Genomic DNA, 144,179 nt, shown 5'->3' on the forward strand with positions numbered 1-144,179 from the left:
CCCCCCCCCCCCCCCCCCCCGAGCAGTGACTACAGAGGACTAGAGATAGCTTAACGGAGTGACAATCTCCCAAATGATGAAAGTAGTGGATCCTATTTATAGGTGCTCATGTTGGGTTTTGATTGACTATGCATTGTTATAGTTATTGGCCATAACTAGACATGGAACTAATGTGAAGAAGGATTTCCTTCATGGGGATCAAGAAGAAGACATCTACATGAAATAGACAAAGGGTTTTGAAGTTAAACATGAAAAGCCTACCAAGGTAGAACTGGTGCATATGCTACATAAAGCATTGTATGGCCTAAAGCAAGGCTCAAGACAATGGTACCAAAAATTTGACAAGTACATGTAGTCCCAAGGTTATGTATGGAGCCAAGAAGATCACTCATTGTATACCCTAAAGTTGAACAATGGTTCACTTATCATCTTGATAATTTATGATGATGATATGCTCATTTTCAAGAAGTCTAAAGACAATATTGCCATCTTGAAGAAGTCACTTAACATGCAGTTTTCTATGAAGTCTGAAGCAGATGCAATTCACTTTCTTGGTATATATGTATCAAGAGGGATAGGAAACACGAAATACTAGAGATATATTAGGACATGTATATCCAAAAGTTCTTGCAACATATTAATTGAGCGGGGGGGGGGGAGCTACATTGAGTACCCCAATGCAAGAATATAAAAAACTTAGGAAGCAATTTAAAAGGTGCCATATTATTCAATGGTAGGAAGTTTTATGTATGCCATGGTAGACACCAGACGAAACATTGCATTTGTAGTGGGAGTGGTTAGAAAATTTAATGAAAATCCTAGCAAGAAGCACTGGGAAGTAGTGAAGCACATTCTGAGATACTTTAAGGGTACAACAAGCAAGTCCTTACATTTTGGGAATAGTGATGCATCCATAGTGGGTTACCCAGTTACACTAATGCAGACTATACAGGTTGTGTGGATAGTCAAAAATCCATGTGTCTGTATGTATTCCTATTTCCTAGAGTAGCCATGACATGGAGATCATATCTCCAGGATTGCACTTCGTCTTCCACCACAGGGGTAGAGTATGTAGCAGCTTCTGGTGCTAGCAAGGAAGCTGTACTGTTAGCTCGTCTAGTGGAATACCTTTGCATTTATCTAGCTTTTGATATAACGTTAGAATGTTATTTCATTAGCAAAGAAACCCATGTTTCACTCCAAGTCAAAACACATACAATTCAGGTATTATGTGATATGGGACATCAAGATAGTTAAGGTTCATATGGATAGTTAAGGTTCAAGATAGTTAAGGTTCATATGGATGGTAACCCTAAAGATGCCCTCACAAAGAGTCTAGTCTCAAAGAGGTTTGCACATTGCATTGATATGATGGGTGTGGAGTGAATCCACTCAAATTCTACATTGTAGTATAGGTCATACATACATAGGCCACTTGGGCCACAATGTCCTTCGTGGGAGATTTTTGGGCCAAGCCAACTGGCCAAATTCTTATTACTAACCCATCATGACTAACTCACTTATTCTTTACTTGAATATAGAATAAGGAGTGAGAGAGGATAACTCACTCTCTATGCTTCAATCACTCGATTCTCTCCATCCTCACACAACACTGCACTCACGTATCTGTGCACACAAAGTTGGCCTTGTTGGCCAATTCCTTCTCATGGATTTTGGAAGGTTGAGTGAGAGTTTTAGCAACTCAATTTTATATTCTATTAGTACACTGATCTAGCTTCTCCACTCGGGGTGGTGGCGGTGTGTGTGTGTGTGTGTGGGGGGGGGGGGGGGGGGGGGGGGGGGTTCATTATGTAAAAATTGTGTATATCACGTGAGTTCAAGGACTATTTATAAGACTTCTTATCTATGAATTTTTGACAAATAAAATGCACCCTTTTACTAATCGATCTATATTATTTTCCCATTCCATATTATGGTACCCTCCTGTGAAAACGTATAGAAAACTAGAATTTAATAACCCCTTTTGTTGCACTCATGTGATAGTCACATAATTATTAAGTGACCCCCTTGAGCTTTGCCACTGGATCATCATTCCTCTAAAATTTATTAGATTATTCTTGAGTGATGAGACTATGATCTTCTGCTCCATCTCATATTCTTCCAAGCGACCTAAAGTGCATTGCTTTGATCATACCACTCTCTGATATATGTTCTAATTAGCTAATTTATTGTACTTAGGATACAAATCTAGGTAGAAGCATATATGTTCTAATTAGCTAATTTATTGTACTTAGGATACAAATCTGGGTAGAAGCATGGAAGCTCATCATTCATTGATAAAGCATACATGAGAACTAGTGATTCTCGCTTTGCTTCAATACAATTAAGCACAATGTGGTTTTCTTGTTGCAACATCTTCCTCAAGATTCTAACTAGATGAAATAAACTTTTCAGTGTAGTTTTCCACTCTCAAAGAGAGAGTCATCCTAGTTCTTGAGCCTCTACTGCTACACACATTATTTTCCCAAATAAGTGTAAATTTCTAGTCCAACAACCACCTGGCAATTTGCATCTTCACCAATAGAGCATGCATCTCTAGTCTTACGTCTTTCATGCACTGGTAGACTCGGCAATTCTCTAGCAACATTTCTAGTTGAATACCCAAACTTTGAACATTCATCGTGGTCAACTATTGAGCTTGGGGGTTCACCAACAGATCATATTTTGTGAAAACAAACTTTGGAACCCTATCTAGTACTTGAATGGTATCCGGGTGAGTTAGTAATGTGTAAGATTCTTGGTCATGGTAAATAATGATTTTCCATTGTTTGATCATTCGCTTGGCACCAACATATAGCATGTGAAACCTCTCCAAATCCAAGTAAGCGTCATCATTGTATAAAAAATTATGGATATGGAGGGATTTTATAGACATAAGCTTTTGTTGATACTTAAACATTGGTTGGAGTAGCATGTGTTGGGCTTTGAATCCAACTCTATTAGCATCAACTTCCCCTTGTCCTATCTAGTGAGCATTCTCCCCTGCTAGTGGACTATTGGTGGGCAATCTCATTGCACATCTGCTTGTCCTTCCTTAGTTTGGTTCCCGTAATTTTGAGTTTTAGACTGGTCCATTGGACCTTTAGACCCTCCTTGTATGGAGTTGGGATAATTGCCCCCCAAAGTAGACCCAAAAGTTGAAGGAAGTGGAGGGGGTTCTTCATTATCATCATATTTTTTGTCTAAAGGCCCGCTTGGTCTCCTAGCCCTTATCCTGTTCCTCATCCATTCATCATCATCAACATTGTGAGTGAACTGCTCATTAAGATCTTGGTTGGCTAGTGCAGATCAATCCCTGTCTTTCAGATCATCTTTTATTATGCTAACCAAGTTCTTCCAATCCTCAATTTTTAGCATTAAATTTACTTCAAGATTAGAGATGTCGACTACAGATTGATAAATGTATTTGTCTATACTAGCATTAAATTTCCTTCTAGATCAGAGATGTCAACTAGAGATTAATTTTTTATCCAAATATTCCTATTGTGCAACCACATCCTTGGTTACTTTTCACTCATTAGTGCTCAAAGTAGAGTTTTGTACCTTTAGCTACTCCACATATTGTTGGATCTCCTTAATGTTCTTTGAATATTGTTCCCTTCTACCTTATCTTCAATCACATATTCTTTAACTGAGCATATTTCCTTCTTTTGTGGCTCAGCTTTTATTATTTCTCATTCAAGCTCTTCCTTTAGAGATGGATGATGCCATACTACTTACTTGAAGTTTGTGTTTTTATCATTTGTCAATAGCATTGACAATGGTGTTCCACCTCGACGGATTACTGCTACACATCCATCTGTAATGGTTTTGGATCTCTTATCAACTCTATAAGTGACAATGGGGACTTTATATGGAAGTGGTAGTTTCTATGATGAATCCATCACAAGACTACCCACCAACCGATCCTTTTGAAGTGCTTATAGACAATCGACTAGTGTTTCAATGATGGTGGATGTGATGATGGTGGGTTTCTTACATGTGATTCCATATTCTAGACTCTTCTGCAATGTCATGTGGCAATATCTAGAGTTGTGCTAGGCAGTGCAATTGCAGTTGCTATAGATGTACCAAGAGCTTGTTCACGAGCAGGTTATCTAATTTGTTCTCAATATTAGAGGTAGAGGTGGTGGTAGATTTACTATTGCGAGCACTAAGATGATCCCAAATTCTCTAGTAAATTTTTGTTTCTTGCTGGTTAGCTCAAATATTCGAGCTTCTACCTTTCCCAAATTCCTTTTTACCTCTGCAGTGACCAAAGCCATTTGCTCTATCTGGGATTCTATACCACTAGTCTGGTCCTTTGGGATCTTTACTCCACTTATCTTCAACATCACATTTTGGACATTGATATGTTGTGAAAAACTATCATAGGTACCACACTTTCAATAGATTTTGTGTCTTTACTTTGGTAGTCTCGGAAAAAACACTACTGAAGAAAAATATACTCACAGTAATGATCGGCTTGCTATTCATGGTTTGGGCCAAAAGCATACTAAATAGTTTCTCCAATACTTAAATAGGGTTGTTCTTTAAATTTATGGCCTTGGCAAAAAACCTATATGTTGCTCTATTTTTCAGCGCCAAGAATAGAATTCCTTGACCTGCATCCTTATGTTTCTCGATGGATTGAGCAGCTTTGTTTAAAAATTTGTTGATGGTTTTTGCACTCCAAGGTTGGATTTTTGGTCAAAAGGCAACCTGAATGCATGGAATATCACTACGTAGTCATTTCTACATATTTTCCATTGATAATGAATGTCAATGTGTCAGCTTTAAACTAATCAATGACCTATGGATGATAGTGGCATCAAAAGACAACTTGGTAGCTACCACCACATACTACATACCCCATGTCTGTAATAGCTCTTTTTCTAGTCCTTAAAATACATATTTGTTGATGCTCTAATGAGACCTTGTGGATTGTGACATGATGTTCTAATCATCTATGAGACATCTTCTTTACAAGGTTTCGACCTTTAGCTCCAACCCTCCTGGGTGGCTACCATGCATAATCAGTACACACTCTCGTCAAACCTCACCATGCAACCCTATGGCCCACATGGTCTTTTTTTGCCACATTGAATTTTGAGAAAGCATAGCCAACATGCAAACTTTGTAGTAATCTATATTCAAGGTGGAGGGCTTGGTACACCTTGTGGTATAGCAACCAAAAAACCTCAACCAGGCGTGGCTACAAATGATTTAAGTAGATCTTGGCATTTTTTTGGTGTCTTTCCTTGCAAACAATCATCCCACTGGTCATCAAGGGGAGGACTTGATCACGGATCTTGCGGAAGCATACCATCGATGCTCAAGCCATAATCTTCATGAAGCTCTTTAGTTGCATAGAAAAACTTGCTCAATAGAATGGTATTCAGGCTCCATTTTGTATTTTCCTACAATGCAAAAACACAAAGCATTAGTCATGAAACCAAATACATAAGCATGCTTACTATATGCCTTCCTTTTTGAAACACTTCAACAATGTAACAAGTAACACATACAATCTAAATAGCCCTTTGTTGCTCAACATCTCATTGGGTACTATAATGTACCAAAATTGGTACTATAAAGTGCCAAATTTGGTACTACAAGTTGCCATTTTTCCTTTGTTAACCTTCGTTATCATACAGGGATAAAACAAGAAATTCTCACTATTACTTTCTTATAGGCATAAAATAAGACATATTGATGTTTTACAAAAGATAAACAAGACATTGTCAAATGTCTTCTTTGGTGAAGCCTTAAGTTCCATAGAGCTTTAAAAATGTGTAAAGCTCGAAGCAAATAAACCTTGCATGCATGCAATGAAAACCCATAACATAGCACCAAAACCTTATATGCAATGAAGTAGGAATAAACCTCTTGATATTGTAGCCAATCAATTCTCATCCTGACTATAGCTAGTGGGAATTGACTCTATACAAGCAGTTATACATAGTGGAATTAGCAGTTATCAGTAGTAATAATAACAAGTAGTTATAACGGTGCACAATTGATCAAAACCTAGTACAAGCACTTATAAATATGTTACCATATACATGTGGTAGGGATGTGTGTGAACACACTAGGATCGGGGCATTTTTTCCCTCTTTAGGAGGTCTTTCCCCCGTGCATTGTATATACGCCCATCACTCTAGGGCTATCTATCTTTCCATTGCACACTAAGTAATACACTCTCTATTGTGTGCCTTGAGCTTCCTTCATCTTCTCCAAGTTGTGTGTGTTTTCCTGCAACCCTAATTCCAACAATTGGTATCAGAGCAGGTTGCATCCTCCCGGGCTTAGCTGCCAGCAGCTCCGGCACATGCCTGCTCACTTTCTCCAATTTCGGTGAGCTTTGGCGAGCGTTCGCAGGTCAAAAAAATATCGGGGGAGCTCGTAGAGACTAGTCTACTCAAATTTTTTGATTCGGGCTCATTTGGCCTTTGTTTCCACTACAGGTAGGTCTGCACAGGCAATTTCGTTATTTAGTGCAAAATTTTTGTCAGTGCCGTTTTTTTGATAACAGATCCCATACAGTCTACTGCGGATTGTGCTATATAGCATGTGCTAGCCTCACTCAGTTTCTCCTCATTTCGGCAGTTCCCACATCAGGTCCATACATTTTCCATGGTCGACAACAACACAGATGTGTTCAAGATGTTTGCTGTTGAGGATAGGTTGGATGGGGACAGTTATCCTATGTGTACTTACATGATGCAACATGGTCTTGTGTCAATGGGCGTCTAGAATATTGTGTAGGGCATTGATGTACATTCTGGTTCTGAGAATGTAGGCGATGTTGAGGATGTTGCGGGTCTTGCTACAAGGATTGCTGTTGTTAGAGTTGTTTTACCTACAACAAAACAAGCTCGTTAAGATGTAAAGGATGCACAAGCTCATACATTTATTGCATTGTCTCTGAAGCGCACCATTACTACTCACATTTGTTCAATGAAATCTACAAAACAAGCTTGGGATATTCTGGCTAGTCTTTATGCAAGCCGCAATGAGACAAAAATTGCATTGTTACGTAACGAGCTGGAGTCGAAGATTATGCATGAGGAAGATGATATGGACACTTTCCTTGCTGGTGTCAAGGATATCAATGTGCAACTTATTTCTACAAGTGAAGTCATTTCAGACAGTTCCCTTATGCAGACCGTTCTTGATGGCTTACCAAATTTCTACCAGACTTTTGCTAGTACTTGGAGACTTATGACCCAAGGAAATCCCAAAGTTGTCAAGTTTGATGCATTATGCACATTGCTGTTGCAAGAGTCACTTTACAAAAAAATAAGACTAGAGAGCGTGCAATTGAACAGGCTTTTATTGCTGCTCAAAAAAAGGGTGGTAACAACAATGCAGCCACTTCTTATGGTTCTCTGCGAGAGTGGAAAATCACCTGTTCCTAATGCTTCTGCTGGCAGCAATTTGTCTGGAAATTCTGGTGATAAGGGCAAAAAGAAAATGCGTTTCCATTATTGTAAAGCTAATGATCACTTGATCAAACAGTGTCCTAAGTTGAAGGCCAAAGAGTAAAAGAAGAAAGATGTCGGTTCCATTCCAAATGCTGGTTCCACTACAAATGCATCTATTGTTGAGTCTTCTGTGAAAGGAGACTGTGATGCTGATGTTGATGCAGAATGGGCTTTTAGTGCAGAGTTCACTTACAATCTTGCTTTCTAGGTAGTAATGTGTATGAACACACTTAGGACCGTCTGGGAATTTTTTCCCTCAGAGGTTTTCCCCCCCGTGCATCGTATATACACCCATCATTCTAGGGCTATCTTATCTTTCCATTGCACACTAAGTAATACACTCTCTATTGTGTGCCTTCTTTCTCCAAGCTGTGCGCATTTCCCTGCAACCCTAATTCCAACAATTTTATTAGACAAACAAAGCATAGTACATTACAAAGTGAGTAACCTAAAAACCTTAGCAATTGTATGTAGATACATTTTTTGTAGATAGATTTTTAATGCATAATTTGGCAATGCAGATTAAAAAAACACAATTCACTTGAGATTTAAACACCAAACAACATGTCAATTCAATGTTTTGAAGCTCAATTAGCAAGGTAAGTACAATAGACTTACGTTATAATCTATAGAGAACAAGAATTATACAATTCGGAAACTCTATGTAACCAAAGTTTCTTATTGAATTACATGTGAAGGAAGTGAAGTTGAGGAGCGGAGCTTAGATCAACTCTCTCTCTCACACACACACACACACACACACACACACACACACACACACACACACACACACACACACACACACACACACACACACACACACACACACAGAGATACACAGACAGAGAGCTTACACAGTTTGCAGAGAATTCATTGAAGGGATATCTCCCAAATCTTATTATTCACACAAATATAAGTGAGTATATACAAGGAGTTAGTGATAAGCGAGTTAGGCGGGCGGGCGGCCATATCCATATAAGAGGCCACTTGGGCTTTAATCCCAACAACCTCCCACTTAAATTCCAATGTGGCACTTTAAGTAACTGTAAATCTATGAACATAAATGTACAAAGGTTTACATGGCTGCCATCTATCCAATGCCCAATAACTCACGACAATGTACAAAGCCCTCGAGTAGATCAGCAGGATTGTCCTTGGTGTGGATCTTCATCAGTTGTATCTGCTTGTCTTCAATTACTTCTGTAATGATGTGATATTTCACATCAATATGCTTAGTCTTCGAATGGAACACTGGATTCTTTGCCAATTGTATAGCACTTTGACTATCACAATATAACTCTGGCATATCTACTTTGATTCCCAAGTCTGCTACCAATCTACCAAGCCAAATAGCTTCTTTGCATGCCTCATTTGTTGCAACATACTCAGCTTCTGTAGTAGACTATGTAATACAATCTTGTAATCGAGATCGCCATGATATAGCACCTCCAGCCAATGTAAAGACATAGCCTGATGTAGATCTCCTCTTATCCAAGTCTCCTACATAATCTGAGTCAGTGTATCCTCTGACACTCAAATCCTGACTACCATAGCATATGCGCATACTCTTTGTATGTTTTAAGTATCTCATGAGACCTTTCACTGCCTCCCAATGTTTCTTGCTAGGATTTGACATATATCTGCTAACCACTCCCACTGCAAATGCAATATCCGGATGTGTTGCAATCATTGCATACATCAATCTCCCACATGCAGACGCATACGGCACCGTATCCATTTCAACCTTTTCCACCTCAGTTTGTGGGCAATCTTGGTTTCTTAGTTTCACATATGACGGCAATGGTGTCATCAGTGCCTTTCCCCTGTCCATATGGAAACATTGCAACACCTTGTCAATATACTCTTCCTAAGATAAGTAAATCATCTTCTTTCACCTATCTTGCTGGATACGCATACCCAGTATATGACTTGCCTCACCCATGTCTTTCATGTCAAAAACCTTTGTCATTTTTGACTTAAGAGCTGAAATTTCTGCCATTTGTCTACCAGCAAGTAACATGTCATCCACATACAAGATGAGGATTATCAAGCTACCATCCTTAGCTTGTCAAGTATACAGGCAATGATCTATCTCACTTCTCTTATATCCTTGAGAAAGCATAAATTGGTGAAACTTGCCATAGAGACTCTTTCTCAAACGACATACCAATTTCTCTTTGCCTTTCTCAACATACCCTTCTGGCTGCTGCATATAAACCTCCTCATGCAAATCTCCATGAAGAAATGATGTTTTCACATCCATCTGATGTAAATGCAGATCATGTTTGGCAACCAGAGCAAGTACACTTCTCAATGTTGTCATCTTGACAACTGGTGAAAAAACTTCATCAAAATCTATTCCGTGTTCTTGCTTAAAACCCTTAGCAACCAATCGTGCTTTGTATTTTGGCTGTCCATCATGAGGAGTAAGCTTATACCTGTAAACCCACTTACAAGGTAGAGCTTTCTTGCCCTTTGGCAATTGAACCAAATCCACATTTGATTCTTATGCAGAGTCGTCATCTCTAATTGCATGGCCAACTGCCATTTTTTCGAGTCAACCACTTGTAATGCCTCCTTGTAACAAGATGGTTCTCCGCAATCTGTGAGCATGACATAATTTAGAGGTGGCACATAACGATCAAGTGGTTTGGAGACACGCTCAGAACGTCTCACCACAAATGATTCTGCCTCTCTAGCCACTATAGGCTGTTCCTGAGCCAGACCATGTTGTCTTGATGTGCTAGCACTAGGTCCATCTTTACTAAAGACAACTCTTCTGATCTCCTCTGTCTTCTCTAGCTTAGCATGAAACTTGGCTTCATTGAAATGCACATCATTGCTATGAATAACTTTTCTGGACTCAGGATCCCAAAGCCGGTAACCCATCTCGCCCGATTCTCCGTAGCCAAGAAATATACACTTCCTGCCCTTTGGTTCTAACTTATTCCTCAAATCCTTAGATATATGGCTATAAGCTTCACAACCAAAGACTCTGAGATGCTTATACGAAGGTGCCTTGCCTATCCATAGCATCTCGGCCACTTCAAAACCCTACTAGGAGACCTGTTGATCAAATGGATTGCTGTAGCCACTGCTTCCGCCCAAAATCCATCAGGCAACTCAGCATTTGACAACATGCTTCTGACCTTCTCTTGTATGGTCCTATTCATACGTTCTGCAACTCCATTTTGTGAAGGATTTTATGGTGCAATAAGTTCCCACTTTATCCCTTTTGCTTCACAAAAGTCTTGGAAAGCCTTGGAAACGTACTCTCCACCATTGTCAGTTCTCAAGCACTTCAGCTTGTGACCACTCTGATTCTCCACAAGCTGCAAGAATGTCTTAAAGACCTTGAGCACTTCATCCTTGTGCTTCACAAAATAAACCCATACTTTGCGAGAATAGTTATCTATGAATGTACAAAAGTACGCTGCTCCCCCTAGTGACAAACTAGGCATTGGTCCGCATAGATCACTGTGCACAAGAGCTAACTGTTCATCCCTACGATTCCTCTTTGATCTGTGTGGTACCTGTGTTTGCTTACCATAAACACAATTCTCACAAAACTCAAAATCTTGAAATGAAAAGCCAGGCAAATAACCATAACGAGAAAGTATTTCCATTCCTCTTTTTGACATATATCCCAGCCTACGATGCCACAGTGACACACTTGGCTGCTCAATCACATTAATTACATGGTTTTTAACCTCTGAAACATGTAAAGTGTACAGAGTTCCTGACTTGCTGCCATCTGTTATGGTCATCGAACCTTTGGAGTACTTCCAAGCGCTATTCCCAAAAACTGTCACATAACCCGCATCATCCAACTTCCCTATACTGATCAAGCTCTTTCGAATTGTTGGAACATGTCTGACATTCTTGATCCATAAAGAAGAGCCATTCTGAAACTTCAACTGGACATCTCCCACTCCAAGTATGTCACAAACCTGCTCATTACCAAGTGTGACATAATCTTTAGTAGCCACATATGATTTAAACCACTCTTTGTGCGGAGAAACATGTAAAGATGCCCCTGAGTCAATAATCCAATCACTCATAACATGTCCATCCTCTACAGTCAAGAAAACAAAACCAAAATTGCTTGTGAGGAAGATGTCACCAGCTGCTATACCAGAATCACTGTTTGAACCAAATCCTGTGACATTCACCTCTTCAATCTTCATTGAACTCTGCTTTTCATCTTGCTCAGAACTCTTTGTTTTGCCTTCTTCTTGTTTCCACTTTGTACAGTCTCTCTTCATGTGACCCTTCTTGCCACGGTGTTAGCATTCTATGTCATCCTTTGACTTTGAGTCACGAGACTTACTTCAGTTTTGTGCCTTCTTACCCTTCTTCTCTTTAGACTGTTGTCTCCCTCGAACGACCAAAGAACTATTGCCTTTGCCTTTGTCAATGTTCTTCCTGTTCACTTCCTCTATGAGCAAGCTGCCTTCTACATTGGCACTTGTAAGATCTTCTGGCACAAGATAATTACTTAATGCCATGCGAAAAGTATCCTAATTGTCTGGCAAAGTGATTAAGAGAAACATAGCCTTCACCGAATCTGGAAAGACTATCTCCTGTGTTGTTAACTGGCTGAAAATTGTGTGAAATTCATTGAGATGATTTGACATGGCTGTCCCTTCCTTCATCTTCAAATCCACCAATTTCTTGAGCCAGTAAATCTGAGAAGCAGCACTTTTTTTCTTGTACATTCCACATAGCTTTTGCCATACGCCATACGTTGTAGTCTCTTCTGCTACGTTGAAGTAAACATTTTCTGCCAGTGTCAACATGATTGTGGAACAAGCTAAGTGGTCAAGTTCTTCCCACTCATCTTCAGCCATACCTTATGGTCTCTCCCCTTTGAGCTTCAGTGGCTTCACTTGTTTTTTATGCACCAAAACCTGCCAAATCTGCTTCTTCCAGAATGGAAAGTTTGTGCCATCCAGCTTCTTTATGTTGTAAAGAGTCTCACTTTGAGAAGATGCCATGTCTGCCAAACTGTTTACTCCTTGAAAAAATACGATAGAGTTTTCCCTGTAAACTGGCCTCTATACACAATAAACAAGCTGTAAACAACAAGCTGAACACCTCTCCTCAAGAACTGTCAGTATTTTGAAAAACTTTGACAGAGTCTCCCCTATAAACTGAGCTCTGGAAACCAAAAGATAGCTCAAAAACAACCATAAATAGCTGACCAGTGACAAATCTAAAAATCTTTGTAATATGCTATCCTGTAAGCATACACAGTCTCATGTCTGGGCGATCACAGAACCTGTATCTGTCTCAAGACTGAACCCTGAACAATGCCTCAACGGCATGACGCATAAGATGCAATCCAATGTCTACACAAATTCATACATCTTATGGGATAAAAGTCGTCAAAGAGGATGCGTGTAGAGGGGAACTCCATCAACCTAATCCACCTCACACTGGGTAGCCCAGCCCCCAGTGCTTAGCTTCAAGAAACCTCACACACGACCCTCTCAGATGGCTCAGCAAACTGCCCAGAACTAGCATACATCCTACAATAGACCAATCATTGTCCTATGACCGTTGCGGCAGTCTGTCTGCTAGGGTGACTCACAACTAGCAGGCCCACAATCACAATACATCAATCTGCAATACATGCCAGTGGTGTCAAGCCGTCGTATGGCCACACCTCCCATGGAACCTGGCAAGCACAAGAAGTAGCAATGCAGATTGCAATATATATATCTGATGATATATATGTGTACTTGGTCTATAGATGATGCTTTGAAGACTAATGAGTGATGTATGTCAATGCCGATATTGATGCCGACCACCTCCTGCTTGCCAATCTACACAAGACGGGATTCTTTGTGGCTGAAACCTATCTTTTGATGCAGTGCTCATAACGAAATTCTGAGGGCATAAAAAGCTTCGAAAGGGAGGTAAAGGCCGCCTGCTAGAAATACTCTCGGAACGCCGAGTGTGAATTTTCAAGCTCCGGATCCAAAATCTGCCTGAAAAGTGCGCGTGTGCGATTACGCGAAAAACGCACTGAACCTTGCTCTGATACCAATTGAAGTCACGGAGCAGAGCTTAGATCAACTCACACACACACACACACACACACACACACACACACACACACACACACACACACACAGAGAGATACACAGACAGAGAGCTTACAGAGTACGCAGAGAATTCGTTGAAGGGTTGTCTCCTAAATCTTATTATTCACACAAGTATAAGTGAGTATATACAAAGAGTTAGTGATAAGCGAGTTAGGCGGACGGCTGACCATATCCGTATAAGAGGCCACTTGGGCTTAAATCCCAACAGGAAGAGCTATAAGTTGCATCTATGTAATAACAAAGACTTATTTCATGAGTGTGGAAGAAGACAGTAGACAATTCTTAGTTCTCAACTAATGTATCTAAAACAATTTGAGACACCTTCGAGAAGGTGTCGATTACCTTATAAGTTAGAGGGTTGGGGCTACTAGTGCAATAGAAAGGGTACCAGAATATGGCTTTGTAGGCAAAAGTGTGGAGCCTTTTATTGTATCGGACAAAGAAAACAATCCAGATTTAATTTGGAAAAAAAATCTTCTAAAGAAAATCCAAGGCCAAAGGCCATTTTGGTTTGCAGTAAAATTAACTTTATCACCTTTCGAACTATATCTTGTGTAAGGTTTTAAAATGTTAAACCATAAAGCAAGACGAGTAATATAAGATAGAAATGGTTCTCCATTTAGCAAATTTATTTTGTCTATGGTATTGTCAATTTTCCAAATGTCAAGTGGATAGGTATTCTTAAGTTGCTCTTTAAAAAGAATATTATTTAAGCCAAGCATGTCATCCATATACCTTGAGGTGTGAGAAAATAGCATCAATCTCTTTTGTGATTTAGAGTTAGTTGTCTCATATACCTCATTTATATTCAAAGTGTGCTAGGTAAAGGTTACTAAACATAGGTGAACATGAGAACTCCATTGGCATCCCTTTCAGTCTATAGTATTCTCAATTTTCCAATTAATTTTATCTATAGTATTCTCAATTTTCCAAATGTCAAGTGGATATATATTTTTAAGTTGATCTTTAAAAAAATTATTATTTAAGTCAAGGATATCATCCATATACCTTGAGGTATGAGAAAATAGCGTCAATCTCTTTTGTGCTTCAGAGTTAGTTGTCTCATATATCTCATTTGTATTCACAATATGCTAGGTAAAGATTACGAAACATAGGTGAATACGAGAACTCCATTGGGATCCCTTTTAGTTGCTTAAAATATCCATCCTTGAGTTGAACGATGCTATTGTTGAGCAACCAATGAAAGTGTTTAAAAAAAACTTTGATTAGTTAAAGTGAAAAGAAAGTGTGCATGTACATTTTTCTACCCAACGTGGGTTCTTGATAAGTGATATAGAAAAATAATACCTTTTAGCTCCATTGGAAAGGTCCAGTACTTCTTCCAAAATTAAGAGTCCAAAAGGTCCATAAATAGATAAGAATACTTTTATAACACTATGTAATATCAACCGCGTAGATATGAGCAATATGCTCACGGCGGTTCATGGTGATTTTTATGTAAATACCATTAGAGATCCATTTAAATTTGTGTTCATGTGCTTTGTAGGTTGAGACTAAACAAACAGTTTTCTTTTCTAAGAGTTGTAACCAAATTCTTGAAGTAAGTACAATTGCCAATTTCAATTGGATTAAGAGAGGTAGGAGAGAATTCTTCTTCTATAAGTAGTTCCATAACTATTAAGAAGGTAAGTTGTTTACAAATAGCTAACATTGCATTCCTAGCTTTGTCAAGTTTGACAATAAAGAATATCTTAGTGAGATTATTGATTTTAGTTACTAGGACAAGAGAAGATCACAAAGTACCCATGGCGAGCCAATATGGGTCTAGAGTTGAATAAAAACATAGTTGAAACTTAGGGGGTTCACCTCTTAGACATGTAAGTTATCATCTGAGTTCAAATGAATGGTTTTTTAATTGCCAAAATTATAAAATTTTAACACGGTTATATTAAATAAAGAGGTATTTTAATTGATTTTAGAAAAAACTATGTTAGTTTTTTAAGAAAAAAGGATCATTTTATTACCTTAAGCATGTAAGTATAGGGGTTATTTAAATACCCTTTGAACGCACATTATATGAATAATTTCTTAAAGGTGCACTCCGCGAGAGTTGAGAGAGGTTTTGATGTAGCCTCAAACTCTAGTTGGAGTTTAAAATCCAAGTTAATCAGACAGTTTGATAAAGTAGAAAATTCCAAGTGAGGATTGAGTGGGTGGAGGGGAATATGATTAAGTTCTTTGTTGAGGAAGGCTCAAATTGTAGGACTCTCACAAATATATATGTAGGTTGGAAGTAGACACATGAGCACCTAAATTCTAACCTATGGAAGCAAACCTGGTAAATTTATGCTAGTATCTTAGTATCTTATAAGGGGCAATCAATTTTGCAAAAATTTAATAGTGTAGAATTAATTCTAAGTGGCTCATTGTGTTTCCATCCAGACATAACCTGCTTAAGGAGAAAAGTAATACCAAAAAATTGAAGAAATATATCCTAAACAATAGCTTTAGGTAGGTACAACTCAAGGATCATGGCCTAGTTGTGCAAGATGAGTTCTTTTAGCATCATGGGCTAGATTTTGTGAAGACAAGGGCATTTGCTAATATGGCACTCACAAGGCACATAATCAATAGTCGACATCTTTAAGCATTATGCTCAATATTTAATGAAGATAATGACAATGGAAATCATTTGGAACAATCATAAGGAACATAATCAATACTAGATATCTTAGTAAGAATGTTGCGCGGCAAAAGACAATTCAAATTCAAATATTGATATCCAGTGGCTCATTGTACATCTTGCACCATGCATGTGCCATGTGTTTGGGATAGGCATAACATTCTTGGTCATGCCTAGATGTACAATTGGCACAAACATGCCCACAATAAATTGATACTCTATCATCATTTGCGAGGTTAGACAATTACATATGTCTTTTCAGTGCCAGACTAATCATGGCCTAAAATATTGCAAACTATGTGCTCCACATAAGACAACTTTTCATTCACGGTGAACTCTCCATATGTCCCACCACTAATGACTTACAATATTGATCTTGAGAAATTAGCATGCTAGATTCTCCCTTGCCGACTATCAAGGATGGGGACTATTTGTTGTGCATAGCTATGTATTTGTCTGTTTATGTCTAGAAAAGAGAGAAAGCACTTGAGATAAAAAAACAAAGAAAAGCGATTTGAAAGCACAAAATAACACAATAAATGACTAGCAATCTAACGACCAACCTATGGCAAAAGAAGACAGCAACATGCATTAACAAGCACTAGTACAATTAACAAAGATCCATCAATATTCTAGATAATGAGAAGGTGTATATGAAGTGTGGATGTAAGGATGCATCAAGGATTGGATATGGAGTAATTGGATTAATTTACGACAAAGCACCTTTTTAAAATGGGATGCAATCTCAAAAATCATTCCATGATTGATTTGAAATATGCTTAGATAGCAGATACAATTACTGTGGATCCCTAAAGGCCCTTGATGCTTGGGCAATGCATAAGTGAAACCCTAGGTGTATAAGACGGTATGCAAAGTGGGAACACGGATCATGGATAACCAACATTGTTCTATGGCTATGTCTGTGGGTTCCTTGAACTTCTCCATGTTGATGTGACTATGCACCAAATGCAATGCTCACTAATATTTCCAGTACTTGTCTCTAGTAGTCTCATAGTCATTTATGTGTACATGTGATTAGCTTGATATCCTCATAACTAATGGTTAACCTTTCTAGGTTTCTCTCCTAATCCTCTAGTAGTCTCATAGTCATTTATGTGTACATGTGATTAGCTTGATATCCTCATAACTAATGGTTAACCTTTCTAGGTTTCTCTCCTAATCCTCTCTCCTGCTAGCATTTTCATGTGTGGTGGGCATTTGCATTCAACAATTGTTGTTTTACCTTGGTTGTCGTGCTAATTGAATGCAAGATCTTTATAGGAAAAAATCCTTCTATCAAAATAACCTTCAAAATGAAAAACCGTAGAATTCATAAATTTTAATGTTAAAATCATACATGATCAACCTTAAAGCCTGCTTATGAGCATAAAACACATTTGACGATAAAGAAAAACACAGTAACTCTTGAATGATAAAGCAAAAAACAAAAACTCTTGAACAACCGAGAGGAATTTGAGTAAGTTTTCATTGACTTGAGCAAAATGTTCTTGTTGAGCAATGAGAAAGAATGTATTAGTTCTACTTGCGAATTAGGGTTTCAAGTTTGGGCTAATTGAATTGGTGAGTAAGGATGTGGTCAAGTGGGCACCAGTTATTAGTCATGTGTGACTGGTGCAACTATGCCAAAATCGGTATAGTTGCAAAAAGACTTGCGCAGTGACATACATGTAAATAGTGTACATGTGACCATATATGAGGTGCAATTGTCCTAAAAGGTAAGCGATAACTATGCTTCGCGTGAGATCACTCCTTATGTAAGTACAAACGTGAAAAGGTCGGGGCAGCTCATATTTGGTGAGACGTGGATGTTTTGAGGTAGCGGATGCAGTCAGCCACAGCGCCAGGGTAGGCCGGGACGCTCATGCGCTGGGGTGGGTCAGCTGAGGACGAGCGTCTGTAATCCCTGCTTGTTGCCACCCGCTCCACACCGCTCCGTGCCGCCGGGCCGCCGCCGCCCATCCTCGCCAATCCACATGAGCTTCTCATGCTCCCCATGATCATCTTGCACAGCCGCTCTCCTGCTGAGGCGCTGCTCCCCTCTCTCATCCTCGAGCTCATGAGCTTTTCTTGGTGAGCCTCTTGTAAATTGATGCAATGCACCTTCTTCAAGGATCTTTGCTGCCTTTTAAGCAAGTCTCTTGGATGCACAAGGCAGCTAGCCAGGTCTACGGAGCAAGAATTGATGTCACAACTTCTCATTCTAGAGCCTCTGGTGCTGCTGAGTGTGCGCGAAGAAGGAGAACAATGCGACGAAGGAGGAGAAGAAGAAGAAGAAGAAGAAGAAGCTCCACCTGCACTCCAAGCTGCAAGTAGTTGTATATTACTCCTGCCCACAAGCGCTTGCTCTTGAGAGACACCAGCCCCTCTTTTAGCCATTGTGGGCAAAAACAACAACTCCTCTGATAACCTTGGGCTGACCTTTGAAATAGATTAATGCTCGTGGAGATGCTATGAAGCTTCTCTATGTGCTACACCGTGTGCCAAAGCCCCCCCTTTTTAAAGGCACTTGCATTGATATCATACAACTTTGGTCTTGGGTCCCATATTTTTAATGCTAAGGGTTGCAAACCTTAACTCATAGATTGTCCCCATTCATCCTCTCTCTTGTCCCTTTCTCACTTTTGTCTATAACCATCACCCCACTTTGTCTCCCTTGCCCCCTTCCTCCTTTTGTTTCTTGTCTTCATTTGTAGTTTCTAGGGTTTTCTCTCTCTCTCTCTCTCTCTCTCTCTCTCTCTCTCTCCCCCCCCCCCCCCCCCCCCCCCCAAAAACCCAAATATCACATGCACTAGTTTGCACTCACACACACAAACATAGAGAATAGATCAACCCACACCTACTTTGATTCTCACAGACAAGGTTGAATTGGCAATATGTCCTCCTTTCCATTGTCTTGATTAAAGCTCTATAATCTCGCATAACTTGCAATAATGCTCAACTTTCCTCAACCATGAAACATTAACCGAAAATCAACATTCATCCATGATTCTACATGTTTTTGACACATGCTAAAACTCCTAATATTAAGGCATGATGGGCCAACATGTTTAGCCTCTCATTCCATCCATGGAAGAGTACTGCAACGCTACCGCTATGGCTAGCCAAGAACATGCCTCCTCGTTGTTGAAGACATAGCTTTAGCAGCGTGGCCATTTCTTAGGAAGCCAATGGACATATAGACATTTGTAAAGTTACTAGATAAAGGACATGTGGCGCTATCCTAATTTTAACCCGAAATCAACATTCATCCATGATGCTACATGTTTGTGACACACGCTAAAACTCTCAATACTAAAGCATACATGTTTACCCTCTCATTCCATCTATGAAAGAGTGCTGCAAAGCTACTGCTACGGCTAGCCAGGAAGATGACCTTCCCCATGAACATGCCTCCTCGTTGCTGAAGACATAGCTTTAGCACTATGGCCATTGGTTAGGAAGCCAATGGACATGTGGGCATTTGTAAAGTTGCTAGCCAAGGGACATGTGGCACTTAGTCTATCCTGATTTTAGGTGCATCACCAAACAACAAGGCAACTTTTTCTTGGAGCTGGCGCACATGTTGTTGTAAACTTGTTGCTAACATTGCAATGAAGGTACTCATACTCTTTTCCACTTTACCCTTTAACTAAACCTTAGAGTTTTCATTTGCAAAGAAAGCGCAACCTTCTTCTTCCTTGGTAACAAGGACACATAGAGTTTTTCTTGGTCACTTTTTTTTATTTTTTTGGCCACTAGGTAAGGCATAAGTAAAGTTTTGCATTTTGGATGCAACTGTGGACCATTGGATAAAGCTTATTGGTTAGTGGCACACTAACCAACTTTGTGTTCTACTATTTCTTGTGGGCTCGTATGTGAGGGGGTGTTGAATCCTTTAAAGAAGGGCATTGAGTTTTGGATCACACACTATCTTTCTTATTCTCTTTAACCTTTTTGGCTTTTGAAAAGAAGCCTTAGAGGAGTGCCATGCTAGGCATATTTTCAATGTTTTCAGAGTGATGATCGAGACTTGCGTTAAATGTTATTTCAATTTTAAAATAGTAAATGGATCCTTTTATTTCACCCTTCATTTCACATCTTGACATGCTTGATTTTTTTTTTGCATTCTATTGTTTTAAAATATATTTTTTTGGCAAAACTCATAATTGTGAGTGAATTAAATTGATCAACCCAAAATTTCGTCAACACGGAGATTCTATCGTTTTAGAATGTTAAAGTGAAACTTCACCATGCATAATTCTAGTAATTTTTATAAAGAGAGAGAGACATACACACACATACATTGATGAGTTCTTTTTATTTCACATTTCATTTCAAAACCTCACATGGCTTGACTTTTTTTGCATTCTATAAATTAATTCTAATCAATATTTGAGAAAGTCTCTTTTATTAAGAGGCCATTGGCCGCATTTATTCCTCATAACCAGAAATGCTAGCATAAATTTATAAATTTTTTGAACTATTTTCTCACATATTTTACCGTTTTACTTCCCTTTACCATGGTTTGCAATCGACTAGTCTCGATTTTCAACCGGCTCAAGGCTAAGCTAAGGCAATCCTTTCCCGAACATCGAATCGAGTTAAACTCAACCTAATGACTTTATCACTTTCTTATTTCTTTAGAAAGTCACCGTGACCCTTTCACATGTTTTCCTCAATTTGTTGCATTGCTTTGAAGTGTTTGCAAAAGGTTGGAAAAAGGTGCATCTTCTGAGCCATCGATCGTCGTTCCTTAGATTGGCCACAAGTGGCTTGGTTGTTTTTATTGCCACATTTTGTATACAAAGCGTCGTTTCCCCTCGTGAGACGTGCTCTGCAGTGTGTGCGAGGCGGGAGGAGTTGAAGGGATGCTCATTAATGCAAGCCACAGGAAAGGATCCAGTGAAGGAAAGAGCCATAACTGCTCATGGCTAGGGTGTAGGGTACATGCTCATGCATTTTCTCTAACCGGTGACCTGCGACTACTGCATTTTGTATGTGGTGCGCGTTGTGCTAGGCTCTTGGGGCTAAGCTTTGAATGGAATGACACCGTCAATAGCAGCATGCCGTATCACATTCAACCTACCACGAGCTTTTTGTGGCTTGTTATAAGGGCTTGCAATGGGTCTCTTCGATTGTAAGTTAGTAGAGGCAGATTGAAATTTGCGTTTCATTTTCTTGTGAGGTTAGAGCGGCAAATTTGTAAAACTTTCTCCATCTTTGTTAATGGCTTCCAAACAACATGCAACAAGTTCCTTTGCGAGTCTGGCGGATGAGTAGTATGTGAGCAGTGGTGAATTTGCAAGTGCCGAGAGCATGCCGAGAGGCCCTTTTCACTTTGCATGTGGTGAAGTTTCCTTGCCACAACCATGTGTTACCATATACATGTGGTAGTGATGTGTGCGAATACACTTAGAACCAACGGGAATATTTTTCCCTCGCTAGGAGGTTTTTCCCCCCGTGCATTGTATATACGTCCATCACTCTAGGGCTATCTTATCTTTTCATTGTACATCAAGTAATATACTCTATGTCGTGTGCCTTGAGCTTCCTTGATCTTCTCCAAGTTGTGTGTGTTTTTTTGCAATCCTATTTCCAACAATTGGTATCAAAGTAGGTTGTGTCCTCCCGGACTTAGTCGCCAGCAACTCCAGCATATGCCTGCTCACTATCTTTGATTTTTATGAGCTTTGGTGAGCGTCGGCAGGTTGACAAATACTTTGGGTAAGCTCATAGATCTTGAACTACTCAGATTTCTGATTCGGGCTCATTTCGGTCTCGTTTCCACTACACACAGTATTGCGCATGCTATTTCGTCATTTTGTGCAAATTTTTTGTCATTGTCATTTTTTGCGTAGTAGGGCCTTACAATCTTCTATAGGTTGTGCTATATAGCACATATTGGTCCTGCTTTGTTCCTCCTCTTTTCGAGCAGTTTTCACATTAGGTTCAACATTTACCATGGCTAACAACTACACAGATGTGTTCAAGATGTTTGTTGATGAGGATAGATTGGATGGGGACAATTGCCCTATGTGGGGTTATATGATGCAACATGTTCTTGTGTCAAAGGGTGTTTGGAATATTTTGCAGGGCATTGATAATTCTGAGGATGTAGGCGATGTGAGGATGTTGCAAGTTTTGGTGGCATGATTACTACTGCCAGAGCTATTTTGCCTACGACTGAGCAAGCTCATTCAAATGTAAAAGATACGCAGGCTCATGCATTGATTGCATTGTCTTTGAAGTGCACTATTACTCCTCATAAATGTTCAACAAAATGTGCAAAAAAAGCTTGGGATATTCTGGCTGGTCTTTATGCAAGTAGCAATGAAGCTAAAATTGCATTACTTTGTAAAGAATTGGAGTCGAAGAATATGTATGAGGAAGATGAGATGGACACTTTCCTTGCTGGTGTCAAGGATATCAATGAGAAACTTATTTCTGCACGTGAATTCATTTCTGACAGTTCCTTTGTGCAGAGTCACGATCGAAAAAAAAGGGGCTAAAAAGTGAGCAATTGAACAAGCTTTTATTGCTGCTCAAAGAATAGGTGGTATCAGCAATGTAACCACTTCTCATGGTTCTTCTACGAGTGGAATTTTTTTTGTTCCTAATGCTTTTGTTGGCCGCACTTTGTCTGGGAATTTTGGTGATAAGGGAAAAAATGAAGGTGTGTTGCCATTATTGTAAAGCTAATGATCACTTGATCAAGCAATGTCCAAAACTGCAGGAAAAAGAGGCTAAGAAGAAAGAGTCTGGATCAACTACAGGGTCCAATACAAGTTTAGCTATTGTAGGGTCTTCTATGAAAGGAGATTGTGATGTTGATATAGTTGTAGAGTGGGCTTTTAGTGCAGAGTGTACTTATGATCCTGTTGTCCATGATGCATGCATGTCAGTTGCTACAGATTCGCATGTGTGGTATTTTGACAGTGGTGCTACAAAGCACATTACCTCACTTTGTGATTTGTATACCTCTCTTAAGTGTGTTCGTCATGGGAATACTGTCACTTGTGCCAACAGTGCCTCTTATCCGGTTCAGGGAGCTAGAAAGATTGTGGTTACTGCTATGAATGATATTTCATTCACACTTGTTGATGCATTGTATGCACCTGGGATCCAAAAGAATCTTTTTTCTATATCTGCACTTTCTAGACTTGGTCTTGTTGTGAAATATATGGATGATAGATGTAAAATTCATAGATATCGATTTTGGTAATGAGATTGTTGCATCAGGCATTTTATGTCATGGGCTGTATAAGCTCACTTTGTATGACAAGTGTGGATAGGATTTTGCATGGATACTAAGGCTACTTCAGATGCAAAACTTTGGCATGCATGTTTTGGGCATCTGAATTTTGCTAGTTTGCTGCATTTGCAGAAATGTGATATGGTTACTTATTTGCCGCCCCTTGAAGCACCTGTCAAGCATGTTTGTGAAGGCTGTATTTTGGGTAAGATGCAATGTTCAAAGTTTCCAAAGGATGGTTTAGTTAGGGCCACATGCAGGTTGCAGCTTGTGCATATTGATGTTTGTGGGCCCATGCAAACTCTGTCCTTGGGCAATTACCTTTACTTTGTGACTTTCATTGATGATTACTCCAAGCATGCATGGGTTTATCCACTTAAAGCAAAGTCCAAAATGTTTATGTGCTTCAAACAATTTCTTGCTATGGATGAAAATGTCTCAAAATATATTATGGGCACCCTCTGTTCAGATTGAGGGGGGAGTACATGTGTCATGAATTTAATGCATTTTTGGCTAGTCGTGGGAGGAAAAACATGTCTCTTATGGAAATGGCACGATGTATGGTCAAAAGTCAAGATTTACCACAATCGTGTTGGCTTGAGGCTATTATGTGTGCGACTAATGTACTTAACATGTATCCTATAAAAGCTTTACACTCTATGACTGCTTATGAAGCTTGGCATGATAGAAAGATTTCTATTGAGCACATGCACGTTTTTGGTTGTTCAGCTTATGCTTTGGTGCCACAAATGCAGCGCAAAAAATTGGATGATAAGGTTGTCAAATGTATTTTTGTTGGTTATAGTGCTAGAAGCAAAGGTTACAGGTTGTATCATCCACAAACAAAGTGTATCTTGGTCTCACGGGATGTTGTGTTTGTGGAAGATTCTCTTCAGCCCTTGCTGTCATGTACTAGATACAGTAATGTAATCTCACGGGACATTTGTGACACTTTGTTGCCTCTTTTCAGTGGTGGAAGTTTGAATGTAAATTCCGATGAGGCAAATGTAAAGCCTATGGGGATTTTTGAAAATGTTACAGAGCAACCTATTATTGATTTAGATGTACATGATGTACTTGATGAGGAAAGGGTTGAGAATGAGCAGGCTAGATGTATGCCAAAATGGTTGGTGCATACACTATGTGACAGTAAATTGGATGCGCCTTTGTCTAGCAGTACTCGCTCAGGTTCTTGCCATGCATCTTATGCATCAGATTGTTATGCTTTGGTTTTGTTTAGTTTCTATGATGTTGAAGAACCTCTGTCTTTTGATAAGGCACAAAATTCAAAAAATTGGATGGCTGTCATGCAATTAGAATATGATTCACTTATAGAAAATGATACATGTACGTTATGTGATTTTACTCATGGCAAAAAGACCATTGGTACAAAGTGGGTTTACAAGTTGAAATGCAAGCCGGATGTTGAGATTGATCGCTATAAGGCTTGACTTGTTGCAAAGGTTTATGCATAGCAAAAAGGCATAGATTATGATCAAGAAACTTTTTCTCCCACTTGTTGTATGACTACTATGTGTTTTCTATGTGCATTGGCAGCACATTTTGGTTGGGATGTACATCAGTCAGACATTGTTATTTCTTTCTTGAATGATGACATATTTGAGGCAGTTTATGTAACGCAGCCTTTTGGTTTAGTCATTAAAGGGCAGGAAGATAAAGTGTGCAAATGTAAGAAAGCTTTGTATGGGTTGAAGCAATCTCCTCATGCTTGGTATAAGAAAGATGACACTCATTTGGTCAAACGAGGTTTTTGTAACACTCCAACAGAAAGTTTCATAATAACTAATATCTGATTCTCCTAAATGATTTTCTCATGTTAAACTGACCATTTAATATAGGGAAGTATCAGGGGAGAAAAAGCTAGATTATTGGTAAGGCTAGCAGACTGATCACAGTAGGGATCCAAAAGAGGGAAAATAGGGATCCAAAGGGGGACCATCTGCAGAAGAGAAATGTGCAAGGAATGGGCTTCAAAGACCTAAGGTTCAACCCATTAAGACTTCCAAAATGCTAAGGTTCCAAAAATCAAAGGTTAAGTCCAATGGTCATTCCTTCGGAAAATTGGATGCTTTGTAGAGTGGAAAAAGTCTTCAAAGACTCCTAAAGAGGAGGGGGCGAGCCTTGTAAGTAGGGGATGAGAGAGAAACACACAAACACACACACATACACTCATGCAAGCCCCTTTACACAAAGGGCATAGTGGACACATGTCAGCTCCCTAGCCCAATTGCCCACAAGGTGCACTCAAATCCTATTGGATGGCCATAGAGATGGACCAATGAGAATTAGGCTAGAGTAAATCTAGTTTAATTCATTTAAAAAAACTTGATAAAAGAACCAACAAGAATTAAGCTCTCTAGAAGACTATTGGACAGTCTCCCAAGGGGTCCAATGAGCATTCAACAGGCGAATGGCTTGCCCGCTTTCTATTGGGCATAAGACAAAGGGGTCCAATGAGAGTTTAATTGCATTATTTAATTCCTAAAGCTCTCACAAAGGGGGAAATGGGGACACATTTCACAAGGCTATCACTTATGCTTGTCAATTATGATTGGCTTAGCTTTGCACGGTCCAATGGGGTGCCAGCATGAGTAAAATGCAAGAGGGGTCGACCAAGAAAGAGGCTGATTTTGGCAAGGCATTATCTCACACACACTCACAAAATCTCATGTGTGAAGTAGGAAGACTCTCTCTCTCTCTCTCCTTCTTAAGCTTTAATGGAAAGCTCATCATCTACTCCAAGCTTGTGAGAAGGGAGGCTTACACCAACAACTCTTGTCTTTGTGATGCAAATCCAACCAAGAGCCAAGCTTAAATGCATGCTCATCTCCTCTACCATTCACTAAAGCTATGCTAAGCTATTATGAGTGATTATGTGAGGAGATATACTTCTTTCTCGTAAGACTACTCCTTCTTGTTGGGAAAGAAGCTATGGGGGATCAAAACGGTGAGGATCCATGGCGGTGGAGGAGATGCCACAGAACGAGATGGAGGGAGGGAGAGAGAGAGAGAGAGAGAGAGAATCGATACTATTGGAGAACAAAATAACTCATGCTATATTGAATTGCTATAAAACCTTACATATATAGAAGAGACTTACGATGCAAACTCCACTTTGCACTAATGTTATCTACATGCCACAAATCCATATTCCCATGGGCATGACACACGATCTGAACCCGAGCTTGAATACCCAACAACACCCCCTCAAGCCCAAACCACTAACAATGGACTCGAGACAAACAAACCATGGCAGAGTCCAATCACCTGAAAGCATGAGTAGAAGCCCCTTCCTTGACTATAGCATAGGTTTGTGTGTGTACTTCCCTCAAACAACCATCAGTGTGAGACATACCAGAACCCAACCAAACAATAAAAGGGTGGTCTTACCACTTTTTATGTGGCAGTTTCTATAACCCATACAAAGTTTTTGGCATGGCAATAATTGACAGCTTGTAAGCTGAAACAAGGCTTTTGAAAGGCAAGTGTGATTGCATTGACAATAGACAGACAAATCCATGATACTTAACCGAGAAAAATAATTGTTGAACTCTGTTTTGATATTCAGAGTGCTTGAAGGAAATCTTCATGTTGTGTAATTGATAAAAAAGCCTCGGACCAATGTTGAAATCATGCTAAGCTCAACTAGGTGAGGGAGGATCCTCTAGTGCAAATTTCCTTTGGTTATCACCTAATCACCGCCGCTTGAAGCTTTTGAAAAGCTAATTTTTGGCCTTAGCTAACTTTTTTAGATATGCACGGATTGCCAATTGTCAAGCCTTGAGCTTTTCAATATGCTAGCAATTGATCCACTATCTACTAGCCTTACTGCTTGCCTTTTGAGAAGCATGCAAAAGCTACTAACAAAATCACCCTTAAGTGCTTTCCTCGTCCTGGTTGGCTGGCTACAATAGGTAGCATTTTGAGATGCTTCAAACTGCCCCTTGTAGTCGTCTTTGTTGTGAGGGCGTTTTGAGATGCTGTGCAAAATTACCAACTGTGGATTCTAGCCTCCTTGCAAAACTGCCCACCACAGATAGCGTTTTGAAATGCAACGACTGCACTTGTGGCCTCTGCCCGCCTAGGCACAACCACCACAACGTTTTGAGAGGGGGCCTATATGCCTGTGAGTGCCAAATGTGGCCTTAAGACGAGCTCCTCAACCTCTTGCAAGAAAACCCAACTGCGTTTTAGAATGCCACCTCTGAGAGTATGGCCGTCTGTAGTGCCTATGCTTCTACCCACAGCGGCTTTTGAGAGGCAACACACACCTCGCTCTGATACCATGTGTTGGGAAAGAAGCTATGGGGGATAAAAAGGTGAGGATCCATGGCGGTGGAGGAGATGCACCAGAACAAGATATGGAGAGAGAGAGAGAGAGGGAGAGAGAGAGAGAGAGAGAGAGAGAGAGAGAGAGAGAGAGAGAGAGAGAGAGAGAGAGAGAGAGAGTCGATACTGTTGGAGAACAAAACAACTCATGCTATATTGAATTGATATAAAACCTTACATATATAGAATAGACTTACCATGCAAACTCCACTTTGCACTAATGTTATCTGCATGCCACAAAGCCATATTCTCATTTGCATGACACACGAGCTGAACCCGAGCTTGAATACCCAACACTTCTTCCTCTCAATCTACTCTCATATCCCGCTAGCTCTCACCATCTTCGAAGGTGTGTGAAGTCTTGGGTCTAAGACCGTGAGGGAATTGATGTTGTGTTTTATAAGTGTGTGCATGGTGCTTGAAGCTTCCATCTTCATTTCACCATCAAGATATTGAAGGAACACAAATTATTGTATTGTAAAATGTCTCCCTTGATGGGGGAAACCCATAATACAAAGCCTTTTGGAGGGGGGACCGGCTCCATGCAAATCCGGTCCTCAATTGTTGTCAATATCTTATATTCTCTCTCTTTTGTAGTATTGTTCATGCCTATCTAACTAGGTGTTATGCTTTTTGTTTCTCTCTCCATCCAAGCACTTTTGCTATGCTCATTAGGAATTTATTCTAATGAAATGCTCACTATGTTTATGCTATTTTCTGCTACACACAAGTTACTAGGCCATTAAATATTACAGAAAGAACATTGTATGTAAAGCATGACGGTGATGTAATTCTCATTGTCGTTCTCTATGTGGCTGATTTATTGATCATTGTACCAAATAAGAGACATACTGCTGAATTTAAGACTGATTTGAATGCTAATATCAAGATGAAAAATATGGGGCTGTTGCATCATTACTTGGGTATACAGTTTAAGCAGTGTAATGGGGGTATTCCCTTGTGGCAGATAAGTTACATAGAGACATTGCTATGTAAGTTTGGACTTGAGGATTGCAAACCTATTTCCACTCCCATGGAAACAAGTTTGAAATTGAGTCTTCATGATGTTGGTGATCCTGCAGATGTCACTCTTTACCGAAGTGTTGTTGGATGCCTTATTTATGTATGCAACACGAGGTGGGATATTTAGTTTGCAGTTTCAAAGGTCAGCAGATTTAAGGGTCTAAGCATTGGTAGGCTATCAAAAGGATTTTTTGCTACTTGAGTTACACTTTACATCTTGGCTTGTTTTATCCCAAGGGGATCCCAAGGGGGGATCATTCATGCCAGCTTTACATGGTTTTTTGAACTCAGATCGGGTTGGTTGTTTTGACACACGAGTGTCCACAAGTGGTTTTTTGTTTCATGCTTGGCAATTCATGCATATTGTGGTTGAGCAAGAAGCAACCTACTGTGGCCACTTCCAATTGTCAGGCTGACTACAAGGCAGTCTTCACAGCTACGGTTGAATGTGTATGGCTCATACACCTTATGGCTGATTTGGGCACTGCCAACACTATCTACACTAATATTTTGAGCACATTGGCAGTTGCAAGGAACTTAGGTTTTCATGCTTGCACAAAGCACATTGAGGTGCATCACCACTATATCAAGGGGTGGCTCTCAACAGGAGAGATCAGCTTGGTTTATGTGCCAACAGAGGACAACTCTGCAAAACTTTTCACAAAGGCATTGTCTCATGATAAGTTCGAAGCTTTCAGCAAAGCTTTGGGCTTACTCCCCTTTGTGGACTGATCATGTTCTCAAGGCATGGCACTTCCCTATACTCTATGTGCCATCTCTCATTCACCGCATCATTCCTAGGGGTTATTTGTTACCATATACATGTGGTAGCGATGTGTTAGGACCGCCGAGGCATTTTTTCCCTCACTAGGAAGTTTTCCCTCCTTGTATTGTATATATGCCCATCACTCTAGGGCTATCTATCTTTCCATTGCACACTAAGTATAAATAATATACTCTCTCTTGTGTGCCTTGAGCTTCCTTCGTCTTCTCAAAGATGTGTGTTTTTTGGCAACCCTAATTCCAAAACCATGTTGGACACATCATGCAATCAACTTATGCTAAGAGACGAGATACCCTACAGGAAGCTCATAAAAAATTTGAGCTTTTGTGAGGGCACCATATTTACCATACATATCTTTCAAGGCATTTCCAAGCATGGAATATTTCTCCAGTAGTGCGCGGTTAGAAACCTCAACATGAATTTTCTTGCCCATGATGAAAATGCCACTGGCCTTCTAGGTGTTGGGTTTTAAGGCCCTGGTCTGGTTAGTGTGTTCAAGCCCATGGGAATATTCCCTATGGCATGCAAATGCAATCAGTTGTAATCCACTCCTTATGTGGATTTTTTCATGGTGGCTACAATTAGTTAGATTTCTTATATATGTAAAAGGATTTCAATCAATATAATACAAGCGTTGTTTTTTTGTATCGAGCTCTATCTATATATGTAAGAAGTTTGAGATCAATAACATACCATGTAGTGTTTCTTTGTTAAAGATCTCTCTCTCTCTCTCTCTCTCTCTCTCTCTCTCTCTCTCTCTCTCTCTCTCTCTCTCTCTCTCTCTCTCTCATCTCGTTCTTCTTCCTCTGCATTCTACACCTCCCAGAATGGATGCTCTTCATTGGCACCCTCCATAGCCTCGCACCCTTTACGTGGTATTAGAGCCCAGGCGGGTTGAGCTACAACTAGGTGTTCAAAACGCCATTGTTGTTGGAAAGCGGCACTTCTTGACGGAAAAGCAAGGAGGTTGGCATTTGCAGGGGGTAGTTCTCTGAGCATATCAGTATGCAGGTTGTTTTTTGTGGTGAAGGCAAGCCCACGCGATGAAGAAGGCACTTGCTATAAATGGTTGGTATTATTAACATCAATTGAGTAAGTAGAATAGGGAATTTTCATCATTGCATTGCGCCTCCCTTCGTGCAGATAATGGGGAATTACCGTCGAGAGCTATGGTCTTAAAAGTGGAGTCCTATGGGGCTTGCCTACGACTTAACCACTATTGAGCTATTAGAAGTTTGACATGAGTCGGTACTGTTTTGGTGTTGAAAGACCCTCTCTTCTATTCCTTGCAATTAATGATATTCGAGCCACGTGTACAGTAGCTTGAGTGCTTTTCTAAAGGGGTAAAGAGGAGCAACAACTAGGGCTTGAAGTGCCAAAGTACACCTAAAAATATTACATGTAGAAAATTGTTAGAATGGCTGACAATAGTAAAGAGAGTGCAATTATGTTGATAGCTTTGATTTTTCTAATGAGCAGGCTACTAATGATGCCCCTATGCTTGTTAACTACCTTGTTTCTAGGCTTCAACAAGCCATGGGCAATCCATCCTTGCAATGGCAGCTACGTGCTCATGGGATTCTCCAAACTCCCCACCATGACGAGAGAGTACCTAGGAAGCCTCCTCTTGCGAGACTTCCAAAAGAGGCCTATCTCCGATTCAAGAAGAAGAAGAGGATTCATACGAAGGGCTCAAAAACTTACTTCTTGATGACGCGTCTCCTTCACAAAGGAGAACTCAAGAGACCCCGCCAAAGGAACGAGAAAGAAGTGAGTCTTTTGCCACCTTGGCGGAGATGGCTCCACGAGGACGGCAAGCAAAACTCTCCATCACCTCCTAAACGGAGAACACCATCGCACACTTCTCCACACCATAATTCAAATAGGGAGAACAGAAAACAAGAGAAGAAAGAGGTCACCCTCTTCTCCATCTTCTTCATCCTCTTCCTCTTATCAAGAAAGTGATGGTGCAGACAAGGAGGACCAAGGCAAGAAAAAGGCAAAAAAGAGGTCACCCTCTTCTTCATCTTCCTCAAATTCTTCATCTTCTGAAGAAATCGATGGTGTAACTTTTGAACCATCAAAAAGAAGAGGCCATAGGAAATCCTATGCAACATGGAAGAGGTCGTCCAAGCTCAAGAAGTTCAAACAGTGAGGAAAGAACATCTCTTTTCTTACCTACGATGGCACATATGGTGCTACAGACAAAGTCTTGGCCTTCATCCAACAATTTGATGCAGAGTTTGGAGATGAGGGCTTCACGGAGTCCTCTAAGCTATGCCATGTAGCTATGCATTTTCAAAAGTCCACCAAGCAATGGTGGTCTAGCCTATGGGCAAACGGTGAAGCCCTACGAACATGGAAAGCTTTAAGAGCTTCCATCATGAAGCAGGTGCTGGCCACTGATGCCAAATACAAAGTACTCACTGAATGGTGAAGCTTGAAGCTCTCTCCTATGAATCCATTCACAAATGTGTAGACAAGTTTTGGGACTTACATCTCACATTCACTGTCTTCAAAAAGATGGATTTTGAAGAGAAAAAACGACAATTTTATGCGGGCTTAACTGAAGATATGGCGAAGTATGTCAAATCCCAAAGGCCATGCACCATATCTGCAGTCATACACCATACTATGGTGGCTTCACAAATCAATTTCCAAACAGGGGCTAAGAGAAACCTTAAACCCACGGAAAACAAGGGTTCCAATGAGCATAAGGGGAAGGGCAATGTCCAAAAGTCTCCTAAGGGCAATTCCAATAACAAACAAAGCTAAGAAGAAGGGAATTTACAAAGGCAAAAACAAACTCTCTCCTGAAGACCTTGAGTGTTATCGCAAGGATAACTGTTGTTTCAAATGCGGCGAGCAAGGGCATGCGTATCGTGCTTGCCCCCAAAAGAACAGCCTCCATGACCCTCCTAGTGCTACGTAGGTCGAAATCCAAGAAGAGGAAGCTCATCACAAAGGATCTCCTCTATGCTATGCTTGGGGAAAGGTAAGAGAACATGATGCTTTTATTCTCTTTGACCCTAGCTCTACTCACAATTCAACATATCCATAGAGTTGGCCACCAAGCTAGGCATCCAAGCCTATGAGATGGGAGATGTCCTACCCGTTGATGGTGATTTCAAGGGGCAAGAAGCTTCAGTCACTCCCTTAATTGGGAAATTGAGGCTCCATGTCCAAAGCTATGTGGACAAAGAGGACTTGTTTATCTCTCCTCTCAAGAACGAGGATGTAATCCTAGGGGCACCATGGTTTGATCGCATGGCTGCCAATGTTAAACATACCCATTGTACATACGCACGCTTTCAATAAGTCAATAAAGAGCTCTATTTTTGTGTACGTGATTTTTGTTAAAGATTCTCAAAATGAACCTAATGCTTTAGCAAAAGAAAATATAAACAATCACAAGGAATTAGAGTCATTTAAATTTCTCAAGGGATTTCAAGATGTTTTTATAGACGGCATCCCTTGTGAATTACTTCCTAAACGAGGCAATGACGACCATGCAATTGAACTTCTTCCAGGAAGTTCACTGCCTAATAAACCTCCTTATAGAGTTTCTCAAGCTCAACAAGAGGAGATTATGCGGCAAGTGCATGAGTTAGTTGAGAAGGGCATGGTTAGGCCTAGCTCATCTCCATTTTTCTCACCCATGTTATTAGTGCAAAAGAAAGATGGCACATATCATGCCTTTTGGTTTGACCAATGCACCAGCCACATTCAACCGCTTGATGGAGAAGCTATTCAGGCCTCAGCGAATCTTTACTAGAGTGTTCCTCGATGATATTATCATCTACTCTAATTCATTGAATGAACACAAGAAACACCTCCAGGTAATATTTCAAGTATTACGACATAATAAACTTGATGTTAATCCAAAGAAAAGTGAGGCTTTCTTACAAGAGATTCAGTATTTAGGTCACATTATCTCTCAAGATGGCATCCAAATGGATCCATCACAGCTAGAGGTAATAAAAGGATGGCCTAATCCAAGGAATCTTCATGAACTAAGAAGCTTATAGGTATGTGTGCATACTATAGACGTTTCATAGAAAAGTTCTCACTAATAGCACGACCAATACATGACCTAACAAAGAAAAACGTTAGGTATACATGGTCTTCCAAGGAGAAGAATGCTTTCGAAAAGCTTAAAGAAAATCTTATCTCTCAACCTGTGCTTACACTACCAAATCTCTCAAAACCATTTGGGGTCAAATGTGATGCTTGTGGTGATTGTCTTGGAGCTGTTTTGCTCCAAGAAGGGTATGACATAGCCTACAAAAGTTGAAGGCTTGACCCTATTGAGCAATCTCTAGGCATATATGAAAAGGAACTCCTTGCAATTCTACATTCGTGGAAGCACTATTTATTGGGGACTCCTTTCATTCTGCGGACGGATCACCAAAGCCTTAAGTACTTCATGACGCAAACCAAGCTCTCCAACAAACAAATGAGGTGGGCAAATTTCCTTTTGCAATTTCAATTTCATATTGCTGACATTGCTGGCAAGCATAATCAAGTAGCCGATGCACTCTTGAGACGGCCAAGAGTGAATGTGGTTCCCATAGCAACTGACAATGATCTATCTTTTATGATAGATGAGTATGCTATTGATCCTGATTTTAAAGACGTGATTTCAACCCTTGCACTAGGGAAGAAAGAGGAACCATTTACTTTACAAGATGGTTATCTTCTCTATGGCAATAGACTATGCGTTACTAACTCACTAGGTGAGAAAGTAATGTATGAATCTCATGCTCCTCCTTATGCGGGGCATAGAGGGATTCAGTCTACCCTAAAAGGGATTGAAACATATTTCTATTGGCCTACCATGAAAGCAAACGTACAAGAGTATGTTTCTAAATGTGTGGTATGCCAAAAGACGAAGTTTGATAGACGGAGGAACCTAAATTGCTTCAACCTTTTCCAATCCCTAATTCACCATGGGAGAGCATATCCATGGATTTTATATTTGGATTGCCTAAGTCTATCCATGCGAATACAGGAATATGGACGATAGTAGACATGTTCAGTAAACAAGCTCATTTTATACCTGTCAAAAATACTATCAAAGCCCAGCAAATGGCAACCCTCTTCATATCACAAATCTTCAAGTACCATGGCTTGCCAATGTACATAGTGTCGGATAGAGATCCTAGAATGACCAGTAATTTTTGGAAGGGTCTCTTTGAGAATTTAGGGACAAGGCTAAACTTCTCTTTGGCCTATCACCCACAAACGGATGGCCAAGTGAAAAAGCTAACCTAACAATTCTTGATCTACTAAAAGCCTACGTAACGGAAGTAGATCAAAGGTCCCAATCGGATAAGTACTTACCCTTAGTGGAGTATGCCTACAATAATACTGTACATACCTCCATGAGAAAAGCACCTTTTGAGGTAATTGAGGAAAGATAAAAAAGTCCCCTGCTACTTAAGGTACACGGGAAGATCTTCGTTGTAGATGAGTATAGCAGAGACCTACAAGAATCTGTCCAAAAGATTAAGGATGTTATCTCTATCTCACAGCAAAGGCAAAAGGCTACTGCTGATAAGCACAGAAGAGCCAAGACTTTAAAGAAAATTATTGGGTCTTGCTTAAGTTTCCCAAGGCTCGATTAAAGCACATCACGAGCAAGAGTCCTACGGGACACCAAAAGTACTATGCTAAGTTAGCAAAAAGGTACTATAGTCCCTTCCAGATTCTTTGACCAATCAATGAGATGGCTTATCAACTCAAGTTGCCCAGTCATTGGTTCATACGCAATGCTTTTCATGTGAGCCTACTAAAGCCTTACAAAGGAGAGCCACCTCAAGAACCAACTATTGAAGACCCACCGGAGATCGAGGACCAAGAAGAGGTGTTGCATCCCAAGTCCATTCTCCGACATGAAGACATGGTATTAAGAGGCGATAAGACTATCCAACAGTATCTTATTAAGTTTAAGAACTATCCTTTTGAAGATGCTAGAAAGCAAGGCATACAATTAAAGGATAACCTAAACCTTGTCAATGCTTACAATGCTTCCCCTAGAGTAAGCAAATGTACAAATGTTTAAAATGAACAAAGTTTTTGTCTTATAAGACTCTCTTTTTCTTTACTGTGCACAAATGTTAAGTAGTATGCATGCTTAGAATCAAGTTTGTGGAGATGACGTCTTCCAAACACTATGTAGAGCTTGTCACTCTACTATAGAAGATTGATAGGACTAATGTGTAGACATGCTTGCGGCAGCCTTAGGCTCTCAAGCACCAAATGGATTAGTCATCCATTCTGGAACGATTTCGTAGGGTAAGACAGGGATCCTCTACCCGCTAGAAAAAGGACTAATGAATAGGATTTATCTTCTCTACCCCATAGTCGAGGACGACTATGATTTCAAGAGAGAGGTAATTTCATAATAACTAATATCTAATTCTCCTAAATGATTTTTTTATGTTAAATTGATCATTTAATATAGGGAAGTACAACGACGGAAAAAGCTAGATTATTGGTAAGGCTAGCAGACTAGCCACATTAGGGATCCAAAGGAGGGAAAATAGGGATCCAAAGGGGGACCATCTGTAGAAGAGCAATGTGCAAGCAATGGGATTCAAAGACCTAAGGTTCAGCCCATTAAGACTTGCAAAATGCTAAGGTTCCAAAAATCAAAGGTTAAGTCCAATGGTCATTCCTTTGGAAAATTGGATGCTTTGTAGAGTGCAAAAAGTATTCAAAGACTTCTAAAGACGAGGGGGCGAGCCCTATAAGATGGGGATGAGAGATAAACACACACACACACACACACACACACACACTCATGCAAGCCCCTTTACACAAAGTGCATAGTGGACACATGTCAGCTCCCTAGCCCAATTGCCCACAAGGTGCACTCAAATCCTATTGGATGGCCATAGAGGTGGACCAATGAGAATTAGGCTAGAGTAAATCTAGTTTGATTCATTTAAAACCACTTGATTAAAGAACCAATAAGAATTAAGCTCTCTAGAAGACAATTGGACAGTCTCCCAAGGGGTCCAATGAGCATTCAACAGCCCAATGGCTTGCCTGCTTCCTATTGGCAAGAACACAAAGGGGTCTAATGAGAGTTTAATTGCATTATTAAATTACCTAAAGATCTCACAAAAGGGGAAAAGGGGACACATGTCACAAGGCTATCACTTATGCTTCTCAATTATGATTAGCTAAGCTTTGCAGGGTCCAATGGGGTGCCAGCATGAGTAAAATGCAAGAGGGGTCGACCAAGAGAGAGAGAGGGGGCTGATTTTGGCAAGGCATTATCACACACACTCACACAATCTCATGTGTGAAGCAGGAAGACTCTCTCTCTCTCTCTCTCTCTCTCTCTCTCTCTCTCTCTCTCTCTCTCTCTCTCTCTCTCTCTCTCCTTCTCAAGCTTTAATGCAAAGCTCATCATCTACTCCAAGCTTGTGAGAAGGGAGGCCTACACCAACAACTCTTGGACTTGTGATGCAAATCCAACCAAGAGCCAAGCTTCAATGCATGCTCATCTCCTCTACCATGCACTAAAGCTATGCTAAGCTATTATGAGTGATTATGTGAGGAGATATACTTCTTTCTCGTAAGACTACTCCTTCTTCCTGTCAATCTACTCTCATAGCCCGCTAGCTCTCACCATCTTCGAAGGTGTGTGAGGCCTTGGGTCTAAGACCATGAGGGAATTGATGTTGTGTTTTATAAGTGTGTGCATGGTTCTTGAAGCTTCCATCTTCATTGCACCAGCAAGATATTGAAGGAACACACAATATTGTATTGTAAAATGTCTCCCTTGATGGGGAAAACCTATAATACAAAGCCTTTTGGAGGGAGGACTGGCTCCATGTAAATGCGGACCTCAATTATTGTCAATAGCTTAATTTTTCTCTCTTTTGAAGTATTTCTCATGCCTATCTAACTAGGTGTTATGCTTTTTGTTGCTCTCTCCATCCAAGCACTCTTGCTATGCTCATTATGAATTTATTCTAATGAAATGATCACTATGTTTATGCTATTTTCCGCTACACACAAGTCACTAGGCCATTAAATGTTATATAGAGAACATTGTATGTAAAGCATGAGGGTGATGTACTTCTCATTGTCATTCTCTATGTGGATGATTACTCACCACTGGACCAAATAAGAGACATAATGCTGAATTTAGGGCTGATTTGAATGCTAATTTCAAGATGAAAGATATGGGGCTGTTGCATCACTACTTTGGTATGCAATTTAAGTAGTGTAATGGTGGCATTGCCTTATGGCGGGCAAGTTACATAGAGACATTGCTATGTAATTATGGACTTGAGGATTGCAAACCTATTGCCACTCCCATGGAAACAAGTTTGAAATTGAGTCTTCATGATGTTGGTGATCCTGCAGATGTCACTCTTTACCAAAGTGTTGTTGGATGCCTTATTTATGTATGCAACACAAGGTGGGATATTCAGTTTGCACTCTCACAAGTCAATAGATTCATGCATAGCCCAAGGTCTAAGCATTGTCAGGCTATCAAGAGGGGTTTTTGCTACTTGAGTGACACTTTACATCTTGGCTTGTTTTATCCCAAGGGGGGATCATTCATGCCAGCTTTACATGCTTTTTTGGACTCAGATTGGACTGGTTGTTTTGACACATGAGAGTCCATGGTTGTTTGTTTCATGCATGGAAATTCATGCATATTGTGGTTGAGCAAGAAGCAACCTACTATGGACACTTCCATTTTTGAGGCTGAGTACAGGGATCTTCACAGCTACGGTTGAGTGTGTATGGCTCATACACCTTATGGTTGATTTGGGCATTGGATAGGACACTGCCAACACTATCTACACTAATATTTTGAGCACATTGGCAGTTGCAAGGAGCCCAGTTTTTCATGCTGGCACAAAGCACATTGAGGTGCATTACCACTATGTCAGGGGGAGGCTCTCAAGAAGAGAGATCAGCTTGGTTTATGTGCCAACACAGGACAACCTTGCAAAACTTTTCACAAAGGCATTGTCTCGGGAGAAGTTTGAAGCTTTTTGCAAAGCTTTGGGGCCAGCTCTCATTCACCGCATCACTCCTAGGGGTTATTTGTTACCATATACATGTGGTAGTGATGTGTGTGAACACACTTAGGACCGCCGGGGCATTTTTTCCCTCACTAGGAGGTTTTTCCCCAGTGCATTGTATATACGCCCATCACTCTAGGGCTATCTATCTTTCCATTGCACACTAAGTATAAGTAATATACTCTCTGTTGTGTGCCTTGAGCTTCCTTCGTCTTCTCGAAAATGCGTGTGTTTTTAATCAACCCTAATTCCAACACCATGTTGGATACATCTTGCAATCAACCTATTCTAAGAGACGAGATCCCCTACAGGAAGCTCATCAAAAAAATTGAGCTTTTGTGAGGCCACCATATTTACCATACATATCTTTCAAGGCATTTCCAAGCATGGCATATTTCTCCAGTAGTGCCTGGTTAAAAACCTTACCATGAATCTTCTTGCCCATGATGAAAATGCCAATGGCCTTCTAGGTGTTGGGTTTTCAGGCCCTGGTCTGGTTAGTGTGTTCAAGCCCGTAGGAATATGCCCTATGGCATGCAGATGCACTTGCAACAACATTTCAAGACATTGCTAGTTGTGAGGCTCACCAATGGCAAACAAAGGCACTCTGGTTGATGCAGGACATACCAAAAATTTCATAGGCTTGCATCTCAAAACTCCATCATCACTAGGCATGGGAAAAAGGAAGCATATCAAAAGGCCAACAATCTAGTTCTAGTGAAGGTAGTTACCGTTTTGACTATCATATCAATATGTTGTCCTCTGCAGAGCTAGTTGGTGTGCAATCGGTGAGCATCTCAAAATGCTCACAATGGTCAAGCCAAAAAGGTGTGTCAACAAAGGCATACTAAAACTCCCTTGGCTACCAATGTTCACAATTTTTCAACATTTCAAGAAGCGCCGTCTAGGCATAGTGTTTCATAACACTCATTTTCGCTATAATTCTCACAAGAAATGATAGGCTCTCAATGCTTGCCTTCAACAATTGTTGCTTTAAATATGTGCAACCCAAAATACAGATAAACAAAAAATAATTTCTAGAAGATTTTTTTGGCTACATGGGACTGAAAGGTCATATGCAGATTGATCCAATGGTACATGGTGCTCTCACAAAAGTTAACCTTATCAATGAAGAGCATCAAGATCAAAGGTTTGCGACAACACAAACTTCAAACCTGTTTTTGTTTAGTGTCATAGATCTATCATGCTATCAACACCATTATATATTTCCTGCCAAAGCCTTGTTTTTAGGTTATCACTTGTTAGTTATTGTCATGTCAAAATTGTACGGGTTACAGACACTGCCACACATAAGTGGTAAGACCTCCCAACTTATTAGTTTTTGGTCTATTCTTAGCCTATTATCAATGATTTGTGAAAAACTTCTTATGAAGTTTTTGGGTAAACCCAAACCCAAGAGTGAACAAAAAACTCCATATGTTTGTAGCTATTTTGACCTACACCCTTTGTGTTTTAAGGGGGGGTTCATTGTGGTAGCGCCAAGTTATGGGTATACCAAAACCCTTGGTTATGAGAGACCTAAAACTCACGGTTTATGAGTCTACCAAAAACTCATGGTTAAGAGTGAACCTAAAACCCTATGTCTTGAGAGTGGTCAGTCTAGTTTGGGCTTGAGAGGGGCATTGTTGGGTTTGCAAGCCCTGGTCTGGTTAGTGTGTTCAAGCCCATGGGAACAAGCCCTATGGCATGACTCAATTGTAAGCCACTCCTTATGTGGATTTTTGCATGGTGGCTACAATTAGTTAAATTTACTACAAATGTAAAAATCTTTTGATCAATTTAATAAAAGCGTTCTATTTTTGTATCAATCTCTCTCTCTCTCTCTCTCTCTCTCTCTCTCTCTCTCTCTCTCTCTCTCTCTCTCTCTCTCTCTCTCTCTCTTCTTCCTCTGCATGCTGCACCTCCCATCATGGCTGCTCCTTAATAGTGTCTTCCATAGCCTCACACCCTTCACTAGGTGCATGCATAGATGATTCCCCTTATTGCTTTGCATCTGGTGAAAATAGTCCACAACTTCCTTGCCACTAACATCTTGCACATATCCGGCAATCAACGCAATCAGAGAGGATATCCCAGGGAGGGATTTCATCCAAAAAAACTTAAGCTTTTTTGAGGGCACCACATCTAGCAAATATAACGAGTAAAGAATTTCCAAGCATGACATGTTTCTCTAATAGCCCCTAATTACTATCCTCATCATGAATTCTCTTGCCCATTGCAATGTCTTGCACAATACGATGAGGCTTCAAGGTGTATGCATATGTATTGCATCTAGAGATAGTCCCATTTCACTTTGCATCTGGTAAAAAGGTTCCAGAGCTTTGTTGCCACTACCAAGTTGGGTATAGCTTGCAATATACACATTCTAGGAGATGATGTCCCGACCTACTTTGTGATGCACCCCCAAATCAAGTTGGACTCCTATACCTGCTCTTGATGCATCGTCTCCTCTACACCTCATCCACACACCCCTTATCTTTGTTCTTCCCTTGTCCTAAAGAGCCACCCTCATGATACTCCTCATCTGACCATGATCAGCTCTTACTATCATCCCTACACATGTGCCTGTAACGTGCTCATCATGCTGCCAACCAACCCTCTTGACCTACTCAAGCCTTTGATCTCAGAAAACTCCTCTTGCCACACTGAACCTGTCTTCTTTTCTATGTCATAAGTCAATGGGGTAAAACACCAAGCTGGGAGCATGCAAGAAGAGCAAGTATTTGATCCTCTAAAGCTTGGGCCGTGCCACGCTCTTACATTTGGTCCTCATCTAAAAGCTCTCATTCAGTAATGTCAGTGACTGCATGGTTCACAAAAAAATACAATAACCGCATTTGGAGAAGTTCTCCTCTTGTTGCATCCAACAAAAATAGCCTAGAGCTTCATTTCCAAGGAAAATTTATCCTACAATCAACGCACTAGAAGAAACATCATATTGGGTACGCAGGTCGTCGAAAGCGTTCCACGTTGTCATGGTGGCCCTCCAAGCACAACATGTTTCCCCAACAATCCTTGACCAACAACCTCCACGTGAATTCTCTCACCCATGGAAACATCTTCCAAATTGTGATATGTATTGAAGGTGCCTACATACGTGATTTTATCTAGAGAGAGGCCCTTTTTGCTTCATATCTAGTGATAACAACTCAAAGCTTCCTTGCCATGTCCATGTTGGGCATATCCTACAATCAACCTATTATAGGAGATAGCATCTTTGGAAAGGAGCCCATCTCAAGAGCTTGTGTGAGGGCCCCACATTTGGCATAGATATCAACTAACGCACCTCCAAGCACAACATATTTCTCCAACATCCTATGACTACCAACCTCATTGTGGATTCTTTTTGTCCACCTTGCCAGAGATAGTAAGGCTGGAGAGCTCTAGTGTTCATGCTCCAAAGCAACAGTCTTAGTGGAAATAATTTTTGGACTCCATCTCAAAGAATCCATTGCGGACAAACATATTGTTCGTTAGACCATGACTATGTGCTGAGAGTCTACTAGTGCATTTGCACCCCTGCCCATGATGAGCATCGAGTAACTAGGTCTATTGGTGCATTCAAACTCTTGCCCATGATAATCATTGATGAATTAGGGATTATCAAAATGGACATTTTTGTGGTAAAAGCTGATGAGGATGTTGCCTCTGCATTGGCATTTTATGAAGGCTGCGTGTGTTGCATTTAATTTATCAACACTACCTTGCAAGCAATCAACGCATTCTAAGAGGAGATCCCAAGAAGCGAGTTCATTGAGAACTTTTCAAGCTTTTGTGATATTGCCACATTTTGCATACATAATGAGCGTAGCCTTTCCAAGAATGACATGTTTCTCCAACAGTCCCTAATTACTATACTCATTGTGAATTATCCTGCCCGTTGCAATGCCTTGCACAATGCGACGAGGCTTCAAGGTGTATGCATAGGTATTGCATCCAGCAACAATACCATTTTGCTTTGTATTTGGTGAAAATGGTTGAGAGCTTTGTTTCCACTGCCAAGCTAGGCTTTGTTTCCACTGCCAAGCTAGGCATAGCTTGCAATATACACATTCTAGGAGATGATGTCCTGACCTACTTTAATGATACACCCTGGCAAATAAACTTGGACTCCTATGCCTGCTCTTGATGCATCATCTCCTCTACACCTCAGCCACACACCCCTTATCTTTGTTCTTCCCTTGGCCTAAAGAGCCACCCCCATGATACAGAGTCATTTGACCATGATCAGCTCTTACTACCAGCCCTACACACATGCCTATAACGTGCTCATCATGCTGCCAACCAACCCTTATGACCTACTCAAGCCTTTGACCTGAGACAACTCATCTTGTCACACTCAACCTATCTTCTTTTTTATTGTCATAAGTCAATGGGATAAACCATCAAGCTAGGATCATGCAAGAAGAGCAAGTATTTGATCCTCTGAATCTTGGGTTTCACCAGGCTCTTGCATTTGGTCCTCATCTAAAAGCGATTTTCCCTCACACACTAATGTTAGTAACTGCACGGTTTGCAACAAAACAAATACGGTAAATGTGTCTAGAGAAGGTCCCCTCTTGTTGTAGCCATCAACGACAACCCATAGCTTCATTATCATAACCTACAATCAATGCACTACAAGAAACAACATATTGGGTAGTCATCTCATCCAAAACATTACATGCTATCATGGAGGCCCTACATTTGGCATACATATCAACCAAAGAACCTCCGAGCACAACACGTTTCCCCAACAACCCCTGACCAACAACCTCCATGTGAATTTTCTTGCCCATGGAAGAATTTTGCAAATTGCGACACACCCTCAAGGTTCCTGCATTGGTGATATCATCCAGAGAGAGATCCTTTTTGCTTCATATCTAGTGATAACAATGTGAAGCTTCCTTGTCACAGCCTTGTTAGCCATATCCTGCAATCAACCTATTACACGAGACAACAGAGAGAGATCGTTTTTGCTTCATATTATCTGGTGATAACAGTCTGAAGCTTCCTTATCACATCCTTGTTGGGCATATCCTGCGATCAAACTATTACACGAGACAATTAGGAAGGGAGCTCATTTAGAGAGCTTGTGTGAGGGCCCCACATTTGGCATAGATATTGACCAAACTTACTCCAAGCACAACATATTTCTCCAACAGCCTCCGACTACCAACTTTATTGTGGAATTAGGAAATTTCATAGGTCTTTTGGAGGGCCTTTTAGAAGACAAAGAAAAATGAGCTCCTCCAATGAGAGAAAGGCCAACATTACATAGAAAAATAGGTTGATATTAAGAAAAATATGAAAAAGGTATCACCCACTGATTCAATGATCCAATGGTCCTTAATAACGGTCACCTTTTCATTAAATGCGAGTGTCTTTTTCATGATGTAGGTGTCGCTCATTCAATATGGCTTTTGTCATCATTAAAATAACAAAAAAATTACAAATCTATTAACTAATGTAAAAATTTGAAGATTTTTACACCGCCAATGCGTCCAAAATGCCCAAAAACGTAAAAATTGAATGTCTACTTGCCTTGTTTTGACACCAAAGAGGGAAAAAATGCCAAAAAACCCCTAAAGACGGGTTTTTGTTGAGGGGCAATCCTTTTTTTTTTTGGAATGGCCTCTACGTGTTGTTAGGCAAATTTTTGCCTAATGACGTGCATAGGCCATTCCACAAAAAATAGATTGCCCCTCACATGCCGTTCAACAAAAAAAATTATACACACACACACACATATACACACATACACACACGTATGTGTGTATGTGCATACACACGCACATATACACATATACACACACACATACACACATGTATGTGTGTGTATGTGCATGTGGGTTTTTGTCGAAAGGCATATGAGTAACAATCCATTTTTTGTGGAATGGCCTCTGTTTGCCATTAGAATTTCTTTTTTCCTAACGGCGCACAACGGCCATTCCACAAAAAAATGGATTGTCCCTTGGACGCCCTTTGACAAAAATCCCCTTTTAGGGTTTTTTTGGCATTTTCTCTCTCTGCGGGTGTCAGAATAGGGCAAGTAGACATTCAATTTTTAGGTTTTTGGCCATTACAAACGCATTGGTGGTGTCGAAATCTTCAAATTATGACACTGGTTAACGATTTTTTGATTTTTATTTCAGTGATAACAAAAGCCATATTGATTGAGCGCACTACAAGAGATCGCCTAATTTCCAACGTCAGATTACCAACGTCAATGGTAGGCGTCGGTAAATGTGTAGGTTAATCTGGAAGGAGACCAATTTTTTTTATTAAAAAATTTTACATTTTTCGATGCCGATTCTGAGCCGGACACCGGTGCCTATATCGATGCATATACTAGCACTGATTTCGACACGTATTTCGATGCTTATATCGGTTCTTGTATCGATAGATTCTACAAAAACAAAATCCGCAAGTTTTCTCTTCTTATTTCGCTCATTTTTCTCCACTTCTCTTGATCTCCTCCTCCTTACTTGTTGTGGATCTACTGCCGTAGGGCTTGCCGAACTTGAGATTTCCACTCACACGCTCCTCCGGCCCATCAACAAGATGAGCTTCTTTTCAAGATTTGTAGTAGGTTTGTTCACTTTTGTGTGTGTGTGTGTTTTTTTTTTTTTTTTTTGCAGGTTTGGCAACATTTCTTCAAGTATTTCTTGCTCAAATAGGCCGCATGTGATTTCTCTATCATTCTCTTTTTTTGCACACACACACATTCACATAAACATGCACGCAAATAAATAAAAATGCACAACCTAAACACACTATGTACGACACACACACACACATTTTCCAATTCAAACAGAAAAAAAATTTGAAAAAAATATAGCTTTTGTTATTTTATATTAAGTAAAAATCATCATAACAAAGAAAGATAACATTATTTGATCCTTTAAAAAAAAGAGTTATTTTTATTTATGTGATTTTATAATTATTTTATTATTTTTATGTAATTAATTTAGAAATTAAGAGATTATGTTGTTTTTAATTATGACTTATCGTAGGTGTTGTAAATTTGTAAATTAAAAACTCTATAGTGTAGGTTCTAAGTACCTTAGATTCGCTTTATTTGTTTTGCAAATCATCAATCGACATTGTTATGTCGATCGCTTGTGACAAATCGAAGTTATGTCGATCGGACATAGTTGCCCGCTTTGGGCTATTTGTTTAATTAGGGCTAGCCCCTTAAAGCTAACCGTTTAGGTAATAAGTGGCAAACGAACTTCGACAAATGAAGTAAAATAATGCAAACGGACTTCAATAACACAAGTAGACTTCAAAAACATAATTTGATTTCAAAAATGCTTAGGGCTAGCTGATTAGGTATAATTTAGTTGCTTAGCTGCTTAGGGCTAGCCGCTTAGGTATATTCAATCGCTTAGCCGCTTAGGACTAGCCGCTAAGGGCTATTCGATATTCAGAACGTTTAGGGCTAGCCGCTTATGGTATGTTACATAGGGTAAGCTAGCGATTTGGCTATTTCAGTCCACTTAGGGTTTAGATCTTAGGTATGGCTAGTCGGTTATGTGTTTGGCCGTACGAAGACGCTCAAGGTTGAGTTGCTAGGATATGGTTGTATTTCGATGATTTAGGGTAGAAAAAATACAAACAGACTTTAGAAATGAAAAGGGAGTTCAAAAATAGCTTGTGTACTTAAAAAACGCAAATGGACTTTGACAAACGAAGTAAAATAATGCAAACTGACTTCAATAACGCAAATAGACTTCAAAAACGGCATGTGTACTTTAAAAACGCGAACGAACTTCGACAAACAAAGTAAAATAATGTAAACGGACTTCAAAACACAAATAGACTTCAAAAACACAAACGGATTCAAAAATTGCAAATAATTTTGCGGTCTGTTGAGGATCCATCCATATTACATCAATTCATTTAAGTAATCCGCTTGTACTAAATAAGAGTTTGTACTAGATCTACGTACATGCATTAATTGTCATGTAAACATGGGTGTGTACTTATCATAAACCCTCGAATATAGGCATTGACCAATAAAGACGAGATTACCCGGTGGTCTTGATCTCCATGTACCTCTAGACCAGGGTGTGCGAGGATTAGACATGTCTAGAGAATGTGTGGTAGTTAGAGTTAGCAAAAAATGGTAGAAATCATAAAAACGAACTTTAGAAACACAAACGGGCTTCAAAAACGGCTTGTGTACTTTAAAAACGCAAACGAGACTTTGACAAACGAAGTAAAATAACGCAAACAAACTTCAGCAATGCAAATACAATAGGTATTTTCAACTATATATCCAAACTGCCTCAAAATTGAACCAACTTTGGGAGATGGTTTTGATACTCCTTCAAGATTCTTTTCTACATCTATACAGTTCTTGAACTTTTCAATTTTGCTGCACAACCCTTGTAATAGTAACTTTGATGTTCGTTTCATTTGGAAAAGACACATTTTGAAAATCTCCACTACGGAGTTCATAAAAAAGAGGAGTAATTGACCACCTAAAGCTGCACTAAAGTCTTGTTTAAGTCTACTTTACATGATCATGTATTCCTCATCAAATAGCTTCATTGCTTGGCAAGAAATCAACCACCTTATTAACAAATATTGCCTCAATGGTTTTAAAAGGTTGGACCTGGTTAACACTATCACAAAAGCTATTACACATAACGACTTGCTTGGTTAACACTATCACAAAAGCTATTACACATAACGACTTGCTTGGCTTAATAATTAATCATAGTAATCTCATCACACTAATTAGGCAGTAGGCCCATACTCAATGGGCCTACTCTTGACTCATTGAGTATGGTGCCTGGGTGAGGACGCGCACGTGCGCACACACACATCAGTATGGCTTAGTAATGGCCTATCCTATACTTGGAAACTCTTGTATAATACTTTTTATAGTGCCAACTGTGACTTGGCCTTATCCACTGAAGGCCTTCCACTTGATGCTTAAAATCTGAAGCTCCCCTCCTATGGGGCCGAACCACTTCTTGCACTATCTTGGCTTAAGTAAAGCTTTATGGTTGATAGGCATCGAGTGGAACAAACTTTTGTCTCATAATTTTTATAGTGCTAACTTTGACTTGGCCTTATCCACTGACAGCCTTCCACGTCTTGATGCTTAAATCTGAAGCTCCCCTCCTATGGGATCAAACCTCTTCTTGCATTATCCTAGCTCAAGTAAAGCTTTATGGCATATATGCATCGAGTGAAACTCGCCCTTAAACACACTTGTGTTGAGGTGCTATTCTTCTTCGGTGGGAACACTCCCCTAAAACCTACTTTCAAAGGGTTTAAAACCCCTTGCATAATTATGTACACGTTCTTGAATGGGGTCTCTCCCCCCAAGCGTGATGTGAGATTCTCTGCTGGCATTCTCCCTGCTAACTATGTAGCAATGATCTCTCTCTCTCTCTCTCTCTCTCTCTCTCTCTCTCTCTCCACACCCCCCCCCCCCCCACCCACATGCGCGCCATCACTAATGGCTCATATGGGCTTGTTATGGTACCTGAGCCACCTCCATACTTGGATCCTCTGGAAAATTATGTCAGCTGTATGCTCAATTTTTACATCTTTATAGTAGATGAGGCCATGGAATTTATTGAGAAACTTGTGCTCCTTCTCAATGGTCCTATTTTGTAGTGATTTCAAAAATTCATACATCTTTACAAACTTTTCTAGGAAAACATTTAGGTGTTCTCCATGGTTTAAAACTAAACCTCTCAAATTTTTTATTGATTGGTTACTTTGTAGTAACTTCTGAGTTATTTTGTCCCAAAAATGACTTGAGATGCTTGGCTGGTATGCAATTAAGAAGCTTTCTATTTGGAATTGTCTTGGGTGAAATTATCCACTCTCAAAACTAGATTTAGTATGCCTTTTTTGACATACTCTAGCTGAGGATAAGTTTAATTCTGGATCACATACTCCCTTAGGGGCTATATTTAATTCATAACTAACCTAAAACAGATTAAGTAAGTTAATTTACCTTCAAATACTATATTGTGTGGCAATTTCTTAATTTAGAGTTAAAACTGACTTATGATATGTAGTCATCCTTTAATATGGGATACACTTACAAGCTAACTAAGGGTTATACTTTCTTAACTGACAATATCACACAAAAAACACTAATTAGTGATTCAATTGCTGATAGAAAATATTGTTTGCAGCAAAGATAGAAAGGAAGCTTACTCTTTTTGATAACTCACTAGCATTAAGTGATTTTTTAATGTCTCATTTTATACTTTCTTAACTGACAATATCACACAAAAAACACTAATTAGTGATACAATTGCTAATAGAAAATATTTTTTGCACCAAAGATAGAAAGGAAGCTTACTCTTTTTTATAACTCACTAGCATTAAGTGATTTTTTAATATCTCATTTTACTATGCAATAAAATACTTGTTTAAATAACTCGAAATAGAATTACTCTAGAGATTATTTTGTTTCTAGTCAAGGTTCAATCCCTTGCCTTGTCTAAATCTACCTCCCTAATTGATAGCACATGACTAAATTAAATGAAGTGTTTGTGGGGACTACTCTGATTAAAAACCGTGGAACTCTTCCTCTAGATACCCTTGTGATTTTTCAAAAACAAATGATTTATGTTGACACAATAAACATTGGCTGCCACTTAATGCACACACTAACCAGCTACAATGCTCTATCTAAAAACCATACATAAACATACCATCATTCTAAACAAAAGCTTAGTACTAAGAAGCATAATGAATAGACATGAATGTGGAGATAATAGAGACATGGATGACAAATGTCCAGTTCACTCGATGTCTGCATTCCATACTAAAACAAGAATGCTAAAGATTTTTTTATTTGCATGATGGTTGCAGGTAAGGATTTTGACTTCTATTATCTTTGGATTCAAAAGCTGTTCAACTTATCTAAGTAGAGGATGTCTACTTAACCTTTTATTTCTTAGATTTCTTAGATGTAACTAAGACATAAAATTTATTTCCATATGTACATATATTTATTTAAAAATATATTTACACATTTTCACTTATCTTTGTCAATTCTCTTGTCAAATTGCATGGTTCAAGTTGTGAATATGATATATAGATTAATACTCCAAAACACACACACACAGAGTTTAGGATAACTCCTACTAGTACATCGAATTTTAAAATGCTATAATAAATTTACACAAGCATACTAGATACTTTGACTACTCATAAGTGTTTTTAAAAAATCAGACTCCTTCGGTTATGGTAAGAGCTTACCGTGCATAAGGGGGTCGATTAAGGCACAGAAAGATATAGAAAAATTGTCTGTAAAACCCGACAAACAAATTAAAATTGCTTAGAGAGGAGCTTTTTGAATTCTAGAAGCTCTTTCAAAAATTAGGAAATTTTTCCTATACCTTACCCTCAAAACCGGCGGGTTTAGGGTTATTGATACACCTCCTTCACTCTCTTTGTTTCTAGGTGATCATATGGAAACTGGTGCATGAATATGTATTTTCCAGTTTTTTGTTAACAAACCAGTTTTCATCTTATAGATGCTTTTAACAAGCCAGGTGGCAGGAACTGGTTTTTTGTTAACAAACCAGTTTTCATCTTATAGATGCTTTTAACAAGCCAGGTGGCAGGAACGATGTCATATGAAAACACTTACACTCACACACACACGCATGCAAACTCATACTAACACATGTATATATACGCATGATTTTAAGGCTACGTAGCTTGCGCCAGTGCCGCAGGAAAATAATACACACACATGCACACATGTGGCAAGAAAGTCTGTCTCTGAGGAATCCGACCCCACAGAGCCAAACCTTGAAGAGCTTGGCAAGGCTTTGCTTTGATCTGTAGCGTTTCATCTAAAGCTCAGTGGCGAACCGTGGGGAAGCCACACATACTCACACACATAAAATATTATTGTCTAGTGTTCCGCATACAGAGTAAAAGTGAACACAAGACGCTCGACGATAGTAAGAAAAATTAAAATTTTGTTTTTCGCGCAATTTGGCTAGCGTGTTCCTGCAAAAAAACGTCCAGTTGAACGAATTTTTTTGTGAAGCTTTCCAAGCGGGCTCCCTCTTTCAAACAAACATATACACACACATTTGGGATATCTATTTAAACACTACTAGGGAAGGAATAAATCCAATGTACTGCCCTTATAAGCAGCATTATAATGTGTTGTCCACCTTAGCTTCTCAAACATCAGAAGCATTGGCACTCAGAATTAATGGTAGCACAAGCAAGATAACTATTTATTCCCGTACATCTCTATTCGCACATTAGCTTCAAAACCTTCACTCACAATCTCACTTGAGCAAAGACTCGGTTCATTGAAAGAGGAAGACTAGTAAGCGGGGGTGCTTACAATTACATTGCCAATGGGATACAAAGCTTTTACAAAATAAAAACACTCATGGTAGATAAGAGAATGGAGACTAATTCCATGGTTGCATCTTCCTACTCTCAGGTGGTTTTTGCTCTCTATATAGCAATTTTTTTTTAATTTTTCTTTGTTATATTAATGAGCTCATACTGATGATAGAACTAACACACTCTAAATCTTTTCCAAGAACACAGAAATAATTAAATTTCTTTGTGGCTACACTTGTTTTTATGAGCAAAAGAGTAAATTTGTTCAATCCCTATGCTTTTTTATACTTAGCAGTACAAATTATAGCATGCTAAGTTTAAGAGGTATGTAAAAAATTGTACGCAGTTCAGCATTATTACAACATAGCTTAAGGTATTCTTTAGTTCCTTACTACCATATATTATCAAAGGTGATATTAGTGGCAAGTCATTACTTTGAGTCATGAGAAATGCAATATAATGAAAAATTTGACTTAGACTCCAAATAAGACTCGAAAGAAGTAAATAGATCTCATTTATTCCCAGATATTCATAGAAGAATATTGGCATACTTTTATACTTTAGTCGGAAAATCTTTTTATGGCCCTAAAAGATTACGAAAAGCTTCAATGGGTTTTTTTCCATAAGAGCGTTAAATTTGTTTATACACTTTTACTAGTTAAAAAAGCTAGTTATACCTAGTTGTGGGCTTTACTAAGCTTGCACCCACTTACAATTTTGAACTAAACGTAATTGAATACTCTCTAATACACGCATATGAACTTTGTTTGAATGCAAGGATAAAAGGGACATGGATGACAACTGTCGGTTCCACCCTATACCTGCATTCCATGATTTAACAAAATTACTGACAATTTTTTTGTTTACATGATGGCTGCAGGTAAGGATTCTGCCTTCTTTTATCATTAAATTCAAAGCGTTGTTCATACAATATTGCTGGCAGGGATATTTCTTCTACTCCTGCATCTGTTTACTTTTTAGATGTAATTAAACATCAAAACTCTAGTTCAAATCTACTTAAAAGAAAAAATTTCAAAATTTTTTTGGTATATAATCACTTTTACTAAGCTTTGTCATGCCTCTTTTTGAATAGATTGTTCAAATTGTGAATAAAGTATATAGTTTAATACTCCAAAACACACACACACACACACACACACACACACATAAGTACTTACTTCTCTGTCTATAACCTAACAACTATGTTCTATCTTTTAAATCACACCCTAGGTTTTACTCACATGTTACCTTGCTTTATTAAAAAAAACACCCGTGTGCTGTTTTCATTTTCTGTATAGACATCCACCCATGCTATAACTAAGGTTGATAACACCTCAACAACTATCATTTAGGCTACCCTTGGATAAAACCCACAGTCGGATGGTACCCCTAAGGAGGAATAATATTAAAACAAAAAACATGGGCATTAAATTTGGTAGCATTCAACGAGGCCAGCCTCACACTTTGTAGCTATGCAACACTCATTCTCTCTTCCCTCCCATGTTAATGGTGCATAGGTAACTCTATTTTCCATAACCGAGCCCCATCAGAGGCGGTTGCTTTTGTTTCCCTAGTAGAAATGGCACCTTGCCTACTCAAAGCTTGGAATGATGGAGTATATTGCTTGCTATGCCATGATTACTCGTGATCAACCTTCTTGTATTTAAAGAGGTGAGGGCACATTCTGCCTCTTGCTTAGCCTTGTGTGTGTTTGATTTGTGTAAACTGAAAGAGAGGACTGTGTGTATCACTCTCTGTTGTGGTGATATGGACCTTGCAGTGCAGCCCACACAAGGTCGATTACTGAGTATCGCTCTTGATAATATGGTTATCTTCTCTCTTTTGAAAGAGTGGATCAAAGGCGATGTAAGCACCTCTACTTGTATACAGTTATGTAACATTTTGGCTTGGCATGGTATAAAGGTTTGTGACCACTTGGGCAAAAATGTATATACCAAAAATATTGCTTATTGTCTCACATAGCGTAAACCCTTGGAAGATAGGTAGACAATATTGGGTTTAAAATTTCTTTTGACAAGCTTTAATTAAGTGGCTTTTTTTTTTTTTTTTTTTTAACTCGTGTCCATTTCTGACATAGAAAGAGGTGGTACTGAGCTAGTGTTCTTAGAAAGAGATTGACACCTCATTCATAAGGTTGCTTGAAGAAAGGATTGGTATGTTTTTTTTGACACATTAAACTTGAGAAAAATGATTCAAGTTAGCCCAAGGGGACTTATATTTTTGAGGTAGATAAACATGGCTGGGTTGGCTTACTTTTGTGCCGATTAGATGTTTGGGTTGATAAGATACATCTAAAATATCTTTTTTTACTTCATAGCTTCATAATTATGTTAATGCCTGACAAATGTGGCAAAGTCTGTTATTAAAATGAATTGCTTAGATTTAAAAAATTGGTAATGCATGGTAATAGACTTTGTTTAAAGATCAACTAAATAAATAGGAACCAAACTTTTAAAAACTTTCTTACAAACTAATCTGGAACAACCAGAAAAACTCTGGACATTGGTTTTAAGTTGAAAAGTTGTAAGTTGGACATGGATAACAACTCATATAGTTCATTGAACGTGTTAAACACATCCAAGGCTAACATATGTGTTGTCTTGTTTACATGGATGCAGGTGAGGACTCTATCTTGTCTTGGCTTTTTTCTGGCTTAAAGAAAATGTATGTCCATGATTACAATTGCTACTACTAATTGGGAAGTACTTGTGATATCAGTTTATACTAGAATGAGGATTCATTCTCATAAGCTTTGTACAAAGATAATTCTAAGACTAAGTTGTTTTTATACTTATTATTGCCTTTTCTCTAAAGCCAACTATCTTTTGAATGTTAAAGTTCAATTATGTGTTATTATTTAAGTAAAAACATATACACACATGTCCTATACATAAGGTTTTCCATACTCTTTGGATAAACTAGGACACTAGCTTTAGAAACTAGTTTTGAATCTTAGTTCTAAATTGGACCCACAGTCTGTAAACCCTTGATTGGTTGGCTGGTGTTAGGAGGTCCCTCATAGACTAATTTTTGGTCACGTGCTCATGGCTGTTATAGTCTCTTACTTTGCTGGTTTAAGGATTGCAGGCCCAATTTACAAGACTAATTGTGTATATTTATATATATTTTTTCTTTTTCTTGCAAGATCACAAACACTTTAAAATGACAGCTTTCATGAGAGTAAACTATGACCCAGAGAAGCATACAAGGAATTTAGAGCAGATTAAGTTTTACCTAAAAGACCATACTCCAAAAAATACCTTAGCAGTTAGAACTCGACTTTTTTGGCTAGAAAGGCCAAATGTTGTGTTACTTACTACCATAAGTAATCAAAGCCTTACTAGCAATTTTGTATATTGCAGACCCTTGCTCTTTCGCAGGGCCTGGAACTATCTTATGAACCCCTCTCTGTGGCAACCTCTCTTGTCCTCATGTGTATTGGCACCTTGGATGCTTCTCAATTAACATATAATTTGGCTATTACCATAGACAAAAAGTTGTCTATCTTGGGCATGTTATCTTTCAATGATTGGGTCAAGATTAATGATTGGGTCAAGATTCTAGCTACCTTGGACAAGGACTTCAAAGATGGTGTTAATATGATCTCCTAGTACATAGCACAGTTACCTATACTCTCTGTACAATATCAACAAGAGCTTGCCCTTTTTTCCTCTTAAGGGGCTGAATTATCTAACTTTTTGAAAAAATTATGTGGCCTCAATCCTTCTTTCATCAGTACCCCCACTGCTCCAACTATCCATCAAACCGGTGGCATCTTTTGTAGAGATAGTGCGGCTCTTGAAGCCGTCAAGAAATGTCAGAGTAATCTTTGCTCTCTTAGTGACTCTAACCTTTTACAAATGGTACCAAAAATATCCAAGGTTTCCCCTTTCCTACCTGTTAGACAAATTGAAATTGGATCTTTTGGGGTGGACCATCAGCTCTGGGTCCTACCTAACAAAGATTTTCTAGCACCAATTCTTAGCGAAACCTGGGTATACCTGTCTAATCTTCCCGCCTCCACTACTGAGAATTGTAGACTCAAAATTTTAAAAGGAGGACAGTTCTTAGACAAAGGGGAATTCATCAAAGGCCCCTTCAACCTCAACCTTATCGACCACTCCAAATTTTCTTCCAATACAGACCTTTAAATCCGTACAAAAGGGAACATGGAGTTTGCCAAAAGTAATCCAAATTTCTACACAAAATTCATTTGGAATGTTTTTTGACCATATGGTAAATATGCTTGCAAATTTCTTGACCCTAAAGCATCTTGAGAATCCACCATCATGTGGTTAGATCATGCTATCTGGTTTATCCTCAACCATCTGGACCTACTCTTCCCCAAAAAAACGATGGACTTCCATATTTCCCTTATTTGTTCTTGGTTAGGTGGCCAACCTAAACAGATAGTGATTGTTCAAATTTCTTTCAACATGATTCGTAGGTTAATGTTGGATATCCTAAAGGAACTAAAGTCTGATGAACCTAGGACTTATCTAACCACTTATGCTAACTACAAAGGAGTGAAGATTATCACTGGTTTACTCAAGCCATGTATTGAGGATGATGACTCCCCCTCACCAAAAAGACCTAATTCTCTTGCTACCCCCAATTCATTTACTTCATTTCTGCACCTTGCTCTTCCTCTATTAAAATATATAGGAAAATCTTGTAGCTACACTAGAGGAAGAGGTAGAAATACCCCTATTCAGCACGTTCTTGACTTATAATCATTGATGATTATGTAGGTTGCTCTTGGCCCATGTGGAAGTAGGCATCCCAAAAAAAAACTTCTTGCAAAGATTATATCTACGAACACTGTCTTTTTCAAAATGAGCGTCTCGATTGGATACACCCCAAGACACTTTTTTGTGAGTGTTTTGACTTACTATTTGGAAACCATAAATTACTTGATAATGTACTTATTAGTTGGAAGTATCAACAACCTATTAAGAATTTGGTCTACAGTAATGATTTTTTAAGACACAACTCTATTCCAGAATGTGCTTGTAACAGATTTATCACATTTTGTAAAGATTTTGATACGTATGGCATGCATGTCTGTACTTGTGATCTTAGTATTATTGAAAATACCACAGTTCGGAAAGTCCTGTCTAAAGTGCTAAATCACATACCCAAACTTCCTCCAAAACCATATCTCGCTTTATCAGTTTTACTTAGCTGTTTAACTGACCTTGTCAGTACTCTCCGACTGGAGAATACAATCCTATTGGACTTAGCAAAATTAGTGGAAAAATGTTTTTTCCAAAAAATCCCACGCATACCTTGTAAATGGTTGTCTGCAGATGGCTCTTGGATTTAAAAAATTGTCTCTTGAATTTAAAAAACTTTCAAAGAATTGGTTCTTAGTAGGGCTAGATAAAAGCTTTAATTGTCCTACTCTTACATGCAAAAACTGGCTTGAAGAGCAGATGTCCTATCTTAGGTAATTCAACTGGCCTTTAACAATGCAAGGAAGAAGGGTTTATTCTACATTTCTCTTTCCAAAAACCCTAGATGGATTAAAAAAACACACTCATCTCATTCCTTACACTTCAATGAAGAAAAACTACGTTTAAACATATCATGGGTACTTGATAACTACACATTTCTCTCTGGAGGACAATGCTTTAACCAAAGCCTAGGCATTCCCATGGGCTTCTCCTGCTCCCCTCTTATGTGTAATATATACTTAGCCTTCTTCAAATATAAATGGTTTCTCAAAACCATGGGGTACAAATGTAATAATCTTAAACTTTCACTATTTAAAAATACATATAGATATATGGATGGCATACTAAGCCTCAACAATAGATCTTTCTCAAAGGAGATCAATCATATATATCCACATTGCTTAAAAATTGAACCAAATTATGGACAAGGGTTTATTACATCAAAAGGCTTCTTTTCCACTTTGGTACAATTCCTTAAATTTTCAATTTCTCTTCATGTACCTTGTATATGAGAGTATGACCAAAGGTTTTCTTGGAAGAGAGACCTTCTGAATTTCCCACCTATTGAATTCATAAAAAATAACAGTAATAGACTCCACAAAGTAGCTCTTAGCAACTGTATCAGTCTTCTTTACCTAATAGTATACTCCTCTTCCAACTACCTCCTAGATTGGGAAGACATCAAGATACTTATACACAAATTTTGGCTTAACAAATTCAAAAGATATGACATAATTAATGAAATTACAAAGTCACTTTCTAAAGATGACTGGCTTGGCTTACACTTTTACCACGGTAATCTCATCTCTTTAATAAGGTAGTAGGCCCATTCACAATGGGCCTACTATCGACCCATTGTGTGTGGTGCCTCGGACAGAGTGGGTACACACACACACACACACACACACAAGTACATACTTCTTTGTCTATAACCTAACAACTATGTTCCATCTTTTAAATCACACCCTAGGTTTTACTCACATATTACCTTGCTTTGTATAAAAAAACACCCCCGTACTGCTTTCATTTTCTCTATAAACATCCACCCATGCTATAACTAAGGTTGTTAACACCTGAACAACTATCATTATAAAAATGGTGCCTATTTTTTAGGCTACCCTTGGATGAAACCCACCATGGATGGTACCCCTAAGGAGAAATAATATTAAAACAAAAAACATGGGCATTAAATTTGGTAGTATTTAACGAGGCCAGCCTCACACTCTGCAGTTGTGCCACACTCATTCTCTCTTCCCTACCATGTTGATGGCGCATAGGTAACTCTGTTTTCCATAAATGAGCCCCATCAGAGGGGGTTGCTTTTGTTTCCCTAGTAGAAATGGCACCTTGCCTACTCAAATCTTGGAATGATGGAGTATATTGCTCGCCACATGCCATGATTACCTTCTTCTGTTTAAAGAGGTGAGGGCGTATTCCACCTCTCACTTATCCTTGTGGGTGTTTGATTTGTGTAAACTGAAAGATAGGACTATGTGTATCACTCTCTGTTGTTGTGATATGGAGCTTGCAGTGTTGCCCACATAGGACGGTTACTGACTATCGTTCCTGATAATATGGTTATCTCTCTTTTGAAAGAGTGGGTCTAAGGTGATGTAAGCACTTCTGCCTATATACAATATTGTAACATTTTGGCTTGGCTTGGTAAGGGCCCACTATGTGCGTGGCTAATTCCGGCAGTGAATGACATTAAAAGGTTGTCTGATAACACCTGGTATGGTTAATTATGGCTAATTTAAAAAATGTATAGGCTGAATCCTAGCCGTAAAAGGTGTTGAGATGATGGAGCAATTTGGTAGGGTTGCTCTAACAATTTGGTAGGGTTCATTACTTGCGACTGAAATAATCTTCCTATACTTGAGTAAGGTACTCTTCACATAGTTTGAACTTTTGCTCCTACACCATATATGGTTTTTTTCTGTCTAAATTCCAAACTCTACATCTGACAAATTACTGTGTGGTATAAAGGTTTGTGACCACTTGGGCAATATTGTATATACTGAAAAGCTTGCTTACTCTCTCGTATAGCGTAAACCGCTGGAAGATACATATACAATATTGGGGTTTTTCTTTTTGACAAGATTTAATTAAGTGGTTAGAAAAAAACTCTTGCCTGTTTCTGACATAGAAAGAGGTGGTACTGAGCTGGTGTTTTTTGAAAGAGATTGACACCTCATCCATAAGGTTGTTACATTACACTTGAAGAAAGGATTGGTATGTTTTTTTGAGATATTGGACTTGAGAAAAATGATTCAAGTTATCCCAAGGGGACTTACATTTTTAAGGTAGATAAACATGGCTAAGTTGGCTTACTTTTTTGCCGACTAGATGTTTGGGTTGATCAGAGACATTTAAAAGATCTTTTTTACTTCATAGATTCATAATTATGTTAGTGCTTGACAAATGTGGCAAAATCTATTATTAAAATGAATTGCTTAGATTAAAAAAGTGGGTAACCTCCTGGTAATAGATTTTGTTTAAAGATCAACTAAATAAATAGGAAACAAACTTTTAATAGATTTCTTATAAACTAACTTAGAACAACCAAAAAAACTCAAGACATTGGTTTTAAGTTGAAAAGTTGTAAGTTGGACATGGATAACAACTGATATAGTCCATTGACACTTGTTAAACACATCCAAGGCTAACATATGTGTCGTCTTGTTTGGATGGATGTAGGTGAGGACTTTATCTTTTCTTGGAATTTTCTTGCCTTAAAGCAAATGCCTGTCCATGATTACACTTTCTCCTACTACTTGGGAAGTACCTCTGATATCAATTTATATTGGAATGAAGCTTCATTCTCATAAGCTTTGTACAGAGATAACTCTAAGAGTGAGTTGTTTTTGTACTTATCATTTCCTTTTCTCTAAAGTAGCTGTCTTTTGAATGTTAAAGTTCAGTTATGTCTTATTATTTCAGTAAAAATAGCTACACACACGTCCTATACATAAGGTTTTTCAATACTCTTTGGATAAACTTGGATGTTGGCTTTAGGAACTAGTTTTGAATCTTAGTTCTAAGTTGGACCCACAGTCTGTAAACACTTGATTGGTTGGCTGGTGTTAGGAGGTCCCTCATAGACTAATTTTTTGGTCATGTGCTCACGGCTGTTATAGTCTCTTACTTTGCTAGTTTAAGGATTGCAGGCCCGATTCACAAGACTAATTGTGTATATTTATATTTTTTTATTTTTTATTTTTTCTGGCAAGATCACAAACACTTTAAAATGACAGCTTTCCTGAGTAGGTCTCAGGTTTTTGTTGCAGCTCTTGCTTGATTGGATTTTACAGCTGTTGTTGGCTCATATGAATAGGGAGGGTGGAAGACCCTTAGAGAGAGACAGGTTTCTGTCGCTCCCGTCTGAACCCAGCCAGAGAGAGTGAGTGAGTGAGAGAGACGTTTCTCAACTCGGTTTCAACTAGTGTTCGGGAAAAATCATCTTTCAAACATAAAATTTTCCTTTCCTTGAATTTGTTTAAGAGGAAATTTTAGAAAATTAGGTCATTTTTTCAGGTTTTTACACTATTTTGGACTGGAATTCTCCTTTTCCTCTTGCCCTTAACCGACATTTTTGAAATTGAAAATGGCACGATATTAATCTGACACATTTTTCTCGAACACTAGTTTCAATTACCAGAAGCGCGTGGCGCATGAGAGAGAGAGAGAGAGAGAGAGAGAGAGAGAGAGAGAGAGAGAGAGAGAGAGAGAGAGAGAGAGAGAGAGAGAGAGAGAGAGAGATTTTATTATCGTCCTCGGAGGTCAAATATGACCTATGGGACCAAAGTTACATGTGATGTAGTATGTGTATGGCTGATGAGTGACTCTCGATGCTCCAAAATTGTAGTGATGAGAGTCGCAATGGAGAGCCCACACTTTGGCTGGGAGAGGAAAGTGTGTAGGTCTAAGTTATGGCTGAAAATGTGAGAGAATCAAATTCGGATGTGATCAAAAGCTGAGCACTCTAGTAGTGTGTGGTACTCAGACTCTCGAACTTGCAGTGAGCATAATGTGCACAATCGATTTGACTCTTCTCCATTGCCCCAACGCCCTATCTCGCAATATAGGTTTTGTAGTTGGGGGCAATATAGGTGGTGTAATGTATGAAGCATGACCCACCGGATTTCTCCCAAGCCGTAATACATTGGCGTTGTAGAAAAGCTTCATTCACTTGAGAGTCAATTGAAGCATCATGTAGCAAGTGTAATGCATCCCATCTCCCAAACCACTTCTTTATGTCTTGCATCCATCCCGTGCTCAAGATCTTGCTTTTATGCGTCTTTTGAACTTTTTTGCTTGCTTCCCATGCAATTGTAGGAAGTCGATGTGAGGGGTTTTGACGCATCTTTATCATGTACTCCACAACCCTTTCCATGTCCATAACCTCAATTGGAAGAGATCCCGACTCAAGAAGTAGGAGCATATATGGTGTTTGTGTCTTAACTTGGAGAAAGTTTGTAAGAAAACACTTTTGGACATTCTCAAACTCTTTCCAAGTAGACTTTGAGATGCTCCCGCCCCACACTTCAACTCCATAAAGAAGAACCGGTGTCACCAATGCATCAAAAAGATACTTCTTGAGAACCCAACACTTGATGTTTTCCACATTACACATGTTCTCAAATGCATAATATGCTCTCTTTTCCGCTTCCAAACGACGCATAGCACATTTATGCCACTTGTGATTGGATGGAACCTCAAGGCCAAGGTACTTAAAGCTCTCAACAACTTCAAGTGTCTCGTTGTTGTACACAATGCATGGCTTATCCTTATGGTTGGTTTTCACAAGCATAACCTTTGTTTTGGATTCATTTACAATCAGCCCACTATGCAAGCAAAAGTTCTCAAGGACAACCATAAGCTTTTGTGCATCTTCTAAAGTGTGTGCTAGAAGCACTACATCATCCGCATACAACAAAAGCATGATTACCGCATTGCAAATAGTGACCTCTTCAATGCCTTCTTCTTGCATAAAGTCTAGTACCATTTGTTCCAATTGATCGATGCATAGACCAAAGAGAGTTGGTGACAATGGACATCCTTGTTTAACCCCAATAGTGCTTACAAAAATTTCTGAAATTTCTCTTCCCATGCGCAATTGACAAATCACCTTCTCATAGATTCGAGAAACCGCAAGCATAAACTCACTTGGCACTTGGAGTTCTTCCATCCTTCTCCACAAATTGTTACGTGGAATCATATCAAAGGCTTTCTTAAAGTCCACAAAACAACAATACAATCGCTTGCCTTTCAACCGACTTTCCTCCATGAGAACACGAAGAGTGACAATATGATCAATGGTGCTATGGCATCAACGAAAACCCGCTTGTCCCTTTGCACGCTTGTCATTCTCTTCAGCCCAATCACTCAATTTCACTCCATTATGCACCCAAACAACTTTGCCATAAGAGACCCAATCATTATAGTCCGATAGTTTCTTACATTCTTTACATCCCCTCCTTTATGCAAAGGCTTAACCCAATTAGTACTCCAATCATAAGGCATACCATGTTGAAGTGCAAGGTTGAACATATCACACATCCACTCATGCGTAAAATCTCCCGTCCATTTGATCATCTCCGGCTTGATACCTTGAAGATCTCCCGCTTTGCGAGTGGCCAACTTTTCAAGCCCATCGCATACATCCTCAATAGTAAAAAAAGACGGCATACATGGGAGTGAACCATAAAATGGCATTTTTTCAGTATTTGCTTGCTCATATAATTGCCTACAATGTGTGTACATATCCACTAGACTCAAGTTACCAAAATTCTCAACCTGCTTGCCTCTCAAGTTTCTCCAAAATCTTCCACATGCATGTGCCTTTTCTTGGACTTGAAATTCTTGTTGCTTTACTTCCCATCTTCTTCTCTTCTTTTGAATCAATGCCTTGTATGTATGCAAATGACTTTGATAGTTGTCTTTGTCCATAGTTGCATCAAGCTTTATCAAGGACTTTCGAGCATCTTGACATTCTTTATCAAACCACCTTTTGCGTGATCTATCTTTGTTGATACCATGGAGATGCTTTATGGAAAAGCATTCTTCCGCACAAGAACAAATAGCTTTCTTGAAAGCTTCCCGTTTAGTTTCCAATGGTGCATCACATTGAAGCTTTGTCATCCATAATTTTTGCTCAACCATTTCAATGTACATTGGTGCCCGTTTGAAATCCATACATAGTGATAACTTCTCTTTCCTTTGGCTGAGGTTATCATGCTTAGTTGCTTCTCCACATGAAAGGTCAATACATAAGGTGCGATGGTCGGATTCCGGGGTCCATTGACCAAACATAAAACTCTTTATGCGATACATGATGGTTGCGGAGAGTAGCATATAGTCAATCACACTATCCCCATTATGTCTCCTACATGTAAATCCATTGGTTCCACTCCACAAAGATACACCATTGGCAATGAGCATACCCGTGCTATTACACATGTGTAAAAGTAACTTTCCATAGTGATCCGGCTCTTTCTCATCCATTGAAGTACGATCATACAAGTGAACTTCCTCCAACTCCCTGGAAATGTATGGCATATCAAATTGTTGAGTATCATGTTGCAATGTTTTTGTGCGAGCATTCATATCCCCAAATACAATAACATCACCTTCACCTTTGAAATAAGCAATGTCCTCTTCCAAATCAGAAAATGGTTGATCTCTATCCATGCAAGCATAAAAGGGAGAATCATGATGAGGAATGTAGCAACCGGCTCTTTTTGGTGTCATAATTTTCAGCCATACATAACGTTTGTACTTGTCATCTTTCACAATTGATACAAAATCTCCCAATCCTTTCTTAACCATACATGCTAACCCTCCTTGTCCTCTTCGTTGCTTGAGATTCTTTGACCACATCAATGAATGTACATTGTAATCCTCCAAGCCGTTAATCCTTTGTGTATCATGCTCCCAAGTTTCAACAAGAAGTACAACATCGGCTTTGCTTGTTAGTTCATCAATGCCAACCCCCGCATTCCATGGATATCCATTACAATTCCAAAAGCATATTTTCAATTGTAACTCGGTCTCATAGGTCACGCATCCCTATTTGCTTGAGAGACTTGCCTCGTCCTTGGGCACATTTTCTTCATGAGATATCTCCTTGTTTTTATTATTCTTTTCCTCATATGCCTTGCGACGCATATTTTGTTGCTTAATAGTGCGATCTTCACATACAAAACATTTTGTATCCCTCAAATAGATCCAACTATTATCAAGGATAATCTTTCGCTTGGTCTCATCCGGCATGGTGCATACCATTGGCCATTCTCCAGAGAGAGAGAGAGAGAGAGAGAGAGAGAGAGAGAGAGAGAGAGAGAGAGAGAGAGAGAGAGTGTTCGGGGAAAATCAATTTCACAAACGTACGAAATTCTAGATTCAAATAGAAAAAAAATTTAAATAACAAACATTTCTTACAATTTAATCGTATTTTCATGAATTTTCCAAGCAAATTTTCTCCTTCCCCCACCCTTTAACTGGCTATTGCTCACCCAAAGCCTTTAAAAGAAAAACCTACTGGAAACAGTCCACACAGCTACAGATTGTTTCTAGTAGTTATTTTAAAGGCTTTGGGAGAGAGAGAGAGAGAGAGAGAGACAGAGAGAGAGAGAGAGAGAGAGACGTTTCTCAACTCATTTGCAGAGTCAAGTAGCACGAGCGAGCGATAGAGAGAGTGAGAGAGTGTGTCGACAAATAGTGTTTAGGGAAAATCAATTGCACAAACTTACAAAATTCAATTCATTTTATAGTTTTTGGAGGTCTCTTTCTTCAATCCCTGACACCTGTAATGAACATAGCTTTGGATTGACTACTCTACGCATATTCAATCCCTTCTACAACTATGACTATGCAATGTTTGGTGTGTAAGGATAATTAAATGTGGACTTCTAAATAATTATCTTGCTAGAAGCTTCAAATAAGCATTGACTATCCATTATTAATCTAGATAGCACTTAAAAAATTAATGTAGGTTTGTATAGTAGTATGTATGTGTATGTGCTATGTGCTATGTGTGTGCCTGTGCATGTGCGCATATCTACAACAATGTACATGTGTGTGTGTGTGTGTGTGTGTGTGTGTGTGTGTGTGTGTGTGTGTGTGTGTGTGTGTGTCATCAACGATGCAAGCTCACTAACTTCAGGCTGGGTTTTTTGTTTTTAAAATATGAGGCAACTAAAATCAAGGTGGGTTCTTGTTAAATACATAGTATTACCAAATGAACTTCCGTAGCTGATGAGGAGGTGAGGACTATTTCACATAGGTTTTTGTTTGCACAAATTTGCATGTGCACATGCACGCATGCACACACACATAGAGAGAGAGAGAGGAGAAGAAGAAGAGATTTTTAATGTCGTAGGAAACTATCCCAAGCGACCTTAAAGATGGTGACTGGGAGAGTTGCTGAACTCAAGAACTATTATTCAAGAGGGAAAAGGCATAACCAATCTACCACACTTGGGTGATTAGAGAGAGAGAGAGAGAGAGAGAGAGAGAGAGAGAGAGAGACATTGTTTTATGCGACAAAGAATACATTCTCATTAGTTGCCTTGGACCTACAACCCAAACTTTAGTTACCCATGTTTTTGGGTCTCGATTATTAAATCCATTGAGAGCTACTCTTCTTCTTGGCGACCATGGAGTGAACTTTTTGATTGATCCTGTTTAGTAAAACTAGGCTCACTAGTTGGGGAGGAACCTATCTATTTTGCACAAGATTTGGGATGTTTGTGAGAAAGTCGCTCAATTTTTTCTTTGCTCAAGAATGGTCGCTCGCCGTTTGGTAAGACTCGCTACCTTGGACAAGGACTCCAAAGATGGTGTTAATATGATCTCCTAGTACATAGCCCAACTACCTATATTCTATGTACAATATCAGCAAGAGCTTGCCCTTTTTTCCTCTTATGGGCCTGTATTATCTAACTTTTTGAAAAAAGTATGTGGCCTCAATCCTTCTTTCATGAGTACCCTTGCTGCTCCAACTATCCCTCAAATCAGTGGTATCTTTTGTAGAGTCTTGAAGCCGTCAAGGAATTTCATAGAAATCTTTGCTCCCTTAATGACTCTAACCTTTTAGAAATAATACCAAAAATATCCTCGAGGGGTCCACCTCTATGTATGGAAGTATACCATGAGAGTTCAAGAGGAGGGGTTTTTTAATTCAAAAATTTTGGGTAAATTTACATAGGTATATTTAAATAAGGGGTTTTTTTTTATTGCACTTTGGAAAAAAAACCCGTAAGTTTATAAAGAAAGAGGGGTTGTTTTATTAGTTCAAGATTCACAGATAAGGGGTTTTTTAAATACCCTTTGAACGCACGTTGTATAGATGGTTTACATATAGTGAACCCCCCGAGAAAATATCCAAGGTGGATTTTGGACTTAAAGATGTCCTATCTTAGGTGATTAAACTGGCCTTTAATAGAGAAAGAAGGGTTTCTTCTCCATTTCTCTTTCCAAAAAACCTAGATGGATTAATAAAAACACACTCATCTCATCTCTTACACTTCAATGAAGAGAAATTATGTTTAAACATATCATGGTACTTCTGCACCATTCTCTCTGGAGGAAAATGCTTTAACCCAAAGCCTGGGCATTCCCATGGGCTTCTCCTGCTCCCCTCTTGCGTGTAATATATTCTTAGCCTTCTTCGATTACAAATGGTTTCTTAAAACCATGGGTGACAAAAGTAATAATCGTAAACTTTCACTACTTAAACATACATATAGATATATGGATGACATACTAAGCCTCAACATTAGATCTTTCTCAGAGAAGATCAACCATATATATCCAGACTGCTTAAAAATTGAACCAAATTATCGACAAGGGTTTATTACATCAAAAGGCTTCTTTTCCACTTCGATACAATTCCTTAACTTTTCAATTTCTCTTCATGTACCTTGTGTACGAGAGTATGACCAAAGGTTTTCTTGGAAGAGCGACCTTCTGAATTTCCCACCTGTTGAATTCATAAAAAAGAACAGTAATAGACTCCACTAAGTTGCTCTTAGCACCTGTATCAGTCTTTCTTTACCTAATGGTATACTCCTCTTCCAACTACCTCCTAGATTGGGAAGATATCAAGATACTTATACACAAATTTTGCCTTAATGGATTCAAAAGATATGACATAATTAATAAAATTACAAAGTCCCTTTCTCAAAATGACTGGCCTGGCTTACACTTTAACCACGGTAATCTCATCTCTTTAATAAGGTAGTAGGCCCATTCACAATGGGCCTACTATCGACCCATTGTGTATGGTGCCTGGGACAGGGTGGGGACACACACACACACACACACACACACACACACACACACACACACACACACAAGTACTTACTTCTCTGTCTATAACCTAACTACTATGTTCCATCTTTTAAATCACACCCTAGGTTTTACTCCAATATTACCTTGCTTTGTATAAAAAGACACCCCCATGCTGCTTTCATTTTCTCTATAAACATCCACCCATTCTATAACTAAGGTTGATAACACCTGAACAGCTAACATTATAAAAATGGTGCCTATTTTTTAGGCTACCCTTGGATGAAACCCACCGTGGGATGGTACCCCTAAGGAGGAATAATATTAGACCAAAAAACGTGGGCATTAAATTTGGTAGCATTTAACGAGGCCAGCCTCACGCTCTGCAGTTGTGCCACACTCATTCTCTCTTCCCTGCCATGTTGATGGCACATAGGTAACTCTGTTTTCCATAACAGAGCCCCATCAGAGGCGACTGCTTTTGTTTCCCTAGAAGAAATGGTACCTTGCCTACTCAAAGCTTGGAATGATGGAGTATACTGCTCGCCACAGGCCATGATTTCTCGTGATCAATGTTCTTCTATTGAAAGAGGTGAGGGCATATTCCTCCTCAATTATCCTTGTGTGTGTTTGATTTGTGTAAACTAAAATATAGGACTGTGCGTATCACTCTCTATTGTGGTGATATGGAGTTTGCAGTGTAGCCCACACAGGTCGGTTACTTACTATCGCTCTTGATAATATGGTTATTTCTTTTGAAAGAGTGGGTCTAAGGTGATGTAAGCACCTCTGGTTGTATACAATATTGTAACATTGTGGCTTGTCTTGGTAAGGCCCACTGTGTGGGTGGCTAATTCCGGCAGTGAATGACATTAAAAGGTTGTCTGTTAACACTTGGTATGGTTAATTATGGCTAATTTAACAAACGTATAGGCTGATTCCTAGCTGTAAAAGGTGTTGAGATGATGGAGCAATTTGGTTGGGTTGTTCTGACAATTTGGTAGGGTTCATTTCTTGCGACTGAAATAATCTGCCTATACTTTAGTAAGGTACTCTTCACATGAACTCTAACAGTATTGTACATTGCTCCTACACCATTAATGGTTTCTGTCTAAATTCCAAACTCTGTATCTAACAAATTACTGTGTGGTATAAATGTTTGTGACCACTTGAGCAATAATGTATATACCAAAAAGCTTTCTTACTGTCTCGTATTAAACCGCTAGAATATATGCATACAGTATTGAGTTTTAAAAAAAATTACAAGCTTTAATTAAGTGTTTTTTTAAAAAAAAACTCCTGCTCATTTCTGACATAGAAAGAGGTGGTACTGAACTGGTGTCTTTTGAAAGAGAGTGACACCTCATCCATAAGGTTGCTACAATAAACTTGAAGAAAGGATTGGTACCTTTTTTTTGACATATTAAACTTGAGAAAAATGATTCAAGTTAGCCCAAGGGGACTTATATTTTTAAGGTAGATAAACATGGCTGAGCTGGCTTATTTTTCTGCCGACTAGATGTTTGGGTTGATAAGAGACATCTAAAAGATCTTTTTTACTTCATAGCTTTATAATTATGTTAGTGCCCGACAAATGTGGCAAAATTTGTTACTAAAATGATTTGCTTAGATTAAAAAAGTTGGTAACCTCCTGGTAATAGATTTTGTTAAATTAAATAAATAGGAACCAAACTTTTAAAAACTTTCTTACAAACTAATCTGGAACAACCAGAAAAACTTTGGACATTGGTTTTAAGTTGAAAAGTTGTAAGTTGGACATGGATAACAACTGATATAGTCCATTGACACCTGTTAAACACATCCAAGGCTAACATATGTGTTGTCTTGTTTGGATGGATGCAGGTGAGGACTCTATCTTTTCTTGAAATTTTTTTGGCTTAAAGCAAATATCTGTCCATGATTACACTTGCTCCTACTACTTGTGAAGTGCTTCTGATATCAGTTTATAACGGAATGAGGCTTCATTCTCATAAGCTTTGTACAAAGATAATTCTAAGGCTGAGTTGTTTTTGTACTTATCCTTGCCTTTTCTCTATAGCCAGTTGTCTTTTGAATGTTAAAGTTCAATTATGTCTTACTATTTAAGTAAAAACAACTACACACACAAGAATGGAATACTCTTTAAAGCATGTCCTAAAACCCATCCTATGAATTATGGATTGAGCATACACAATAATCCACCATGATTGCGTTTCTACCTTCACAACTACTACTCTTGCTGCTTTTTAATCTTTGCAAGGCAAAAGCTGGGTGCTTTATAGTCAATGAACATGACATCAAATCAATTTTTAAGGTCTCCGTGAGATTACAATCTTAAGTGGGTGTTTCCTAAAAATAGCACATAAAAAACCCATTCTATAGGGATTGCCAAAGATAGTGCATGGAAGAAAAGAAGAAGATGTAGCTTGCTGCATATGTCATTCTATCATATGATGACTCTTGACTATGCCATTGGTTCACCAAAATGAGTGCCAATTGAGAAGGCCGGATGGAAAAATTCATTAGCTTCCTTAGGTGACTATCTGTGGTGGTACTCATTCCACTTCACTTCATGGCTTGAGTAAAGAATCCCTTAGTATGGGTGATGGAACAATAGCATCAATAATTAGAAATTGCAATGACAATCAAATCTGTGTAGAAAAAATGGAAGAGAAGGTTGAACTTCTCTGACATCATTGCAAAGGATCCAAGCACCACCATGCATGACCTTTGGCTCCTCACCAACGATGGAAAATCACAATGAAGCTCCATCCAACCAAATTTTCAGAAAGGCTAGCCATGCCCCTTTATAGGACCCCTTACCATGTGCAATCTCCTATAATAGAGAGCTATATAGCCCCTATTCCCATAGGCTCCTAACCATAGGACGTGCACGTGCGTGTGTGTGTGTGTGTGTGTGTGTGTGTGTGTGTGTGTGTGTGTGTGTGTGTGAGAGAGAGAGAGAGAGAGAGAGATGATACATGCAGATGGAGAAATGTTGGAGGCATAGGAGGTGGAGGAGATAGGCATCTCTTGAAAATATCAAAACAAGGAGGATATGTGTGTGTGCATGTCACATGATGAAATAGCATTGCCGGTTCCTGGAAAAAAAATTAGTCTCAAATTTTTGAGAATGTATGGGAATTTAAAATGTGATGCTTATCTTGTTTCCCATACAATAATTTTATATGGGTTATACGTTGTAGCTTTGCTACCAAAAAAAGTTGGACTCATCAAACCTCCCCCTTGGGGTGTGATGTGTGCTAAACCACACTCTTGAGTCCCTTTACACGTGTTTCTTTGTTTATACATATTGTGTGTGCACATGCATTCGTGAATGCATCTAAACTAACATAATATGGCGGAAGGGGGAGCCCTTTACACGTGTCAAGACTCAAAATTTGCGACATGAAGGCTAAACTCCAGAACTAAGAGAAGCCCCTGTGCATATAAAGAGGGAGAAGGGAAGAGAGAGACAAACCGCCGAAGGCGGCTGGCCGTACTAGTCTATTTGAAATGTGACATTGTTCTTTAAGATCCTTAGATCCCTACAAGAAAAGAGGGTCCACTACGATTGGGCCTCTTTTAGACCAATAATATTTTATAATACCACCTATCAGCTTCACGTATAGCCCATATAAAATTATTGTGTATATTAAATTCCCATACATTCTCAAAAATTTGAGACTAATTTCTTTTTCACGAACCTGCAATGCCATTTCATCATGTGACATGCACACACATAAATTGTCTTTTGCTAGGAAGTATATCATGTGAAGAGAGATTGGTGAGCACCATGACTGAATGAAGACTTATAGTACCATGGCCTAAAGTTCTCGAGTGTCCCAGCTATTTCACGTGAGAGAGTAATCTTTTGTCAAGCGCCTTTATCCATGTATAGCTTTTTACACCTTTTTGGCATTCTAAACTTTATCTCAACTTTATAAAGAAAGATAATACTTTTTTTCTTTTTTTCTTTTTGCAAAACTCACAATTGTGAGTGATTGTATTATAAGGCGCGCAATAGATTACAAATCAACCTCAAGCTGCTCAAGCCGAGCCTTGAGGGACAGAGGGTTACAATCGAGCTCAGTTACACGTACCAAGTAAATACCTACTACGCAAGGCACGACTGGATGGCAAGGGATGCTCTAAGCCAATCATCTTAGCTAAAGATACATACTCTTAATTAGTGCTCACATATTCCCTTAGTATTGTAATTTTTTATTAAAAATGAAAATTTATTACAATTCCATTGGACCTTAATTTGCAAGGTCCTTGTAGTTTAGATCTCGATACATAGCCAGAAATTTTGTGTAGTCCTTTATTGGTGAACTAGTATGTCCTAAAGAAGAAGAAAAAAAAATTTATGGAACAATACCTTTTCTTTTTTAGCATAAACACATACATAGATTCACTAAAAAGCCAAAACTTTTACAATGTCTAAGAATCAATCCCTAGTAGATGGCCAATGCTTCTTAAATGAATCTTTGTGCTCCCTGCATATAGTGTTCGGGAAAAATGTGTCTCAGCTTAATATCGTGCCGTTTTCAATTTCCAAAATGCCGGTTCACGATGTCAGGAGTTTTTTGGAGAAAGGGATTGCGCATATGTACATACCCATGCATGGTGCATCAAATAAAGAATTGCCCATTTTTCAGAGCCAGGTGGTTACGTGGGGCCCACATGTGTACAGGTAGGACAGCATGTACATAGTGCATCGATTTTCACTATCGCCAGTACCAGTATGTTTTTTCTACAATAATGAGGAGTTTATAGCGCGTAAAACTTCTCGAGGAAGCTATCCGCGGGCCGACGACATGAGGTAAGCAGGTGCGTCAGATGGCATCGAGTGGCGTCAGGAGGTCGAACGGGGTCAATACTTGCACGCGGAGAAGTATGGACACGACATGGGTGTTTTCTTGTGATACTTATGCAGAAAGGTCATCATGAGGACCACTTTTTGGGGCCACTTCACGTGGTTGCGGGATGCATTATTTGGAAAAACTGAGTGCCAGGTGTGCGGATGATGCAAAAAGGGTGACAACTATGCACTGCGAGGTCAGTTTTTGGCATGTTCGGGGTTCGTTTGAGGTCATTTAAAAGGCCAAGGGTGCCCAACTAAAAAATCTAAGTGTGGGAACTGAAAAAACTGAGAGAAGACCAGAAAAAAACGTGGAGAGGAGAGGAGGAACAGCCGCAGGTGTGTTTTTGCTCATTTTGGAGCCTGTTTTGGCCGTAAAATGCTCATCCGAGGTCGGATTTGAGCACTTTGACATTGTAGACTTGGGTTTTGGGCCGTTCCGGACGCGATGGCGCTGTCCATTTTGCCAAATTCCTCACTCTTTTCCTGCTTTTTTTCTGTGTAAGTTCCTCCTATGAGCGAAGTTTCTGCTCCAATTTGTGATCGTATCTGGCTTCTTTTACCCATATTGTGTGAGCTATTTGCCCCATTGGTGTTGGCCCAAGCTCAATTGTATCTAAACATCAGAAATTCTCCTCTTTTGAGCTGATTTTTTGGATGTGTGTGTGTGTGTGTGTGTGTGGAGTGGGCAAGTGGATAGTCTCTCTCCTCTCACTCCAGAGGTGTGTTCCCTGTCTCGGCCAGGTGTGTTGTGTAAGTCGAGTGGTGCCCCATAGTGTGTGTGTGTGTGTGTATCTTCCCAAGAGTGTGTGTCGGGTCGTTATAGAGGCGCTGTGTGTGTTTTCATCCCGCTCACATTCTTTTGGCGCCCCCACGGAGGATCTTCTTCGAGTACCTTCTGCTTCGAGCTTCAAGCTTCGAGATTCGGGATTACACGTTGCAGGTTGCAGATTACAGGTTACAGGTTACAGGTTATAGGTTACAGGGACAGGTACAGATACAGGTGATTCACACAGGTACAGGTAGCTGGAGTACAGTGATATACTAGCAGTGATGTCACTTGCAGTTGTTGTGGGTATGCATCACTTGGCGCCTATTTGAGCGCATTGTCTGCTGGATTGTACGTTGCTTGTGGAAACTGTCATTGTACGCATTTGTGGAGCCATACTTGGTATTTGGCAGTCCCAGCCATTTCTGAGACTTGGTCTGGAAGATAGTCATTTCTGAGACTTGACTATACGTGATTTGCATTAGCCTTCGTGTGAGGGTCGATAGCATGAGGTTTTTATTGAGCTGGGGGATTCTCAAATGTGGAGATCCTTTCGGTGATACAGGTAGCTGGAGCACCCTTTTTGTGACCTCGCCATAGGCTATGTACTAGTGAGTCCTACTTGATGCTCGGGTTCTATTGTTGACAGTTTATGCATACAGATACAGTCTATATTTTGGGTTCTCATTGCTCTACTTCTGGGGAAGCTCTGTCAAAATTTTTCCAAGTTATGATGGCTGGTCTTTTGGTCTTTTAAGCCATTTATGCTGTTATGCTGCTGAAATTTTGGCAAAATCAGTGGTTGAGTCAGGTGTGCCTTCTTGGGAGCTTCATGGTTGGCTTTAATGGATGATCAAAATGGCCCTCAATTCACTCCTTTTCATTTAACTCAAAGAATCCAGATTAATGTTCATGTGTCCAGGAAGATCTTTTTCCAGCAGCGCCTAGTCTTTATGTTCGGGCCAAGAAGATTAAGAGAGATACTGGAATGTCCTTTGCCTGTTGTAATTCCGATGATCAACTATGAAAACTCATTTGATGTGCATGTGTTTGTCCTTATCTAAAGCTGAGCTCCATTGAAGTTTCTAGGGATTGGGTAGTGAAAAGTTTTGGGTTCTTGCACGTGTGTTCGTAGGGGTTCTCAAAGCATTGTAACTTGGGTAACCATGGCTTTCTCTTATCCGGAATTTCATGGAAGAAGTAGTGAAGATGCGGAAGACTTTCTGGAGCAAGTCGAGGTGGCATGCATAAGCAACAATATGTGTGATGAGGACAAGATTTTGAGGCTATTTGGATTGCTTTTGAAAGATGAGGCCCGTGTTTGGTTCATGGATTTGGAAGCTAAAGAAGCAATGGCTTCTTCTTATGGTTTGAGTCTTGACAAGTTTATAGAAGCTTTTTTAGAGCGTTTCCAAGTTTTTGAAGATGCAAATGCAGTATGGAATGAGCTCAATGCTCTTAAGCAAGGTTCTTGTCAAGGTGTTGATGCCTATGTACACGGTTTTACAGATTTATGGACTCGTTGGTGTGTTGCTCTTAAGGATGAGACCCCCCCTTGTTCATTGAAGAAAAGTTTTTTTGTTGATGGTTTGTCACCTTGGTTGCAGTTCGAGGTTGAGTTGAAGAGGCCCGAGTCTTTTGAAGATGCAGTATGCATTGCAAAGCACAAGGAATGGAAGTTTCAGCGTCTTGAGGAACATGGTATCAGTACATGTATGCATGTGCAAGATGGATTTGACATGGAAGATGAAGTTAAGCCTAAGCAGGTGAAAAGTAGCCTATCCTATGATGTTTCTCATTTCTTCCCAAGGTCTATTGTGAAGCGTAAAGAGGTCTTGCAGGTTGACAGGTTTATGGAAGAGCCTAAAGAGGTGAGTAATGCTTTGGATACAGGATTGAAAAGTCTTGAAGAGGATGCATTGGCTACTTGTGTACCTTGTGATTCTGGGTGTGAGTGTGAGGTCGAGGTTATTGATGATGAGCACATATCTTTAGATACTAGTTCCTTGGAAATTAGGGAAGAGGGCAAGGTTGAGAGCCATTTTGTGGATTTGTTGGATGTGGAGCCTGTTTTGAAGCCATATTTTGATGTATGTGCAGTGATTGAACCGATTTGTGAGCATGATTGTGGTTTAGAGCAAGGATCTGTATTCTTGGAGACTGATGAACTCATGCTAGAAGCTATGGATAGTGGTGATAGCCATGATTATGATGTGGATGAAGTTATGTTTGATGATGAGTATGCTTATGATGATGAGAAGGGGTTTGGCATATATGAGTCCAATCTCAGCTATGTGGATGCCTATGCTAGGGATATGTGTGCTGCGGGGATACTTTTGTGCTTTGGATATCAACAACTTTACCTTCACACAATGCTTTTAGCTACTTGGGTGCATGATTTGCAGGTTGTTGCTATGGCTGGTGAAGCCAAGATGCCAGGTGATGAGTCACTTGAGTTGTCTCTATCGGCGGTTAGGTTGAATGTGGCATGCAATATTTATGCTTTTGGAACTCCAGACAGGGCGGATGTGTTAGTTGGATATGCCTATGGTGCATTTTGGTTGATTGTTGACAAATGTAGGTGTGGTGTTATGATGCTTCTTGTGAATCAGGCGATATGCCTTTGGCCTTTTGATCCAGGTGGAATGAGCATCTACTAGTGCTGCTGCTACTGAGCATGAATGCTCTAGCAGGCTAGGGGGTGGGCAATTTATGTCAGGAGTTTTTTGGAGCAAGGGATTGCGCATATGTACATACCCATGCATGGTGCATCAAATAAAGAATTGCCCATTTTTCAGAGCCAGGTGGTTACGTGGGGCCCACATGTGTACAGGTAGGACAGCATGTACATAGTGCATCGATTTTCACTATCACCAGTACCAGTATGTTTTTTCTACAATAATGAGGAGTTTATAGCGCGTAAAACTTCTCGAGGAAGCTATCCGCGGGCCGACGACATGAGGTAAGCAGGTGCGTCAGATGGCATCGAGTGGCGTCAGGAGGTCGAACGGGGTCAATACTTGCACGCGGAGAAGTATGGACACGACATGGGTGTTTTCTTGTGATACTTATGCAGAAAGGTCATCATGAGGACCACTTTTTGGGGCCACTTCACGTGGTTGCGGGATGCATTATTTGGAAAAACTGAGTGCCAGGTGTGCGGATGATGCAAAAAGGGTGACAACTATGCACTGCGAGGTCAGTTTTTGGCTTGTTCGGGGTCCGTTTGAGGTCATTTAAAAGACCAAGGGTGCCCAACTAAAAAATCTAAGTGTGGGAACTGAAAAAACTGAGAGAAGACCAGAAAAAAACGTGGAGAAGAGAGGAGGAACAGCCGCAGGTGTGTTTTTGCTCATTTTGGAGCCTGTTTTGGTCGTAAACTGCTCATCCGAGGTCGGATTTGAGCACTTTGACATTGTAGACTGGGGTTTGGGGCCGTTCCGGACGCGATGGCGCTGTCCATTTTGCCAAATTTCTCACTCTTTTCCTGCTGTTTTTCTGTGTAAGTTCCTCCTATGAGCGAAGTTTCTGCTCCAGTTTGTGATCGTATCTGGCTTCTTTTACCCATATTGTGTGAGCTATTTGCCCCATTGGTGTTGGCCCAAGCTAAATTGTATCTAAACATCAGAAATTCTCCTCTTTTGAGCTGAGTTTTTGGGTGTGTGTGTGTGTGTGTGTGTGTGTGTGTGTGGAGTGGGCAAGTGGATAGTCTCTCTCCTCTCACTCCAGAGGTGTGTTCCCTGTCTCGGCCAGGTGTGTTGTGTAAGCCGAGTGGTGCCCCATAGTGTGTGTGTGTGTGTGTATCTTCCCAAGAGTGTGTGTCGGGTCGTTATAGAGGCGCTGTGTGTGTTTTCATCCCGCTCACAACGGCAAGGGGAAAAGGAGAAATTCCACCCGATAATAGAGAAAAATAGTGTAAAAACATGAAAAAGTAGGCTAATTTTCTAAAATTCCCTCTTGCAAATTCAAGGAAAGGAATTTTGTATGTTTGGAAAATTTTTCCCGAACACTGCCTGCATAGATTATGAAATGAGTAAAAGAGGGCTACTTTCACGTGCTTCAAATGGGCTTCCCATGACACCTTTTTCATGAGGTTGGCCGTTTAATACACACACCGTTGAATTTTGACAATGCCTTGTGTTGTTGAAGTAAGTTGGTCCTTATAGCCTCTGAAAATAGGTGCAAGATTGTCATAGAAAGTGCACTAGTGTTAGGATTATTTGTATGTACAATGTACTTTCTCCATCATCACTTTCCCTGGCAAAGATATTGTACCATGTACTAGTAGTAAGCATCATGACCAGGGGGGGGAGAGAGAGAGAGAGAGAGAGAGAGAGAGAGAGAGAGAGAGGAGGTTTTGGGTGTGTGTGCATGCGTGTGTCACTATGTGGTGGTGGTTTTGGAGGGAGGGAGAGGCAACCTTTTTGGCTTGGAAGCAATGCAAAGAGAACATGACTCTTTGGAGTTCCATGGGGTGCCCTTGGTGATGAAGTGATTATATAGAAGGTCTTTGAGGAATGTGAAAGGGACATGGGGTGTTACTAACCGGCAACAACTTACAAGGCTCACCAAATATTTAAGAGAAGAAAGATACACTTAAGCCCTACGGATTTTAGGTCAAAATTTGAACTATTTGTTGCTGAAATTTTACATGTACTATTTGCTACTTTTTACACTGAAAGTTGTAAAATTTTATTGTTTTCTTTCAAAGTAAGCTTGAAATCTAGCCGATATTTTGCAATTTTAGGTTACTAGTACGGTCGATCGTCTTCGACGGCCTCTCTCTCTCCCCCTCTCTCCCTCTTTATCGCGTGCAAAGGGGCTTGTTTTTGTTTTGGACTTTAACCTTTAGGTCGTAGATTACGACACGTGTAAAAGGCTTCCCCTTCTGCCATACTATGTTAGTAGATAAATAGACGAAAGACCGACCTTTGGTGACCATATCTATTCAACAGGTTTCAGCAAAAGGCCAAAGGGTCCTAATCTTTTTGTCTTCTATCACTTTTAGCTAAGGCCGTGGGGTGGCTAAAGCCTAAAAAGGTACTTTTGTAAAGGGAGAAGGTGAGATATTTTGGTGGCCCAAGGCTGGAGCAGGAGGAGGGGGCCAAGAGGAGTTTCCAAAATATAAAGAGGGGGAAAGGGGCGGGGAAGGCGTACAGAGAAAAATGGGGAGGAGTAGAGGATGCGTGAGCGTGGTGGACGGGTGGTCGGGAGAGGTGGTGAAGCTGGGGGCGGCCACCAGGGTGGGCGACTTTCTGCAGAGCTACCCTCTCTGCCAACTCTGGCTCCTTCATGATGTCGATGAGGAGGAAGGTGACGAGCAAGCGGAGGAGGCCCATGTTAGGAGAGGCCCGCTACCTCACTCCTGCACCATGCACATGGGCGGCCTCTACCTCCTCCGCCCATCTCTGCGCCTCAAACGCTGGCTTTCCGACCACACGCCCTCCCGCGTCGGCGCGGTGCAGTCATCTCCAGCTTCCCTCATCTCCTTCCCCAGCTCCTCCTCCTCCTCCTCTTGTCGGTCGCCCAAGCTGCACCCGCTTGTACGGCTTCCGTGTATTTGACTCTCTTTCCTGAACAGGCTTTTCCTATTGAAGTCTTTTACGCAGCTTGCGCGTGCGTCCGCTTGCATGCAGGCTCTGATTACTGCAAGCCATAACTTTGCCCCTTGTAACAATAATTCAATTAAGGATCAGGATTTTACAAAAGAAAATGTGTACTAATTAAGATTTTCACTGCTCAAATAAAGCAAAGCTTGGATGGTGATGTTACTTAGTTGACGAATTTAACAAGGTGATCATTAATCCACAATTAATTTAGGCATATAGATATGGCTCTCAAGGCTATTGGGCCCAAAAGGAGCATCCAAAAGAGTTTAGGGCTTAGCTTTGAGATCTGGCCCCTATGTAGTGCATGAAAGGGTTGACTTCACAGCCCTCATGCCTCTAAAGCTAGGAACAATCCACGTAGTCAACCTGCCAATTCCATTTCTTTGTTGGCTAACTTAGTCCCACAGGTAAAAGACTTGTTTTTGCAATAACCCAAGAGCTTATGGCTCCAAATGAAGCATGATCGGTCTCATTTGAAACGCAAATGCTACTTGCACACACAATGTTCTACATAGAATGTGGGCATATTAGGCTTCAAAATTGAAGTACAAAATGGGCTTTAGTGATTTCACACATCATCGATCAATCCAAAATTCTTATCATGAAAAAGCCTAAATGCAATGGAGAGAGGTATGATTGGCAGCCATTGCGAGAGAGAGAGAGAGAGAGAGAGATTAGTTAAGGGTTAAGCCAATGCACAAGAGATTAGAAAGTAGACACACACACACTTGATTATTCAATTTGAGAAAATGATTACAAAGCCTATTGTATGGCATAGCGCCTAGTGCTTACACCTATCTGAAGGTCACTTGACTCTTCATCATGAAAATGAATTATGCATCTTTGACAATTGACTCTTATATTTGGCTCTAGACATGATTCATCAACTTGAGATAATGATTACAAAGCCTATTATATAGGCATAGGACCTAGTGCTTACACCTATCCAAAGGTCACTTGACTCTTCATGAAAGGAAAATATGCATCTTGACCCTTGACCCTTCTATTTAGCTCTAGACATGGCTCTTGGGACACCACATGATAAGACATGTGCACACATGGGCTATCACATGACAATCTACATGGATAGGGTGAGTTCCTATAGTGCAACAGACACCGCACCTCAATAGATACACTCTGTTTCCCATAGTATTTAGGATATGGCAGCCTACATGCAGTTTGGTGTACGGTGAGTTTTGGAAGCTTGTTTGTTTTATGGTGTGTATACACTTCAAAATTGTCGTTTTAAAGAATCAATTGATGAAGGGGGAATCTCTTTCTCTCAAGTGCATTGGTTAGCGTGTGCTATAAATTCATGCCAAGGCAGCTGCTTCCTAGTTTCCATGCCGATCTTTTGGGTGGGCGTGTGTTTATAAATTCCCAAGGGATCACTTGTCTTTGAGTTGTGGTTTTGTGTGGGTGTTTTTAATGCCATATGTGGTGATAATTTTGTGTCTTGAGCGCTATTGGGAGACATTGCTATACAGGTGTCCCTTGTTCTTGTTTTCCCAGCAGTGTTTTGGTGCCCTCTATCGAGGATCTTCTTCAAGTGACCTTCAATTGATAGCTTTGATGGCAATGATGACAGGGTTTTCAAACTTTTATGGAAGTGTAGAAGAAGATGTCTAGGAGTTCATTGAAAAATTTGAGTTTTCTTGTTTGCCTGAAAATAGGGATGATCCAATCCCTCTACGTTGGGAATGTGATATGGATTAAAGAGCAAACATGCTTGCGGAGGCAGCTAAGTCTCTCAAGCACCAAATCGATTAGTCATCCACTCTAGACTGATGTTGTAGGGTAGAAAGGGATCCTTTATTTGCTAGGAAACCATAACACCATATTAGTGAATTTGGGAATTTCCCAATTCCCACTTTCAACAAGAGCTTAAGATTTGACCACATGGTCAAATCTTAGCCAAAGTTTTGATAACATGGCTTGAAATTTTACATGTACTATTTGCTACTTTTTACACTGAAAGTTGTAAAATTTTATTGTTTTCTTTCAAAGTAAGCTTGAAATCTAGCCGATATTTTGCAATTTTAGGTTACTAGTACGGTCGATGCTTGATGGAGAAAATGGCTTGTTTGGCTTGTTTGGCAACTCTCTAACTGGCCAAGATGAAAATCACAAATGCATGCTTCATGCTCAAGAAAAAGAGATTCTATGACTCTCTCATTTGCATTGTAATGACCAAAAACCCATATTGTGTACACACAAGAATTATAGGTCCTGTGAGAAAAGGTACAAACCTTACAAAAGAAATATACAATCTTGGGTGCTCGTGTGCGAAAGAAGAAACTATAGAACCTTGAAACCTTGAAAGTTGGATATAGTGGTCTTCAGAAAAGAATCCAAGAACTGAGGTGAGGAGTTCGATCTTTCTTAACTATTTCAACTAGAGTAGTTGGTTTCTTTAACTTATGTATTCTTTCTTTGTAGACATGCTATCTATCTAGAAAAAGAAAACATTGATCCCACACCCATTGTAGGGAAGTAGTTGAAGCCCTTGAGAAGTAGTAGTCTTGCAAAAGATATAATCCATGACAAAAAGTTTAAGGTTTTGCAATGAGTTGTGGTGGACCGTTTTATTTCAAAGAATGCGGCATGTGACAAAGATACAACAATAAGTGTCTAGAAAGAGAGTTTTCAGCTCAAGCATGCACAAAATGACTTCCTTGGATATCCCTTTCATATTCAAGGTACTTACAAAGGTCAATGAACATCTATAACTTATGATGAGTACAACAATATCCTCATGGACATTACTTTGTTGCAAACTAAAATGGTAGAGTTCTATAGGGTCACATTTGAAGAGGCTAGTAGTGTGCTACATTTTTTCTTGAAGCTAGATGAGTGTGGGATTCTTAAAGAGAAGAAGCTAGAGCAAGTGACAATCACATTAATGAATAGGGCACTTTCAAAATGTCCTACCGACAATCCTTTATACTTCAATGTTTAGGAAAAAACAAACATATAGTGATTTGGTGCTTTTGAGGTAAGTCATTTTCTTCCAAATCTTATACTAAAATAATATATTTCATTTCACATCAAATTAGGATGAATCTTGCAGGTAAAGAAAGAGGACCATGGTATTTTATTTTGGGTCTTTAATCAAACCGCTATTCCTGACATAATTTATTGACAAACCCCTACTCTTGACATAATTGACTACCAAATGAATCAAGGAGAGGTGCTAGCTATGGATTGGAGGGGGGACTTTCAAGTCCAATGGCATCTTGCAGGTGACCTCAAAACACTAAAATGTATGTATAATTATGGAATGGGTGCATGGAAAAATCTCCATGCTTGTTTTGCATGGAGTCTGCAAAGGTGATGGACCCAAAGTGGTGAAGAAAAGCTCCTACTCATCACAATGAAGACCCTAACTTCCGCCCACTATTGGCTATTCCAGTTATTAATTTCCATATTTTTACAATGCATTCTATTTGCAAAATTTTGGAGAGGTTAGTATATCTCTATCTTGGGTTTTCTTGGAAAATCAAGAAGTCAAGTGAGCACTAGGTGGCTCTAGAGGCCTTTGAACTAGTATTGTCAGATTTGGGTCTCCATGGGGCAATGTCAAAATCTAGCGGGACAAAAAAAGATCAAGAAATGAGATGGACATGCCTTATAAACCATCCATTGATAGGGTCAAGGCACGCATATTTTTATCTAAACCATTAGGCATAAAAGATATGAAGTTGACATAGCATGGGAGGATATATCACTGCACCTACATTAGCAGAGTTGATTATCTGCAATAATGGAAAAATTGCATATGGCTGTGAAGGACCATGAGCTAGCTACTTGCAACACTTGATGTGTGACAAAGATGATTGGTCACAAGAGGATCTCAACAAGTTTAAGGAGAACCTTCAACTACTAAAGAAATTATTCAAGATAGCAAGGAACAACACTCAGATTACTCATTACATGGTACTCTCAGATCCATTCTTGTGATTAGAAACAATTATGCTAGTGTTCTATTTGCTTAACAACCTTTCTTCATTTGCAACACATCGTTTTCAACCATTTACTATACTTTATTCAAAAGTACAAATACCTAGGCATATGGAACCCACGGCTTAGAAAAAGACTCATTACATGGCAAGGAATGCCTACTTCAGACACACTAAGCATGGTGGCTCTCAAGACAAGGCAAACAATTTGAAAGAGCTATTTTAATGGTTCTATCATAGAATCCTTCACCACATGTAGCAAAAGCAAGTATTAGTGTCTTCAACAACAGCACACGCAACCAAACATTTGCAACAACACAAAATGACACATTCAGAGGCTTTCAACAACTTCAATGCCCATGAAGGCCAAAGAAAGTGCAGAGAGACATTCGAATATGTGAACCATAGGTGCAAGAGACTCTGAGTGTTTAGCACAATATGTACTAGTCACAAGTTGTGTTTTGACTTGTTGAGGTTTTGGAGCAAGAGACTAAGTGTTTAACACATTATGTAATAGAAAAATGGTAATGTCTTACCAACAACATGTAGAAATATGAAAATTAGGCAAATAGTAAATTGTGCTTAACACAACAAGTACAAGTCACAAGTTGTGTTTCAACTTGTTGAAACAGTAGCACATTGCCCTTGTATCTTATCATCAAGTGTTTTCCATTACACTCTAAGAGTTCATTTGGGTCTTGTTTTCCTAAGGATAGCACCATTGCTATGTATGTCCAATAATATGTGGCACGACTACATGTATACCCAGGACTGTATCCAAAATACTCTCTTGCAAAAACTTTATCCACAAGAATGACTTTGTACATGTTTTGTGGTAGCATATGTCCACCTAGGAAGCATGAGATTGTCTTGAAGGCAAATGTTGTCGTAGTCCCCTCTTGCAACATTCCATTGTGAAAGACCAGGATTGGTGCCTTGTAGAGTTTGTCAAGATATTATGAAAGACCTGCATCCCTTCCACAATACTCTTGGGTCTGACAATGGAGAAACTCATCCTTTTTAGCAATTTAGGACTGTAGCTATAAAGAAGTTTCACATGTCAGAGAGAGACATGGGGGCGGGGGGGGGGGGGATTACCATGAAACTTTCATCTTGCTTCCAAAGTTTGTCCTTCTATAGGTCCACCAACCCACTCAACCCATGTGTTGGGCACTTATACCAATCCTCTACTTCTTGATTGATGGTTGAGGGCTTCAAGCTATTTTTGAGTGCTTGAAAAGTGGCCTCATTAGGCAATGTCTCCTTATATGTTTCTAGCTTTTGAAAACAGAGTTTGAGGCACTCTACTGGATTATGGAGGTTCCCATTGCCTCATCATCACTATTGCCTCCTCTTCTCATGGAATTTCAAGATGGTGCCCAGTGCAAAGTATTCCCTCAAACAAAAAATAATGTGAATGTCATGGTGGAAGATGTATGTCATGTTGCCAATTCTAAATTTTGGCACAACAGTAAGCGCCAACTCAACTTGTTTCTTGTTGAATCCAAACATATCCAATGGTAGCTTGATTTTTGATGCTTTCACAGACAGTATTTTGTATTGTTCAACCTCCTTTTCTTATGCCTCAAATTTAATAGCCTCCTCTATCTCATCCACTTGATTGTAGTCCTTCACCTCATCCTCTTGTTTATCTGGTGGTAGATCTTGTTCCTCCATGATTTCCTCAGGGTTCTTCATAAGACTAGAAAATAGCAAATTTTGATATGAAAGAAATCCAAACGACTCTTGGACTAGCTTTCACTCCTTCCCATGTAGAGGGCACCAGAAGGGTTAGTATGATAGTGACAATTCTTTGTATTTTTTGTATGAACGTCCTTTGGTATCACATTATTTTAAGTAAACTACCACCATGCCATCAAGGATGACCCTACCCTTTTGCACCTCTAGATCAAATCTCTCTCTTTCGGGATTTAAGAAATCATTGTGTTGAGCTAGAAGATCATCAATTTTTCTCAAATCCATGTGACGTTTAATGTTGACAAAGGCTTTGTTGATAGATTACACACCACATAAGGGTTTGCTTAATCCACCGCACACAATTCTCTCCCTACCCTCATTTCAAGGGCATGAACATGACCTCTACCTTGAGGACATTTTGATCTTGTATCTGCAAGAATTTAATTATAGCCCATTGATTACTGTTGAATTTCTACTTGCAAATACTCTTTGAAATACTAACTATATACATTAAAATGATTTTATTTACTTGTCAATGTGGTACCAATGAGACGAGTCACACACATGCATACTTTTTTTCTCGTAAGTCTGCTTTCATTACTTTACAAGTGGGAAGCCTCAAAGCGAGGAAGACCCACAAAAATAAAGGAATACAAAGAGCAGAGCACTATGAGGCTCCGAAAGCTAGAAGCAGTCAAAGTAAATTTTGTAGGCATCAAGAGTGATGTCTCCACAATCATAAGCAAAATGTAGTTCTTGACCAAGAGATAATTTGAAATAGAGGAAGGGGTCAACATAAGTGCCTTAGAACATGAAGGAGTTTCTATGGTGCCAGATGGCCCACAGAGTCCAAAATGTGACCCAAGTGAAGAACACCACAAACTGAGAATGCGGTGATTGGAGCACCCCAAAAAGCGAAAAGCGTTTGTGAAAAGACCCGGAAGGAAAATGCAGCCAAAGAGCAATCGACACTTGCCGAATGAAGGCTCTAGAGTGGCAACAATGCCATAGAAAGTGTGGCACAGTCTTTGCAGCTTCAAGGCATTTGGGGCAGTGGGAAGGTGCAATATGCCAAGCATGTAACACACTGCCAACGAGTAGAGCTCCCACCAAGTAGCGCCATAAGAAAACACATTCCTTCAAAGGTAGATAACTCTGCCAGATGCAAGACAATGTGTGTTGCCACCACAAGGATGACTCAAAAAGAAACCACAATTGATTACCATGATGCACAATCCATATATCAGACTGAAGGATGGCATATACACTGCCAGCTAAGATGCAATCCAATCTAGTAGTAGCCAGATTCCAATCAAAGAAGCAAGAGTCCACATCCAAAGGAGGAATGGGTGACTAATCAGCAAGCATCCTTTGAATTTCCCGCTAGAGAGGAGAATAGTGAGGACACAACCAAAAGCGGGACATTGCATCAACGAATGAAAGAATGAAACCTGAGTCATCAAGCACCTGATGCACCTGACATATTTATTTTTGGAAAATAAAATATGCTTGGTAATAAGATCGTTGAACCAAAGTCAAAGCAAAGGCCTTGTTCCAATGCAGACTCTCCGAATGAAGAGAGTTACCCACATGGGATTGTCAACCATTCCAAGCCAAATGCGATGTGACAACCTTCCAATCAACAATGAGAGAAGAAGTAAAGGGACATCCAAGAATGTGTCCTTCAAGCTTCTCAAAAATAACATCCCAAAAAGGCGGTTACCAATGACCAAAAGCTGGGGTGACAATGTGCGTACACAAATGTGTGACCATGAGAGTCAAGGGTGGCTACTGCTCCATCAAAACTAGAAACAACGTACCTTTTTGAGCCAAAATATGACGTCGTAGGTCCAAAATATTTAACCCTCCAAGCCGCTTGGAGAACATATCTTATCCATAGAAAGAAGCCAAAAACCCTTCTTGGTAGACGAGATCCGCCAAAAATACTTTAAATTATTGGACATGAGGGGTTGATAGCGCAATCGAGGCCACGATAACAAAGGCAAGTAAAATGGCACATAAGCCACAAGGATGCAGTGGAAAATCCTGAGACGTACATGAAGTGGCCACATGGACAGCTTCCAATAATTCAACTTGGAATGTAGGCATTGGAGCACCCAATCCAGTTTCTACATAGCCAATACATTCCAACCCAACGGATAACCCAAATGTCAAACCAGAATATGTGGAGGAACAATCTCCCCAGGCCACAATATCTTATGCCAATCACACTCCTTCAGAGGCAATGGCTTGGATTTACAAAAGTTGACTTTGAGACCTGCTGCCAATCCAAACAAGTAAAGAGTATGCATAATTTGTTGTACATCATCATAATGATTGCGAGGCATAAACAAAGAGTCATCCGCATAAGCCTGACCAGCAAAATGTCATCTCACTGGTAAAGTCAGGCCATGTAGCCTACCAGTGGAAGTCAAGGAATCCAAATACATAGCAAGGGGTGAGTAGAGATTGCATAAAGCAAAGCACTCAAAGGGCAGCCCTCTCTCACTGATTGTCCCAAACGCCAAGATCCTGTAAGAGATCCATCGAGCAAGCTTGCACAAGTGTTGTGTGCATACAAGGAAAGCATGACATGGGATATCCTAGGCACAAATCCCAAGTGTTGCATGGTATCTGCAATATAATCCCAAAGAACAGTATCAAATGCTTTTTCAATGTCAACTTGCATGACTAAGACATCCTGTCGAGTATATTTTGCATATTCCATACCAATGATAATATTCGCAAAGGTTATCAGTAATTTGACGTCATGGAATGAAGCCGTATTGGGATTGATTCATGCAAAAAGCACTTGAGTCAGTTAGCTAGCATTTTTTCCATGAATTTAAATACCACAGGCATGAGTGTAATAGGCTACCAATGAGGGAAATTTTCACACAATGCATGCTTAGGTATCAGCTTGAGAAAACCTTATTTCCAAGAGGAGGGTACTGATGTTCCCAAGCTATATTCATCATGAACAACAGAGGCAACTTCAAATAATCCCAGGAAGACAAGAAAAACTCCACAGAGAGACCATCCCAACCAGGAGCTCTCCATCAACCCAAATCAAGCAAGCTGGCATGCAATTTTGACTTGGTGAAAACAGCTTCCAAGTCTTGAGCCTGCCGCATCGAAAGGATGGGAGTAACATGTGATAAAAACATGTGATGCGCTTGGCAAGCTTCTCTTGAGGGAGAAGAAGGGGCCACAAAAATCTTTCCATAATGAGAATGCAGGGCTAGTGCTAGCTCTTGTAAAGTGGAGGTCCACTCCCTTGACGGAAATTTAACTCTCCGTATAGCTTGAGACTGCCTGGAGTGATGCAAATGCTGGAAAAATTGTTTAAAAGAACATCCTTTATCTGCAAAAGCATGTTGTTGAGCTTGAGTCCATTTGGCCACTTTCCTCTCATCATTGTGCCATAACATAGCACGAGCAAAAAACAACTCAGTCGCTTGAGTGTCCGTAAGAGAATAATGATTCACCAAGTACATCAATCTGCTATAAGCATCCTTTGCCTGATTAACCTGTTCCCTTAATTGTGACAAAAATCCATGCCATAATCCTGGATAACACATTGAACACGTATAACAAAGCGGAACCAGGCTATATCCATATCAACATACATCTGTGAGATCAAAGGCGGGATGTTATCCACAATCATAGCGCAAAAAGGCTCATGCTTGAGATAAGCATTATTGACATGCAGAAGCCTCTTCTTGGGTAGGCGATCATTGACATCAAAGGAGGAAAATTGAAGTTTCAAGCATACAGGAAAATGATCCAAAAGACACATAGCATAATCAATCCTCATCTCGCATCATAAAAAGTCATCATATTGTTGCATGTGAAAAAGATACCAGCGATCCAGTCAAGCATGATACATAGATTGAGCATTATGTTGAAAAGTAAATCTTGGATCACTCGCATGTGATAAGGGCCACAAGTCAAGCCCATTACATGTCAACATAAATTGACCCCATGATTGTCGTTCTGTATGAAGCATGTGAGAATGCCCAATAGTGTTATCCGCAAGGTTTGGTGCATAATTATTAAAATCCCCACAGAGAAATGCATTGGAACGCCAACAATAAGAAGAGATAGCACTCCACAACCGTGCCTTATCTGCAGAAGCTATGTATGCATATAAGCCTCCAAATTCAAAAACTTTCCCATTAATAATACACTGGATGACCATCCATCTCCCAGCCAGATCATTGAAAGCCAAGGTCGGAAAGAGTTCGTGTCGAATAAGCATAAGCACATCAGGATAGCCAACTAATCCTGCATAAGCTATCTAGTAGCCCGTAAAGTAATAATTTTGTCCTGCAAATTGATGTTGGTTATGCTCCTGAAGAACCACAATGTCAGCTTGACATGTATGTACATAGTGCCACGTTAGTCGCCACTTGTCGCGATTGCATGACCCACGCACATTATAGGAGATGTAATTCAAAGAACTATGCATTCTGATATGGTATATACAGTGGGCGAGGAAACAAGAAAATGGGAGAAAACTCAAGTACTAGTGCCCATCGACACATCCTCCCCAACTGCAGGCACCTGAGGAGGTGGGTCAAGACCTGGACCCGGATGATTGAAAATAAAGGCACCTTACGATGAAGAGGCTTTGCCTGTAACAACTTCCTTGTAAGAGCAGACCACCTTGTCCCAAGCTTCAGCCAAAGAAGTGTTGTCATTACAAGGGAGTTTTTTCTAAGCAACATTCTTAGGGGGCACATAATTACGAGAGGATGCCGGAGTACGGGCTGTAGTAGCTTTAACAGGTTTTTTGGGCACCGTCCAAGTTTGAGAGGTTCAAACCTACTCTTTGCCTTTGTCTTTAATATTTGGAGGAACAGAAAGTGCATATAATTGTAATTGTTTCCCTTTGCCTTTATTGTCCATGACTATTGGAGAGGAGGTTGAAGCACCTTTGGTTTGAACCTCAGTAAGATTTCAAAGTTGAGTGAGGTTGAGGAGTAGGAACAGCTGAAGGCGGTGGTTGCAGGTTTGGTTCCGGACATTCGAACTACATATGACCAAATTTGCCACAACAGAAGCAAGAATTTGCAAATTTTCACCATTTAAGCTTAAATGGACGCCTGCCAACCATTGCATCCCCTGAATCGATTAAAATACCTGCTGGTGTGGGGATATCCGTGTCCCACAGAATACAAAAATGGTTTGTGTTTGCGTCCAGCTTAGGAGGGCAAATGACTTTGCCTAGCTGAGCAGCCAACAAAGGAAGAAAGTGACACCAAGTGCGAGGAAAATCGACCATCTTAACCTAGACAAGACACTTGTGACGAATGAGATTCTGATAGTCCTTGGTGAGAGTCCAGGGTAGTACATGAGTCATCTTCGTATCGAAGAAAAGAGGAGACATTTCAAGAAAAGCATCCTGAGCATCCATGTCGGCCAGCATGACTTCATACAACCCTTGTGCACCAAATTAAACCCCTCAAACAGCTTGCCATTTGAGTAGAAAATCAACCCATTGGCCAACATCCTGTGTTGTAGGCATTCTTCCCGGGAAAAAAAGAATCACTGTGTTAAGTGCATATTGAGCACACAATCCATAAGCTCCTGTATAGAGATGTGCACTTCCATGATGGGAGTGGATCCTTCCGAGGCTTGACGTGCATCCTCGAAGTCCTCACGAAAACATTCTTTGATAATGCTTAAAGAATCCATATCCGAGGATTCCATAGCTTTGCAGTGGTTGTATATACAATGTTCAACCAAACCTATGTGAAGCTCAGACACTCACACACACACACACACACACACTTTTTTGGTGTTTTTATGTTTGACTTTGGCATGCCACAATTTTTTGTAAATTTGCAGGCCACACACTCAACCACGCACACACCCCTAAACAAAATGCAAGTTGTACAGAGGCCTGAAAATGAATTGCACGCCTTTCCTCTCTCTGCTCGTCCCGAAACCCTAAAACAACTGAGCCTTGAAGAGTTTCAGTAGGCAGGGCACGTGTTCACTGTACTGGGGCCCAATTCCACCAAATCGGCTGCACAAGTTGTAGGTCTACTGCAGGCAGGATGTTACGCACACACGCACGCACGCAGGATGTTACACACACACGCACACACGTACGCACGCACGCGAGCACTGCAGAATACTGATTTTGAGCTGCACGCTACTGCACTAACGGCTTAGAGAGCACAGTCGTGCAGGGCAAACAGGTCGCACAGGGGCAAACAGGTCTTGTAGGGGCAGGGGCCACACACACACACACACACACAAAGATAGAGAGAGAGAGAGAGAGAGAGAGAGAGAATGTAGAGGAATAGAGAAGATGCTCTCATACAAAAGGGTGACATAAGACATAATTTTTTGCATATATTGTGCAAAATGTAAAGAGATTACACATACTTTCATAGAAAATGAGAGAGAGGCAAATTCATCTCATTGATGCTCTCATACAAAAGGGTGACATAAGACATAATTTTTTGCATATATTTTGCAAAATGTAAAGAGATTACACATACTTTCATAGAAAATGAGAGAGAGGCAAATTCATCTCATTGTTGAAATAAAGATGCAACCCATTGGCCAGATTCATGTCACTTTTGAATAAAGATTTCAATTGAAAGAAAAGTTACAACTCAATGAAATTCATCACTAAAGATTTCAATTGAAACAAAAATTACAGCCCAAAGGAATTCATCGAAGTTACATTGGTACAATTTGAACTTGGCCACCCATCTCTCTACATACAATTTATTTTTCCCTTTGTTGCATTACTTAACATCCACACAACAAGAAATAGAATTGTGAGGGCTCGTTGTCTACAGTCTCCTCCACTTTGTCATGCCAGAGTTGGAGAAGGTTGCATTGCTCCCTTATTGTGATCACTATCACAAGGTTGAGCTTTTTGTCCACCACTTCCTATCTATGATAGTGTTGTTCTCCAAACCTGTTGATTCTTTGATCAATAAGCACATAGCAGCTTGCAACAAACTGAGAGCAAGATGCTAAGTGACTGAGTGTTGATCATGTACTTGGAAACCAGAGTGTCAAGTGTAGTCTTGCACAATATGACATCCGGCTCTTTCACAATCCATCCTCGATCAAGAAACTTGTAACAAAAGGAAAATTCAAGAAATTTACTTACTACATAGTCTTAGCGACATGTGCATGGCAAGTGTAAGAAAGCTCAACAAACAAAATAGTACAAAAAAATTTGGCAAGCTTCACCAATTTGGTGGGTACAGAGTTTTGGAGAGACCTTTTCACATCCCTATACAGCTTACTCCGGAGAGACTCACTCAATATTGTGTCCAATACTGGCCAGTCCACGATGTTTTCATGGTTGGTAGAGGAACCTTAATCAATGTTCCTTTTTTATTTCTTTGTTTGAGCTGGTAGATGTGGTCATAGAAGAAAAGGCCCTCATCTGCTACCAAACACTTGCTTGATCTTCCAGCGTATTGTAAAACACCAATGTGAGCATTGATTTCATATATGAGGCCTATAATGCATGCTAGTGGCTCCCATTTCTCATACAAAGAAGGATAAACATCTATAAGTGCAATACCTAAATGTAAGAGAATAGAAAGATCGAAATGGAATACAATAAAAGGAAGAATAAGGAACCACTTATAGTTGCATCATGGGTGATGTACCATTGACTTTGAGCTCCATAGACTCTACTACTGACATTTTGTATGGTCTAGGAGAAACTTGATCCTGGAATAGTCTGCATGGTCAACTTTATGCTTGGGTGGTAACTATGAAAGCTCTTCATAAAACACATCATCAAATTTTGTTAGCCACTCAGGTTTAGGTTTTTCTAACTTCTTCTCTGCTGGGAACTAAGCTTTATTGCATAAATCATCTCATTTTTGTGTATCTCTTTATTAGTTTAATGAGATCCACAAGTTGAAGTTTAGGTTGTCCCTGCTTCTTGATAACCGATGACCCTAGAGTTATGCTCATTTACAAAAGTTAATGAACATTTTTTACAATGTAAGTGAACATCATTCGCTTAAGTCAATCCATCCATAAAATTGCATCATTGACTCCTATAATAAGACTCAAAAATGAGTTGAAGTGTTGTGGCCATCCAAAATAAATTTCAAGTTACCCTTTGAAGTGGAAGATTTAACTTTTCTACCCATAGCTAATTCTAGTGAGGTTTGTATCAAGATGTTCAAGAAGAATGATGTTCTAATGCATCTAGGAGAGATGAAAGAGTGTGTACTCTCGGAATCAATCAATAAGGTAAAATGCTTAACTTGATACTCTATTGGGGTTTGGATTACTAAAAAACGTTCATTCACTCCTTGATGTTTGATCACAGCATGAACATACGCATTCTCTTGATTTCCCTCACCTCTATGATCCCTGACCTCTATTGGTTTGAGCTCTCCCTTTGAGGTCATTGATTTCCTCCTCCTAGACAAGGTTGTCTATTGAAGATATTAGATATTCCCATTATTGTTGTTATTGTTGATGGGCGTTCCATTCCTCACAAAAGGTGGGTTTCTTGATCTAAAATTTTCTTGATTTTGAGGAGGTGTTTAATTTTGATTGAAGTTCCATTGAGTGTAGTTTTGCTGAGTTGCAGGTGGTCTAGGTCTAAAATTATTGAATTTTTGATTTGGATTTTGATTGTTGGGTTTATAATTATCTACCAACCTTGTAAAGCTTTAGTTATTGAATATGCAACTGTTGGTCACTATCGAGGAAAGTGTAGCATAGATGATATTGCCTAGCCTTCATACGCAATAATTTTTTCCTTCTTTGTTGCGAGTCTTCAGATCTTTGCTCATCTTGAGCATGAGGTCTTTTGATTTCACAAGCATGAGCAAGCAGGTTTTGGATTTCACTTCCCATTGTTAGATAATCCAAGCTCAATGGTTTTACTCGCATCAAGAACATCCGCAAAATTTGCTAATCAAATACTTTGAATGCTAGTTTTCAGGAGATTGTGTAATCCTAACACAAATTGTGCCACTTTGACTTCCTGAGTCATTCCACTAAAGTTGCAAGCATACTTGACAAAGGTTAAGAAGTGTTGACAATATAATTATAAATCTCTAGTACCCTGAGTACAATCAAGAAACTTGTTCATGTGGTCCAAATGATATACCTTTTTTTGATAGTTCTTCTTTAGCTTAGCCTCCTTGAGATAATCCCAGGTTGTTGTATTAGGGTCGACATTGTTTTCGATACAATGGTCTCTCCACCAACATATGGCTGTCTTTTCCAATTTGAATCTAGCAATGATAGATTTTTTTCTATGTAGATGAGTGAGCTAAATCAAAGTAATCATCCATATGCTCAGATTTTTTTCTATGTAGATGAGTGAGCTAAATCAAAGTAATCATCCATATGCTCAGTCCAATCCTCAAGAACTTTGTCCACGTCCTCTCCTTCTCTGCTTAAATATGCAGGATGAGACTTTCAAAGCATAGCATCAATGATCATAGGCTAAGGTGCATTACGGACATTGGAATTTGCAGCCACTGCATTTACTCTAGGAGGCATGTTTTTCTAATGCACCATATCAACCAAGATCACTCTTAGTACAATACATCCTAGTCCGTTGTAAGGTATCTCTTAAAAAATTAAAGCTAACTATTGAAAATACAATGAGAGAGAAAGAATGAATAATGAATAAATTAAATCAATTCTACGATGCAATTTTTTGTGATTCAAAAAGTTAAATTGTCTTTTAAAGGCCATCAATAATCTCTAATGGTTCTAGCATAGTGTACCCTATTATAACTATTATGACATCCTTCAACCACTGGTGGATCATAAGCATCCCATTTTGCAAGTATATTTGGTGGGTTATTCCATTGGTCTCTCAAAATTGTAGAGACGAATATCACTTTGTTTGCATGCAAATGGTACCTCTCTTGTGTGAGTGAGCGGTTTGTCACAGGCATCTGCATGTTGCTATGGATTAAAGCATTCTTAAAGCTGAAGTAATCATCAAGTAAGAAAATATTTGAAAAAAATCTCAACTATCTCCCATCGTCAATACTATGTATACTGGAAAAGTCCGCTAAGCACTTGGGTCTATTGTAGGTATTGTACAGAACCTCTACATTGTGTGGATTATGGACAATGGACCTCCCGAATAGGTTAAAGAATAACCCCCAAGGCACTAGGCTAAATGAATGCATGTCATTGTGTTAATACTTTTGACCCCACACATTAAACATGACAATGTCAAAGCACCTTGACACCATAACTAGAGGAAGTATAGTCCTTGCTAATCGAGTCTCGGTTGTCGGTCTTAGGACAAAGCTCATGGATATCAATGTATAATGACCGGTTAGTGATGATGATCTTTTTCCTTATCTTGAATTGTACCCACTTGACAGGTGTAGCTTTGTGTCTTATGGTCTAAACTCCAAGCTCCCTACGACAGGGTGATACCATGCTCGAAAGGTATTCGGTACAACACAATGTGTGGGTAATAGTCGCTTCTTCTCCATCTCATTTTTTCTGGAAGTAACAAGCCGCTACACCTTGATCCTCATCTCAAGATGTTTTTTGGCTATCAACTACGGGAGTATGTCTACCCATATTCCTTGAGGTAGAATGTCAATCATCTACACACACACACCCCATCAATCAAGTTAGTTAATTCTTCGCAAGACTTAAGCTACAAGTAAAACATCACTACCTTAAAACAATTTAAATCTACTCAAAATTGTCCAATTGTAAATGATAAAAGATTACATCCTACTTTAGGGAGGTACATAAATATGTAAAGGTCCAATAAACCAATTCTTGGAACCCAAACTTGAGGTTCTATCCTTAAGTTTACTCACATTGAGGGTTTCAAAATTCAAAACTTTTAATTGAGCATTGGAGTTTACGTCTTCTTCCTTATACCGCTCTTCCACATAAGAGATATCTATCGATGATAATAAATGAATGCAGCTTACATAAGCATGTTGTTCATTAATATCCTCCCTATAGCAATATTCGCTTGGGTTCATCACCATAGGATATTCTTGAGCAAAGTCCCAAACACATCTTGAATTCTCATATTCATCGAAAGTGATGGTGAAATTGTGAGGATTGTATTTGTTTATAGGGTTCTAGACCTTATGAAACCAGTCTTGAGGTACATAGTAGAATTGGTTCTTACTACCTGCCTTCTTCCAGACCCTACATATAATCTTTTCACAGAAGCCATATCTTTTGTTAATCATGAGTGATCTCTTTCCAAGAATGATGTCACGGCCTAGTATTTCCAAAGGTGAGCATAGGTTAAGGTAAAAAAACACATCCTTGTATTTGGATGTCACCTTCTTAAAGCTTTTCCTTGACCCAAAGTTGTGGATCAACCATGTACCTAGCAGGTACTTGGGTTCAGTGTTCAAGTTGGGATCACATACAACTCCCATGCTACATATAAGAGTCTAGAAAACAATCTCTAGTCCCCTTTGAAGTTCAAATCACTTTAACTCTCCAACCCAACAACATAGTTTAATTTAAAAAGCCAATTTTTGCAAAGTCACTAGGAGCTCATCTAGATGGTTAAGAAGATCCATCTAAAAGAAAGACAATGAGGAATTGAGTCTATGCTATTTATTTATCAAAATTTGATTTTTAAGGTTTCCTACAACATTATGCACGTCACAAAGCTAATTCTCTAAACACTCTCTTAACTCTCATTACTAGAAATTCCCTTAGGCCTCTCATACAATAGTGTGGCCTATAGCTATCTTCTAATCTTTCCTTCCCTATGATGGCGGCACATGATTCAAACGTTTGGGCAACTTTTGCAATCCTAAGCATCTATGAGCACATTGCCAAGTGATAGTACATATCCCGTAGGCATAGCCGCATCCTAAGTTGGAGTAGTCTAAGTTTTTGACAAACCAATCCTTTGGGATATCATCAATATAGATAAAGAATTGGTGGAAAGACTCTTAGTTACAAGTGAGGTAACTATGGTCAACAAGTCATGGTTCCTAGAGTTGCAAAGAATTTGGTCATGATCTCAACATAAAAGAGTTCCCTTGTATCTTTTGGTGATTGTGTCACCATATTGTTGAGCACTATGGCCAAAATTCCCCTTGCTAAATCATTCAAACATTGCCTTAGGCCCGCCATTGTTAACTACAAACAAACATTTAAAATTCCTTAGCAAATCCATACAAGAAGACAATTCAAGAGGGTGTCACCAATCAATGTCTCTTATAAATGCATCGTGAATACAACCTTCTTTTCCAAATAGCATGCATGATGCATTACTAACCTGAGTAGTATCATGCTTCACACTATCCCTATAACCTTAGTCTCTGATAGCAGGAGAGAGATATCCCTCCACAACTTGTCTATGAAAAAATTACACAATTTAAACTTTTATACAATTTCAATATATACATCAGAGTTGCAAAAGTGTTTGCATAGGAAAGGAGTTCTCACTACCCAACCTCACATGGAGTTTATGCTATGAACCCACCTACATCCAGAGATACCTATCAACTAGTGCTACCCTTACATGTGATATGAATGAAAGCGTACTCATAAAAATGATCAAGTGGATGGTGAATACATGTGCACACCACATTGTGAGAATAGAGGGAGAGAGATAAGAGTGGAGGGTGAAATAGAGTCCACAGAGACACAAGAGAAAGAAAAAAGAGAACCATCTAAATAAAACAGAAAACTATGAATTAATGCAATGACAAAATCTAGATATACCATAACGTCAAAATATAAATGACTAGTAGACCACAGACCCTGTGTAGGGATTGATCAGTCCACCCATCCACTTTTTCTCTACTACGGACATAGAGAATTTCACTTTATAGGGAGCAAGCTAGAATACCTCCAACTTTTCTCAATCAGACATAAGTTGAGGCCGCTCCGCCTCCCTCCATGAACTCAAGCTCTAAGGGATTCCAAATACCATTAGTTAGTAGGAAATCAACACCAACCATACCAATTTAGGTGCCATGTCTCTTTGATGCCCAACATTGGGTGTTTAGGAATAGCCAAGACAATATCCCCGACGTGTTAGCCATGTAGGTCATTCAACCCCCAACTCACTAACTGTGTACATGAGCCTAACAAAAAAAGAAGAAGATCTAGGCAACACCGGGGATCTAGCAAAGCCCCACGTCATCGATCCTTTCATCTAAGGCTGAGCGATGTAGATGATCCTAATCTTGTAGCAACACTGTCATGAGAAACATGATACATGAGTCCAAAAATAGCATCTTGCATATGCAATGACAATCTTTTCCAAGCAATCAGACTGTATAGGGTCTTTACCCTTACACATCTACCATAAACCATTAAAACCACTTCATAATCCAATCCAAGACCATAAACCATAATCCAATCCCATAACATGGTGAACACTCCACCCAACTCGGAATGATGCACATCCACGTGCAAAATCACTTTAGCAACATGGCTGCAAAATTTTTGGCAATATTTTAGCAGTGCATCCATAACAAAGAAAAGGGATCCAAGAGCCACACCGGCTTCCACCATAAAAACATTCACAACCATAATCCATGACGGATCTTAGCCCTTTGACCATAAGCCATATTCCTTGTTGAACCAACTCATACATTTGGAGTTTGGCCACACTCACTAGAATCAAAGTGAGCCAACACATGGCTCTTATAGAATGAAATTTTTATGCGTAAAATATGTTCTACCAACGACTAAAAATAACTTCGAAATACCATTCTGATTATGTTTAATCAAGCATAAGTGATGCACTATGCCTGCATCTCACCCCTAGCATGTAGAGCTAGTTTTGACATAGAAGGGTGGAAAGCAGTACACACATGCACATGAGGAATCCACAGCCATCCATGAGGTTCCATACATCATATGACATCTTCCCATCAACTCAACAATGATGCAAAATAGCCCCACCGCGTTGATCAAAATATGCCATAACTTCACATATGTGCGAAAATAACTTTTTGTTATTTTTTAGTGCAGGCATGACATGCAAATTAAACTCTTTAATCTCAAACCCATGCATCAAGATTAGACACGGTCCCCCATAACATAAACTAACACCTTATCACATCATGTTTTCCAGATGAGACTCATGCAAAAAATCCTCACACAAAAAGAAATCCAGTTTATTCATATTCGCCCGTACGGTTCGGGTTGACTAACCATATATCCTTGTATAATTTTATGGACATTGAACACTTGAAATAAAAAAACCAAAACAAGCCAACATCAAACTCACGACTCCATATGGTACCCCCATAGGAAGCACCCCTACAGACACAAGTAACCCGGTACAAGGAATGGTTAATAACTCACACTTACAAAGTGATAGCGGTGATCTAAATATACTCACCAACAAGTTTAATCATGGTTTTGATTTAACTAAGTGGATTTCTCCATCCGCCGATCCTATAAGTGATTCTTCGACGAGCGTGGGGTCCAAAATATTGATTGTGCGGTGGATAGTAAGCTATATTTTGACCATAACTCTTTGCTCATGCAAAATTTTCACGTGACACACAGAGAGAAAATTTTTTAATGATGTGTTTAATCTTTGGCTCAAAGGATTTGACCTAATTCATAGGGGTTTGGGAGATAAAATCAAAACAGTGTTCCTACCATCAACATGGCGTGAAACAAAATGCACTTTTTATGCACCTATGTGGCCATAGCATAAATCAACATGCTAAACATGTTGAAGCAAACATGGAGCATCTTCATACATACCCAAAAGCTCATACATTCCCTCGTATACAAAAAAAGCTACTACTGAGAGGGTAGTTGCTTTGAATGAAATAGAGAGAGCCTAAGAGATGATCGCTATGGAGTTTAGAGCTTCTTGCCATATGCTTGAGAAGTGATTATCGACTTTTGGGACTGAGATTGAGTACCAAAGATGAATTTATAGGTTTCTTGCCGATCCAGATATTCCTCAAGGCAAACGGGTGTCTCCTCTTGTGCTAGGAATAGCTCCAAGCTTTTAGGACTCTTTTCAAAAAACAAGGATTTTCTTTTGGTGGTCAACTTGCCCTCTTTCCCTTCAATTTTTGCAATAAAATTGATTAATTGAAACAATATTCCTACAACTATTAAAACTGTAACTGAACTATGTCACACCATGATGCCCCACATAATTATAACATTCTCGTATTACCCTGGCATATTTACGATGCCACTTTTTATAAAAATAAATTCTCGTAAAATTTTTGTTTAATCTTGTTTCTTCATCATAGGGTCATTTCTATACGTGACGTTCATTAGAAATATTATTTTTGAGTGTAGGTCATCCTAAAAAACGTCGAAAATGAAAAGCTAGAAATAACATAAAAAGCAAAAAAAATCTAAAATTGAACCACGAGTTTCCCTAGTCCACTCAAACAAGAAAGCGGACTCGCTTTCTATTAGAAAGCACTTAAAATCGTGAAAAGCTAAAAATAGCATGAAAAGCGTCCGAAAAGTAGATTTTTACAAAACTCAACCATATCATCCCCGGGACTCGTAGAGCAAGGATCCGGCCCTCATTTTTGCAAAAAAAACATCAAAAAGCACAAAAAGTATGGAAAAGATTTTTAAAAAGTAATTTCTTCAAAACTGAACCAAACATCTCTTTGACCTACTATAACATGAAACCAACCTTGCTTTTTATTTTAAAACTTTACAGCATTACATCGGTGGAACTTTATCAATGCGCTTCTTAATTGAACATCTAGAAATCATCCAACTCAACCTTGTGGCTATTTAAAGAAATGTACTACAGTTTACTCTGAGTTTTCTCCACTTGGGCCGCACCCGAAGACTTATTTATGTATTCTTTTTCTTCCTCCACTGAACCATCTAGCTTTGCTTGTTGACAAAGAGAAAAAGATCCTTGTTTTTTATTGGTCAAATTCCCAACCGCATTACCTTCATGTTCCTCAATGGGGCTATCCAAAAACTCAACTATTGCCACATTTGACTTCGGAGCCATAGCCACACTCTTGTTTGTGACCAACAAAAACCTTATAGACAAGGTTCAATCCAAAACGAGCTCAAATTGATGACTCACTGTCACACCATCTTTCACCTTAATGTGGATATCACCATCCGGATTGGAAATGATGGCAAACATCTCACTGTCACCACAACCCCTGTAATCCCCAAGGTTCACCATTGAAAATTTTGCTGGGAAATCAAGCAGCATAGGGACACTGCTAGTAGTATTCAAGAACAAACTCACCTTGCACGATGAAGATGAATCCATTGCTCGACAAATCCAGTAGAGGGAGCTATATATTTTAGCTTACACCCTACCCTATATTTATAGGCAAACGGCACACTCAAATACAAAAATATGAAGCTCTATCTATGGTACTCTATCATTAAACATATCCTGAAGTAAAGTATGTTGGTTAAATGCCCAATTAGAAGTAATACCTCCTCTCCAAACTCTTCTCTAAATATCTGACTATATTCCTCCATATCTTGCACTCAAAGACAACATATGAAGCCTCACCCCAACCCCCCCCCCCCCCCGCCGCCGCAAATCTACCATCAAACATATCTTGAAAATCATGTTGTTAAAGGCCAAATAATTATTAATCCCACCTCTATAGCCTGTGTATCCATACATACCTCTCCCTTTCTCCACTAGTCTCTTTCACATGCCATTTTCATCTCTCTCCTTCTCTTCAGTTTGTCTCTCTTTATCTTTTTATCTCTATCTCCATATCTTACTCTCAATTTCTATCTTTAATTCTTCCCCTTCACTATTACTCTATACCATCATTCATAGTTTTCTATCTCTTAACCTTCTTCTATATGTATAACTCTCTCTATATCTTACCCTTGTTCTCTCTCCCTCTTACCCTTTCTCCGTCTCTCTCTCTCTCTTACCCTTGTTCTCTCCCTTCCTCTCTCTCTAACACTTCTTCTCATTATCTCTCTATCTATTATATTTATCTCTCTCTGTTTATCTATCTCTATTCATCTATCACACTCTCTCCATTACTCTCTAACACATCCTTGCTCCCCTCTCTCTTTCTCTATAACTATACATGTATAGATTTATTTTCTCTCTCTCTCTCTCTCTCTCTCTCTCTCTCTCTCTCTCTCTCTCTCTCTCTCTCTCTCTCTCTCTCTCTCTCTCTCTCTCTCATGCTCTCTCCCTCTTATTTTTCTCTCTCCCTCTTATCTTCTCCTTCATCTCACCCTATGTCTTTATCTTCCTCTCTATCGCCCTCGCTCTTTCACTCCTATCTCTTATCCTCGTTCACATGCATTACTACACAATCCAACGAGCACTAGTGCTCAATGTATTTGAACAAGAGAGGGAAATTAAGAGCTAATTGAATTTGAATATAGTTTTAAAAAATGATAATTCAATTGCTCTCTCATGCTGCATCTTACAATGAGCATTAGCACTCGCTAGAGTAGAACGTATGAGAGAGGGTGGTGGAAAGAGGGTGAGATAGAGGGAGAGGAAGAGAGATTGCTTGAGAAAAGCAAATCTATGATGCCTTCAAAAATTAAAAGCAAGTTTTCTTTTAACGGAGCCTATATAAAGAGGTATTGGATAACTTTTTTTAAAATTGAAGACCTTTCAGTAGAGGAGACAAGCAGGACACTCAAGGTACCATCAGCTACTCTCCTCTCCTCTCTCTCTCTCTCTCTCTCTCTCTCTCTCTCTCTCTCTCTCATAAGGATAAGCCATGCTTTGTGTAATGAGACACTTGAAGTTGTTGAGAGCTTTAAGTACCTTGGCCTTGAGGTTCCGTCCAATCACAAGCGGCATGAATGTGCTATGCATCATTTGGAAGCGGGAAAGAGAGCATATTATGCGTTTTAGAACATGTGTAATGTGGAAAACATCAAGTGTTGGGTTCTCAAGAAGTATCTTTTTGATGCATTGGTGACACCGGTTCTTCTTTATGGAGTTGAAGTGTGGGGCAAGAGCATCTCAAATTCTACTTGGAAAGAGTTTGAGAATGTCCAAAAGTGTCTGCTTACAAAGTTTCTCCAAGTTAAGATGCAAACACCATATATGCTCCTACTTCTTGAGTCGGGATCTCTTCCAATTGAGGTTATGGGCATGGAAAGGGTTGTTGAGTACATGATAAAGATGCATCAAAACCCCTCACATCGACTTCCTACAATTGCATGGGAAGCAAGCAAAAAAGTTCAAAAGACGCATAAAAGCAAGATCTTGAGCATGGGATGGATGCAAGACATAAAGAAGTGGTTTGGGAGATGGGATGCATTACACTTGCTACATGATGCTTCAATTGACTCCCAAGTGCATGAAGCTTTTCTACAACGCCAATGTATTACGGCTTGGGAGAACTCCAGTGGGTCACGCTTCATACATTACACCACCCATATTGCCCCCAACTACAAAACCATGTTCTTTGCTGAAAGAGGAAACCGTACTCACACTTACATGCTTGAGCCTATCCCCTTGTCAGTGATACGCACTATCGCAGCCATTCGGCTTAGCTCCCATTTCCTTTGACACGAGATAGGGCATTGGGGCAATGGAGAAGAGTCAAATCGACTCTGCACATTATGCTCACTCCAAGTTCGAGAGTCTGAGTACCACACACTACTAGAGTGCTCATCTTTTGGTCACATCCAAACTTGCTTCTCTCACATTTTCAGCCATAACATAAAACTACACACTTTCCTCTCCCACCCACAGTGTGGGCTCTCCATTGCAACTCTCATCACCACAATTTTGGAGCATCAAGAGTCACTCATTAGCCATACACATACTACATCACATGTAACTTTGGTCCCATAGGTCAAATTTGACCTTCGAGGATGATAATGAACTCTCTCTCTCTCTCTCTCTCTCTCTCTCTCTCTCTCTCTCTCTCTCTCTCTCTCTCTCTCTCCATCACACTCTCCCTCTATCCTTCTCAATCCTTCCCCTTCTCTCTTGTGCAAATAGGTGAGTGAGCGCTAGCGCTCTCTCATCTGGCTGTGCATGAGAGAAGGCAAGGGAGGGAGAGGGAGAGAGATAGTTAGAGAGAGAGGGTGATGGAGAGAGACAAAGACAGAGAGAGAGGGAAAGAGGGATATAATATATATATATATATATATATATATATATATATATATATATATATATATAGCTATGAAGATAGCGATGGAAGGGTGAGAGACATAGGGAGAGAGATAGTTTAGGGATTGAATTTATAAGACGAATATAATAGAGGGATGGACATAGAGAGAAATATAAGAGAGAGAGAGAGAGAGAGAGAGAGAGAGAGAGAGAGAGAGAGAGAGAGAGAGAGAGAGAGAGAGAGAGAGAGAGAGAGAGAGAGGAAAGGAGGGAGAGAGAATTAGATGTTGCGAGGCAGGGAGAGAGGTAGAGAAATTCAAGAGGAAGGGAGAAAAGAAATATTGATACTAGTATAACCTACATTTCTTTTTGGCAGATCAAATGTTTGTGCTTGGCTTTTAGTTCTCTCTTAAGATGGCCAAGAAATCTGATATTGGCACTAATGCTGTGATCATTTATAATGGAGAAGTGATTGGTATAGGTCAAATAGAGAAGACTTCAAACTTGGCGACGTTACATGGAAGCAGATTTCCTTCAGGTTGCTTATCTAATGATGTGTTAGAAGTGTATGATGGCAAGGATGCTCCTCTGCCTCATGTTTCAACAAGCAAAGAGATGAATACTTTGAAGAAGGTAGAGAAAAGCCTTGTTGCGTGGTCTAACACCGATCTAGTAATTTCTTTGTTCATCTCCGTAGAGACTATGGCGTTTACTGTATTTGAGTATAATCTATCAAATAGCTGTAAGAATATTTCTTATTTAATTAATTGATGATATGTCACTTTTTTAATAGTGGGTCATCAAGACTGCAAAGAAAGAACAAGAAGATATCTCTACATCTGTTGATGTGACTATTTCAAAGAGCATACTAGCCAGTGCGATGCCATCTCACCTGCCATGACAGTCAAGAATCTAAAAATTTTGTAAAAGGAAAAGGTAAAGTGCAAGAAGGAGCATCGTCTGGATTTGTGGAGGACAAATAAAACTCTAATTAAGAAATGAGTTATAGATAAATGGAGGCTTATATGGCTGCAAGGGAAAATGCTGGAGGAGAAAGTAACAGTACGGCAAGATATGTTATCAAAGCATCTAAGAAATTTTAAGGTAAATAAGAGCTTTTTGGTTTAAGGTTACTATAAAGGTCCTTTGGTTAGGTCTTTGACATACATTGATTTTTGCAGGTAGAGCATGAATCTTCACTACCTTGGGTTCCTCTTTGTCGTTTGGTAAAGCTAGAAAAAGCAAGACAAGTTAGCTGGGGACACCAAGTGGCTGCAACCTCTTGCAGATACATTCTTATTGGAGGGGTACTATCAACTCAAGGGAAGCTTCATATGCTCTCTTGATGCACCAGGATATCCAACCATCGATGTAGACGATGACATCAAGAAGACATGGGATCCCTTGTGGCGTGTAGTAAACAAGGAGTTTGAGGTTGAAATCCAAGACACTTGCTGGAGCGACATGTGCGGTAAAATGTTGTTGACATGGGATGGAAACCATAGGCTCGTCACTTGGATGGGAGTACTAAAAGAGAGTAAGCTACATTGCTTATGGTATTATTTTGAGATTATGTTTAGAAATGCATTGAATAATTTTCCTTCCTTATGATGTTAGGTGAGTTATGTACAAAGAAGATGTAGATCTGCACCCTCGAGTTTGAGTGGAACTAGTCGAATTAGATTCGTCAAATGAGGTCAACATGTTGAGAATAGTGATGCATATAAACAAGTAATATCTCTCTGGTGTATTTGAGTGTGTAGTTGCTTGGAATTAATGTAAAATTGACTTATAATTAACATTGGATCAATTTCTTGTAGATTGAATGAGACAAGATACGTGTCCACATCATACACAGACATGCTATGGATGATGCGGGCAATGGATCTTGCTTCAAAGGAAGCAATCATGGAGAAGCTTCCATGTGTAGTATACAGTTGGATGCAAGTAGACATAGATAAAAGGGTGGGGACGAAGTCCTAGTACAATGTGTCATCACTCCTACTATCTCAGCTTCTACATCCAGCACGTGTTCTTAGATTGTTTGATTGTTGAGTGTCAAAAAGTATTGGGATCATAAATTTGTTTTATCATTGGTGTCATGTTTGTAGGAAAAATATACGCTTTCCTTGAAAAAAATTGTAGTAGAGAAAAATAGTATGCTTCCGACCGAGTTTCAAGCCCAATACAAAAAAGCATTCTTTGAAGCAGACGTGCAGTCTAAAAAATGACAAGATATACATTGGTGATTGTTGACCCTGCATTGGGAGATGAATGGTGGAGGTGGGTTGGTCTTGGATCTTTTTCAAAGGTAGAACAAATCATCAGATTGCACGTTTCCATTGACCCCTTTGGACTTTTGTGTAGGACATTGCGTGCAATGGAGTGGACCAGTTAGCCAAAGTAGATAACAGAGGAAAGATTATATGGGTTGGCATGTGCATCTCTTCCATTGAACAAAAAAAAAATCATCCTATGTGCGATGGCCTCTGGTGATTTGGGAGGTGTTAAGAGTTTGGACATTCCTCAAACTTGTGAGTATATCTGATTGCCTCATTGCTAGGTTGTCGAGTCATGGACATAGATTGAGTCATTTTGACATATTTATTGTTTTTGTTGCATAGTACCTGTCCATATCATTAGATTTAGTTTTAAATAACCTATACAATATTGATTTGCAAATGGAGCATTCCGGGGAGGATTCGGGTTCACAGAGAGCAGCTCGTATAAGAGAGAAATGTGAGTATGTCTACTAACATCCAAATGGTGAACATATTTTCATACAATTTAAAAGTTGTGCATTTATTAGTGATCAAGAAAGAGATATGGAATGTCAGCAAAGGAGGTGGTGGACTTTGCAACAAGTTTAGAAACATAATTATTGCATGTACCAGACCTGCCAATGGTTACATATTCGTCGACCAATAAGTGGCAAACTTGATTCGAAGTTGCATTGTGTTTCGAGATCTATCTTGTGTTGATTGAGGTCTTTGCAGAGAGAGATGGCGACCATATTCAGATTGTTCATTTTGGTTCCTACAAGACAGAGGATGACTTAAAGATGGCCTTGCTAAGCTCTATGAGGCCACACGTTGTGGAGAAATGTCTTCGTCCTTTGCGTGATGGATTGGTTGTGGATTCTACAGTGAGCGCTTCCATTGTTTTTTTTCCTTGCAATGCATTTGTGTATGGGCTGACAAATTCTAAACTGCCTGAATGGAACAGAATGGAGGTGTGCAAGTTTGGATAGCTTGCCCGTCTTGTGTTGTCTACATCAGATGATAGAGCTGTATTCATAGTCAGCTCTCTGTCAAATAATTATGGAATGATGCATGATATCAGTGCTACAGCTGGATGGCATGAAGACCACGTAGACGTGGTTGTTTGCAAGACACTGATATGCAAGAAGGATAATAGGACTGTGTGCAAACTATTGGTGTCTGCAATGAGGAAAGAGCACACCTAGACTTCAAAGGCAATTGACATACCACGGGACAATGCCTGGTTTGATGGGCTAGAGGAGAGTGATTGGACAAAGAAGATTGATGGTGACACCTATGCGAGGTACATTTTGACACGCCTTTATCAAAGCAAAGTTTCTCCGTTGTCTTTCATTGTTGTTTATCGTGCAGAAGGTATGGAATGTGGGCATTGGTTTCTTTGGTAGTTGCTTTCCCAGATACAAATGAAAACAATGTTTTCGTACAATAATAGGTGATTGTGGGGCAATAGCTTTGTTGGGGAGTGAGTTAGATGGGCCAAATGATGACAATATTTGAGAGCAACGAGGAGTTCACCAAGAAACTGCACTATGTTATAGAAATGCAAGCCCAGTGTGGCTGAGAGAGATTCAAGAGTAAGATAGAAAACTTGATGAGGATGTGGATTGTGCACTACAGGAAGCATCATTGATTAAGCCACATCGAAAAATTGTGGAGTTAGATCCTCCCACCACTAAACTTAGACATTTCAAATATTCACTCGCATAGTGTGTGGATTGATAATTTTTGTGGATCCTTATGAACGATTTCTTTTACAGTCTTTTATAAATAAGTGGATTTTTTATGTTCTTGTAACACTTCTCAATGGGCTTGCAATCACTGTGGTTCTACTTTCTTGGTAGTTGAGTTTACCAATCACAAGCTCCCAGCTCTAAAATTCTGATTCATCCTTTCTCATCTAATCTCTCTCTCTCTCTCTCTCTCTCTCTCTCTCTCTCTCTCTCTCTCTCTCTCTCTCTCTCTCTCTCTCTCTCTCTCTCTCTCTCTCTCTCTCTCTCTCTCTCTCTCTCTCTCTCTATCTATCTATCTATCTATCTATCTACCTCTCTCTCCATGTGTCCATCTCCGTCTCTTGTCACTGTCGAGAATTGATATTTGATAAATTACTAAAAAACAATTGTGGATGAAGTATGAAGGGTATTTCTAACACTCACACCTGTTGCAACATGCCCATTGAGGTATGATTGTCTCTCTTGAATGTTTAAGTACATCTCTCTCTCTCTCTCTCTCTCTCTCTCTCTCTCTCTCTCTCTCTCTCTCTCTCTCTCTCTCTCTCTCTCTCTCTCTCCTCCCCTCCCCTCCCCCCCCCATGCCACATGCATTGCATCAGAGTAGTTCTATCCAGCACCTTGATCCTCATATTTTAATTGAGTTGTATTTTAAGGTGAAGAATCTATCGCTTATTTTGTGGAGTGAGGAGTCATATAATGCTCTCCTATGTTGGAATTATACACTTGTATTGACATCAGTGAAATTCTTTGGATGTTGCTACCTTTGGCGCTTTGCTCTCTCATGATCAAGCAGTACCATATTCAAGTCTATCTCTGCTATAGGAAATATGTTCATGGATGCTATCTTTTTTCGATCTATTTTGTGCCATATTTTCTACACAATTATTCTAGCCGCATTGCCCTCTTCCAACTTTTGTTATTATTTGTTCTACCTTTATTTTGCTATTAGGTCCCTAAACTATCAAGATGTGGCGTGCATATTCATCAATGGGTCCTACACTTTTGAGCCAAGGCCTTCCCAATAGCATACTGCTAGCGCCTTGCACATCAAATACCAAAAATCTTGTTTGAATTTCTCAAATCCTACCTTGTTTTATAGGTTTTCAACTAAGCCAGAGATGTGGAATATCCTTAAATCCACAATTTGAATTCTAAAGAGTGTTGGTTTGATATCTTGGACCCCCAAGCTCTATCTAACATGCTCTCTGAGGATGTAAATGCTAGCACCACCATCCACGATTACGCTCGACACTAGCTCCCACTATTTCCTAAGCTTTGTAATCAATCTTGATGATTGACACTTCATCATTCCTAATCTTAGATAGATCCATGATCATTGCAAAGCTAATTTCTTAGTTCTTTGCTTTTCGATAAACTTAGTAGCCACTGATAAGGTCCTTCTAATGTCATCTAATTTGACACTAAGCTTCTAAACTCTTTCATAGACCTTTACATAGATTTCATCATGTTCATCCCTAGAGCTATTGTCCAAACTCAAAGATCTTCCCTATGGATATTTGTCCTTGTAGTGCCATACCTCTCCTAGCCTCCTGCATCTCTTGGCTCATTTATCCTTTTGTGAGCAATCGTATTGTTTCTTTTTCACATTTTTCATCCCCAGATCTGTTTGATTGGACTCAGTCAAGGGTGTCCTATCTTGCCAAACATCTTCTCTTAGGTGCTTCTCTAAGCCTTTTACTAGTTCTGATCATTCCTTCCTAATATCCATTTTACTAGATTCACTTTGTGGGAGTTCCCTCTCTAGAATCTCTAGAGCCTTTGGCAAAAGCCTTTGGATAGTTCTAGCCTTTGAGAATTCATGATTCTTTGGAATATTCTTTTCTAGATCCTCCATGATCTTGGCTTCCAAATTCCTTTGCTCTTGCCATTTATCTACCTCCTTGGACTTTCCCTTGGCCTTCTAGACAACTCTTTTCTTCTCCCACGTCTAAGCCTCTTTAGTTTTCTTTGTTTGGTCAATTGGCTCATCTAGTAAATCCTCAATGACAACCCAGTGCTCTGGTGATCGCGCACACCAAAATTGGGCTTGCCATTTTTCCTTCTAGCACTTCAACTTTAACATTCTCTAGACATTGAGCTGCAAAGTTTGCATACTTGCCACATGTGTAGCAATTGAAATTATGCCTTGTAATGTCAACTCTTCCTTGCCCCCTAATAGAATTTTTTTGATATCTACCTCTTCCTAGGATGTTGCTAGTATTGGCCTCAATCTTCATACTCTCTTCTGACATACCCTCTTGCTTTGCTAGTTCTAGGTTTTTCAATGCTATCATAGATACTTTTTTTTCTTCTTTGAAATGGTGTAGTATAATCTTACAATTGCTCAAATTATTTACAATAAGTACACTGGAAAAATTCATCTAATGTGTGTTCTTTTGACTTACACTTTTTACATCGAGTCTCCATCTTTCCCACTGTTGGTCTGGTTTTTGACATCTTCAATATCCGCAACAACATCACTTATATCTTCTTAGTCCACAATCCCTTCTTCTTACTCTTTGATTGGTCATCCAGCCCAATTTTAGATGAACTTGAGCTTGAACTAGAACTTGACTCCTCAATCAGTAATATGTTGTCACACAAATTCCCTCTCTCTTTATAGCAATTTTCCTTCTTAGCCTGCTACTCCAAGTTTAAGGATATTTGTACCACATCATTAAAACTTCCTAGTTGGTGTTGGTACATCTTGCTCTCTAAGTTTCTTGATTTTCAATCCACTTAGAAACCAGGTAGGCATCCTCTTCACTAAAGAAGGCCCATTCAGTTGTCTAGTGAGCTCCTTGATCTTTTCCACATAGCTTCTCACTAGTAACTTTCATCGCTTAATCTTGTCTAGCTCAAAAATTATGTCTTCATCCCCACGATTCTCATTGTACTATAGAAGAAATTCCATCTTCAACTTGTTATAGGTTTGTAGTTTGCGTGCTAGATAATTATAATATCACTTCCTGGCTGCATCCTCCTTCCAAAATTTGTGGAAAATACTCATTTCACTCATCTTTATCAATATCCTTCAGATACGCATATTGTCCAAAAGCTTGTACGTACACATCTTGATCATCCTTTTTTCCACCCTTAAATTTTAGAAAGGCAGTCTTTAGGTCATTTGATCATTCCCCATGTCTAGACTTGTAGTAGTCTAACCCTTGTTCTCTATGTCTGGGTTTTTCCTTGTGATCAGACTTTCTCTCCCCATATTTGTCTTTGTTGTAATGGTCTGTATCAGCATCCCATCTACCAAGATGATCTATTTTAGTCACCATGTTAGGTTCAATTGTTTTATATGGTTTCCCAAGTTATGTTTTTTTTGTACTGCACCTACTACCATCACTGGCATCAAACTAAACCTTTGCTTTGCACTTCAAGTTTGACTTCCAAGACCCATGCAAATGAGAGAACCTTTGAGGTCTTTTGGAGTGCCTTCTCTTGAATTAAGTTGAATGTTGAGATTCCTCAAGCCCCTCATTGCCTCTCCTTATAGGTTTGCCATATGTTTCCTCATTTGGGATTGAGGTCCATCATCAGAGATCTATTCCAAGACTTTAGTCATCGTGATGACATGGTCGTCATCCTGAGCAAAGAATATTGTGGTAGGTCTCCTCCCTCTTGCTGAACATCTTGATGACATTGCAAATGTTCAATTGACTCTAGATTCCAATTGGGAGACTAGTTCTTGTCAAGAGATTAAGATCACCACCATGATCACCAACATGGAATAAGCTAGTCACTCTAACAACTATTCTAGGTTGGAAATTCAAAGTCAGATATTAGATTAGATTGAATAGGTCAAAAATTTAAACCTTTAGATGAACATAAGAAAATTAAATAATGAATTGAACTGAAAGTAAAAAGCCTGATGTTGGACATAAGACACTAGAATTGATGTATTCAGATAATGGATCAAAAGTACAACTGGCACTGAATGTGGGATTACTATAGATCTTAGTTACAATTAGAGTAGTAGCTTGATGACTACAAAGGACAAGAGACAGCTTGACGAGGTGATAATCTCCCAAAATGAAAGTAGCAAATCATATTTTGTTGGAATTAGGGTTGCAAAAAAACACACACAACTTGGAGAAGATGAAGGAAGCTCAAGGCACACAACAGAGTGTATTACTTAGTGTGCAATGGAAAGATAGATAGCCCTAGAGTGATGGACGTATATACAATGCAAGGGGGGAAAAACCTCCTAAGTAGGGAAAAAATGCCCTGGTGGTCCTAGTGTGTTCACACACATCACTACCACATGTATATGGTAACAAATCCCCCCTGGAGTGATGCGGTGAACGAGAGCTGGCACATGAGTAAAGGGAAGTGCCATGCCCTGAGGACATGATCAGTCCGCAAAGGGGAGTAGGCCCAAAGCTTGGCAAAAGCTTCAAACTTCTCATGAGACAATGCCTTTGTGAAAATATCTATAAGGCTGTCCTGTGTTGGCATATAAGCCAAGCTGATCTCTCCTGCTAAGAGCCTCTCCCTGACATAGCGGTAATGCACCTCAATGTGCTTTGTGCAAGCATGAAAAATTGGGTTCCTCACAACTGCCAATGTGCATTGATTGTTAGTGTAGATAGTGTTGGTAGTGTCCTGTCCAACACCCAAATCAACCATAAGGCATCTGAGCCATACACACTCAACCATAGCAGTGAAGACTGCCATGTACTCAGCCTCACAACTAGAAGTGTCCATAGTAGATTACTTCTTGCTCAACCATGATATACATGAACTGCCAAGCATGAAATAAAAACCACTTGTGGACCCTCGCGTGCCAAAAAAACCAGCCCAATCTGAGTCTGAAAAGCGTGTAAGTATGGCGGCAATGATCCCTCCCTGGGATAAAACAAGCCAAGATGTAAAGTGCCACTCAAGTAGAGGAAAATCCTCTTGACATCCTACCAATGCTTAGACCCTGGGCTATGCATAAATCTACTAACCTGTGAGACTGCAAACTGAATAACCAGCCTAGTGTTGCATACATAAATGAGGCAGCCAACAGAAGTTTGGTAAAGAGTGACATCATCAGTATCACCAGCATAATGTAGACTCAACTTCAAGCCTGTTTCCATGGGAGTGGCAATAGGTTTGCAATCCTCAAGTCCAAATTTACATAGCAATGTCTCTATGTAATGTTTTTGAGACAAGGCAATACCACCACCACATTGCTTAAATTGTATGCCCAAGTAATGATGTAACATCCCCAAATCTTTCATCTTGAAAGTAGCATTCAAACCAGCCTTAAATTCAGCAATATGTGCCTCATTGGGACTAGTGATCAGCAAATCATCCACATAAAGAACAACAATGAGAAGTACATTTCCCTCACGGTTGACATACAATGTGCTTTTTGTTGGACTGTTATGAAAGCCTCGTTCGGCCAAATGAGTGTCATCTTTCTCATACCAAGCATGAGGAGATTGCTTCAACCCATACAAAGCTTTTTTACATATGCACACTTTGTCCTGTTGTCCTTTCTTGACAAAACTGTGAGGCTACGTTACATAAACTTCCTCAAATATGTCACCATGCAAGAAAGCAGTAACAATGTCTGACTGATGTACATCCCAACCAAAATGAGTTGCCAATGCACATAGAAAACAAACAGTAGTCATACGACAAGTGGGAGCAAAATTTTCTTCATAATCTATGCCTTTTTTTGTGCATAGCCTTTTGCAACAAGTCGAGCCTTATGGCAATCAACCTCACCATCCGGCTGCCATTTCAACTTGTAAACCCACTTTGTACCAATGGCCTTTTTGTCAGGAGGCAAATCACATAAAGTCCATGTGTCATTTTCTATAAGTGCATCATATTTTGATTGCATGGCAGCCATCCAATTTTTTGAATTCTGTGCTTCATCAAAAGACAGAGGTTCCTCAACATCATGTAGGCTAGACACAACCAAAGCATAACAATCTGATGCATAAGAGGCATGAAGAGAACCTAAATGAGTATGACTAGACAAAAGTGCATCCAATTTACTGTCATGCAAAGTATGCACTAGCGATTTTGGCATACCTCTAGCCTGCTCATTTTCAGCCCTTTCCTCATCAAGTACATCATGTACATCTACATCAGTAGTAGGCTGATCTGTAACATTTTCAGAAACCCCCATAGGCTATACATTTGCCTCATTGGAATTCACAATTGTATTTCCACCACTGAAAAGAGGCAACAAAGTGTCATAAAGGTCCTGTGAGCTTACATTATTGTCTCTAGTACATGACAATAAGGGCTGAATAGAATCTTCCACAAACACAACATCTCGTGAAACCAGAATACGATTTTTTTGTGGATGATACAACCTGTATCCTTTGCTTTCAGCACTATAATCAACAAAAATGCATTTGACAGTCTTATCATTCAATTTTCTGTGCCGTGTTTGTCGCACCAAAGCGTGTGCCAAACAGCCAAAAACACGCATGTGCTCAATAGAAGTCTTTCTATCATGCCGTGCTTCATCATATGGAGTAATAGACTACAAAACTTTTGTAGGACACTTGTTTAGTACATAAGTGGCACACATGATGGCCTCTAGCCAAAAAAAATGCGGCAAAGCTTGACTTTTGACAATACATCGTGCCATTTTTGTAAGTGACCTATTTTTCCTCTCAGCAACACCATTTTGTTGAGGTATATAAGGCATTGTACATTGGTCTTTTATCCCATGACTAGCCAGAAATGCATTAAATTCATGAGACATATACTCCCCCCCTCGATAGGAACGGAGGGTGCCCATAATACATTTCGAGACATTTTCAATCATAGCCAGAAATTGTTTGAAGTACATAAAAACTTCAGACTTTCTTTAAGAGGAAATACCCATGCATGCCTAGAGTAATCATCAATAAAAGTCACAAAGTAAAGGTAATTTCCCAAGGACGGAGTTTGCATGGGCCCACAAACATCACTATGCACAAGCTGCAACAACCTGCATGTAACCCTAACTGAACCATCCTTCGGAAACTTAGAACGTTGAATGTTACCCAGAATACAGCCTTCACAAACGTGTTTGATAGGTGCTTCAAGAGGCGGCAAAGAAGCAACCATATTAGATTTCTGCAAACGCAGCAAACTGGTAAAATTGAGATGCCCAAAACGTACATGCCACAGTTTTGCATATGAAACAACCCTTGAATTAGCAATTGCATTCGCAAAATTTTGTCCATACTTGTCATACAAAGTGAGCTTATACAGCCCACGACATGAAAGGCCAGATGCACCAATTTCATCACTAAAACTAAGATCATGAACTGTACATCTGTCATCCACAAATTTGACTGCAAGTCTAAGTCTAGCAAGTGTAGATATAGACAAAAGATTGTTCTTGATCCCAGGTACATAAAGTACATCAACAAGTGTGAAAGATTCGCCATTTGCAGTAGTAAGCACAATCTTTCCAACTCCCTGAACCGGATAAGAGGCATTGTTGGCACAAGTGATTGAATTCCCATGAGGGACAGATTGAGAGAGGTGAACAATGGGTACTCATGTCATAATAATCAATATCTAATTCTCCTAAATGATTTTCTCATTTTAAACTGATCATTTAATATGGGGAAGTGCCAGGGGAGAAAAAGCTAGAATATTGGTTAAGCTAGCAAACTAACCACATTAGGGATCCAAAGGAGAGATATAGGGATCCAAAGGGGGGGCCATCTGCAAAAGAGCTATGTGCAACAATGGGCTGAAAAGACCCTAAGGTTCAGTCCATTAAGACTTTCAAAATACTAAGGTTCCAAAATTCAAAGGTTGTGTCCAAAGGTCAAACATTAGGGGAATTGGATGCTTTGTGTGTGTCCAAAAAAGTATTGTCAAGCCCTACATAGGAGGGGGCGAGCCCAAAAAGTAGGGGAAGAGAGAGAAACACCCACACACACTCACAAGCTTCATTTGTACACAAGGGGAAAGAGGGACACATGTCAGCTCCCTAGGCCAGATGCCCACAAGGTGTACTCAAATCCTATTGGATGGCCATGAAGGTGGACAAATGAGAATTAGGCTAGAGTAAATCTAGTTTAATTAATTTAAAAACACTTCATAAAAGAACCAATAAGAATTAAGCTCTCTAGAAGACTATTGGACAGTCTCCCAAGGGGACCAATGAGCATTTAGCAGCCCAATGGCTTGCTTGATTCCTATTGGCCCAGGAGGCAAAAGGGTCCAATGAAAGTTTAGCTGCATTTATTAATTACCTAAAGCTCTCACCAAAGGGGAAAGGGGGTCACATGTCAGAAGGCTATCATTTATGCTGCTTAATTTCCATTGGCTAGGCCTGGGGAGGTCCAATAGGGCTGTAGCATGAGCATTTAGCAAGGGGGGTCGACCAAGAGAGAGGGGGGGCTGATTTTTAGCAAGGCATTATAACACACACACACACTCACACAATCTCATGTGTGAAGCAAAGAAGACTCTCTCTCCTTCTCAAGCTTTAATGGAAATCTTACCACCTACTCCAAGCTTGTCAAAAGGGATGCCTACACCAACAACTCGTGGCTTTGTGATGCAAGTCCAACCAAGAGCCAAGCTTCCATGAATGCTCATCTCCTCTACCATGCTAATTACTAAGCTAAGCTATGCTAATATGAGTGATTATTGAGGAGATGTACATCTTTCTTGTAAGAATACTCCTTCTTCCTCTCAATCTACTCTCATACCCCGCTAGCTCTCACCATCTTCGAAGGTGTGTGAGGTCTTGGGTCTGAGACCATGAGGGAATTGATGTTGTGTTTGATAAGTGTTTTTCTTAGTGCATGAAGTTTCCATCTTCATTGCACTAGCTAGTATTGAAGGAATACAAAGAATTGTATTGTAAAATGTCTCTCTTGATGGGAGAAACCATAATACAAAGCCTTTTGGAGGGAGGTTTGGCTCCATGCAAATCCGGTCCTCAACTATTGTCAATTGCTTAATTTCTCTCTCTTTTGAAGTATTGTTCATGCTATCTAACTGGGTGTTATGCTTTTTGTTGCTCTCTCTCTAACCAAGCACTCTTGTTATTCTCATTAGGAAGCTATTGTAATGAAATGCTCACTATGTTCATGCTATTTTCCGCTACACACAAGTTACTAGACCATTAAATGCTACATTGGTATCAGAGTGCAAGGTTTCTCTTTTCTTGCTCAAGAAGGGAGGTCCTCAAGCTAGCTATAAATGGTTGGTACTATTAATTGCATGTGAGTAAGTAGAATAGGGATTTTTCAGCCTTGTAGTGCGCATGCCTTTGTGCACTTAACGGGGCATCACCGTCGAGATCTATGGTCTTAATAGTGGAGTCCTACGGGGCTTGCCTATGGCTTAACCACTATTGAGCTATTAGAAGCTTGACAGGAGCCGGTGTTGTTTTGGTGTTGAATGACCCTCTCTTCTATTCCTTGAAATTAATGGTATTCGAGCCACGAGTACAGTAGCTTGAGTGCTTTTTCTAAAGGGGTAAAGAGGAGTAGCAACTAGTGCTTTAAGTGCCAAAGTACATCTAAAAGTTGTTAGAATGGCTGACAATAATAAAGAGAGTGAAATTAATGTTGATAACTTTGATTTTGCTAATGAGCCAGCTACTAATGATGCCCTGATGCTTGTTTACTATCTTGTTTCTAGGCTTCAACAAGCCATGGGCAATCCATCCCTCCAAAGTGAAGTGCAACGGCAGCTTCGTGCTCATGGGATTCTCCAAGCTCCCCACCATGACGAGAGAGCACCTAGGAAGCCTCCTTGCGAGACTTCCAAAAGAGGTCTCTCTCCGATTCGGGAAGAAGAAGAGGATCCCTATGAAGGGCTCAGAAATTTGCTCCTTGATGACGCATCTCCTTCTCAAAGGAGAACTCAAGAGCCTCCACCGAAGGAACGAGAAAGAAGTGAGTCTCCCGCCACCTCAGCGGAGATGGCTCCACGAAGACAGTGGGATAAACGCTCTCCATTGCCTCCAAAACGGAGAAGACCATCGCATACTTCTCCACACCATACTTCAAAGAGGGATGACAAAAGCAAGAGAAGAAAAAGGCGAGAAAGAGGACACCCTCTTCTCCATCTTCTTCATCCTCTTCCTCTTATGAAAGTGATGGTGAAGACAACGAAGATCAAGGCGAGAAAGAGGTCACCCTCTTCTCCATCTTCCTCGAATTCTTCATCTTCTGAAGAAAGTCATGATACAACCTTTGAACCATCAAAAAGAAGAGGCCATAGGAAATCCTATGCCGCATGGAAGACGTCATCCAAGCTCAAGAAGTTCAAAGAGGGAGGGAAGAGTATCTCTTTCCTTACCTACGATGGCACTTTTGGTGCTATGGACAAAGTCTTGGCCTTTATCCAACAATTCGATGTGGCGTTTGGAGATGAGGGCTTCATGGAGTCCTCTAAGCTACACCATGTAGCTATGCACTTTCAAAAGTCCTCCAGGCAATGGTGGTCTAGCCTACGGGCCAACGGTTAAGCTCCACGAACATGGAAAGCTTTAAGAGCTTCCATTATGAAGCAGTTTTTGGCCATCGATGCCAAAGACAAAGTACTCACCGAATGGCGAAGCTTAAAGCTCTCTCCTTATGAATCCATTCACAAATATGTAGACATGTTTTGGGACCTACAACTCAAAGCCACTGTCTTCAAAAAGTTGGATTTTTGAGAGCAAAAGCAACAATTTTGTGTGGGCTTAACTGAATAAATGGCGGAGTATGTCAACTCCCAAAGGCCACGCACCATATCGGCGGTTATACACCATACTATGGTGGCCTCCCGAATCAATTTCCAAACGGGGGCTAAAAGAAATTCTAAGCCCACAGAACACAAGGATTCCAATGAGCCTAAGGGGAAGGACAATTTCCAATAGTCTCCCAAGGGCAACCCCAACAAAGCTAAAGAGAAGGGAGTTTATAAATGCAAAAATAAACTCTCTCCTGAAGAGCTTGAGCGTGATCGCAAGGATAACCACTGTTTCAAGTGCGACGAGCAAGGGCATGTGTATCGCGCTTGTCCCCAAAAGAACACCCCCATGAACCTCCCATAGCTACCTTGGTCGAAATCAAGAGGAGGAAAAGGATCTCCTCTATGCCATGCTTGGGGAAAGGTAAGAGAACGTGATGCTTTTATTCTCTTTGACCCTGGTTCTACTCACAATTTTATATCTATAGAGTTGGCCACCAAGCTAGGCATACAAGCCTATGAGATGGGAGATGTCCTACTCGTCGCAGACGGTGCTTTCAAGGGGAAGAAGCTTCAGTCACTCCCTTAATCGGGAAATTGAGGCTCCATATCCAAATCTATGTGGACAAAGAGGACTTCTTTATCTCTCCTCTCAAGCATGAGGATGTAATCCTAGGGGCACCATGGTTTGATCGCATGGCTGCCAATGTTAAATTCCCTAAAAGGAGAATCTCCTTTCAGTTCAGGGAAAAAGATATGTATATAGATGCTAAGGAAATGGGTAACAATATACGCATTGTACATACACAAGCTTTCAACAAGTCAATAAAGAGATCTATTTCCATGTACATGATTTTTATTCTCAAAATGAACCTAATGTTTTAGCAAAAGAAAATATACACAATAAAAAGGAATTAGAGTTATCCAATTTTCTCAAGGGGTTTCAGGATGTCTTTATTGACGACATCCCTTGTGAACTACCTCCTAAACGAGGTAATGATGACCATGCAATTGAATTTCCTCCAGGAAGTTCACCGCCTAACAAACCTCCTTCTCAAGCTCAACAAGAGGAGATTATGCGGCAAGTGCATGAGTTAGTTGAGAACGGTATGGTTAGGCCAAGCTCCTCACCTGTGCTATTAGTGCAAAAGAAAGACGGCACATATCGTATGTGTGTCGACTATAGAGCACTAAATAGGATCACTATCAAGAATAGGTTTCCCGTTCCACGGGTAGAAGACCTATTTGATAAGCTACAAGGATCGACCTACTTCAGTAGGATTGAACTAAAAAGTGGCTATCATCAAATAAGGATAGTTGATCAAGACATTGTAAAGACCGCATTTCGTACTACATTTGGTCTTTACAAATACATTGTCATGCCTTTTGGCTTGACCAATGCACCAGCCACATTCAACCGCTTGATGGAGAAGCTATTCAGGCCTCACCAAACCTTTAATGGAGTGTTCTTTGATGATATCATCATCTACTCTAATTCATTATACGAGCACAAGCAACACCTCCAGGTAATATTTCAAATTCTAAGAGAGAATAAACTTTATGTTAATCGAAAGATAAGTGAATTTTTCTTACAAGAGATTCAGTATTTAGGTCACATTATCTCTCAAGATGGCATCCAAATGGATCCATCAAAGTTAGAGGTAATAAATATTGGCCTAAACCAAGGAATCAAGTCATGACTTAAGAAGCTTTATAGGTATGTGTGCATACTATGGATGCTTCATAGAAAATTTCTCACTAATAGCAGGTCCATTACATGACCTAACAAATAAAAACGTTAGGTACACATGGTCTGCCAAGGAGAACAATGCTTTTGAAAAGCTTAAAGAAAAGCTTATCTCTCAACTTGTGCTTACACTACCGGATCTCTCAAAGCCATTTAAGGTCCAATGTGATGCTTGTGGTGATTTCCTTGGAGCTGTTTTGCTTCAAGAAGGGCACACCATAGGCTATGAAAGTCGAAGGCTCGACCCTGTTGAGCAAGCTCTAGGCATATATGAAAATGAACTCCTTGTAGTTCTACATGCCTTAGACTCATGGAAGCACTATTTATTGGGGACTCCTTTCATTCTGCGAACGGATCACCAAAGTCTTAAGTACTGCATGACGTAGACCAAACTCTCCGAAAAACAAATGAGGTGGGAAAATTTCCTTTCGCAATTTCATTTTCATATTGCTTGTCATAATAATCAATATCTAATTCTCCTAAATGATTTTCTCATATTAAACTGATCATTTAATGTGGGGAAGTGCCAAGGGAGAAAAAGCTAGAATATTGGTTAAGTTAGCAGACCGGCCACAGTAGGGATCCAAAGGAGGGAAAATAGGGATCCAAAGGGGGGGCCATCTGCAAAAGAGCCATGTGAAACAATGGGCCAAAAAGACCCTAAGGTTCAGCCCATTAAGACTTCCAAAATGCTAAGGTTCCAAAATTCAAAGGTTGTGTCCAAAGGTCAACCCTAGGGAAAATTGGATGCTTAGTGTGTGCCCAAAAAGTCTTTCTACATCCCTACATGGGAGGGGGCGAGCCCCAAAGCTAGGGGATGAGAGAGAAAACCACACACACACACACACAGGCTCCCTTTACACAAAGGGAATGAGGGACACATGTCAGCTCCCTAGGCCAGATGCCCACAAGGTGTGCCCAATTCCTATTGGAAGACCCTTGAAGTGGACCAATGAGAATTAAGCTAGAGTAAATCTAGTTTAATTAATTTAAAAACATTTAATAAAAGAAACCAATGAGAATTAAGTCTCCTAGAAGACTATTGGGCAGTCTCCCAAGGGGTCCAATGAGCATTCAGGAGCCCCATGGCTTGCCTGATTCCTATTGGCCAGGAGGCAAAGGGGTCCAATGAGAGTTTAGTTTAATTATTTAATTACCTAAAGCTCTCACAAAAGGGGAAAGGGGGACACATGTCTAAAGGCTATCACTTATACTGCTTAATTCCTATTGGCTTGACCTGGGGAGGTCCAATGAGGCAAAGGCCAGACTTATTTAGCAGCTAGGGCTCACCCAAGAGAGAGGGGGGGCTGATTTTTGCTTGGCATTGACACACACACTCTCACACTTGACCATGTGTGAAGGGAAAATACTCTATCTCCTCCCAAGCTTTAATGGAGAGCTCATCACCTACTCCAAGCTTGTGAGATAGAAGCCTACAACAACACTCTCTTGGCATGTGGATGCAAATCCAACCAAGAGCCAAGCTTCAATGCATGCTCATCTTCTCTACCAAGCTAATTACTAAGCTAAGCTATGCTAATATGAGTGATTATGTGAGGAGATGTACTTCTTTCTCGTAAGATACTTCTTTTTCCTCTCAATCTACTCTCATACCCTGCTAGCTCTCACCATCTTCGAAGGTGTGTGAGGTCTTGGGTCTGAGAACGGGGATAATTCAAGTTGTATTTGATTAAGTGTTTTGCTTGGTGTATGAAGCTTCCATCTTCATTGCACTAGCTAGTCTTGAAGGAACACAAAGAATTGTATTGTACAATGTCTCTCTTGATGGGAGAAACCATAATACAAAGCCTTTTGGAGGGGGGACCGGCTCCATGCAAATCCGGTCCTCAACTGTTGTCAATAGCTTAATTGCTCTCTCTTTTGAAAGTATTGTCGATGCTATCTAACTAGGTGTTATGCTTTTTGTTGCTCTCTCCACCCAAGCACTCTTGTAATTCTCATTAGGAATCTATTCTAATGAAATGCCCACTATGTTCATGCTAATTTCCGCTACACATAAGATTTTAGGACATTAAATGTTACATTGGTATCAGAGCTCAAGGTTTCTCTTTTCTTGCTCAAGAAGGGAGGTCCTCAAGCTATCTACAAATGGTTGGTATTATTAATTGCCTGTGAGTAAGTAGAATAGGGATTTTTCAGCCTTGCAGTGCGCCTGCCTTTGTGCAGTTAACGGGGCATCACCGTCGAGAGCTATGGTCTTAATAGTGGAGTCCTACGGGGCTTGCCTACGGCTTAACCACTATTGAGCTATTAGAAGCTTGACAGGAGCCGGTGCTGTTTTGGTGTCGAAAGACCCTCTCTTCTATTCCTTGCAATTAATGGTATTCGAGCCGCGGGTACAGTAGCTTGAGTGCTTTTTCTAAAGGGGTAAAGAGGAGTAGCAACTAGGGCTTGAAGTGCCAAAGTACACCTAAAAAGTTTACACCTAAAAGTTGTTAGAATGGCTGACAATAGTAAAGAGAGTGAAATTAATGTTGATAACTTTGATTTTGCTCATGAGCAAGCAACTAATGATGCTTCAATGCTTGTTAACTATCTTGTTTCTAGGCTTCAACAAGCCATGGGCAATCCATCTCTCCAAAGTGAAGTGCAACGGCAGCTCCGTGCTCACGGGATTCTCCAAGCTCAGCACCATGACGAGAGAACACCTAGGAAGCCTCCTTGTGAGACTACCAAAAGAGGTCTCTCTCCGATTCGGGAAGAAGAAGAGAATCCATATGAAGGGCTCAAGAACTTACTTCTGGATGATGCATCTCCTTCCCAAAGGAGAATTCAAGAGCCTCCACCGAAGGAACGAGAAAGAAGCGAGTCTCCCGCCACCTCGGCGGAGATGGCTCCACGAAGACGGCGGGCTAAACGCTCTCCATCACCACCAAAGCGGAGAAGACCATCACACTCTTCTCCACGCCATAATTCAAAGAGGGATGATAAAAAGCAAGAGAAGAAAAAGGCGAGAAAGAGGACACCCTCTTCTCCATCTTCTTCATCCTCTTCCTCTTATGAAAGCTATGGTGAAGACGACAAAGATCAAGACAAGAAAAAGGCGAGAAAGAGGTCACCCTCTTCTCCACCTTCTTCAAATTCTTCACCTTCTGAAGAAAGTGATGGTGCAACTTTTGAACCATCAAAAAGAAGAGACCATAGGAAATCCTATGCCGCATGGAAGAGGTCGTCCAAGCTGAAGAAATTCAAAGAGGGAGGGAAGAGCATCTCTTTCCTTACCTATGATGGCACCTTCGGTGCTACAGACAAAGTTTTGGCCTTTATCCAGCAATTCGATGCGGCGTTTGGAGATGAGGGCTTCACGGAGTCCTCTAAGCTACGCCATGTAGCTATGCACTTTCAAAAGTCCGCCAGACAATGGTGGTCTAGCCTACGAGCCAACGGTGAAGCTCCACGAACATGGAAGTCTTTAAGAGCTTCCATTATGAAGCAGTTTTTGGCCACCGATGCCAAAGACAAAGTACTCACCGAATGGCGAAGCTTAAAGCTCTCTCCCAATGAATCCATCCACAAATATGTAGACAAGTTTTGGGACCTACAACTCAAGGCCACTGTCTTCAAAAAGTTGGATTTTGGAGAGCAAAAGCAACAATTTTGTGCGGGATTAACCGAAGAAATGGCGGAGTATGTCAACTCCCAAAGGCCACGTACCATATCGGCGGTAATACACCATACTATGGTGGCCTCGCGAATCAATTTCCAAACGGGGGGTAAAAGAAATAATAAGCCCCCGAAAAACAAGGGTTCCAATGAGCCTAAGGGGAAGGACAATGTCCAAAAGTCTCCTAAGGGCACTTCCAACAAAGCTAAAGAGAAGGGAGTTTACAAAGGAAAGAATAAACTCTCTCCTGAAGAGCTTGAGCGTTATCGTAAAGATAACCGGTGTTTCAAGTGCGGCGAACAAGGGCATGCGTACCGCGCTTGTCCCCAAAAGAACAACCGCCAAGATCCTCCTAGAGCTTCTTTGGTTGAAATCCAAGAGGAGGAGATTCACCAAACTCACCACAAAGGATCTCCTCTATGCCATGCTTGGGGAAAGGTAAGAGAACATGATGCTTTTATTCTCTTTGACCCTGGTTCTACTCACAATTTCATATCTATGGAGTTAGCCACCAAGCTAGGCATACAATCCTACGAGATGGGAGATATCCTACCCGCAGACAGTGCCTTCAAGGGGCAAGAAGCTTCAGTCACTCCCTTAATCGGGAAATTGAGGCTTCATGTCCAAGGCTATGTGGACAAAGAGGACTTCTTTATCTCTCCTCTCAAGCATGAGGATGTAATCCTAGGGGCACCATGGTTTGACCGCCTGGCTGCCCATGTTAAATTTCCTGAAAGGAGAATCTCCTTTAAGTTCAGGGAAAAGGACATGTATATAGATGCTAAGGAGATGGGTAACACCATCCCCATTGTACATACACCAGCTTTCAACAAGTCAATAAAAAGCCCTATTTCCGTGTACATGATTTTTGTTAAAGATTCTCAAAATGAACCTAATGCTTTAGCAAAAGAAAATAAAAGCAACCAAAAGGAATTAGAGTTATCCAATTTTCTCAAGGGGTTTCAAGATGTCTTTATTGACGACATCCCTTGTGAGCTACCTCCTAAACGAGGTAATGACGACCATGCAATTGAACTTCTTCCAGGAAGTTCACCGCCTAACAAACCTCCTTATAGAGTTTCTCAAGCTCAACAAGAGGAGATTATGCGGCAAGTGCATGAGTTAGTTGAGAAGGGCATGGTTAGGCCTAGCTCATCTCCATTTTGCTCACCTGTGCTATTAGTGCAAAAGAAAGACGGCACATATCGTATGTGTGTCGACTATAGAGCACTAAATAGGATCACTATCAAGAATAGGTTTCCCGTTCCACGGGTAGAAGACCTATTTGATAAGCTACAAGGATCGACCTACTTCAGTAGGATTGACCTAAAAAGTGGCTATCATCAAATAAGGATAGTTGATCAAGACATTGTAAAGACCGCATTTCGTACTACATTTGGTCTTTACGAATACATTGTCATGCCTTTTGGCTTGACTAATGCACCAGCCACATTTAACCGCTTGATGGAGAAGCTGTTCAGGCCTCATCGAACCTTCACTGGAGTGTTCTTTGATGATATTATCATCTACTCTAATTCATTGGAGGAACACAAGCAACACCTCCAGGTAATATTTCAAGTTTTAAGAGAGAGTAAACTTTATGTTAATCGAAAGAAAAGTGAATTTTTCTTGCAAGAGATTCAATATTTAGGTCACATTATCTCTCAAGATGGAATCCAAATGGATCCATCCAAGTTAGAGGTAATAAAAGGATGGCCTAAACCAAGGAATCTTCATGAACTAAGAAGCTTTATAGGTATGTGTGCATACTATAGACGCTTCATAGAAAAGTTCTCACAAATTGCGGGACCATTACATGACCTAACAAAGAAAAATGTTAGGTATACGTGGTCTGCTAAGGAGAACAATGCTTTCGAAAAGCTTAAAGAAAAGCTTATCTCTCAACCTGTGCTTACACTACCGGATCTCTCAAAACCATTTGAGGTCCAATGTGATGCTTGTGGTGATTGCCTTGGGGCTGTTTTGCTCCAAGAAGGGCACGCCATAGGCTATGAGAGTCGAAGGCTCGACCCTGTTGAGCAAGCTCTAGGCATATACGAAAAAGAACTCCTTGCAGTTCTACATGCCTTAGACTCATGGAAGCACTATTTATTGGGGACTCCTTTCATTCTGCGAACGGATCACCAAAGTCTTAAGTACTTCATGACGCAGACCAAGCTCTCCGACAAACAAATGAGGTGGGAAAATTTCCTTTCGCAATTTCATTTTCATATTGCTCACATTGCTGGCAAGCATAATCTAGTAGCCGATGCACTCTCAAGACGCCCGAGAGTGAATGCGGTTTCCATAGCAACTCACAATGATCTATCTTCAATGATAGATGAGTATGCTATTGATCCCAATTTTAGAGATGTGATTTCAGCCCTTGCATTAGGGAAGAAAGAAGAACCATTTACTTTACAAGATGGTTATCTTCTCTATGGCAATAGACTATGCGTTACTAACTCACTACGTGAGAAAGTAATGTATGAATCTCATGCTCCCCCATATGCAGGGCATAGAGGGATTCAGTCTACCCTAAAGGGAATTGAAACATATTTCTATTGGCCTACCATGAAAGTGAACATACACGAGTATGTTTCCAAATGTGTGGTATGTCAAAAGACAAAATTTGATAGAGGGAAGCAACTTGGATTGCTTCAACCCTTGCCAATCCCTAATTCACCGTGGGAGAGCATATCCATGGATTTTATCTTTGGATTGCCTAAGTCTATCCATGGGAATACAGGAATATGGATGATAGTAGACAGGTTCAGTAAACAAGCTCATTTTATACCTGTCAAAAAGACTATCAAAGCCCATCAAATGGCAACCCTCTTCATTTCACAAATTTTCAAGTACCATGGCTTGCCAATGTCCATAGTGTCGGATAGAGATCCTAGAATGACCAGTAATTTCTGGAAGGGTCTCTTTGAGAATTTAGGAACAAGGCTAAACTTCTCTTCGGCCTATCATCCACAAACTGATGGCCAAAGTGAAATAGCTAACCTAACCATTCTCGATCTACTAAAAGCCTATGTAACGGAAGTAGATCAAAGATCCCAATGGGAGAAGTACTTACCCTTAGTAGAGTATGCTTACAATAACACTGTACATACTTCTACAGGAAAAGCACCTTTCGAGGTAATTGAGGGAAGATCAAAAAGTCCCTTGCTACTTAAGGTACATGGGAAGATCTTCGCTGCAGATGAGTATAGCCGAGACCTACAAGAATCTTTCCAAAAGATTAAGGATGCTATCTCTATCTCACAGCAAAGGCAAAAGGCTGCTGCTGACAAGCACAGAAGAGCCCAAACTTTTAAAGAAAACGATTGGGTCTTGTTAAAGTTTCCCAAGGCTCGATTAAGGCACACGACGGGCAAGAATCCTACGGGCCACCAAAAGTACTATGCTAAACTAGCAAAAAGGTATTATGGTCCCTTCCAGATTCTTAGGCCAATCAATGAGATGGCCTATCAACTTAAGTTGCCCAATCATTGGCTCATACACAATGCTTTTCATGTGAGCCTCTTAAAGCCTTACAAAGGAGAGCCACCTCAAGAACTAACTATTGAAGACCCACCGGAGATCGAGGACCACGAGGAGGTGCTGCAGCCCGAGTCCATTCTCCGACATGAAGACAAGGTATTAAGAGGCGGTAAGACTATCAGACGATATCTTATTAAGTTTAAGAATTATCCTTTTGAAGATGCTAGATGGATGCAAGGCATACAATTAAAGGATAACCTAAACCTTGTCAATGCTTACAATGCTTCCCAAGAGTAAGCAAATGTACAAAATGTTAAAAATGAACAAAAATTTTTTGTCTTATAAGACTCTCTTTTTCTTTATTTGTACACAAAAATGAAGTAGTATGCATGCTTAGATCAAGTTTGCGGGGACGACGTCTCCCAAACACCAAAGTAGAGCTTGTCACTCTACTATGGAAGACTGATAGGACTAATGTGCAGACATGCTTGCGGCAGCCTCAGGCTCTCAAGCGCCAAATGGACTAGTCATCCATTATGGAATGATGTCGTAGGGTAACATAGGGATCCTCTACCCGCTAAGAAAAGGACTCATGCATATGCTTTATCTTCTCTACACCATAGTCGAGGACGACTATGATTTCAAGAGAGAGGTAATGTCATAATAATCAATATCTAATTCTCCTAAATGATTTTCTCATATTAAACTGATCATTTAATGTGGGGAAGTGCCAAGGGAGAAAAAGCTAGAATATTGGTTAAGTTAGCAGACCGGCCACAGTAGGGATCCAAAGGAGGGAAAATAGGGATCCAAAGGGGGGGCCATCTGCAAAAGAGCCATGTGAAACAATGGGCCAAAAAGACCCTAAGGTTCAGCCCATTAAGACTTCCAAAATGCTAAGGTTCCAAAATTCAAAGGTTGTGTCCAAAGGTCAACCCTAGGGAAAATTGGATGCTTAGTGTGTGCCCAAAAAGTCTTTCTACATCCCTACATGGGAGGGGGCGAGCCCCAAAGCTAGGGGATGAGAGAGAAAACCACACACACACACACACACACACAGGCTCCCTTTACACAAAGGGAATGAGGGACACATGTCAGCTCCCTAGGCCAGATGCCCACAAGGTGTGCCCAATTCCTATTGGAAGACCCTTGAAGTGGACCAATGAGAATTAAGCTAGAGTAAATCTAGTTTAATTAATTTAAAAACATTTAATAAAAGAAACCAATGAGAATTAAGTCTCCTAGAAGACTATTGGGCAGTCTCCCAAGGGGTCCAATGAGCATTCAGGAGCCCCATGGCTTGCCTGATTCCTATTGGCCAGGAGGCAAAGGGGTCCAATGAGAGTTTAGTTTAATTATTTAATTACCTAAAGCTCTCACAAAAGGGGAAAGGGGGACACATGTCTAAAGGCTATCACTTATACTGCTTAATTCCTATTGGCTTGACCTGGGGAGGTCCAATGAGGCAAAGGCCAGACTTATTTAGCAGCTAGGGCTCGCCCAAGAGAGAGGGGGGGCTGATTTTTGCTTGGCATTGACACACACACTCTCACACTTGACCATGTGTGAAGGGAAAATACTCTATCTCCTCCCAAGCTTTAATGGAGAGCTCATCACCTACTCCAAGCTTGTGAGATAGAAGCCTACAACAACACTCTCTTGGCATGTGGATGCAAATCCAACCAAGAGCCAAGCTTCAATGCATGCTCATCTTCTCTACCAAGCTAATTACTAAGCTAAGCTATGCTAATATGAGTGATTATGTGAGGAGATGTACTTCTTTCTCGTAAGATACTTCTTTTTCCTCTCAATCTACTCTCATACCCTGCTAGCTCTCACCATCTTCGAAGGTGTGTGAGGTCTTGGGTCTGAGAACGGGGATAATTCAAGTTGTGTTTGATTAAGTGTTTTGCTTGGTGTATGAAGCTTCCATCTTCATTGCACTAGCTAGTCTTGAAGGAACACAAAGAATTGTATTGTACAATGTCTCTCTTGATGGGAGAAACCATAATACAAAGCCTTTTGGAGGGGGGACCGGCTCCATGCAAATCCGGTCCTCAACTGTTGTCAATAGCTTACTTGCTCTCTCTTTTGAAAGTATTGTCGATGCTATCTAACTAGGTGTTATGCTTTTTGTTGCTCTCTCCACCCAAGCACTCTTGTAATTCTCATTAGGAATCTATTCTAATGAAATGCCCACTATGTTCATGCTAATTTCCGCTACACATAAGATTTTAGGCCATTAAATGTTACATTGCTCACCTTGCTGGCAAGCATAATCAAGTAGCCAATGCACTCTCAAGATGGCCAAGAGTGAATGCGGTTTCCATAGCAACTCACAATGATCTATCTTCTATGATAGATGAGTATGCTATTGATCCCGCTCTTAGAGATGTGATTTCAGCCCTTGCACTAGGGAAGAAAGAGGAACCAATTACTTTACAAGACGGTTATCTTCTCTACGGCAATAGACTATGCGTTAGTAGCTCACTATGTGAGAAAGTAATGTATGAATCTCATGCTCCTCCTTATGCAGGGCATAGAGGGATTCAGTCTACCGTAAAGGGGATTGAAACATATTTCTATTGGCCTACCATGAAAGCAAACATACAAGAGTATGTTTCTAAATGTGTGGTATGCCAAAAGACGAAGTTTGATAGAGGGAAGCAACTTGGATTGCTTCAACCTTTTGCCAATCCCTAATTCACCATGGGAGAGCATATCCATGGATTTTATCTTTGGATTGCCTAAGTCTATCCATGGGAATACGGGAATATGGACGATAGTAGACAGGTTCAGTAAACAAGCTCACTTTATACCTGTCAAAAAGACTATCAAAGCCCATCAAATGGCAACCCTCTTCATTTCACAAATCTTCAAGTACCATGGATTGCCAATGTTCATAGTGTCGGATAGAGATCCTAGAATGACCAGTAATTTTTGGAAGGGTCTCTTTGAGAATTTAGGAACAAGGCTAAACTTCTCTTTGGCCTATCACCCGCAAACGGATGGCCAAAGTGAAATAGCTAACCTAACAATTCTCTATCTACTAAAATCCTATGTAACGGAAGTAGATAAAAGATCCCAATGGGAGAAGTACTTACGCTTAGTGGAGTATGCGTATAATAACACTGTACATACTTCCACGGGAAAAGCACCTTTTGAGGTAATTGAGGGAAGATCAAAAAGTCCCTTGCTACTTAAGGTACACGGGAAGATCTTTGCTGCAGATGAGACCTACAAGAATCTTTCCAAAAGATTAAGGATGATATCTCTATCTCCCAGCAAAGGCAAAAGGCTGCTACTGACAAGCATAGAAGAGTCCAAGCCTTTAAAGAAAATGATTGGGTCTTACTCAAATTTCCCAAGGCTTGATTAAGGCACACGACAGGCAAGAATCCTACGGGACACCAAAAGTACTATCCTAAGTTAGCAAAAAGGTACTATGGTCCCTTCCAAATTCTTAAGCCAATCAATGAGATGGCCTAGCAACTCAAGTTGCCCAACCATTGGCTCATACGCAATGCTTTCCATGTGAGCCTATTAAAGCCTTACAAAGGAGAGCCACCTCAATAACCTACTATTGAAGACCCATCGGAGATCGAGGACCAAGAAGAGGTGCATGCTTAGATCAAGTTTGCGGAGACGAGATCTCCCGAAAACCAAGTAGAGCTTGTCACTCTACTATGGAAGACTGATAGGACTAATGTGCATACATGCTTGTAGCAGCTTAGGCTCTCTCCACCAAATGGACTAGTCATCATTCTGGAACAATGTCGTAGGGTAGCATAGGGATCCTCTACCCGCTACGAAAAGGACTAATGAATATGCTTTATCTTCTCTACCCCATAGTCGAGGATGACTATGATTTCAAGAGAGAGGTAATGTCATAATAATCAATATCTAATTCTCCTAAATGATTTTCTCATGTTAGTCATTTAATATGGGGAAGTGCCAGGGAAGAACACGCTAGAATATTGGTTAAGCTAGCAGACCGGCCACAGTAGGGATCAAAAGGAGGGAAAATAGGGATCCAAAGGGGGAGCCATGGTTGTGTCCAAAGGTCAAACATTAGGGAATTGGATGCTTTGTGTGTGTCCCAAAAAGTCCTTGTCAAGCCCTACATAGGAGGGGGCAAGCCCAAGAAGTAGGGGATGAGAGAGAAACACCCACACACACTCACAAGCTTCATTTGTACACAAGGGGAAAGAGGGACACATGTCAGCTCCCTAGGCCAGATGCCCACAAGGTGTACTCAAAGCCTATTGGATGGCCATGGAGGCGGACCAATGAGAATTAGTCTAGAGTAAATCTAGTTTAATTAATTTAAAAAAACTTCATAAAAGAACCAATAAGAATTAAACTCTCTAGAAGACTATTGGACAGTCTCCCAAGGGGACCAATGAGCATTTAGCAGCCCAATGGCTTGCTTGATTCCTATCGGCCAGGAGGCAAAGGGGTCCAATGAGAGTTTAATTGCATTTATTAATTACCTAAAGCTCTCACAAAAGGGGAAAGGGGGACACATGTCAGAAGGCTATCACTTATGCTGCTTAATTTCCATTGGCTAGGCCTGTGGAGGTCCAATAGGGCTGTAGCATGAGCATTCAGCAAGGGGGGTCGACCAAGAGAGAGAGGGGGATGATTTTTGGCAAGGCATTATCACACACGCACTCACACAATCTCATGTGTGAAGCAAAGAAGACTCTCTCTCCTTCTCAAGCTTTAATGGAAAGCTTACCACCTACTCCAAGCTTGTCAGAAGGGATGCCTACACCAACAACTCGTGGCTTTGTGATGCAAATCCAACCAAGAGCCAAGCTTCAATGCATGCTCATCTCCTCTACCATGCTAATTACTAAGCTAAGCTATGCTAATATGAGTGATTATGTGAGGAGATGTACATCTTTCTCGTAAGAATACTCCTTCTTCCTCTCAATCTACTCTCATACCCCGCTAGCTCTCACCATCTTCGAAGGTGTGTGAGGTCTGAGACCGTGAGGGAATTGATGTTGTGTTTGATAAGTGTTTTTCTTAGTGCATGAAGCTTCCATCTTCATTGCACTATCTATTATTGAAGAAACACGAAGAATTGTATTGTAAAATGTCTCTCTTGATGGGAGAAACCATAATACAAAGCCTTTTGGAGGGGGGACCAGCTCCATGAAAATCCGGTCCTCAACTGTTGTCAATTGCTTAATTTCTCTCTCTTTTGAAGTGTTATTCATGCTATCTAACTAGATGTTATGATTTTTGTTCCTCTCTCTCCACCCAAGCACTCTTGTTATTCTCATTAGGAAGCTATTCTAATGAAATGCTCACTTTGTTCATGCTATTTTCCGCTACACACAAGTTACTAGACCATTAAATGTTACAACTCGTCTGTCAAAAAAACCAACCCAATTTGAGTCCGTAAAGGCATGTAAATCTGGCTGCAATGATCCCCCCTTGGGATAAACAACCCAAGATGTAAAGGGTGCCATTCAAGTAGAAAAGGATCCACTTGATAGCCTGCCAATGCTTAGACCCTGGACTATGCATGAATTTGTTGACTTGTGAGACTGCAAACTAAATATACGGCCTCGTGTTGCATACATAAATAAGGCAGCCAACAAAAGTTTGGTAAAGAGTGATATCAGCAAGATCACCAGGATCATGAAGACTCAATTTTAAACATGTTTTCCATGGGATTGGCAATAGGTTTGCAATCCTCAAGTCCAAACTTACATAGTAATGTCTCTATGTAACTTGTCTGACACAAGGCGAGACCACCATCACACTACTTAAAATGTATGCTCAAGTAATAATGCAACAGCCCCAAATCTTTCATCTTGAAAGTAGCATTCAAATCAACCCTAAATTTTAGCAATATTTCTCTCATTTGGTTTAGTGATCAACAAATCATCCACATAGAGAACGACAATGAGAAGTACATCACCCTCACGCTTTACATACAATGTGATTTCTGTTGGACTATTACAAAAGCCTCGTTTGACCAAATAAGAATCAACTTTCTCATACCAAGCAAGAGGAGATTGCTTCAACCCATACAAAGCTTTCTTAAATTTGTACACTTTATCTTCCTGCCCTTTAATGACAAAATCACGAGGCAGCGTTACATAATCTTCCTCAAATATGTCACCATTCAAGAAAGCAGTAACAATGCCACTGGCTGATGTACATCCCAACCAAAATGAGTTGCCAATGCACATAGAAAATGCATAATAGTAATACGAAAAGTGGGAGCAAAAGTCTCTTCATAATCTATGCCTTTTTGTTGTGCATAACCCTTTGCAACAAGTCGAGCCTTATAGTAGCTATCAATATCACCATCCACCTTGCATTTCAACTTGTAAACCCGCTTTGTATCAATGACCTTTATGCAAGGAGGAAAATCATATTCTGATTGCTTGGCCACCATCCAATTGAGGTCCTTCAATGTAACGAGCGATGTCGAGACTTTTTGACATTTGAGTGTTGCATGTTTTCCATGGGATTGGCAATAGGTTTGCAATCCTCAAGTCCAAACTTACATTGTATTGTCTCTATGTAACTTGTCTGACACAAGGCGATACCACCATCACACTACTTAAACTTTATGCCCAAGTAATAATGCAACAACCCCAAATCTTTCATCTTGAAAGTAGCATTCAAATCAGCCTTAAATTTAGCAATATGTCTCTCATTTGGTCCAGTGATCAACAAATCATCCACATAGAGAACGACAATGAGAAGTACATCACCCTCATGCTTTACATACAATATGATTTTTTTTGGACTATTACAAAAGCCTCGTTTGACCAAATGAGTATCAACTTTCTCATACCAAGCACGAGGAGATTGCTTCAACCCATACAAAGATTTCTTACATTTGTACACTTTATCTTCTTGCCCTTTAATGACAAAATCATGAGGCTACGTTACGTAAACTTCCTCAAATATGTCACCATTCAAGAAAGCAGTGACAATGCCACTGAGTGATGTACATCTTAATCAAAATGAGTTGCCAATGCACATAGAAAATGCACAGTAGTCATACGACAAGTGGGAGCAAAAGTTAGTGCGTATCGCCAACAAGGGGATAGGCTCAAGCATGTAAGTGTGAGTAGGGTTTCCTCTTCAATGAAAAACACGATTTTGTAGTTGGGGGCAATATGAGTGGTGTAATTTATACATCGGTGTTGTAGAAAATCTTCATTCACTTGGGAGTCAATTGAAGCATCATGTAGCAAGTGTAATAGAGAAGGGGGGCTCGATAGAGAGAAAGAGGGGGGAAGAAAGAGGTAGATAGAGAGGGGGGACGAGAGAGAGACAGAGGGCTAAATAGAGAGAAAGAGGGAGAGAAGGAGATAAATAGAGAAAGCGAGGGGAAGAAAGAGGTAGATAGAGAGGGGTAGAGAGATAGAGATGGAGAGAGATTAAAGAGAGATAGATAGATAGAGAGAAATAAAAGAGAGAGAGAGAGAGAGAGAGAGAGAGATGCAAGGAGATAGAGAGAAGAAGGGGAGAGACAGTGGGGGGGAGAGAGAAAAAAACAAGGGGAGTGATAAAGGGAGATAACAAAGAGAGAGAGAGAGAGAGAGAGAGAGGGGGGGGGGGGGGGATATGGAGTCAATAGAGAGAGAGAGAGAGAGAGTTAAATGGGAGGATAGGGAAGAATACAAAGAGAGAGGGAGAAGAATGTTAAAGGGGGAGAGGGAGGAGAGACTGAGATGAGAGAGATAGAGAGAGAGAAGGATATGAAAGGAGAGAAAGAGAAAGGGAGAGGGGGGTATAGAGGAGAGAGGGGGTCAGAGAGAGAGAGAGAGAGAGAGAGAGAGAGAGAGAGAGAGAGAGAGAGAGAGGGCTAGTCATCAGGTAGACATAGAGTCAGAGTGAGGAGAGGAGAGGGAAAGAGAGAAAGAGGGATGGTGGATAGAGGAGAGAGAGAAAAGGAGATAGAGAGAGAGTCAGAGTGAGGGGAGGAGAGAGTAAGAGAGATGGTGTAATAGAGGAGAGAGAGTCAGAGTGAGGGTGGGAGAGAGAAAGAGAGATTGTGGGATAGAAGAGGAAGAGAGAGAGAGAGAGAGAGAGAGAGAGAGAGAGAGAGAGAGAGAGAGAAATAAAGAGAGGGGGGAGACTGAGTTGACATGTAGTCATCGGGTAGAGAGAGAGTCAGAGTGAGGAGAGGAGAGGGAAAGAGAGTTGGTGGAATAGAGGAGAGAGGGAAAAGGAGATAGAGAGAGTCAGAGTGAGGGAGAAAAGGGAAAGAGAGATAAAGAGTTGGTGGGATAAAGGAGAGAGAGAAAATGAGATAGAGAGAGAGAGAGAGATAGTTCTATTATCGTCCTCAGAGGTCAAATATGACCTACGGGACCAAATGAACATGTCACGTGGTGTGAGTGGAGGTCATAAGTGACTCTCGATGCTCAAAAATGGCTGAAATGAGCGTCACAATAGAGAGTCCACATCGTGGTTGGGAGAGGAAGGTATGTAGGGAGAGCTCATGGCTGAATATATGGGGAAAAGAGGACCTAATGTGGTCAAAAGCTAAGCACTCAAGTAGTGTGTGATACTCACTCTCTTGCACTTGACGAGGGCATAAGGTGCAAAGTCGATGACACTCCTTGCCAGTGCCCCAACGTCCTGTCTCGCAGCATAGAGAATGAGAGCTAAGACGAATGGAGGCAATGGTGCGGATCGCACTCAACGGGATGGGCTCAAGGATGTAGGGATGGGTTCGGTTACCTCGTTCGAAGAAGAAGAGAGATTTGTAGTTTGGGGCAACGTGTGTGGTGTAATGGCTGAAGCGAGAACCTCCGGATTTCTCCCAAGCCCTGATACATTGGCGTTGTAAGAAGGCCTCATTAACTTGGGAGTTGATTGATGCATCCTTGACCAAGTGACATGCATCCCATCTTCCAAACCATTTCTTGATGTCAAGCATCCACCCCGAACTTAGTATTTTGCTCTTGCATGTCTTTTGAACCTTTTGACTTGCTTCATATGCGATTCTAGGAAGTCGATGCAAAGGGCTACGTTGTGTCTTATGCATGTACTCCACAACCCTTTGCATGCCCAAGACCTCAATGGGAAGCGATCCGGACTCAAGAAGTAAGAGCGTGTAGGGTGTTTGTGTCTTGACTTGGAGAAAGTTGGTGAGAAAACGCTTTTGGACATTCTCAAACTCTTTCCAAGTAGACTTCCCGATGCTTCCACCCCACACCTCCACTCCATAAAGAAGCACCGGTGTCACCAATGTGTCAAAGAGGTACTTTTTGAGAGCCCAACACTTGATCTCTCCAGCATTGCACATGTTCTCAAATGCATAATAAGCCCTCTTTCCGGCTTCCAAGCGACGCATTGCACAATCCTTCCATTTATGATTGGATGGAACCTCAAGGCCAAGGTACTTGAAGTGATCTACCACTTCAAGTTGCTCATTGTTGTATACAATGCATGGATTTTCATCATTGAGGGTCTTTACAAGCATAACCTTGGTTTTGGATCCATTCACGATCAGCCCGCTATGTAGGCAAAAGCATTCCAAGACACTCATAAGCTTTTGTGCATCTTCTAAGGTATGTGCTAAGAGCACTACATCATCGGCATAAAGCAAAAGCATGATCACCGCATTTCCAATTTCAACCTCTTCTATGCCTTCTTGCTGCATAAAATCAAGAACCATGCATTCCAATTCATTAATGAGTAGCCCAAAGAGGGTTGGGGAAAGTGGGCATCCTTGTCTGACACCAATGGTGCTTGCAAAAACTTCTGAAATTCCATCCCCCATACGTAATCGACATATCACTTTTTGGTAGATGCGAAAGACTGCATGCATAAATTCTCTCGGCACTTGAAGGCTTTGCATACATCTCCAAAGATTTCCTCATGGTACCATGTCAAAAGCTTTCTTGAAATCCACAAAGCAACAATACAACTTTTTTCCTTTCAATCGAGACGCTTCCATAAGAACTCGAAGAGTGACAAGGTGATCAATAGTGCTATGATGCTTTCGAAAACCTGCTTGGCCAAGCGCACGTTTGTCATTTTTTTCAGCCCATTCACTTATCTTTATCTCCATGATACATCCAAATAACTTTGCCATCAAAGAACCAACCATTATAATGCGATAGTTGTTCACATTGTTTACACCTCCTTTGTGCAAAGGTTTGATCCAATTTGCACTCCAATCATGAGGCTTCCATATTGAAGTGCAAGGTTAAACATATCGCATATCCAATATCGTGTTTTCTTGCTTGTCCATTTAATCATTTCAGCCTTGATACCTTGAAGGTCACTTGCCTTGCGAGTAGCAAGTTTCTCAAGTGCGTGGCGTACATCTTCAATGGTAAAGAAGGGAGACATAAACGGAAGGGAGCTACAACAATCCATCTTATCAACATTGGGTTGCTCATAGAAGTTCTTGCAATGCATATACATATCCTCAAGAGTCAAGTCACCAAAGCTCTCAACGCGCTTGCCTTTTAGATTTTGCCAAAACTTGCCACATGCATGTGCTTTCTCTTGCGCTAAAAGAAGTTGTTTTTTGACTTCCCACCTTCTCCTCTTCTTTGAACAAGTACTTTGTATGTGTGTGAACATTCCAAGTAAACTTCCTTGTCTTTGATTACATCCAATCTTAGCAAGTATTTTCGGGCTTGACTACATTCCATGTCAAACCATTTCTTCTTGGTGCTACCCTTCTTAGACCTTTTGCAAGACCTGTGTTTCACTGAAAAGCATTTCTTCGCACAAGAGAAAATTACTTCTTTGAAAACTTTCCACTTGCATTCTAATGTTGGGCTCTCTTGATGCTCTATCGTACTTAACATTTGGTCCACCATATCAGCATATATAAGTGCTCGTTTGAAGTCTAGACGTAGGTACAAATGATTCACATCATGATTGGAGGCTACATGTTCGGGCCATTTATCACACTTAAGGTCAATACATAACATCCTATGATCCGATTCTGGATTCCATTTACCAAGTGTAAAGCTTTGTATGCATTCTAGAGTGGCTTTTGAGAACAACATATAGTCAATCACGCTATCACCATTGTGCTTTTTACATGTAAAGTCATTGGTGCCTTGCCATAGAGATACACCATTTGCAATGAGCATTCCGGTACTATTGCACATATGTAGAAGCAACTTTCCATAGTGATCCAATTCTTTTGCATCATTAGAACTTCGATTATACATGTATGAATCATCCATTCTTCTTGAGACATGCGGCATGTCGACTTGTTGTGTGTCGCGTTGTAACATATTTGTGCGAGCATTCATGTTTCCAAAAACAATGAATTCACCTTGATCCTTGTAATGAGCAATGTCTTCCTCTAGTTCAACAAAGGGCTGATCTCTATCCATATTCAAGCGAGCATAGAAGCTGGAGTCATAGTGAGGAATGTAGCAACCAGCCACAAACATGACTTGACCATTTGGTGGGCTGATTTTCAGTCATAATTAGCATTTATGCTTATCTTCTTTGACAACGGAAACATCTTTCAAACTCTTTTTGGTCATACATGCTACGCCTCCTTGGCCTCTTCGTTGCTTTGTATTTTTGGCCCACATCAAAGAATGCACATCGTATTTGTCAAATCCAAGAATTCATTGCGCATCATGCTCCCATGTTTCGATAAGAAGTATCACATCGGAGTCATTGGTAAGCTCATCAATGCCAATTCCCCCATTCCATGGATACCCGTTACAATTCCAAAAGCTTATTCGCAAGCGTGAGTTGGTCTCATAGATCATGTGTCCCTATTTGTTGGGTGGACTTGCATCCTCCTCAAGTGGCTTTTCTTCTTGAGATGATAACTTAACCTTCTTGCTTCTTTCCTCATATGCTTTGCGACATACATTTTTTTGCATAAGAGTGCGATCCTCATATACATTAGAACTCGTTCCTTTGAGGTAGATCCAACCATTGTCAAGGATGATCTTTCTCTTCACCTCATTAGCCATGGTACATACAATTGGTCTTTCTCCCGAGCGAGGGACTCCTTGTTTTCCAACTCGATGTGCACCATAAGCCATGATTCCTGGCATGCCAAAGTGTGTAGCAAAAAACTCTTCAATAGCAACCGTAAGAGATTGGGGTGTTTCCATGCTTCCTTCCTTGATTCCATGAATGACGATATTCTTTGAGCGTTTTGGTCGTTCTTGCAATTCTTGAGTGTCCACATTCTCTACATTCTTGCTTGGACAACGGCTTGTGTGATAGGAGATGTAGAAACCACATTATCTTTACATATATCAACTCATGCTTTGGATGCATTTCTCATCTCACATACATCATGTCGTATTGTATCTATTGTTTCCTCTTTCAATACATGATCACTCTCAACTTTGCTCAAGCGCTCTTTCAATACATTCATGTCAACAAGAGAGCGTTCGTTTACATTCTCGAACTTGAATCTCAAGATGCATCAAGCGTGTTGTTTGCATTTCAAGAACCTTCTAGAGGTGCTCATTCTCCACAACGAGAACTCTTAAAGTGCCATTCTCCATTGCAAGTGCACGCAACTCTTCACCTTGCTTGTTGACGGTTTCTTGTAATGAGATCAAGTAAGCCATGATCATTGCTTTCATTGTTGTAGACGATGTGGTTGGATTAGCATCCAAATCTCTTGGAGATTTTGCATCATTCTTCATGGCGAGTGTGGATTTTCCACCCTTGCGAGTTTTGTCTGACATTGCCTTCAAGTCGGCAACAAAAACGAAAAGTTTTATTTTTTCAGTTTTGAGATGCTGTTACAGCAAAGCCTTCCATTACACACACAAAAATTTGTCTTTACATCAATGCGTAGAGGTACTTATGTCTCCCAAATACTAACCAATTCTATCTTTCTCTTTATCTCTCACACTCTCTTCTCTCTCTTTCGTATGAGATTAGATAGAATTGGGTAGTATTCAGGAGAGAAGTAATGTTGATTGTCTATCAATATGGGCATGTGTGTCTAGCTTTGAGAGTGTTCTTGCACTGTCTATTACTTGCTCATTGAGATGAACTGGACCCACTTGTTCATCACATTGGAAACCATAACCACCCTATCACAAAGGGAGTTTTGCGATCAGAAATACAGCGGACAAGAGAACTTGTGTCTCGTGTGGTGTCCAAAACACCAAAGACTGGACCTAGGCATTTGCAATTGAAAATTGCAAAGCAAATGGTAATAGGAGTAGTTGTTTGAGAAAATGGAGAACCACTGAATATCAATGGGCTTCTATCTATACTAGAATAGATGCAGCCATTGATCCATACACAGAGGTGATATTTCACCTTGTCAACCCCGAACATGTTATACAGTCTTTTGTCTAACATCCCTATATCAACTATTATTACCAGGTTTAAACACTTGATGAGAGAAGCCACTACTACACGGATTGGAGTTGGCGCAGAGACTCAATTTCTTCGTTTGAAGAACAATTGTGGATATAAGTTTTTCCACGGCATGTTGCTTCCAAGACACATTAGGAAGGGAATGGGGTCTAAGGGGGCCTCTTTATTTGCCATGGGAATAAAAAGGAGATTATGGAAGGGGCAAATGGGTGGATGCCATGTGGACTAAAATGGTGGGTATGGCAGGGCCTAAAAGTAAGTGGTCAAACTTGTACTCTTTTATGAAATATAAAGAAAAAATCTCTTATAAATTCAAAAAACTGAATTTTTCTCTAAATAGTTGGGTAAAAACCAATCCTCTCTCTCTAGCGGCTATCAGCTTCTCCCCCTCTCTCTCCTAAAAGGGCGTCCCTCCAAAAACGTGTTGATCATTCCGTCCCTCTCTCTCTATTGTACCATCTCTCACTTCTCTTCACTTCACCTTGCAAGTTGCTTCTCTTTCCTTCCTTTCAATTTTCCCTCCCAAAAGCTCTGCAACAGAAGTTTGAACCTCCTTTCTCTCCTCAAACTTACTACATTCTCCTCAAGCTGAAGCTCTCCATTTCTCCATGAGCCTCACTAAACACCTCTACCAAAGTTGAAGATCTACAGCATATCCTTCTGCTAGATCACCCCTCTTTCTTTCCTCAACAGGTTTCTTGCTTCTTCTCTATTAATCTCTCTAGAGAGGATCTACTTGCCTCTCAAGCTTTGCAACATTATCTTCTCCATTAAGCCAACAAGCAGGTGGAGAAATATAGCAGTAAGTGGCATCGATCGTCTTTGTGTACCATCAAGAATCTTGCTCTTTATACCGTTGAGAACATGGATGTGCAATGTCTAATCATAAGTGTTTGTCTACAGGTTGTGCCACTATTCCCCATGGTATCATCAGGTACTCAACGACCTAGGAGTGTCATTGACTCCATTTCATGCAGCAATGTACAAGACGACAGTGGATGTTGGGTGACGATGGAGTTCAAACGAATGATGTGGGTGATAATGCAGCCCATCTCAAGAGGTGCACACAAGGTCTCAAGGAGACACATGGCTTCTCGAGCACACCATTGGACGGGAAGAATCATGGAGCTCAAGCAAACACAAGACGGCAAGAGACTTGCGAAGGTGCAACATGTGTATGCTGCTTCACAACTGAAGCTAGAGACAGCAGTGGCTCCATCAAGGTTTCTTGCAAACTATAATTTTACTCCTCTTTCAAGTTTTTAGGTTGTCTATTTAGTATTTTTGCCTTGTATGTAGCTTTTGATGACTGCAAGATTTCCATTGTTTTTTTATGTTTGCAGATGTTTTTCCATCCAATTTTGTAAAGTGGGAGCCAATAGAGTCCTTCACAGGAACTTTTGAGGCCATCCACACTGACCTCGGAAAGTTGCTCTATGCTGGCTGTCCATCCTCTCAGCTTGCCTCACGTGAATTTTTTTTAATAATCATAATTATGTCACACTTAGGCAAAATGGGTATGGTAATCTTTCTCCGGTTCACTCGCCAACCTTGGAGAGTCTGGAATGGTCTAAGCCATATAGTGCCTTGATCGCAACAACCAAAAGGAGAATCAAGGCGGAAGTACAAGCAGCAATGAAGTACACCTATGGTTTCCACAAAGTCACAGTAACATGGTTTATGTCTCTTAATGTGTTTGTGTTTATCTTTCAACTTGAGAGTGTTCAGAGGACACCAACAATGTGGACTTGCAAAGGGGGAAGTGTGATCAACGGATGCCTCGCAGCTAGATGGGAGACTAAGGTGGTCAACCACCAAGGAGATAGAATCAAGTGCTCTATAGTTGTTGACAATGTGGTGTTCAGAAACCATATAGCAAAGCAAAGCTTGTCAATGGTCTTTCCTGATAGAAGATGGAAGCTGACGATGGGAGAATGGGAGGCACTAGACTCTGATGTTGCTGCTAGAGAATCAGTTGACCTGAAAATATCCCTCCACAATGGTGTAGTGCACGACATTGCAATGAATAATGATTGGCATATCAGTCACCTTTGCGAGTATCTTAATCTCAAATATACCTTGCCCAAGTAATATCTCTTTGTAATCAATGAAAAGGTTGTTCGCTCCAAAAAAGAGAAGAGCTTTATGTGTGAGAACATGTTATTTCCACGATTTATTTTTGTAAAAGCTTGTAACTGACAAGGATTTTTCTCTCATTAATACATACAGTGTTTTGAATGTTGGTTTTGTGTATACTTGATTATTCTCAACTTGTTCAAGTTATTAAATCGTGCAATTTTTTTGATGTGGAGCACAAATGTTTTCAATGTTGGTGTCTTTCAATGCTTCATAGTGTGATTTTGTTTAAAATTATAGTTTTAAGTTATTGACGTTAATTTTAAGTGCTTTTAAAACGTGAGTTTCTAGGTTTAACTTCATTTCTCATATTCACAAAACTCTAGCTCTAAGCTCTCTTCGCATCTTCTTCGCGAACGAACCCATGGCAACGTCTATTGATGCACTTCTCACACGACTAGAAAAGGTAGGACTTGCGAATTGAGCATATGAACTACTCAGTGTGTTCGAGGGGACAATTGACATGCAGACCACTACCAACCTTCATGCAGAGGCATTTGAAGCCATAGTCTTTGAGGGATCCAACACGGTATGGTTGCCAGTGGATTTTTGCAAGCATCTCTATGTGGCAAACAAAAACTCTCACTTTTTCTTGTTGAGGGTTTATTAAAGGCCTCATGAAATGGGACTACAAGATAGAGGATGAGGATGATCTCATAGATTTGGGCATGGGGTGCATAGGCACCCAATTTATTTCTTGGGACATGGTTCTTGACTTACTTGCGCTTGAGGTCATGGATAAGGGAAAATCAAAGGAAAAGGTCAACCAAATACCACCTGTGACCATTGTGGAGGAATCAAATGAAGTTATCAAAGAGATTGATGAGCAGACTGAAGCATCTATGGCACTCATCCTCTTGCAAGAGCCCAGGTCCACTAAGGAGGAAGATCAAATGATAGAGAGAGATGAGGTGCTAGAGGAAGTCCCAGACCTCCAAATTCTCACTTTGCATGCAGTGGTGGTGGATGATTGTCACTTTTTGTTCCTTAATAACATTACCAAAACACTAGGACTCAAAGAAGATGAGTCGCTCGCAATGCTTGCTATCTATGCGGGCACGACGGATCCAAGTGGAAAGGAAGAGAAAGTCAAATTGCAAATTGACTTTGAAGACCAAGGTCTCCCAACAAGCCTCTCTTTCCTCCCAAATGAAAATGAATAGAAGTTGGTGCAAAGTAGCAAGCACACGTGGAAATCAAATCATGTGCTTCATTTTATGAAAGCATCCTAAAAAGCGCTTTTCATCCACACAAACCACTGATCGTGATGGGTAGAGATGATCGATCTAGCATCAATCTTACAAAGAAAATGTTGAGGAGAAGGATGAAGAAAGTGAGGTAAACATATTTTAACCCGGTCGATTGTCTATTGTTCCTTAAACAAGTATTAAAGTCATTTAAAATGCTTTGCAGACGGCATACCATGTTGATAAGTTCGCAATGCGTACTGGAGGTTCACACAACGCGCCCATGGGTAGGGATAGCTCGCTTTGGCACTACCTGAGCCACCTGGGGCCATCAATTCTTTGAGTTTTTCACACAGAGTTCTCCAAGAATGGTTCTGCGGAGCTGCTCAAGTGCAAAGCATTAAGTGCCATACTCGCTAAAGATTCACTCACCCTAAATGCTCACAAATGTATATTGGTGGACCGAGAGGCAGCACTGTATGCCTTTACTGGCAAGCACCCAGGATCAGTCCTCTCCCACTACACCTTGAGCCTAGGTCAAGGGTTGACAAACAAAGAGGAAATTGTAAAATCCCTTGGCATAAGTCAGCCATTCGCCTCATACCTACAGATGTAATTTGTAGTAAAACCAATCGACCATGATGTAATATCCAAATCAATATAGAATAATTGTTTTTGTTCACGATTTCTGTCAACATTTTGTACTTGTTTTTTTTTAATTCATAATGTCCAATAGATTTCATTTTCGCAACACATGCATATAACCTCGAACATGCAGCGACCCGGCGGTCGGAAGGCACTATCCCCTACGTGTCGTGGTGCACAGGGATTTTTTTTTGCACTGCCCGACCCTGTCAGGCATCACCATGCTCCGTGCTAGTCCCGTTGACCCCGTACGCCCCCCCCGTGATGCTCGGTTTTGTAAGAAAATCCACGAGATGTGCCCCCCATCCAACGGGTCATTGCATGGCTTTTTTTGCGTCGTTTGACCCCGCCGGGCGAGCCGTGCGCTGTGGTGGTCATTTTAAATTTAATATCTTGAACAATTCAAATACTTGGAAAAAACAATGTACAAAATCAAGTTCAACAATTGCACGGAATGGTAGAAATTTGACTATTTGATATTATATGAAAAGATTACAAATCTCATAAAGAGAGAGTACATGGGATAAACTATTTCTTATGAAAGCATCCTTCATTTCGCAAATTGATTGCTAGAGCTAAATCCGTATTTTTCAT

The sequence above is a fragment of the Adiantum capillus-veneris genome, chromosome 9 (assembly GCF_014529385.1).
Source record: "Adiantum capillus-veneris isolate H3 chromosome 9, ASM1452938v2, whole genome shotgun sequence".
NCBI classification, from domain to species: domain Eukaryota; kingdom Viridiplantae; phylum Streptophyta; class Polypodiopsida; order Polypodiales; family Pteridaceae; genus Adiantum; species Adiantum capillus-veneris.